Consider the following 144,179-nt stretch of genomic DNA (forward strand, 5'->3'; position numbering starts at 1 on the left):
CTGCCATTGAACTGTGGAATGAGAATCTTTGCCAGCTGCACCAACAGCCTCATTTCAGCAATGTAGATACCCTTAAGAAGCAAAGCCAAGAATATCTTGATGACTTCATCTTCCCTTCCCAGATTCGGCAGTAACTAGGGATCGAATGTTGATCATCCAATGAAGAATCCAACATTCTACGTTGTAGCTATCACTCTATTCAGTTATGCAGAGTTAACGTTTTAAGAAATATTTTTTCCACATAAACTACATTGCGTAGTGACCTTGAAATTCTCAACATTCTACTCCAATTCAACTTTACTGAAAATCCATGGGCTGGATTCTCCATTTCAGGGACTATGTCCCCATGCCGTTGTGAAAACTGTGGCCTTTCACAGCAGAAAAACTGGCGTCAAAAGTACGCCGCTTTTCGGGGGCCAGAGAATCGAGGAACCGGCGCTGGTTCCGATTCCGTGCGTGGAAATGGATTCTCCGCCTTAGCACCGGATGCAATTTTGGCGTCGGGGTACGGAGAATCCAGCCCTATAAAATCCCTACAGTGCAGAAGGAGGTCATCCGGCCATCAAGCCTGCATTGAGTCTCTGAAGGGGCACCCTTCCTAGGCCCACACATTGTTGGACACTAAGGGTCAATTTAGCATGGCCAATCCACCCAACCTGCACACCTTTGGACTTTGGGAGGAAACCGGAGCACCCGGAGGAAACCCACGCAGACACGGGGAGAATGTGCAGACTCCACACAGAGAGTGACCCAGCGGGGTATCGAACCTGGGACCCTGGTGCTGTGAAGCCACAGGGCTAGCCGCTTTTGCTACCGTGCTGCCCATGTTACCTTGTCTCATTCAGGCTTAATTAACCTCGTTAGTGGGAATACACAGGATGTGTCAGTGCAGCCAGGATGATCCACTCGAGACCCATTGTCATTCAGGACAACCATGTTTGACCAGCCATCAGCCCATCAGTCTGATGACATATTTGTCCCTCAGTGAAAGGTTATTGCATATGAACGGCATAGTTCTGTTCTTTTGTATAAACTGGAGTGGCAATCAGACAAGGTAACGAGAATAAATGTAATCTGATCGTGTTAGAATTGAAGTGAAGTTAAAATATTGTTCTTTTTTGTGTTAATAAAGTTTGTTTATAAACTAACCCGCCCTATTTCTTATATTGCATTAAAACTTAAAAAATGTTACTTTGTTCTTTAGGGTTTTGGCCAAGGTTGGTATCATGACCGGTACAGGCTTGGAGGGCCGAAGGGCCTGTTCTGTACTGTATTGTTCTTTGTCATTGTTCTTTGTTCCATGTCTGGTTCAGTATCTTAACCATTTTTGAGGGCTGACTAGGCACCCACCACTGCTGCCTTGGTGGGAAATAGAGCGGGCAACATCCACTTTTCAGGTGATTTGTTTTAGAAAAAATAGAAACATAGAAAATAGAAGCAGGAGGAGGCCATGCGGCCCTTTGAGCCTGCTCCCCATTCATTATGATCATGGCTGATCCTCAAGTTCAATACCCTGAACCTGCCCCCCCCCCCTCCCCATATCCCTTGATCCCTTTAGCCCCAAGAGCGATATCTGATTTCTTCTTGAAATTACACAACGTTTTGGCCTCAACTACTTTCTGTGGTAGCGAATTCCACAGATTCACCGCTCTCTGGGTGAAGACATTTCTCCTCACCTCAGTCCTAAAAGGTTTACCCCCTTATCCTCAAACTATGACCCCTAGTTCTGGACTCCCCCACCATCGGGAACATTCTTTCTGAATCTATCCTGCCAGAATTTTATACATTTCTATGCGATCCCCTCTCACTCTGCTAAACTCGAATGAATATAATCTTAACCGATTCAGTCTCTCCTGACATGCGTGTCCCGCCATCCCAGGAATCAGCCTGGTAAACCTTCGCTGCTCCCCCTCCATAGCAACAACATCCTTCCTCAGATAAGGACACCAAAACTGCACATAATACTCCAGGTGTGGCCTCACTAATGTCCGATACAATTGTAGTTAAACATCTCTATTCCTATATTCAAATCCTCTCGCTATGAAGGCCAACATACCAATTGCCTTCTTTGCTGCCTGCTGTACCTGCGCGCTTACTTTCAGCGACTGATGCACGAGGACACCAAGGTCTCGCTGAGTATCCGCCTCTCTCAATTTACACCCATTCAAATAATTATCTCCCTTCCTATTTTTGCGACATAAGTTGGATAACCTCTCATTTATCCACATTATACTGCATCTGCCCACTCACTCAGCCTGTGCAAATCCCGTTGCATCTCTGCATCCTCCTCACAGCTCACCCTCCCACCCAACTTTGTATCATCTGTGAATTTGGAGATAATACATTTTAGTTCTCTTGTCCAAATCATTAATATATAGTGTGAACAGTTGGGGTCCTCGCACAGATCCCTGCGGTACCCCACTAGTCACTGCCTGCCAATCAGAAAAAGACCCATTTATTTCAAATTTCTGTTTCCTGCCTGCTAACCAGCTTTCTATCCATCTCAAGACACTACCCGCAATCCCATGTGCTTTAACTTTACATATTAATCTGCTGTGTGAGACCTTGTCGAAAGCCTTCTGAAAGTGTAAATAAACCACATCCACCGGTTCTCCCTGGTCAAGACTACTTGTTACATCTTCAAAGAATTCTAGGAGATTTGTCGAGCGGGATTTTCCTTTCATAAATCCATGCTGACTGTGTCTGATTATACCACTGCTTTCAAATGCTGTGCTATGAAATCCTTGATAATGGACTCCAGCAACTTCCCTACTACCGACGTTAGGCTCACTAGTCTATAGTTCCCTGTTTTCTCTCCACCTCCCTTTTTGAATAGCGGGGTTATATCAGGTACCCTCCAATCTGTAGGAACCATTCCGGAGCCCAAAGAACTTTGGCCACCAATGGAACTACTATTTCTAGGGCCATTTCCTTAAGTTCTCTGGGATGAGGATTATCCGGGCCTTGGAGATTTGTCCGCCTTCAAATCCATTAATTTCCCCCAAACCATTTTGTCACTAATACAAATTTCCTTTGGCTCCTCACTAAAACTTGCGTTTAAATGAACAATAGTTACATGATTGTGGATGATATAAACAAACAATGCCAAAAAATAATTTATTAGAAAAAGTTGATCTTTGATTAATCAGCAATGATGACTATATGGCTGGTTTAGCTTCACAGTAACTTCATTGCAGTGTTAATGTAAGCCTACTTGTGATAATAAAGATTCTTTATTTATTTATTTATTCTTAACTGTGGAACTTGGACCTTGCAGATTCTCCGATGCCCCCGGCAAATGTGACCAGCTGTTCTCCCAATGAGTGGATAAAAACTGAGCGAGAACAGATCCTGCCGGCTGATCCATTCTTACCAGCAGAGATATTCAGCTCTCCAGAAACCTGGATCAGCTCTCTGCCCAGTAAGCAAAAAATTCTGTTGCTCTCCACAACTGAACCCAAGCGAGACTTCAACTCAGTCGCAGTTAATTGCATTTTTGTCATATTGCTTAAAATGTTGAAACTCAAATTGGCCGTTAATATTTAACACTATGTCCGCATAGGAAGACTTGCTTATATATAAAACACACAGGGCGCGATTCTCCGGCCTCGTTACGCTCTCTTTTTTTAAATAAATTTAGAGTAGCCAATTCTTTTTTTCCAATTGTGGGGCAATTTAGCATGGCCAATCCACCTACTCTGCACATCTTTGGGTTGTGGGGGTGAAACCCACGCAGACACGGGGAGAATGTGCAAACTCCACACGGACAGTGACCCAGAGCCGGGATCGAACCTGTGACCTCGGCGCCTTGAGGTAGCAGTGCTAACCCACTGCGTCACCGTGCTGCACTTCGTTAGGATCTCTCAAGTGTAACGAGACCGATGAATGGTGGGAAGAGGCCAAAAAACAGGAACCGCGCTGTTTGTGATTCAGCCGGCCCACTCCTCTAGGGGAAATCGGGATCTCGCCATAGTGTGGCGAGAAACCAATTATCACCACTTCAGCCCTTTTTCCATACAATTAACGGGAGCCACCCCATAACCAACGTCCTCCTGTCATTCCCTGGCCTCCCCAGCGACTGCTCACGCTGGCGCCGATTACAACTCCTTTTGAAAAACGTGAACCTGGCGGAGGGGACCATGTAGGGAGCCGAGGAGGTGAGCAGCCATCTTTACTCACAGGCAAAGAGCCCGTGGGCGCTGGGCTTTCTGCACCAGTGCTCGGTGGGGGATGAGGGACCCTCTGCAGAGGTGGCCTGCCATGGGGGTGTGGGGGCAGAGGCGCAGAGGGGGGAGGGGGGCAACCGCACACAGCACCACCTTGCCAACCCCTGGATGGTGTGTATCCATTCCGGGAGCAGCCTTTGTCATGGTAAAGTGAACACTTCACATAACCCAAGTGGATTCCCGAGGGTGGGTGAGCATCCCAATCAGACTGTGATGCCTGGACACTGCGGGAGGTGGCGTGGAACACAGCTCCGGGGACATGTCCCCGGCCGGAGGGTCGGTGAGCATCCCAATCAGACTGTGATGCCTGGACACTGCGGGAGGTGGCGTGGAACACAGCTCCGGGGACATGGCCCCGGCCGGAGGGTCGGGGAGCATCCCAATCAGACTGTGATGCCTGGACACTGCGGGAGGTGGCGTGGAACACAGCTCCGGGGACATGTCCCCGGCCGGAGGGTGGGTGAGTGCCTTGCGGAGGGGGAAGGTGCCTGGAGAGATGGGCCAAAGGTTCATAGGTCAGCCCGCATTGCGGAAGGAGGTGACAAGAGCATCATAATGGTTGTGCACAAAGGAGTTTATTGTGTTTTACAATCCTCTCCCCTGGTGCCCTCAGTGATCCGTGATGTGTCTGCCCTCCCAGCTCTACCCCTACGTCTAGGTGTTGCCCCAGGATGTACATCTGAGGTGGAGGCAGCCAGCTGCCTACCTCGTCCCGTGGACCTCGATACCCCTGGCGGGCGTCTTCTGGGGCCAGAAGGCCACGTCTCACTTGGCAGCGACACAGCCGTGCCACCCTGTCCCACAGCCTCATCAGTGGGATGGAACTCGGGGAGCTGGTGGCCACTATCGCCGCCCCATGAGACGGGTCCAGGTTGGCACCCAGCGCCCCCTCCTCCAGATCGGTGCCCATTGAGCCCTGGAGTTCACCTTGGGATCGAGGGGCAGCTGGTTTGAGCCCCGGCTGCCCCTGCATCATCCGGCTCTGCCAACCCTGGTGGCTCCCTATGGTCTGCAGCAAGGTGTCGACACCCTCGGTGATGCCCATCTGAGAGCGGGACGTGTCCTGCAGAACCTCCTCAATGTCAGCCTGGTACTGGGTCACATCCCCCAGTGAGGCAGACATTCTGCCGAGACCCTCCGTCATGGTCGTCACCGACTGCGATACCTTGGACACCTTCACTAATGGTGCCCACGTTGTGCACCAGGCTCTCCACTGCGGTCGCCACCCTCGCAGTGTTGGCCTCGGTGCCACTCATTGCCGGTGGCATCTCCTACGCCCGTAGCCTCTGGGGACTCCTCCAATCGACTATGGATCTGCTGGAGTGTCGCTGACATCTCCCTCTGAATATCCCGGCCACTCCCTATCGTCTCCATCAGCTCCGGGTAACCGTGTTCCAGAGGCTCAGCATCAGGCAGGGACCCAGCTGGTTCCTGGGATCCAGCAGCCCTCCGACTGCTGTCACGCCCGGGGGGGTTCCTGCCTCCACCTGATGTACATCAGCAGCTGTGTGGTGCTCTCCAGATTGTGCCCCAGAAGCCTGATCACAAACATGTCCCACTGAGGTGTGTGTATCTGTGCTGGGGGAGGGTGGGGTGACAGCTGTGCCGCGACTATAACAATTGCATCCTCGGAGCTCTCCTCTGAGGTTGTCTCATGGGAGACTGGATGGGCCGGGATGGGCTGGTGCCAATGGCTGGAGGACCTGTGGGAGAATAGACATGTAGTTAGTGGGAGGGATGGGTCAGTCGGTAAGGCTTTGGCAGGTCCTCCAGATGGGGCCGGTGGTTCCTCACCTCTGCGGCATCTGCCAACCTCTGCGTGGGTGACCGCTCTGTCCTCGGCCACACCGGTCACCTCCAGGGCCCGTTCCTCGAAGGAGGTGAGGATTCTCCAGTCCGGCACCTCCCGCCAGTTTGGGCCCTCTCCCGCAGTTTTCCCGAGAGGGCTTCGTTAGCCATGGGCATGGTTCACAGTGGTGGTGGTGGGGGCGCGGGAGGAGGTGGTGGAGGGGTCGCATGGAGAGTTGGGAGTGGCTGCTCCCATGGGAGTGGAAAGGTCTCTTGGGGGTCTGATTGGTGTAACTGCCCGGTGTGGGTTGTTGACCTTTTTTCGGCACTGCAGGCAGTTTATTGACGAATTAGTATCTTGTTTCTGACTGAGAATAAAATATTTGCTTCCCTCAGTGCAAGAAATAAACAGAGGTTGATGGGAATTGATGCTTTCAGTGAAATTAATATGCTTTTAGAGAAATTAAATATTTATCCATGCACTACATTATGGATAAGATTTCAATTGTCCTTCAAATTATATAAATATTTTGTAAAATGGTTTGTTTATGAACTTTAAAAGATTGATTCATATTTTGCCCTCAATAGTGACAGACCTGGAGATTCAGTTCCAGTACAGAGGCAAAGAATTGGGACCAGCTCTAAACGTCAGCAATCCACAGGGGTGCCGTCTCTTTTATGGGGACCTGGGTCCGATGCCAAACCAGGAGGAGTTATTCGGTCCAGTTTCCCTTGAACAAGTGAAATTTCCTGGAACAGACCATATCTCGAACGAGAAGCAGCGTCTCTTCACAAACCGCCTGCTGGATGTGATGGATCGAGGGCTGATTCTGGAAGTGAGTGGCCACGCAATCTATGCCATTCGCCTGTGTCAGTGTAAGGTGTACTGGTCAGGACCCTGTGCGAATGGAACCTCCAACCCACATGTGATAGAGCGACAGAAGAAAGTCAAACTCTTTTGTTTGGAGACTTTCTTAAGTGGTGAGTTTCAGTAACTCTTTTGTAAATTAAATGGGATGGATTAACGTATAGCAAAGTATGAATTCCCTTGTGGCAATAAGTGTTTGATGCTGCCAAAGGTGACCAGCCCTGTGCTTTCCTCTTTCAGCATTTTATTGCTGTCCTTGTTCTAGATGAGTGGGGTGTGAGCTGATGGTTCCTTGGTTCCATCATCAGCTCCAGGAAGCTGTTTGAAGATATGGGGAGAAAATGTAGGAAAGGTTGGAATGAAGAATGAGAACCATTTTTTCTTTTGCCTCTGATTCTATCCTTTAATATTGTGCTCTTTCACTCAGGACTACACTCATTTCAAAAATCAGTTGGACAAAAACTGAAATTGTTGCGGGTCTCCAATGTTATTCATAACAATTGATAAAAGATTACTGACCATCCCTTTAAACTGAAACATTGTGCCTTCACCCTGCACATCTGCTCATCATTTTTAATTGCAGATCTGATTGATCTTCAAAGAGGGCAAAGTAATAAAGTCCCACCATTTGAGATTTACCTGTGCTTTGGAGAAGAGTGGCCCGACGGCAAACCGAAGGAAAGGAAACTAATAATGGTTCAGGTAACAGATTTCCCAGTTTGGCATCAATATAAATGAGTGGCCATGTTTCTGGACACATTCCTCTATTGGTGGTGTAAAGTTTACAGAAGAGTCTGAAATACACCATTTGGTTACAAAGCTGACTTAGTTATCAATGTGTGTGTTTAAGATGTGTTGAGCATTTAGCCAGATTCTCATTGGGCAGCAGAGTGAACAGTAAATTCCTTTGGTCGCCTTTTTATTTAAGTCTAAAATTGAGAACTGAATAACGCTGCATTTTTACAGTCCAGGACTTGGATTTAAATCTTTAAACTTCAGTTCAATAAATTTAATAATCATCTTGTTGATTTATAATGTTTCAAGTGATAAAGTGCAACTTTACATTTAAGATGTGAAGTCCGATGTCCCAGGACAGCGAATCCAGTCCAGAATGTTTGTCAGTGCTTTAAGTGCTTTCAGAATTTTCGTTCTACTTCATTTCATTAAAAATCCATAACTTAGAACTATCTGGGGCAAGGGATAGTTACATTTCCTGATTTAAAAGAAAATGCATTAAAGCACCCTAATTAAACCACAAACAATCTTTTTGATATGGTAAACACTATTGACTATTTATCTTGGCCAATGGCTTCTATCTTCACCACCACCAAGAGCAGCTCTGCTATTGTTAGTGGACCAGTGGTTTAATCTGTTCACTGCATCTATTTATTGTTCATCAAGGATATGGGCAACATGGGCAAGGCCACATTGATTGTGATGGGTCTGTGTGTGGCAATCTAAGGCAATGTTAGAATAGAGTAGAATCCTACAGTGTAGAAGGAGGCCATTCAGCCCATCTAGGCCCACTCCCCCTGCCCTGCCCTATCCTCGAACCCCACCTAACCAGCACATCTTTGGACTGCGGGAGGAAACCGGAGCACCCGAAGGAAACCAACGCAGACACTGGGTGAAAGCACAAAATCAACACCACCACTCGTGTCTCTGGCGCTGGTGCTATGAGGCAGCAGTGCTCACCACCGTGCCACCCCTGTTGATAAATTCTGGGATATTGACCGAGCAACAGAAATATTCCAACTCTGGGTGGTGGGTGACAATGTTCCCACAATATTACTGCTCTCAACCTCCTCAGTGCTAGCAATTGGAAGGAGGGAGGCATTTGCTGTGTTTGTTTCAGAAGATTGCACGTGACCAAGGGTTGCCTTTGGAATTTTTGAAAGCTACAATTATCTTTAACTAACAGTAAAATGCTTTTCTTCTCCATCACGGTAGCACAGTGGTTAGCACAGTTGCTCCACAGCGCCAGGGTCCCAGGTTCGATTCTCGGCTTGGGTCACTGTCTGTGTGGAGTCTGAATGTTCTCCCCATGTCTGTGTGGGTTTCTTCCGGGTGCTCCAGTTTCCTCCCACGAGTTCAGAAAGATGTGCAGGTTAGGTGAATTGGACATTCTGAATTCTCCCTTAGTGTACCCGAACAGGCGCCGGAATGTGGCGACTAGGGGAGTTTCACAGTAACTTCATTAGTGTTACTGTGATTCTAATAAAGATTATTCTTATTATTATTATAAAAATCTAATTGTTGTGATTTTATTTCCTGATCTTTTCAGGTTGTGCCCATTGTTGCACGGATGATTTACGAGATGTTCAATGGTGAATTCACACGTTCTTTTGACAGTGGTAGTATCCGGCTGCAGATCTCAACCCCAGATATTAAAGACAATATTGTGACTCACCTGAAGCAGCTCTACCATCTGCTGCAAACAAATCAAGGACATGAGCCGTGGCAGATTCAGCCCCCAAACCTGCACATGGCACACCCTCTGCCAACCCAGTAACATAGACTTTCTTCCCAACTTCTAGAACTGTTAACTGTCAGTGAACATTTCTGAGAATGTAAAATATTGATTACTATGTGCTTAATAAGTATGTCCACACTAACAATGGTGCCATTCATGATTGTGAATGTCGTTATGTTGTAACTTTTAGAATTGTTGAGTTTTTATTAAATAAATTGAGCTCCATTTTTCCTCTATATCCAATCACCACCTAAAACTGTAAATTAGAAAACTTACAAACAATGCTTGCAATGGGATCTCATTTTTAAATTCATTTGCGGTTTAGTAAAGAAAGAACTTGCATTCATTTATCTGGCAAATTGTGCAAATTGGGGGTATTCTGACATTGTTTTACAGCCTAAAAAAAAGTGTCGCAGCAGTTAGCACTACTGCCTCATGGCGCCGAGGACCCAGGTACTGTTCCTGTGGAGTTTGCACATTCTCCCTGTGTCTACGTGGGTTTCGCCCCCACAGCCCAAAGATGTGCAGCGTAGGTGGATTGGCCACGCTAAATTGCCCCTTAATTGGAAAAATAAAATAGAAATATTTTACTGCCTACAGGCAAAATACTTTTAATGTGTAATTGTTTTTGTAATTTAGATTGCCTTTTTACTCCTATTGTTCAGCTGTGGCCTTTTTAAGGGACTGAAATTGTCCATTAAAAGGTTGCATTTTGTGCTGTAGACTTTTAATTCAGTGAATTTATTTCACTTTGAGAAGAGCCAGTGTTCCCAGACAAAGCCTGGCGTTCAGACTTTTATAAACTAGCATTCAAATTTGGAGTACCGTAGTTTCCGGACTATAAGCCGCGACTTATTTCACACGTTTCGAACCTCGCGGCTTATACAACGACGCGGCTTATTTATGGATTTTTTCCCGCTTTCTTTTCACTAAACCAATGAAATTGCGTAACGGGTCAAGGTAAAACAATGTAACTTTTTAGTTTACTGTTTAGATTAAATCGAGCGCGCTCAAACATCCCATCATTCTGATTACGGTAGTCATTTTGTCACCCTCATCATGGCAAAGACACGGAGAAATGCATATGATGCAGCTTTCAAGTTGAAGGCGATCGATCTGGCTGTTGGGAAAGGAAATAGAGCTGCTGCACTAGAGCTTGGTCTTAATGAGTCGATGATAAGACGTTGGAAACAGCAGCGTGAGGAATTGACTCAGTGCAAAAAGACAACTAAAGCTTTCAGAGGGAAGAAAAGCAGATGGCCCGAACTAGAAAATGAGCTCGAAGACTGGGTCAACATGCAGAGAGCAGACGGCCGAGGTGTTTCAACTGTACAGATCCGACTGAAAGCCAAAACAATCGCCACCGCAATGAAGTTTGAGAATTTTAGAGGTGGACCATCGTGGTGTCTCAGATTTATGAGACGTAAAGGCTTGTCCATCAGGGTACGGACGAGTTTGTGTCAGCAGCTCCCTCCCGACTACGAGGAAAAAATTTCAAACTTCCGCAAATTCACTGATGCAAAGATAGCAGAGCATTCCATTGGCCCGCACAATATCATAAATATGGATGAGGTTCCTCTGACATTTGACCTGCCTCTCACTCGGACTGTCAACAGGAAAGGTGAATCATCCGTCATGCTGAAAACAACTGGGCATGAAAAAACGCACTTCACCTGTGTTCTGAGTTGCACGGCATCGGGAGAAAAGCTTCCACCGATGGTGATTTTTAAACGCACGACGATACCAAAAGAAAAATTCCCTACAGGAATTGTTGTGAAAGTCAACAAGAAAGGATGGATGACGGAAAGCCTAATGCATGAATGGCATACGGAGTGCTACGGCAAGCGACCGGGAGGATTCTTTCACAGGAACAAGGCATTGCTCGTTTTGGACAGCATGAGGGCCCACATAACAGATTCTGTGAAAGAAGCCATCAAGAGGACAAACTCAATTCCAGCTGTGATTCCTGGGGGCACAACAAAGTATTTACAGCCACTCGACATCAGTTTAAATCGTGCATTTAAGGTGGCGCTTCGTGTTCAGTGGGAGGCTTGGATGACAAGTGGGGAGAAATCCTTCACTAAAACGGGCCGCATGCGAAGAGCAACTTATGGTCAAGTCTGCCAGTGGGTCCTGACAGCGTGGAGCATTGTTAAAAAATCCACTATCATCAACGGGTTTCGAAAAGCTGGATTGCTGCGTGTTGAAGAGGGCAGCATGAGCTCAGCGGGAAATTTGCCTCCGGATGAAAGTGATGAGAGCGACAATGAAAACAATCCAACATCGGATGAAGCAATTCTGAGGCTATTCAACTCTGACACTGAAGGAGATGACTTCAGTGGTTTCAGTGCACAAGAGGAGGATAGTGACTCTGATCACCTGGGTTGGTGATATCTTGATTACGATCAGTAATAAAATACTTCTTTTTACACATGATTTATTTATTTTTAATGTTTCAAACTGATGATTCTATGTTAATCTTAAGAGCTTAATCGGATTGATTTCGCTCCACAGTGACCAATGACTTTCTTGGTAGGCTATTCTTTACCGCTAATTTTTTATTTTTGTTACAAGCCGTATTTCGTTAAAGCCTGTGTAAAGCTCATTTGTTTCAATGTACCGGTAAGCACCTGCGGCTTATATACGTGTGCGGCTTATTTATGTTCAAAATAAAAAAAAATTTCAAAATCAGTGGGTGCGGCTTATAGTCAGGTGTGCTTTATAGTCCGGAAAGTACGGTAGCTTATGCCAGCTTTAGTGAAAAATCTTCAGACCTAAACCATGTGATGAGATGAAACAAGAAATGTGTTAAACAAGGACTGGAGATGATATTTAACTGCCACAGAGCTCTTTAATTGGCATAAAGAGTGTGGTTTCAAAAGGCCGATTGACATGAGATGCCTATCTTCCAACGAACCTTACTCCTGGTTTTATCTTGAATTTCATACTTCCTCAAACTTTTTTGTTGCATCTCTTTGTCTTTATGTTTTCTAAACTAATTTAACAAAAAGCAAAAAAGGGAAATTAACGATGTGCTAATGAAATGGAGGACTGACACACAATACATAACATTGTCTTTCAACATGTCTGAACTTATTAGTTACGTGATAATCACCATATCATTAAAGACATTTCATCGATACTGTTTCAATTCAAGAAATTGGCGCCTGTTCTACAACTGAACACATTCTAAATAAAAGTGATTTATCCATTTTTAATAAGAATGTCACCTGAACATTGAGCAGTTTCAGGTACCGCTAAATTTCAAAATCAGTTTCACCTGATGAGAGAATATTTGGTTTCTAGAATATTAACTTTGTACATTCTATTACAAGTAGTCTGTATCAGAATTTAAATATTAATGCTCTGCAAAATGTTTACTTGAGATAAATGCTTGTGATTTAATCTGTTTTTGAAAAACATTTTATTCCAAATATAAACAATAACAACACCACATTCCAACAAAACAGAGTTAACAGTTTGTACATCTTCCCCCTTTTTTGTCCCCCTTGACCCTGCAACAAACAGCTCCACAATTAGGCTAATCCAGTTCTCAGAATGGGCAACCCCTGTAGTCCCTGTCGTCAAGCTGGATTGGTCCCGAAGAATTTGTGAGAATTACAACAATTGTTCTATCATCCAAATTCCATAAATACTGCAAAGAATTTGATTCCAATTTTGGTCTAAATCATTAGCTTTCTCTTTTATTATTTGGTTAACTGTTTTTGCATGTACTTTCTGTATTTTTACAACCCTGCCTGATTTGTTTCTTTATTTCCTTAGATATTTTGTTTAATTTCCCTCACATACTTTTCACTTGCGTTGTTAAATCTCTCAGGCCAGGAGTCCCCATTTGAGAGACTACTGGTGGGATTCTTGGCCGGCGGGATTCTCCGTTTTGCCGGCAGCCCCCAGGGGTTGCCCGACGGCATGGGGCTGCCCCACAATGGTAAACCCCGTTGACTGGCCGGCGTAACAGAGCATCCCGCCGGCGGGGTGAAACGGAAATGTGGCATGGCGGAGAATCCAGCCCCAAGTGTTGACGTTGGTACTGAATCGGTAATACTCTGCGACCCTGAAAGTGGTGCTACTCCCAGAGCAATTCAGGACCTGTTAAGGGGCCAGCACTGGCGCCGTGTGGAGCTAGTGCAATTCCAATGGATGGTGGTGTCCGATTTGCCGGGGTCGGGATTGGCACTCGAGAGGCTGACAAGCTGCAGCTGCATATTAGCGACTCCACTCCTTATTCTGAAACGGGTCATTACACTCTGCATCACCTGAGCAATTAAATGAGCTCCTTGGTCTGATTCAATGGTACAGGGAAGTACCCATTTAGCGAACACCTGATATACCAGCACATCAGCCGTTATCTTTGCCGTGTCTGTCCTGGGAGGTAATGCTTCAATCCAGTTACTAAAGGTATCAATGATGACCAGAATGTGTTTGTAACAGAACTCGCTCCAGCACCATCTTGGGGGGAAACAAATGTAAAGTCTGTAGAAGAGAGCGTTACTTACACAGAAACATACATAGAAAATAGATGCAGGAGGAGGCCATTCAGCCCTTCAGGCCAGCACCACCATTCAATATGATCATGGCTGATCGTGCAAATTCAGTATCCCACTCCCGCTTTCTCTCTATACCCCTTGATCCCTTTAGCCGCAAGGGGCACGTCCAGCTCCCTCTTGAGTATATCCAATGAACCGCCCCAACAGCTTTCTGTGGTAGAGAATTCCACAAGTTCACAACTCTCTCAGAGAAGATGTTTTTCCTCATTTCAGTCCTGAATGGCTTCCACCTTATTCTAGTTCTGGACATCCCCAACATCGGGAACATTCTTCCCACATCTAGCCTGTCCAGTCCCATCAGGATTCTATATGTTTCTATGCGATCCCCTCTCATTCTTCTAAACTCCAGTGAGTACAAGCCCAGTCCATCCAGTCTTTCTCCATCTGTCAGCCCTGCCATCCCAGGAATTAGTCTGGTGAACCTTCGCTGGACACCCTCAATAGCAGGAATGTCCTTCCTCAAACTAAGACACAATACTCTAGGTGTAGCCTCACCAAGCCCCTGTATAACTGCAGCAACACATCCCTACTCCTATACTCAAATCCTCTTGCAATGAAGGCCAGGATACCTGCTGAAATGTTCCCCGACTAGAAGGGAACATTCCTGCCTGGTGATTGTCGCGCCCGGCAGAAATGTTCCTTTCCAGTCGGGGAACAGAGAATCGCCGAGCCAAAGTCAAAGATGCAAGACGATATTTTGAATGCGAGTATTTGCAGGTAATTAAGTCTTTACAGATCCAAATGGAGCAACTGGAGAGAGGGATAATCACAGGTTAAAGAGGTGTGAATTGTCTCAAGCCAGGACAGTTGGTAGGATTTTGCAAACCCAGGCCAGATTTGGGGGGGGGGGGTGAATGTAATGCGGCATGAATCCAAGTTCCCGGTTGAGGCCGTACCTGTGTGTGCGGAACTTGGCTATAAGTCAGGGGCTGGTTTAGCTCACTGAGCTAAATCGCTGGCTTTTAAAGCAGGCCAGCAGCACGGTTCGATTCCCATACCTGCCTCCCTGGACAGGCGCGGGAATGTGGCAACTAGGGGCTTTTCACAGTAACTTCATTGAAGCCTACTTGTGACAAGCGATTTTCATTTTTTTATTTTCAGCTTTTGCTCGGTGATTCTGCGTTGTCGCGCATCCTGAAGGCCGCCTTGGAGAACGCTTACCCGAAGATCAGAGGCTGAATGCCCTTGACTGCTGAAGTGTTCCCCAATTGGAAGGGAACATTCCTGCCTGGTGATTGTCACGCGATATCCATTCATCTGTTGTCATTCGTCTGCATGGTCTCGCCAATGTACCACGCTTCGGGAAATCCTTTCCTGCAGCGTATGAGGTAGACAACTTTGGCTGAGTCGCACGAATATGAACTACATACCTGGTGGGTGGTGTTCTCATGTGCAGTGGTGGTACCCATGTCAATGATCTGGCACGTCTTGCAGAGATTGCCATGGCAGGGTTGTGTGGTGTTGTGGTAGCGGTTCTGAAGGCTTGCTGCAAACAATAGTTTGAGGTTGCACGGTTGTTTGAAGGCAAGTAGTGGGGGTGTGGGGATGACCTTGGCAAGATGTGCATCTTCATCGATGACGTGTTGAAGGCTGCGAAGAAGATGTCGTAGTTTCTCTGCTCCGGGGAGGTACTGGACGACGAAGGGTACTCTGTCGGTTGTGTCCCGTGTTTGTCTTCTGAGAAGGTCGGTGCGGATTTTTGCTGTGGCGCATTGGAACTGTCGATCGATGAGTCGAGCGCCGTATCCCGTTCGTACGAGGGCATCTTTCAGCATCTGTAGGTGTCTGTTATGCTCCTCCTCGTCTGAGCAGATCCTGTGTATACGGAGGGCTTGTCCATAGGGGATGGCTTCTTTAATGTGTTTCGGGTGGAAGCTGGAGAAGTGGAGCATTGTGAGGTTATCCGTGGGCTTGCGGTAAAGCGAAGTGCTGAGGTGACCGTCCTTGATGGAGATGAGTGTGTCCAAGATTGCAGCCAATTTTGAAGTGTAGTCCATGTTGAGTCTGATGGTGGGATGGAACTTATTGATGTTGTTGTGTAGTCGTTTCAGTGATTCTTTCCAAAGGAAAAAATGTCATCGATGTATCTGGTGTATACGTTGGTTGAAGGTCCTGTGTGGTGAGGTCTTGTTCAAACTTGTGCATGAAGATGTTGGCATATTGAGGTGCGAATTTTGTCTCCATGGCTGTTCTGTGTGTCTGGATGAAGAACCTGTTGTCCAAGTTGAAGACGTTGTGATCCAGAATGAAACGGATGAGTTGCAGAATTGCGTCTGGAGATTGGCAGTTGTGGATGTTGAGTACTGAGGCTGTTGCAGCAATGCCGTCGTCATGGGGGATGGTGGGGTAGAGTGCCGAGACATCCATTGTGACGAGGAATGTTCCTGGTTCTACTGGTGCATGGGTGCTGAGTTTCTGTAGGAAGTCCGTCATATCGCGACAGAAGCTGGGCGTTCCTTGTACGATGGGTTTCAAGATGCCCTCGATGTGGCCAGAGAGGTTCTCACACAGGGTCCCATTGTCTGATACGATAGGCCGGCCTGGTGTGTTGGCCTTATGCATTTTTGGGAGGCAGTAAAGATCTCCAATGCGGGGAGTACGTGGGATGAAAGCATGTAGGGTGCTCTGAAGGTCTGGATCCAAGACCTTCTCCTGGTGAGCCATCTTCCCCAACAGCATCCAAAATGGTATATCTGTTTTGGAGGGAGATGACCACAGAGGACCCCTGCACTGCCTTCCGACTCTTCCTCTGTCTGGTGGTCACCCATTTCCTATCTCCCTCAGTAATTTTCATTGCTTTCCACGATTTTTGCAGCATCGCGGGGACTCTAAAGTGAGTCCCATCTACAGCTTCAGAGCCGTTGAGCGGACTAACAGAAGCTGCAGTTGGACACACTTCTTGCACGTAAAGGAGTCAGGGCCACCGGAAGGGTACCTGCATTCCCACATCACACAGGAGGAGCATGACATGGGTCTGGAATCTCCCGCCCTGACTTAACCCTTAAGTTAATTTTACAACAACGCCAAGAGAGAATAAAAGAAAAAAAAAAAAGAAAAACTACTTACCAGTCACCAGCCCATCACCCATCTGCTGTTCGAGGTGACTGAATTGACATCTCCCAGGTCACTCTGCTGGCCAGGACATCCTTCTTTATCCCTGCTTGTCCTCCTCACAGTGCCTTTTTTTTTAGGTTAGAGGAGGGAGGGAGGGTAACACTAATGTCGTATTTCGGGCTTAACCGCTTTGACACCAGCATTCTTCAACTACCTACAGCACAGTGGAGGTGACTGAGTTGACTTCTCCAGAATCCTCTTCTGCTGCCTTTACTGGATGAACCCTGGAGATTTTAGCAAGAGCTCCAAACTGTCCTCTACTTGGTGACTAATAGAATCTGCCACCTCACTTTGTCACTGCCCTCTCTGATTCTTACAGACTGATCTGTCTGTGATGTTCTGGGACCTTTTAGGAAAATATTCCACCTGATCCTGCAATTGCTTCCTATAGACTTCGACATTCTGCTGGAGCGGCTGCACAATCCTGCTGGAGGGGATTGACAATCCTGCTGGAGGGGCTGGATGACTCTGCTGGAGCGGCTGCACAATCCTGCTGGAGGGGATTGACAATCCTGCTGGTGGGTCTCGCGAATCCGGATAATTCCAGCGAGGGTTTCTGCCAATTTTCTGCTAAATTTATTTCAGAAAACCGGGACTTGTCCAATGGGAAATCTCTACTCCAGAAACTCAGAAAATATGTTAAAAATGATTCTATGTCCACTCAGTTGTATTCTCTGTTCTGCTTTACCTGGATGGCTCGGATGCGCAGTGTTGAATAAAGAACACACAGCTTTGTTAATGAACAAAACTATCAATTTATTACACTATTAACTAAAATTTGTTCACATTCCTAAAGTAGATGGTTATTATATAAAACGATGCTCTCTCTAACTTACAGAACTTTCAAGTATACAACTGCTCTCTATGCCTGACTAACGTATCCAGCTCTCTGCTAACTCTTAACTCCTAATCATCTAATTATCTTCTAATCCCAGAATCCCCGAGTCACACAATATTTATATGACTTCTATGGTTCCCTCTAGTGGTAAGGAGCATTATCATGAATTTGTTAACTCTTTACAGCCCAGTCAATATACATATCATTACACACACGCTCAGATTTTCTCAGAAGAGAACAAGTGCAGATGTTGGGTCATATTCATACAGATGCGGATAGCGGCAGCAATCTTCCAGGAGGTGACCTCTCATTGGTCATCATCAGTCTGTCCTAAAATTCCAGCCTCCACTCTGCTGACCCAATGAGATGTGATGCCTCACCAAGAGACTGAGTCAATGCTGGGGCAGGAAGGAGAACGAGAGGGCACATCTCTATTCAGATGCCGTCGAAGGGGAATCAGGATATATTTTTCTCTGCTGTGTTTGGGCAGGCAGGCAGGCCTGACAATTGGAGGGGTAAAACCTTCAGCAACAGAGTCGGGACCACAGTGGCAGTCTTTAACACCAGAGTCCCTGCCTTGGTCTCCTGCCCTGCACCGAGGAAACCTGAAGTGGGCCACCTCATGGTGGTCCCCTCACACAGTACAGGGGCCACTCTACCACCAATAAAACATCATGAGCCAGTCAAAATGGAGCCCTTAAATCGGCAGGATGGTGGCACAGTGGTTAGCACTGCTGCCTCACAGCACCGAGGTCCCAGGTTGGATCCCGGCTCTGGGTCACTGTCTGTGTGGAGTTTGCACATTCTCCCCGTGTTTGCGTGGGTTTCGCCCCCACAACCCAAAGATGTGCGGTTAGGTGGATTGGCCACGCTAAATTGCCCCTTAATTGGGAAAATTAATTGGGTACTCTAAATTTATTTTTTAAAAAGTGGGGCCCTTAATTCTTTCAATCAGCTCCAGGGACATTTCATGCTCCAGTTGGTGGGAAGCTGCTACACGTTTGACTTGCTGCTGGTGAAATGCAATGGCAGCTTTTACTGCCCATCCCGTTTCCGACCCCAACACCAGTGGCTCTGTGAAACCTTGTGACAACCTTTCAACATAATCAGTTATTTATTAACCAAAGCATTTCAACTCCAAAACACCCACTGACTATATAAACAGTGGAACATCAGTTTGAGTGTGGTCGAATTATCGTTGGCAATACAGCATCTTGATTCCCTTGCGATGATCAATTTGAACATGACAATCATTTTGAGCTGTGGGATAATATCATTGCTTCTCTTTGAGTGTCACGCAAATGACTGTAAGTATCAACGCTTTCATAACATTTCTTCAGGCAATCTGTTCCAGCTGTGTTGTCCCTCACTCCCTCTGTTACTCCCACGTGTGGTGTGGAGTCAGTCCCTGGCTGAGGATAGATTGGTGATCTGATTCGTTCTCTGCCACGTTGATGTCTGTACCCAGCGTCCGTTAACAATCGGCAATTAGCATCTCTCAGCTTTACAATCTCTGTCATGACCTTTGCATCACTCCCCCTGAGGCAGAACTGGGCCATGGAACAGGATAACAATTTTGTTCCTTAAAAACTAAATTATTGTGTGTTAATGGTTTATTAATGGTTTCAAATTTAGCATGTAGTGTTTGCTGGCTTTATGTTATACGAGCAGATAGTATCTGGAATTAATTCCAATGAGTTAATTAAGCAATTGGAAGATGGATTAGGGATAAATTAGAAGCAATTTTCCTCCGGCAAGATCGTCCGGGAATCTGCTCATTACCACTATTCACACACCAACGGGCAACTGGGGGACACTTGTTGATCTGCAGATACTAAAGCGTCAGAAGAGTCAAAATTGCCTGGGCCTGTTCTCTGCTACTGTTCGCTTCGAACCTGCCAGAACACCTACCAACTAGAAAAGCACCTGGAGTTACAAATCTGGCCTTGAATATGTAAATTCTGGAGAACAGATTATTGAACAGATCAGTCTGCTTTGCTATGTGAGGCCAAAGTACTCTTGCACCAAAATAATTTTTGAAAGGGACTTTGTACAATTCTTCCCTTGATACTTTGATAGGTTCCCAATGCCAGCCCCACATCCAGTGTCAGCAAATCCAGTGAAATTTTAAATCCAGTGTCAGCAAATCCAGTGAAATTTTAAATCCAGTGTCAGCAAACCCAGTGAAATTTAAAATCCATGGGCTGGATTCTCCGATTTTGAGACTATAGGCTGACACCAGCGTGGGAACGGTGGCGTTTTAGGACAAAGAATCGGCGCAAACAGCCCCCGATCCTCTCTGTGGTGCAGGGCTAGCAGGCAGCCAGCGCAGAGCCACTGGCTTTGTTGCCGATACAGCCGGAGAATTGACGGGTCGTGGCCGCGCATGGCCAGCCTGCCAAATAGTGCCCCCCCCCATGGCCAGGCCTGCCCGGACCACCCCCACCAGTCCCCCCCCAGTTCCTGCCAAAGCCCCCCCTGCCCGCAGATTGGCTCTCTCACGACTGTGGCGCCGCTGGTCTCAGTCCGCAGCTGCCACACCGTGTTCCTGGAATAGCATGATAGCCCCACGCCGCCGGGAACCTGGCCCGTCAGGGGCAGAGCATCGGGGGGGGGGTGGGCCGTCCATGCGACGTGCGGCAGACCCCTAGAGTACGCTGTTTTGGAGCATCGGGGGGGGGTGGGCCGTCCATACGGCGTGCGGCAGACCCCTAGAGTACGCTGTTCTGGAGCATCGGGGGGGTGGGCCGTCCATGCGACGTGCGGCAGACCCCTAGAGTACGCTGTTTTGGAGCATCGGGGGGGGTGGGCCGTCCATGTGACGTGCGGCAGACCCCTAGAGTACGCTGTTTTGGAGCATCGGGGGGGTGGGCCGTCCATACGGCGTGCGGCAGACCCCTAGAGTACGCTGTTCTGGAGCATCGGGGGGGTGGGCCGTCCATGCGTCGTGCGGCAGACCCCTAGAGTACGCTGTTTTGGAGGAGGCAGAGCAGCACAAAAGCAGCGCCGTCCCCGATTTTGATGCCAACGTGGATTGTCCGGCCAGTTGCCGAACACAATTTCGGCTTCAGAGAACGGAGAATCCTATCCACAGTGACAGCAAATCCGGTAAAATTTAAAATCCCAGTATCCGCAAATCCAGTGAATTCCAGCCTGGAATCCTGGTCTTTCACATACTTTGAAGTAAAGAAAGAATTTTCATTTATATAGTGCCTTCCACAACTTCAGGATAGCACAGAACACCTGACAGTCAATAGTATGACCATCTTACAATATCTGCACATAGGCAAGTGATTTATAATAATATGGATGCATGTTGAGTATTTTTACAGAAACCGGAGGCTGTGAGGTTCCTGTCTCGATTTCGCAGAGCTAACTCTTTCAGAGAGGAATGGTACGCTGGGAATATGGAAAGAGAGTGCGTGGAAGAAACTTGTTCCGAAGAAGAGGCTCGAGAGATTTTTGAAAATGATGTTCAAACAGTAAGTCCGAAGCTTTAAGACTCATTTTAGTCTCTTTTATCATTTTCACTGTTTCTTTCTCATTTTCCTCCTTTCTCTGATCACATGACTGAGAGGGTTTGAGCTGCTCAGAATAGCTGCTCAGAACATGAAACTTGCTGTTGACATTTTTTGTTATAATGTGAGGCTGCCCCCCTCTCCTTGGCTGGATTGGGAAGATCCCTGAGTTACTGATGAGCTCCCATTTGGGGATTGGTAGAGGTGCCTGTGGTGAATGTGATTCACACCGGATTATAATCTGTATATACATGTGTCTATATTGTAAGTGCAGTTGCACTACCTGACCACCAGGGGGGAGTAGCTCTGGGAATGCTCGAGTTGTACGGGGCTTCTCCCTTGGCTCTGTCCAGGACTCCTCCCCCCGGGAGCTGCTGTATAAAGATCAGTGCCACATGGTCAGCCGGCCAGTTCACCGAAAGTTCAACGGCTAACAGGCTGGCTCTGTTGTGAGTATATTAAAACCGCTATTCTAATCCTACAAGCACATGTCCATAGAATTGTTGGTTCCAACAATTTAATATACTCAGGAAACAGTCGAAGAAATCATGGAAGCAGCCCTTAAGCCCGGACGCCTAGAACTCGACCCAGAGGATGCAGAGGCTAAGGAAATTTTTTCCCACTGGCTGAGATGTTTTAAAGCCTACCTGGCAGAAGCCAGCACCGCCGGAACAACGGAGGAACAAAAACTCAGCCTACTGCACGCGAGGGTAAGCCACAGAATCTCCACACAGCTAAATCCGGCCGGTTCTTACACTGCAGCGCTGGCAATATTGGACAAAATGTACGTTAGGCCCATTAACGAGGTTTATGCACGCCACGTGTTTACGACTCGCCGTCAGCGGCCTACAGAAACGCTAGCAGAGTTTGTAAGGGAATTGAACAATCTTTCCAATGACTGTAATTATCAAGCCGTTACCGCGGCTGAACATAGGGAGCTTGCTGTGCGGGACGTTTTCGTGGCGGGCCTTAGGTCTAACTATGTGCGCCAAAGACTGCTAGAAAAGGGGGCCCAGGACTTGGATACTACTGTGGATGCTGCTACCACTATGGAAGTTTCCTTCCGCAGCCTCACCTCGTTTCCCGCGGACCCCACGACCTCATCGTGGACCCCCGACCAACAGTCCCCCTGTGCCTGTGCCGCATGGCCCCCCAGCTACCGCGATCGCCAAAGCCAGTTACCCTGCTGCCCCAGCCAGTTACTCTGCTGCCCCAGCCAGTTACTCTGCTGCCCCAGCCAGTTACTCTGCTGCCCCAGCCTGTTACTCTGCTGCCCCAGCCAGCTACTCTGCTGCTCCAGCCAGCTACTCGGCTGCCCCAGCCAGTTACTCTGCTGCCCCAGCCAGTTACTCTGCTGCCCCAGCCAGCTACTCTGCTGCCCCAGCCAGTTACTCTGCTGCCCCAGCCAGTTACTCTGCTGCCCCAGCCAGTTACCCTGCTGCCCCAGCCAGTTACTCTGCTGCCCCAGCCAGCTACTCTGCTGCTCCAGCCAGTTACTCTGCTGCCCCAGCCAGTTACTCTGCTGCTCCAGCCAGTTACTCTGCTGCCCCAGCCAGTTACTCTGCTGCCCCAGCCAGTTACCCTGCTGCCCCAGCCAGCTACTCTGCTGCTCCAGCCAGTTACTCTGCTGCCCCAGCCAGTTACTCTGCTGCCCCAGCCAGTTACTCTGCTGCCCCAGCCAGCTACTCTGCTGCTCCAGCCAGCTACTCTGCTGCTCCAGCCAGTTACCCTGCTGCCCCAGCCAGCTACTCTGCTGCTCCAGCCAGCTACTCTGCTGCTCCAGCCAGTTACTCTGCTGCCCCAGCCAGTTACTCTGCTGCCCCAGCCAGTTACTCTGCTGCCCCAGCCAGCCACTCTGCTGCCCCAGCCAGTTACTCTGCTGCCCCAGCCAGTTACTCTGCTGCTCCAGCCAGCTACTCAGCTGCCCCAGCCAGCTACTCGGCTGCCCCAGCCAGCTACTCGGCTGCTCCAGCCAGTTACTCTGCTGCCCCAGCCAGCTACTCTGCTGCCCCAGCCAGTTACTCTGCTGCCCCAGCCAGTTACTCTGCTGCCCCAGCCAGTTACTCTGCTGCCCCAGCCTGTCACTCTGCTGCCCCAGCCAGCTACTCGGCTGCCCCAGCCAGCTACTCAGCTGCTCCAGCCAGCTACTCTGCTGCTCCAGCCAGCTACTCTGCTGCCCCAGCCAGTTACCCTGCTGCCCCAGCCAGTTACTCTGCTGCCCCAGCCAGTTACTCTGCTGCCCCAGCCAGTTACTCTGCTGATCCAGCCAGTTACTCTGCTGCCCCAGCCAGCTACTCGGCGCTGCCAAAGCCAGTTACTCTGCTGCCCCAGCCAGTTACCCTGCTGCCCCAGCCAGTTACCCTGCTGCCCCAGCCAGTTACTCTGCTGCCCCAGCCAGTTACTCTGCTGCCCCAGCCAGTTGCTCTGCTGCCCCAGCCAGTTACTCTGCTGCCCCAGCCAGTTACTCTGCTGCCCCAGCCAGCTACTCGGCTGCTCCAGCCAGTTACTCTGCTGCCCCAGCCAGCTACTCAGCTGCCCCAGCCAGTTACTCTGCTGCCCCAGCCAGCTACTCAGCTGCCCCAGCCAGTTACTCTGCTGCCCCAGCCAGCTACTCGGCTGCTCCAGCCAGCTACTCTGCTGCTCCAGCCAGTTACCCTGCTGCCCCAGCCAGCTACCGTGCTGCCCCAGCCTGTTATTCTGCTGCCCCAGCCAGTTACTCTGCTGCCCCAGCCAGCTACTCGGCTGCCCCAGCCAGTTACTCTGCTGCCCCAGCCAGTTACTCTGCTGCTCCAGCCAGTTACTCTGCTGCCCCAGCCAGTTACCCTGCTGCCCCAGCCAGTTACCCTGCTGCCCCAGCCAGCTACTCTGCTGCCCCAGCCAGTTACTCTGCTGCCCCAGCCAGTTACTCTGCTGCCCCAGCCAGTTACTCTGCTGCCCCAGCCAGCTACTCTGCTGCACCAGCCAGCTACTCTGCTGCCCCAGCCAGTTACCCTGCTGCTCCAGCCAGTTACCCTGCTGCCCCAGCCAGCTACTCTGCTGCCCCAGCCAGTTACCCTGCTGCCCCAGCCAGCTACTCTGCTGCCCCAGCCAGTTACTCTGCTGCTCCAGCCAGTTACTCTGCTGCCCCAGGAAGCTACTCAGCGACTCCAGCCAGTTACTCTGCTGCCCCAGCCAGTTACTCTGCTGCCCCAGCCAGTTACTCTGCTGCCCCAGCCAGTTACTCTGCTGCCCCAGCCAGTTACTCTGCTGCTCCAGCCAGTTACTCTGCTGCCCCAGCCAGCTACTCTGCTGCCCCAGCCAGTTACTCTGCTGCCCCAGCCTGCCATTTCTGTGGCCAAAGCCAGCACCCACGGCAGTACTGCCCGGCCCGTAACGCAACCTGCAGCAGCTGCGGGCGATAAGGACACTATGCCAGAGTGTGTCTGGCGAAGAAAGCCCCAGCCTCTAACTCTCCCACGGCTCAAAGCTCAAAGTAATCCTACAAGCACGTGTCCGTAGAATTGTTGGTTCCAACAGTGCCGTTGCTCTGTTTGGACCATCGCCTCGGGATGTTCGCCTTCCCTCAGCACCAGGTAGCAGCTCCCTCCTTTACTCATTTGGACTACAAACCCTCTACACCAGGCATTTTCAAAATGGGGGTCGCGATCCACAGATGGGTCGTGGATGGACGTCGGGACGGTCGCGGAGTCAGCTATTGCGGCGTTCCCGATCGCGGGAATTCACGTGCAAGAGCCGCAGCCGGCTTTTAACAATGCCGGCTGCGAGCAGCTTTGAAAATGGCAACCGCGGCTGCGGCCAGCTAAAATTTGCGGCGCACTGCGCATGCATTCCCGCTCATCAGTGCGCATGCGTGCCCGCTCATCACTGCGCATGCGTGCCCGCTCATCAGTGTGCATGCGTGCCCGCTCATCAGTGCGCATGCATTCCCGCTCATCAGTGTGCATGCGTGCCCGCTCATCAGTGCGCATGCATTCCCGCTCATCAGTGCGCATGCGTGCCCGCTCATCAGTGCGCATGCGTGCCCGCTCATCAGTGCGCATGCGTGCCCGCTCATCAGTGCACATGCGTGCCCGCTCATCAGTGCGCATGCGTGCCCGCTCATCAGTGCACATGCGTGCCCGCTCATCAGTGCACATGCGTGCCCGCTCATCAGTGCGCATGCGTGCCCGCTCATCAGTGCACATGCGTGCCCGCTCATCACTGCGCATGCGTGCCCGCTCATCACTGCGCATGCGTGCCCGCTCATCAGTGCACATGCGTGCCCGCTCATCAGTGCACATGCGTGCCCGCTCATCAGTGCACATGCGTGCCCGCTCATCAGTGCACATGCGTGCCCGCTCATCAGTGCACATGCGTGCCCGCTCATCAGTGCACATGCGTGCCCGCTCATCAGTGCACATGCGTGCCCGCTCATCAGTGCACATGCGTGCCCGCTCATCAGTGCACATGCGTGCCCGCTCATCAGTGCGCATGCGTGCCCGCTCATCAGTGCGCATGCGTGCCCGCTCATCAGTGCGCATGCGTGCCCGCTCATCAGTGCGCATGCGTGCCCGCTCATCAGTGCGCATGCATTCCCGCTCATCAGTGCACATGCGTGCCCGCTCATCAGTGCGCATGCGTGCCCGCTCATCAGTGCACATGCGTGCCCGCTCATCAGTGCACATGCGTGCCCGCTCATCAGTGCACATGCGTGCCCGCTCATCAGTGCACATGCATGCCCGCTCATCAGTGCACATGCGTGCCCGCTCATCAGTGCACATGCGTGCCCGCTCATCAGTGCACATGCGTGCCCGCTCATCAGTGCACATGCGTGCCCGCTCATCAGTGCGCATGCGTGCCCGCTCATCAGTGCGCATGCATGCCCGCTCATCAGTGCGCATGCGTGCCCGCTCATCAGTGCGCATGCATGCCCGCTCATCAGTGCGCATGCATGCCCGCTCATCAGTGCGCATGCGTGCCCGCTCATCAGTGTGCATGCATGCCCGCTCATCAGTGCGCATGCGTGCCCGCTCATCAGTGCGCATGCATGCCCGCTCATCAGTGCGCATGCGTGCCCGCTCATCAGTGCGCATGCGTGCCCGCTCATCACTGCGCATGCGTGCCCGCTCATCAGTGCGCATGCGTGCCCGCTCATCAGTGCGCATGCGTACCCGCTCATCACTGCGCATGCGTGCCCGCTCATCAGTGTGCATGCGTGCCCGCTCATCAGTGCGCATGCGTGCCCGCTCATCAGTGCACATGCGTGCCCGCTCATCACTGCGCATGCGTGCCCGCTCATCAGTGCGCATGCGTGCCCGCTCATCACTGCGCATGCGTGCCCGCTCATCACTGCGCATGCGTGCCCGCTCATCAGTGCTCATGCGTGCCCGCTCATCAGTGCGCATGCGTGCCCGCTCATCAGTGCGCATGCGTGCCCGCTCATCAGTGTGCATGCGTGCCCGCTCATCAGTGTGCATGCGTGCCCGCTCATCAGTGCGCATGCGTGCCCGCTCATCAGTGCGCATGCGTGCCCGCTCATCAGTGTGCATGCGTGCCCGCTCATCAGTGCGCATGCGTGCCCGCTCATCAGTGTGCATGCGTGCCCGCTCATCAGTGTGCATGCGTGCCCGCTCATCAGTGCGCATGCGTGCCCGCTCATCACTGCGCATGCATTCCCGCTCATCAGTGCGCATGCGTGCCCGCTCATCAGTGCGCATGCGTGCCCGCTCATCAGTGCGCATGCGTGCCCGCTCATCAGTGTGCATGCGTGCCCGCTCATCACTGCGCATGCGTGCCCGCTCATCAGTGTGCATGCGTGCCCACTCATCACTGCGCATGCGTGCCCGCTCATCAGTGTGCATGCGTGCCCGCTCATCAGTGCGCATGCGTGCCCGCTCATCACTGCGCATGCGTGCCCGCTCATCAGTGCGCATGCGTGCCCACTCATCACTGCGCATGCGTGCCCGCTCATCAGTGCGCATGCGTGCCCACTCATCACTGCGCATGCGTGCCCGCTCATCAGTGTGCATGCGTGCCCGCTCATCAGTGAGCATGCGTGCCCACTCATCACTGCGCATGCGTGCCCGCTCATCAGTGAGCATGCGTGCCCACTCATCACTGCGCATGCGTGCCCGCTCATCAGTGTGCATGCGTGCCCACTCATCACTGCGCATGCGTGCCCGCTCATCAGTGAGCATGCGTGCCCGCTCATCACTGCGCATGCGTGCCCGCTCATCAGTGTGCATGCGTGCCCACTCATCACTGCGCATGCGTACCCGCTCATCACTGCGCATGCGTGCCCGCTCATCACTGCGCATGCGTGCCCGCTCATCACTGCGCATGCGTGCCCGCTCATCAGTGCGCATGCGTGCCCGCTCATCAGTGTGCATGCATTCCCGCTCATCACTGCGCATGCGTGCCCGCTCATCACTGCGCATGCGTGCCCGCTCATCACTGCGCATGCGTGCCCGCTCATCAGTGCGCATGCGTGCCCGCTCATCAGTGTGCATGCATTCCCGCTCATCACTGCGCATGCGTGCCCGCTCATCACTGCGCATGCGTGCCCGCTCATCACTGCGCATGCGTGCCCGCTCATCACTGCGCATGCGTGCCCGCTCATCACTGCGCATGCGTGCCCGCTCATCAGTGCGCATGCGTGCCCGCTCATCACTGCGCATGCGTGCCCGCTCATCAGTGCGCATGCGTGCCCACTCATCAGTGCGCATGCGTGCCCGCTCATCACTGCGCATGCGTGCCCGCTCATCAGTGCGCATGCGTGCCCACTCATCAGTGCGCATGCGTGCCCGCTCATCAGTGCGCATGCGTGCCCGCTCATCAGTGTGCATGCGTGCCCGCTCATCAGTGCGCATGCGTGCCCGCTCATCAGTGCGCATGCGTGCCCGCTCATCACTGCGCATGCGTGCCCGCTCATCAGTGCGCATGCGTGCCCGCTCATCAGTGCGCATGCGTGCCCGCTCATCAGTGTGCATGCGTGCCCGCTCATCAGTGCGCATGCGTGCCCGCTCATCACTGCGCATGCGTGCCCGCTCATCACTGCGCATGCGTGCCCGCTCATCAGTGCGCATGCGTGCCCGCTCATCAGTGTGCATGCGTGCCCGCTCATCAGTGTGCATGCGTGCCCGCTCATCAGTGCGCATGCATTCCCGCTCATCAGTGCGCATGCATTCCCGCTCATCAGTGCGCATGCGTGCCCGCTCATCACTGCGCATGCGTGCCCGCTCATCAGTGCGCATGCGTGCCCGCTCATCAGTGTGCATGCATTCCCGCTCATCAGTGCGCATGCGTGCCCGCTCATCAGTGCGCATGCATTCCCGCTCATCAGTGCGCATGCGTGCCCGCTCATCAGTGTGCATGCATTCCCGCTCATCAGTGCGCATGCGTGCCCGCTCATCAGTGCACATGCGTGCCCGCTCATCACTGCGCATGCGTGCCCGCTCATCAGTGCGCATGCGTGCCCGCTCATCACTGCGCATGCGTGCCCGCTCATCAGTGTGCATGCATTCCCGCTCATCAGTGCGCATGCGTGCCCGCTCATCAGTGCACATGCATTCCCGCTCATCAGTGCGCATGCGTGCCCGCTCATCACTGCGCATGCATTCCCGCTCATCAGTGCGCATGCATTCCCGCTCATCACTGCGCATGCGTGCCCGCTCATCAGTGCACATGCGTGCCCGCTCATCAGTGTGCATGCATTCCCGCTCATCAGTGCGCATGCGTGCCCGCTCATCACTGCGCATGCATTCCCGCTCATCAGTGTGCATGCGTGCCCGCTCATCAGTGCACATGCGTGCCCGCTCATCAGTGTGCATGCGTGCCCGCTCATCAGTGTGCATGCATTCCCGCTCATCAGTGTGCATGCATTCCCGCTCATCACTGCGCATGCGTGCCCGCTCATCAGTGTGCATGCATTCCCGCTCATCAGTGTGCATGCATGCCCGCTCATCAGTGCGCATGCGTGCCCGCTCATCAGTGCGCATGCATTCCCGCTCATCAGTGCGCATGCGTGCCCGCTCATCAGTGCGCATGCGTGCCCGCTCATCACTGCGCATGCGTGCCCGCTCATCAGTGCGCATGCGTGCCCGCTCATCAGTGCGCATGCGTGCCCGCTCATCAGTGCGCATGCGTGCCCGCTCATCAGTGCGCATGCGTGCCCGCTCATCAGTGCGCATGCGTGCCCGCTCATCAGTGCGCATGCATTCCCGCTCATCAGTGTGCATGCGTGCCCGCTCATCAGTGCGCATGCGTGCCCGCTCATCAGTGCGCATGCATTCCCGCTCATCACTGCGCATGCGTGCCCGCTCATCAGTGCGCATGCGTGCCCGCTCATCAGTGCGCATGCGTGCCCGCTCATCAGTGCGCATGCATTCCCGCTCATCACTGCGCATGCGTGCCCGCTCATCAGTGCGCATGCGTGCCCGCTCATCAGTGCGCATGCGTGCCCGCTCATCAGTGCGCATGCGTGCCCGCTCATCAGTGCGCATGCATTCCCGCTCATCAGTGCGCATGCGTGCCCGCTCATCAGTGCGCATGCGTGCCCGCTCATCAGTGCGCATGCGTGCCCGCTCATCAGTGCACATGCGTGCCCGCTCATCAGTGCGCATGCGTGCCCGCTCATCAGTGCGCATGCGTGCCCGCTCATCAGTGCACATGCGTGCCCGCTCATCACTGCGCATGCGTGCCCGCTCATCAGTGTGCATGCGTGCCCGCTCATCAGTGCGCATGCGTGCCCGCTCATCAGTGCACATGCGTGCCCGCTCATCAGTGCACATGCGTGCCCACTCATCAGTGTGCATGCGTGCCCACTCATCAGTGTGCATGCGTGCCCGCTCATCAGTGCACATGCGTGCCCGCTCATCAGTGCACATGCGTGCCCGCTCATCACTGCGCATGCGTGCCCGCTCATCACTGCGCATGCGTGCCCACTCATCAGTGTGCATGCGTGCCCGCTCATCAGTGCACATGCGTGCCCGCTCATCAGTGTGCATGCGTGCCCGCTCATCAGTGCGCATGCGTGCCCGCTCATCAGTGCGCATGCGTGCCCGCTCATCAGTGCACATGCGTGCCCGCTCATCAGTGTGCATGCGTGCCCGCTCATCAGTGCGCATGCGTGCCCGCTCATCAGTGTGCATGCGTGCCCGCTCATCAGTGCACATGCGTGCCCACTCATCAGTGCGCATGCGTGCCCGCTCATCAGTGCGCATGCGTGCCCGCTCATCAGTGCGCATGCGTGCCCACTCATCAGTGCACATGCGTGCCCGCTCATCAGTGCGCATGCGTGCCCACTCATCAGTGCACATGCGTGCCCGCTCATCAGTGCACATGCGTGCCCACTCATCAGTGCGCATGCGTGCCCGCTCATCAGTGCGCATGCGTGCCCACTCATCAGTGCGCATGCGTGCCCGCTCATCAGTGCGCATGCGTGCCCACTCATCAGTGCACATGCGTGCCCGCTCATCAGTGCACATGCGTGCCCACTCATCAGTGCGCATGCGTGCCCGCTCATCAGTGCGCATGCGTGCCCGCTCATCAGTGCGCATGCGTGCCCGCTCATCAGTGTGCATGCGACCCGGGAGTGTTGGGACCTGAATCCGGGGTCAAAGTGCGATCGCAGCACGGCAGCGGGTGACTGCGTGGTGATCACCGATGATGAACAAGGCTATGACCTCAATCTGTTTTGCATCTCTAAACATTACTGTAATGATCTGGAGAGAGTATATATTTCTCATGGTTTAATCATGGACAGAACTGAACATTTGGCAAGGGATATAATGAAAGCCATGGGGAATCATCACATCATCGTCCTCTATGTGCTGAAGGGTGGGTATAAGTTTTTCGCTGACCTTTTAAACTATATTAAAGCATTGAATCGAAACAGTGACCAGTCAGTCCCAATGACAGTGGACTTCATCCGCTTGAAGAGTTGCTGTAATGATCAGTCAACAGGCGAGATATCGGAGTTTACAAACTGAGGTACGAAATCCACGCTCTCCTCCTGTGAACCTGATTGGAGGGAGGCCGAAGGACCAAGCAGGCTCACTTCTCGCATTAAAGCTAAGTGAAAATAGCGGATCACGAAGGTGGGCCAGCGTGGGTTGCAAAGGTCGGCCAGCGTGGGTTGCAAAGGTCGGCCGGCGTGGGTTGCGAAGGTCGACCGGTGTGGATTGCGAAGGTCGGCCGGCGTGGGTTGCGAAGGTCGACCGGTGTGGATTGCGAAGGTCGGCCGGAGTGGGTTGCGAAGGTCGGCCGGAGTGGGTTGCGAAGGTCGGCCAGAGTGGGTTGCGAAGGTTGGTCCACGTTGGTTGCGAAGGTTGGTCCACGTTGGTTGCGAAGGTTGGTAAAATTGGGTCCCTGGAAAGTTTGAAAAACCCTGCCCCACACTGAATTCAGAAAGCTTGCTAACTGCCTGTTCCGTTACAACACTGATGGTGTTGCTCACCGTTTTTAAGGTAACCCACCTCTTCAATCTGCTGAAGCCAGTTTCCTGAGGCAAGCCCCCAATTATAGTGTTGCTCGTTCTGGTGAGTGTGCTTTACACTCAATTGGCTCTGTTTTATAATCTTGCTCTAGAGTCGCCAGGTATCTTTATGATACCACCACGAGGTTCAAGTTCAAGTGCTGATCAATAATTCAATACACCAGTTAGTAAGGTTCAAATCAAAACACATTTATTATACACACAGTCAATCGCTACTCATGCATAAATACTACAAAACTAGACTACTTCTACCACTACGGGCCAATACTTATCTTTGGAAAAGGAACCCACTGGGTCAGGGAACAATGGCCCCTTGTTCAATCCTGAGACTGCAGACTTCCAACTGGTATGGACTAAGGGTCAGGAGCGCCTATCTCGTAGCGTGCATTGACTGGACACTTACTTGGTGGTGCAGCTGCAAGGCAGTCTCTCCGAGTTGAGAGTCACGGTCGAGTTCTTTGAGAGCTGCCAAGAAGGCCGAATTGAACTTGGGGACTCTCTTTTATAGTCCCCAGGGGCTTCGCGCCCTTTTGGGCGGACCCCGTACCTGGCTCCAATCGATTGGATCACGTACCAATCGATTGGTTTGATTTCCCCAATGCTGGGGCTGCTCCCTGATCGCTGGGCGGTCCTTGGGTGCTCATTGGTTTCTTTTGTCTTGGACTCCTGCTGGTGCCGAGGAGTCTGGTTTTACCTTGATTGTCCTTAGTTGTAGCTATTGTTCCCGGGAATTGCTCATTTAATATGTATGACTGCTGGTTTCAGTGCTGTCTGCTTCTGCAGACTGAATACACAGGAAAACTCTGCAAACTGCTCGTTTTCTGATACTTTCCGTTTTTCCCTGCGTTCTTTGCGAATCTCCATTTTAACTCGGCAAGTGGCCAACCCAGGTGGCTACACTAGTAATAGCAAAGTCCTGCAGATGCTGCAAATCTGAAATAAAAATAGAATGTGCTGCCAATATTCAGCGAGTTGGACAGTACGCTGAGAGGAAATCAGGATTAATGGGTGGAATCTGCCCCTCATTTTGGATATAAGTGATGTTCAGCTGGTGGCCCAGACTTGCTCCTGAATTCGAGGTGAGTGTGATATCCAAAACTACTCAGAACGGCAGTGAGATGCGACACTGATGGGAGTATAGGCCAGATCTGCTCGCTGTCTTCTCCCATACTTTGAAGAGGGCTGGAGGTGAAACAGAGACCAACACGGTGACTGGGGGATTGTTAAGGAAGACAGAGATACAAGGTAAAATGGACAGTGGGGTTAGAGGGTGTGGGTGAGGGGGGTGAAGGAGGAAGGAAACAGGGGCAGTTGGTGGGGTTGGAGGCAAACATGGTATAATGGAAGCACAGTAGGAGGTGTAAGTGGATGGAACTGTATAAATGGAGGAGATTCATATAGACTCCGGAATACGATGGGGTTTGTGTGTTGCACAAAGACTCATGGAGGTGAGGTAGAGGGACACCTACGTTGCCAGGAGTAAAATAATCAAGAAGGCTACTGGAATGTTCGCCTTTATCATAGAATCCCTACAGTGCAGAAGGAGGCCATTCAGCCCATTGAGTCCACTCCAATCTCGAAAAGAGCACTCTACTCATGTCCACTCCACCCTATCCTCGAAACCCCATGACCTAACCTGCACATCCCAGGCCACTAAAGTCTAACCCACCTAACCTGCACATCTTTTGGGACTGTGGGAGGAAACCGGAGCACCCAGAGGAAACCCACGCAGACACGGGGAGAAAGTGCAAATTCCACACAGTCACTTGAGGCTGGAATCGAACCGGGAACCCTGGAGCTGTGAGGCAACAGTGCTAACCACTGTGCCACCGTGCCGCCCTTATATCTAGAGAACTGGAGTATAAAGACACAGGGGTTATGCTGCAGCTTTATAAAACCCTGGTTGGACCCCATTCAGAGTCACTGGGAGCAGTTCTGGGCACCGCATCTTGGGAAGGATATTTTGGCCTTGGAGGGAGGGCAGTGTAGGTTTATAAAAATTAGACCTGGATTACAGGGGTTAATTTACGAGGAGAGATTACTCAAATTAGATCTGTTTTCACTATGATTTAGAAAGATAAGGGATGATATGATCGAAGTATTCAAGATAGTAACAGAGGTGTGATTCTCTCTTGGCTGACACTGAAATCATAGAACGCAATTGGGTGGAAAATAGGTTCCGACGGCAAAATCACGGTGGGCACCGATTTGACGCCAAATCATAATTATCTGTCACCTCAACCAGTGACGTCAATGTGTTCTGGAACGCACATACAGTAAACACCGTTTGCGTGTCATTATCGGGTCTGACCCGGTATTCTCCAGGGCCTCCGAGATTCTCCAGGGCCTCCGAAATTCTCCAGGGCCTCCGGTATTCTCCAGGGCCTCCGAGATTCTCCAGGGCCTCCGAGATTCTCCTAGATTCTCCAGGGCCTCCGGTATTCTCCAGGGCCTCCAAAATTCTCCAGGGCCTCCGGTATTCTCCAGGGCCTCCAAAATTCTCCAGGGCCTCCGGTATTCTCCAGGGCCTCCGAGATTCTCCAGGGCCTCCGAGATTCTCCAGGGCCTCCGAGATTCTCCGGATTCTCCGCCTCCGATGTGCCGCGTTCCCCACGCCACGGTTCACTTGTGCTTTTAAAAATCATGAAACTGGCGTCGTGGCTGCTGAGGGAGAGAGAGGGGATATGGAAAGTGTCCAACATCACCACAGTGTGCTGACAGTCATGCCGCTGGCCGGGGAGCTGCTGTCAGGGCCTGGGGGGGCAGGGGGAGGGGGGAGTAGCGGGGGGGTGGCCAGGAGGTGGGCTGTGGGGTCGGGGTGGATGGGAACGGAACACCATTGCCACAGCCGGCAAGGCAGCCAGGCAGCTGCACACACCGCTAATTGCCCACTGTGAACTGAGGGCCTCAGGTTGTATGGGTGTCCATCCCAGATGCCCCCCTACCCCCTCCGACCACCCACCCTCCCACCAAGGTCACCCCCCCAGGTGCATTCTGGCCCCAGCCGACTCATCAGCTTTGTGGGTGCGCTCCAGCACACCCAGTGCCATCTTGTTGGCTGGGATGAGTGTGTGTGGGGAGTGTAATGTGTGTGTGGGGCTGGGATGAGTGTGTGTGGGGAGTGTAATGTGTGTGTGGGGCTGGGATGAGTGTGAGTGGGGAGTGTAATGTGTGTGTGCGGCTGGGATGAGTGTGTGTGGGGAGTGTAATGTGTGTGTGGGGCTGGGATGAGTGTGTGTGGGGAGTGTAATGTGTGTGTGCGGCTGGGATGAGTGTGTGTGGGGAGTGTAATGTGTGTGTGTGGCTGGGATGAGTGTGTGTGGGGAGTGTAATGTGTGTGTGCGGCTGGGATGAGTGTGTGTGGGGAGTGTAATGTGTGTGTGCGGCTGGGATGAGTGTGTGTGGGGAGTGTAATCTGTATGTGCGGCTGGGATGAGTGTGTGTGGGGAGTGTAATGTGTGTGTGGGGCTGGGATGAGTGTGAGTGGGGAGTGTAATGTGTGTGTGCGGGGCTGGGATGAGTGTGTGTGGGGAGTGTAATCTGTATGTGCGGCTGGGATGAGTGTGTGTGGGGAGTGTAATGTGTGTGTGGGGCTGGGATGAGTGTGTGTGGGGAGTGTAATGTGTGTGTGCGGCTGGGATGAGTGTGTGTGGGGAGTGTAATGTGTGTGTGTGGCTGGGATGAGTGTGTGTGGGGAGTGTAATGTGTGTGTGCGGCTGGGATGAGTGTGTGTGGGGAGTGTAATGTGTGTGTGCGGCTGGGATGAGTGTGTGTGGGGAGTGTAATGTGTGTGTGGGGCTGGGATGAGTGTGTGTGGGGAGTGTAATGTGTGTGTGTGGCTGGGATGAGTGTGTGTGGGGAGGGTAATGTGTGTGTGCGGCTGGGATGAGTGTGTGTGGGGAGTGTAATGTGTGTGTGCGGCTGGGATGAGTGTGTGTGGGGAGTGTAATGTGTGTGTGCGGCTGGGATGAGTGTGTGTGGGGAGTGTAATGTGTGTGTGCGGCTGGCATGAGTGTGTGTGGGGAGTGTAATGTGTGTGGCTGGGATGAGTGTGTGTGGGGAGTGTAATGTGTGTGTGTGGCTGGGATGAGTGTGTGTGGGGAGGGTAATGTGTGTGTGCGGCTGGGATGAGTGTGTGTGGGGAGTATAATGTGTGTGTGCGGCTGGGATGAGTGTGTGTGGGGAGTGTAATGTGTGTGTGCGGCTGGGATGAGTGTGTGTGGGGAGTGTAATGTGTGTGTGCGGCTGGGATGAGTGTGTGTGGGGAGTGTAATGTGTGTGCGGCTGGGATGAGTGTGTGTGGGGAGTGTAATGTGTGTGGCTGGGATGAGTGTGTGTGGGGAGTGTAATGTGTATGTGCGGCTGGGATGAGTGTGTGTGGGGAGTGTAATGTGTGTGTGGCTGGGATGAGTGTGTGTGGGGAGTGTAATGCGGCTGGAATGAGTGTGTGTGGGTAGTGTAATGTGTGTGGGGAGTGCAATGTGTGTGTGTGGTTGGGATGAGTGTGTGTGGGGAGTGTAATGTGTGTGCGGCTGGGATGAGTGTGTGTGGGGAGTGTAATGTGTGTGTGCGGCTGGGATGAGTGTGTGTGGGGAGTGTAATGTGTGTGTGGGGCTGGGGTGAGTGTGTGTGGGGAGTGTAATGTGTGTGTGGGGCTGGGGTGAGTGTGTGTGGGGAGTGTAATGTGTGTGTGCGGCTGGGATGAGTGTGTGTGGGGAGTGTAATGTGTGTGCGGCTGGGATGAGTGTGTGTGGGGAGTGGGATGTGTGTGTGCGGCTGGGATGAGTGTGTGTGGGGAGTGTAATGTGTGTGTGCGGCTGGGATGAGCGTGTGTGGGGAGTGTAATGTGTGTGTGGGGCTGGGATGAGTGTGTGCGGGGAGTGTAATGTGTGTGTGCGGCTGGGATGAGTGTGTGTGGGGAGTGTAATGTGTGTGTGGGGCTGGGATGAGTGTGTGTGGGGAGTGTAATGTGTGTGTGTGGCTGGGATGAGTGTGTGTGGGGAGTGTAATATGTGTGTGCGGCTGGGATGAGTGTGTGTGGGGAGTGTAATGTGTGTGTGGGGCTGGGATGAGTGTGTGTGGGGGGAGTGTAATGTGTGTGTGGGGCTGGGATGAGTGTGTGCGGGGAGTGTAATGTGTGTGTGCGGCTGGGATGAGTGTGTGTGGGGAGTGTAATGTGTGTGTGGGGCTGGGATGAGTGTGTGTGGGGGGAGTGTAATGTGTGTGTGGGGCTGGGATGAGTGTGTGCGGGGAGTGTAATGTGTGTGTGAGGCTGGGATGAGTGTGTGGGGGGAGTGTAATGTGTGTGTGGGGCTGGGATGAGTGTGTGCGGGGAGTGTAATGTGTGTGCAGCTGGGATGAGTGTGTGTGGGGAGTGTAATGTGTGTGTGTGGCTGGGATGAGTGTGTGTGGGGAGTGGGGCTGGGATGAGTGTGTGTGTGGAGTGTAATGTGTGTGTGCGGCTGGGATGAGTGTGTGTGGGGAGTGGGGCTGGGGTGAGTGTGTGTGGGGAGGGGGGCTGGGATGAGTGTGTGTGGGGAGTGGGGCTGGGATGAGTGTGTGTGGGGGGGGGGGGGTGTAATGTGTATGTACTGCTGCAGCTTATCAGCCTCCCGAGTGTCAATCACAGACCCGGAGAATCGGGCACCATGGGCGGCATTCTCTGTTGCCTGCATCAAAATCGTAATCTGCGATCGGGCGAAGAATCGATTCCAATGCTGGAATTGGGTCTGGCGCCGGTTTAACGCAGGTTTGCGATTCTCCGCCCCCACCAAACCAGCGTCATCGCCATGCCGTTGGCGTATCCTCGTCCGGCCCACCCACAATACTCCACCCCGATGGACCCAGTTCCCAATGGCGTGGGGCACGTGTGGTCTGAGCCGACGTGCCAGCTACAGACTGTGTCCGGCATCGCCACACACGGCCGGGATCCGTACTGCTGACCGGGACAACTTCTGCTGGGGCTGGGGGGACTGGTGGGGGCTGGCCAGGGGACAGCAAGGGGGTCATTGATGGCGGGTTTACGCACAGCCGGCGCCATGTTGGAACAGTTAGAAATAGGAAAGGAGTGGTCACATTGTTAGGAGTTTTCTATGGACCCCCAAATAGTAATAGAGATGTGGAGGAAGAAATTGCGAAACAGATTATGGATAGGTGTGGAGGTCTCAGGGTAGTTGTCATGGGTGACTTTAACTTTCCAAATATTGATTGGAACCTCTATAGGTCGAACAGTTTGGATGAGGCAGTTTTTGTTCAGTGTGTGCAGGAGGGTTTCCTGACACAATATGTGGATAGGCCGACAAGAGGTGGGGCCACATTGAAAATGAAATGAAATGAAAATCGCTTTATTGTCACGAGTAGGCTTCAATGAAGTTACTGTGAAAAGCCCCTAGTCGCCACATTCCGGCGCCTGTCCGGGGAGGCTGGTACGGGAATCGAACCGTGCTGCTGGCCTGCTTGGTCTGCTTTAAAAGCCAGCGATTTAGCTGAGTGAGCTAAACCAGCCCCTTGGATTTGGTACTGGGTAATGAACCGGGCCAAGTGTTAGATTTGTTTGTGGGAGAGCACTTTGGAGATAGTGACCACAATTCGGTGTCTTTCACTATTGCAATGGAGAGGGATAGGGCCATACGACAGGGCAAGATTTATAATTGGGGGTGGGGTAATTATGATGCGATTAGGCAAGAATTAGGGAGCATAAGATGGGAACAGAAACTGTCAGGGAAAGGCACAAATGAAAAGTGGAGCTTGTTCAAGGAACAAATACTGCGTGTCCTTGATAGGTATGTCCCTGTCAGGCAGGGAGGGAATGGCCGTGTGAGGGAACCATGCTTCACAAAAGAGGTTGAATGTCTTGTCAAGAGGAAAAAGGAAGAGTATGTAAGGATGAGAAAACAAGGTTCAGCTGGGTTGCTTGACGGTTACAAGGTGGCAAGGAATGAGCTTAGGAGAGCTAGGAGGGGACATGAGAAGTCCTTGGTGGGTCGGATCAAGAAAAACTCCAAGACTTTTTACTCTTATGTGAGAAATAAAAGAATGACCAGGGTGACAGTAATGGGAACTTGTGCATGGAGTCAGAAGGAATAGGAGAGGCATTGAATGAATACTTTTCTTCAGTGTTCACCAAGGAGAGGGGCCATGTTTTCGAGGATGAGAGTGTGATACAGGTGGGTAGGCTGGAGGAGGTAGATGTTCTGAGGAAGGATGTATTAGCAATTTTGAAAAACCCGAGGGTCGACAAGTCCCCTGGCCCAGATGGGATATATCCAAGGATTCTTTGGGAGTCAAAGGATGAGATTGCAGAGCCTTTGGCTTTGATCTTTGGGTCCTCACTGTCCACGGGGATAGTGCCAGAGGACTGGAGAGTGGCAAATGTTGTTCCTCTGTTCAAGAAAGGGAATAGGAATGACCCTGGTAATTATAGGCCGGTTAGTCTTACTTCGGTGGTCAGTAAGTTAATGGAAAAGGTCCTGAAGGATAGGATCTATGACCATTTGGAATGATGCAGCTTAATCTGGGATAGTCAACACGGATTCGTGAAGGGTACGCCTTGCCTCACAAATTTGATTGAATTCTTTGAGGAGGTAACTAAGTGTGTAAATGAGCGGTTGATGTCGTATATATGGATTTTAGTAAGGTGTTTGATAAGGTTCCCCATGGTCGGCTCATGAAGAAAGTAAGGAGGTGTGGGATAGAGGGAAATTTGGCACATAGAAGACAGAGGGTGGTGGATGGAAAATTTTCAGGCTGGAGACCAGTTACCAGCGGGTGTACCACAGGGATCAGTGCTGGGTCCTCTGCTATTTGTGATTTTTATCAATGACTTGGAGGAGGGGGCTGAAGGGTGGGTCAGTAAATTTGCTGATGACACCAAGATTGGTGGAGTAGTGGATGAGGTGGAGGGCTGTTGTAGGCTGCAAAGAGACATTGATAGGATGCAGTGCTGGGCTGGAAAATGGCAGATGGAGTTTAACCCTGATAAGTGCGAGATGATTCATTTTGGTAGAAAAAATTTGAATGCGGATTACAGGGTCAACGGCAGGGTTCTGAGGAATGTGGGGGAATGTAAGAGAGATTTTGGAGTTCATGTCCAGAGATTTCTGAAGGTTGCCACTCAAGTGGATAGAGCCGTGAAGAAGACTTATGGTGTGTTAGTGTTTATTAACAGGGGGCTTGAGTTTAAGAGCCGCGGGGTTATGCTGCAACTGTACATGACCCTGGTGAGACCACATTTGGAGTATTGTGTGCAGTTCTGGTCACCTCATTATAGGAAGGATGTGGAAGCATTGGAAAGGGTGCAAAGGAGATTTACCAGGATGCTGCCTGGTTTGCAGGATAGGTCTTATGAGGAAAGATTGAGAGAGCTAGGGCTTTTCTCTTAGGAGCAGAGGAGGATGAGAGGTGACTTAATAGAGGTTTATAAGATGATGAGGGGGATAAATAGAGTGGACGTTCAGAGACTATTTCCTCGGGTGGATGTAGCTGTTACAAGGGCATAACTATAAGATTCAGGGTGGGAGATATAGGAGGGATGTCCGAGGTAAGTTCTTTACTCAGAGAGTGGATAGGGTGTGGAATGGACTGCCTGCTGTGATAGTGGAATCGGACACTTTAGGAACTTTCAAGCGGTTATTGGAAAGGCTTATGGAGCACACCAGAATGACAGGGAGTGGGATAGCTTGATCTTGGTTTCGGACAAGGCTCGGCACAACATCGCGGGCTGAAGGGCCGGTTCTGTGCTGTACTGTTCTATGTTCTACGTTCTATGTTTGTGTTGCTAAATTCAGGATGGTTGGTGTACTGTTCACAAAGACCACAAAATAGCTCGAAACAAAGCTATAAATTTATTAACACTACTAACTTGGATTCGACACATACTTCTAAATAATACAGTTGATTATTAACATATAAATTACTCTCATCTACACTAATCTGTACACTGTTAGAAACTATGATCTGCTCTTACTCACACTATCTTTACTTCAGTCTGGGCGGGATTCTCTCAGCCCGGGGCTGGGACGGAGATTCACCGCAACCGGCACGAATCACGCCACGCCGCCTGATGCTGGGACACAATTCTTCACAGAGCGGCGAAGTGGCGCCATTGGCGCCGGTGCAATCAGTGCAGCACCGGCCAGGGGCCGCTCAATGGGCCCCCCCCATCCCGGTGATTCTCCGCCCGTGATGGACCGAGCGGCCATACTGAAAACCTGAATCCTGCCGGCGCCATTCTAACCTGGTCTTACCCGGCGGGTCCTTGGCGTGGAAGGGTCCGGGGGCGGCCTGTGGGGAGGGGAGGGGGGTCCAACCCCAGGGGGGGCCTCCGCTTTGGCCTGGCCTGTGATCGGGGCCCACTGATCAGCGGGTTGGCCTCTCAGGCTGGGGGCCTCCTTTGTTCCATGCCGGACCCTGTAGCCCTATGCCATGTTGCATCAGGGCCGGCGCGGAGAATGGAGACACTGCGCATGCGCGGAAATTGCGGCGGTCCCCCCGCGCATGCGCGGACCGGCGGCACCCATCTGACGCCGGGATCGGCAGCTGGAGCGGCGTGGGTTGTTCCAGTGCCTCGCTGGCCCCCTGTAGGGGCCGGAATTGCTGATCCTGAGGCCATGTTGATGCCATCGAGAAATGTGATGGCGTTTATGACGGCGTCAAAACTTAGCATCAGGATTAGAGAATCCTGCCCTGTGTCTCTAGCTAACTGCTGCACTACTCTCTCCCTACAAGATTTAGCATCAATGCCTTATATACTTGTAACTGTAGATCCCTCTAATGGCTATTCTAGACATTTCCTTATCCCTTGCAGTTTTACATTTATGATATACCACATCCCCTTTCTTTGTAAAAGATAAATTATTATTGGTTGTGATATTTTTCTTTGAACATTACATTCGTTAGTATTGATCATAAACCTGGAATCAACAGAGAAGTTGATCAATATGTACAGGAATGCACAATCTGCCAGATGCATCATCCTGTGCAGTGCAGAGAAAGCATGGAAGAAACTGAACTCATCACCAATCCACGGAACAAAGTTGGTATGGATTTATTCTACTTTAAAGGTTTTGACTATCTAGTTATCATCGACTATTATTCAAACTATCTCGAGGCGATGATGCTGAATGATTCGACAGCAAGATCTGTCATAAAGGCAACAAAATCAATTTTTGCATGCCATGGGATATCTTTACACGTTGTTTGTGACAATGGTCCTTGTTTGTCAAGCTGGGAGTGAACACAGTTTGCATAGAAGCACAACTTCAATTACATCACATCGAGCCCATGTTATCCTCAATCAAATGGCAAAGCAGAGAAGGGCGTAGGAATAATCAAGAAATCGTTCCATAAAGCAATCGATAAGAATAAAAATCTATCGTTGGCATTGTTTACGTACAGGGCAACACCATTGTCACCTGGATTATCACCCGCTCAGATGTTAATGGCTAGAGGAATTAACACCACATTACCTGAGATAATCATTTCAGATATGGATCATCAAGAGATACACAAACGTATCAGATCAAGAAAACAGAAGCAAAAAGAGGACTATGACAAACAAACGAAACCTCTACCTAAATTAAAAGGAGACGAGTAAGGAGTTGATAGCAGCTGCATATTGGAGCAGCTCTGTAGTATCTTAGTGTAAGTTAATGTTACACCATTATTTCCAACTGCATTAATCTTAGACATTCTAGTAATCCTTTTGAGTAGTATTAGTAATAAATAGTTTTGTTGTAAAACAAAGTCTCATTTTCTTTGTTAACACTACCACATAAAGATCCAAGATGAGTCCAACCAAACATTTCACTCAGGATCTGATCGAGTCTGACTCCTGTCTTTGTGCTGATAACTCTCACACCATCCTTACAACGGAATCTGCATTAGGAGCTATTTATTTTGGATTACTGTGGTGGGGAGGGGAAACATCTGTGTCCAGTGAGTGATGGGCTTGCAGTCCAGGATGTGCATCACTGTGGGTTTCCCAGGCTCACTGTGGCATCTCTTGGAGGGCCAGTAATAGGACGTGACTCCAGATGGGGAGTGAGACCCACCCTGTTATAAAGATTAAAATGACAGAGGCTTTACATGTTTCAGCTGTGACCTGTTTTGCTGATGAACATTTAATGACAGATTTCCATTCCCCCTAGCTATGAATACTGACCTCATCAGTGCCCACTCAGTGCTGCTCACTCCTCTTGATACTGAGTGGTCTTGGTGTGTTTGGGTGTGTCCCCAGGATACACAGCAGAGGTGGAGGCAGCCTGCTGCTTTCCGTGCCCTTGGCAGTTGTCCTCCGAAGGCCCTGGAGCAGAGACCCTGCTGATACTCCGGTGTCCGTTCCACCCTGTTCTGCCCGCTGCCCTTGAGATGTGTCGGTGTCAGGAGCGGGAGATTCAGAAGGACTCAGACTGCCTGAGTCTCCTTGATGGAAGGCCCCTGGATGAGTCCCAGTTCTTCCTCTTACCTGAGATGCTGGTAAGGCCCCGAGTGACTTTATGGGATGGAGGGACAGTGGGAGTGAGCTCCTGAAGCCTCTGAGTCATCTGGCTTTGCCAGTCCTGGAGCCGCCCCCCCCCGGGTCTGGAGGCACCATGGTGTCGACACCCTTGGTGATGGTCCGCTGTAACTGGGCTACGCTCTGCAGTGCCTCGGCAATGTCCACCTGTGTCTGGGACATGTCCCTCAGTGACTTGGACATGATGCCGAGGCCTCAGCCATGACCATCACAGACTGCGCCACGCCTTAGACACCACCACTCAGACATGGAAGTCATTTTGCAGGTTTTACACTGCGGTTTCCACCGTGGCAGTGTTGGCCTGGGTCCCACACGGTGTTGGCCTGGGTCCCACACGGTGTTGGCGTGGGTGCCACACGGTGTTGGTGTGGGTGCTGCGCGGTGTTGGCGTGGGTACCACACGGTGTTGGCCTGGGTCCCACGTGGTGTTGGCCTGGGTGCCACACGGTGTTGGCCTGGGTGCCACACGGTGTTGGCCTGGGTGCCACACGGTGTTGGCCTGGGTGCCACGTGGTGTTGGCCTGGGTGTCATGCGGTGTTGGCCTGGGTGCCACGCGGTGTTGGCCTGGGTGCCACACGGTGTTGGCCTGGGTGCCACGTGGTGTTGGCCTGGGTCCCACGCGGTGTTGGTGTGGGTGCCACGTGGTGTTGGCCTGGGTCCCACGCGGTGTTGGTGTGGGTGCTGCGCGGTGTTGGCCTGGGTCCCACGCGGTGTTGGCCTGGGTCCCACGCTGTGTTGGCCTGGGTGCCACACGGTGTTGGCCTGGGTGCCACGCTGTGTTGGCCTGGGTGCCACACGGTGTTGGCCTGGGTCCCACGCGGTGTTGGCCTGGGTCCCACGCGGTGTTGGCCTGGGTCCCACGCGGTGTTGGTGTGGGTGCCACACGGTGTTGGCCTGGGTGTCACACGGTGTTGGCGTGGGTGCCACACGGTGTTGGCCTGGGTGTCACATGGTGTTGGCCTGGGTGCCACACGGTGTTGGCCTGGGTGTCACACGGTGTTGGTGTGGGTGCCACACGGTGTTGGCCTGGGTGTCACACGGTGTTGGCCTGGGTGCCACGTGGTGTTGGCCTGGGTGTCACATGGTGTTGGCATGGGTGCCACGTGGTGTTGGCCTGGGTGCCATGCGGTGTTGGCGTGGGTGCCACGCGGTGTTGGCCTGGGTGCCACGTGGTGTTGGCCTGGGTGTCACATGGTGTTGGCATGGGTGCCACGTGGTGTTGGCCTGGGTGCCACACGGTGTTGGCCTGGGTGCCACACGGTGTTGGCGTGGGTGCCACACGGTGTTGGCGTGGGTGCCACGCGGTGTTGGCCTGGGTGCCACACGGTGTTGGCCTGGGTCCCACGCGGTGTTGGCCTGGGTGCCACACGGTGTTGGCCTGGGTGCCACGCGGTGTTGGCCTGGGTGCCACACACAAGACAGACAAACACTGAGGGGGTGGAGGGAAAATAATAAGGAATAAAGTCAAAAAATAAGAGTCCTTGATTTCAGATGATGAGTTCTTCAGTGCACTTTGTTCACAGTATGAGTATGGTTTACAGTTTCTGGTTTATGCCCTGTAACGATCTTCCTCTCAGTTAGCAACATCTTACTCACAGCTTTTCCAGGAGAGACCCCTGGCTTCACATCAGCCTGTTCTGCAGGGAGAGCTGGTTCTCATGGTGGTGTTTTGGTGAGAATCAGCTGGTGGGAAGAGAGAAGTTTTCTGTCTTAGCTGCCAAAGTGAAACTGAAAGCTCCTTCAGTCTCTGAACCGTTTGAGTGAGAACAGAACCAATCAACAGCTGTTACCGGGCAGAACACAGCCTTTTTGGCCAATTCACTTGCCATCAGCTAAATCAGTCAAACCAAGACTCAGCCAATCTCTGTCCTTGGTGCTGGTAACTGCAGTCCAAACCAGCACAGGTATCTGCTTGAATTAAAGATCAGCTGTTCTGGGGGAATTTGCATACGTGCAGTGCGGTCAGCCTAAGTTGAAGGGGAACCGGCGAAGGAGACCCAAGGAGTTTGAGTGAAGACAAGCATCCAGCAGAGGGCAGCAGAGCAGAGCTACTGATCAGCTGTTCTGGGGGAATTTGCATACGTGCAGTGCGGTCAGCCTAAGTTGAAGGTGGTTTGTGGAGGGGCTGTTGGCAAGTGACAGTTAAACCCGAAACACTTTGTGAGTGTTTCCCACCCTACCTCCTCCTCTAACCAACCCCCCCACCCCACGGTGGTTGGGAAGCGGGAGCAGGGGCCTGTCGTGAAGGTGAGTGAGTGCCTTTAAATTTGCTTAACTTTCAGCGGGAGCAGGGTTTGAGGTAATATCAGGTAAGCTCTTCTTTTTCTTTTTCTTGTTTTTTTTTAAATCTAGAGGTGATGTCAGGGAAGGCAGTACAATGCTCCTCCTGCAGAATGTTTGAGGTGAGGGACGCCGTCAGTGTCCCTGCTGATTTCATCTGTGGGAAGTGCACCCAACTCCAGCTCCTCAAAAACCGTGTTAGGGACCTGGAGCTTGAGCTGGATGAACTTCGGATCATTCGGGAGGCAGAGGGGGTCATAGATAGGAGCTTCAGGGAAGTAGTTACACCAAAGACTGGAGATAGATGGGTAACTGTAAGAGGGACTGGGAAGAAGCAGTCAGTGCAGGGACCCCCTGCGGTCGTTCCCCTGAGTAACAAGTATACCGTTTTGGATACTTGTGGGGGGGGGGGACTTACCAGGGGTAAGCCATGGGGTACGGGCCTCTGGCACGGAGTCTGTCCCTGTTGCTCAGAAGGGAAGGGGGGAAAGGAGTAGAACATTAGTAATTGGGGACTCAATAGTCAGGGGCACAGATAGGAGATTTTGTGGGAGCGAGAGAGACTCACGTTTGGTATGTTGCCTCCCAGGTGCAAGGGTAAGTGATGTCTCGGATCGTGTTTTCCGGGTCCTTAAGGGGGAGGGGGAGCAGCCCCAAGTCGTAGTCCACATTGGCACTAACAACATAGGTAGGAAAGGGGACAAGGATGTCAGGCAGGCCTTTAGGGAGCTAGGATGGAAGCTCAGAGCGAGAACAAACAGAGTTGTTATCTCTGGGTTGTTGCCCGTGCCACGTGATAGTGAGACGAGGAATAGGGAGAGAGAGCAATTAAACACGTGGCTACAGGGATGGTGCAGGCGGGAGGGATTCAGATTTCTGGATAACTGGGGCTCTTTCTGGGGAAGGTGGGACCTCTATAGACAGGATGGTCTACATCTGAACCTGAGGGGCACCAATATCCTGGGGGGGAGATTTGTTTGTGCTCTTTGGGGGGGTTTAAACTAATTCAGCAGGGGCATGGGAACCTGGATTGTAGTTTTGGGGTACGGGAGATTGAGAGTATAGAGGTCAGGAACACAGATTTGACTTCGCAGGAGGGTGCCAGTGTTCAGGTAGGTGGTTTGAAGTGTGTCTACTTCAATGCCAGGAGTATATGAAATAAGGTAGGGGAACTGGCAGCATGGGTTGGTACCTGGGACTTCGACGTTGTGGCCATTTCAGAGACATGGATAGAGCAGGGACAGGAATGGTTGTTGCAGGTTCCGGGGTTTAGGTGTTTTAGTAAGCTCAGAGAAGGGGGCAAAAGAGGGGGAGGTGTGGCGCTGCTAGTCAAGGACAGTATTACGGTGGCGGAAAGGATGCTAGATGGGGACTCTTCTTCTGAGGTAGTATGGGCTGAGGTTAGAAACAGGAAAGGAGAGGTCACCCTGTTGGGAGTTTTCTATAGGCCACCTAATAGTTCTAGGGATGTAGAGGAAAGGATGGTGAAGATGATTCTGGAAAAGAGCAATTGACTGGAAAAGATATAGTTCGAGTACATTAGATGGGTCGTTCTTTGTACAATGTGTGCAGGAGGGTTTCCTGACACAATATGTTGACAGGCCAACAAGAGGCGAGGCCACATTGGATTTGGTTTTGGGTAATGAACCAGGCCAGGTGTTAGATCTGGAGGTAGGTGAGCACTTTGGAAACAGTGACCACAATTCGGTGACCTTTACGTTAGTGATGGAAAGGGATAAGTATACCCCGCAGGGTAAGAGTTATAGCTGGGGGAAGGGCAATTATGATGCCATTAGACATGACTTAGGATGTGTTGGTTGGAGAAGTAGGCTGCAAGGGTTGGGCACACTGGATATGTGGAGCTTGTTCAAGGAACAGCTACTGCATGTTCTTGATCAGTACGTACCAGTCAGGCAGGGAGGAAGGGGTCGAGCGAGGGAACCGTGGTTTACCAAAGAAGTGGAATCTCTTGTTAAGAGGAAGAAGGAGGCCTATGTGAAGATGAGGCGTGAAGTTTCAGTTGGGGCGCTTGATAGTTACAAGGAAGCGAGGAAGGATCTAAAGAGAGAGCTGAGACGAGCAAGGAGGGGACATGAGAAGTCTTTGGCAGGTAGGATCAAGGAAAACCCAAAAGCTTTCTATAGGTATGTCAGGAATAAAAGAATGACTAGGGTAAGAGTAGGGCCAGTCAAGGACAGTGGTGGGAAGTTGTGTGTGGAGGCTGAGGAGATAAGCGAGATACTAAATGTATACTTTTCGTCAGTATTCACTCAAGAAAAAGATAATATTGTGGAGGAGAATGCTGAGACCCAGGCTATTAGAATAGATGGCATTGAGGTGCGTAGGGAAGAAGTGTTGGCAATTCTGGACAAGGTGAAAATAGATAAGTCCCCGGGGCCGGATGGGATTTATCCTAGGATTCTCTGGGAAGCCAGGGAAGAGATTGCTGAGCCTTTGGCTTTGATTTTTAGGTCATCATTGGCTACAGGAATAGTGCCAGAGGACTGGAGGATAGCAAATGTGGTCCCTTTATTCAAGAAGGGGAGTAGAGATAACCCCAGTAACTATAGGCCGGTGAGCCTAACGCAGGGGTGGGCAAACTTTTCCGTGCAAGGGCCACATTCAGAAATTCACAATTTTAAAGGGCCGCATACTATATTAAGTAAAATAATTACTTCATCCGGTTATGATTCTGGGCGCCTCATATCGAACATAGAACAGTACAGCACAGAACAGGCCCTTCGGCCCTCGACGTTGTGCCAAGCAATGATCACCCTACTCAACGTATCCACCCTATACCCATAACCCAACAGCCCCCCCATTTTTTTTTTAATGACTTGGTGGGCCGCATAAAGACCTTTGGCGGGCCGCATGCGGCCCGCGTGCCGTAGTTTGCCCACCCCTGGCCTAACGTCTGTGGTGGGTAAGGTCTTGGAGAGGATTATAAAAGATACGATTTATAATCATCTAGATAGGAATAATATGATTAGGGATAGTCAGCATGGTTTTGTGAAGGGTAGGTCATGCCTCACAAACCTTATTGAGTTCTTTGAGAAGGTGACTGAACAGGTAGACGAGGGTAGAGCAGTTGATGTGGTGTATATGGATTTCAGTAAAGCGTTTGATAAGGTTCCCCACGGTCGGCTATTGCAGAAAATACGGAGGCTGGGGATTGAGGGTGATTTAGAGATGTGGATCAGAAATTGGCTAGTTGAAAGAAGACAGAGAGTGGTAGTTGATGGGAAATGTTCAGAATGGAGTTCAGTTACGAGTGGCGTACCACAAGGATCTGTTCTGGGGCCGTTGCTGTTTGTCATTTTTATAAATGACCTAGAGGAGGGCGCAGAAGGATGGGTGAGTAAATTTGCAGACGACACTAAAGTCGGTGGAGTTGTAGACAGTGCGGAAGGATGTTGCAGGTTACAGAGGGACATAGATAAGCTGCAGAGCTGGGCTGAGAGGTGGCAAATGGAGTTTAATGTGGAGAAGTGTGAGGTGATTCACTTTGGAAAGAATAACAGAAATGCGGAATATTTGGCTAATGGTAAAATTCTTGGTAGTGTGGATGAGCAGAGGGATCTCGGTGTCCATGTACATAGATCCCTGAAAGTTGCCACCCAGGTTGATAGGGTTGTGAAGAAGGCCTATGGTGTGTTGGCCTTTATTGGTAGAGGGATTGAGTTCCGGAGCCATGAGGTCATGTTGCAGTTGTACAAAACTCTAGTACGGCCGCATTTGGAGTATTGCGTACAGTTCTGGTCGCCTCATTATAGGAAGGACGTGGAAGCTTTGGAACGGGTGCAGAGGAGATTTACCAGGATGTTGCCTGGTATGGAGGGAAAATCTTATGAGGAAAGGCTGATGGACTTGAGGTTGTTTTCGTTAGAGAGAAGAAGGTTAAGAGGTGACTTAATAGCCTTAAATTGAGGGGTAATAGATATAGGACAGAGGTCAGAGGTGGGTTTTTTACGCAAAGAGTGGTGAGGCCGTGGAATGCCCTACCTGCAACAGTAGTGAACTCGCCAACATTGAGGGCATTTAAAAATTTATTGGATAAGCATATGGATGATAAGGGCATAGTGTAGGTTAGATGGCCTTTAGTTTTTTTTCCATGTCGGTGCAACATCGAGGGCCGAAGGGCCTGTACTGCGCTGTATCGTTCTATGTTCTATGTTCTAAAGGCACAGACCACTGCTTCCTTCTGTTGAAGTAAAGATACAGACTACCTTAAAGACACAGCTCCATTAAGCATTCATGGTTCAAAAATGTAATTGCAAAAGTAAAAGAAAGAGGGAAATAAGGGATAAACAGGAAGGATCCTTATATCTGGTCTATCATCTGCATCCGTTCTGGGAGAACCTTGTCCAGAGGTTCAATATCTGGATGGGACCCTGGTGAGTCCTGGGATCCAACAGGCCCCTTATTGCTGTCTCCCTTGGATGCTCTGCCTCCTACTTAATGTGTGATGGTGACCCAGAAAGCTGCCTGCCTGCTAATTTTACCCGCCGAGGTGTGTGTCTCTGAGATGGTGGAGGTGCAAGTGATAACTGTGATACTGAATTTAAAACTCACCACTATTCTTAGAATTCCCCCTATACCAAAAAGAGGTCGATATTCTAAATGGTGAACAGGGATTCTCACTCCCTGACTCCGATGCAGGCTTCAGTGGGTGCTATTTAGGTCAAACTATATTTTCAAATTATCCCCCAGTATAACCCATACCTTCACCGAAGAATTTTACCTACTTACCCCTTAGTAGCATCGATGTCCTGGGTCCTGCGTTAAGGAAGTAAAGTAGGCTAATAACCACTTTTTCAGGTTAAGTTAAGTTATTTTATTATTATATTTTTTCTTTTAAAAGCTGCAAACATTTTCTTTACAGAAAGGAAAAAAGATCTTGCTTCGGGATCCTTCCTGTTGGTTGAAGGAACCTTCAGGCCCACCTTGACAATCGATCTTCTTAAAATCTTGTCTTCTTGAGATGTATTCGCTGGTGAACTCGGTTGCTGTGTCCTATCCTTCCCATGCACCGAGCTGTGAGAGCTGGCTCTGCTGGCTGTCCCCTTTCTTCAGGTTTATATTCTCTTTCAAAGAGTCACCAAGTTTTAACGACTTTATTGTAATTCAGCTTGTTTCATTTTGATTGTCAAAAAGTATCCTTGATGCAAACATCCAAATACAACCAACTATTCACTTTGCGCATAACGTCACCTCTCAGATCTGATTACAAAACGCCCCGGTTTCAATAGGTGTTACCTCCACTTCCTGCTTTTGAATCGCTTAATTTTCCAATTGTCCCCAGCTCATAACTTTGCCTTTGATTTTGACTTCAAATTGTGTCTCCCGTAGACAGGTCGTCTCCAATTTTCGTTTAATTGACTTGATGTCCATAGAATTTTACACTTTAGAATTTACACCAAATTCGACTGAGCATCTTCCATCCTTTCCAGCTGTTTACTAAGAGTTTATTTCAATTAAGGTGTGAGACTTTGCTTTTAGCTGTATGCTAAAATTTAACTGAAAGACCTGCCTGTTTTAAACATTCGTCAATTGAAACTCTCATCAATGCTTTTCCAGATACTTCCTGAGATAGTTACATTCCATGAAGGTGTGAGCCATTGTTTTAGCTTACCACATGAAACCTGTGTGTTTGATAATCTGCATTTTACAATCCTGCTCTTTGCATCTGCTATTAACCTTTTGTGGGATCTTTCCCTGTACCCTCTCAGACCAGATATTGCCAGACTTCCATGTTTCAAATGACACATTTTTCTGTATTTTCAAGAACAATACATTGTCAATGTTCTCCTTGGAGCTCTCTTCTGAGGTTGTCTCTTGGGTGGCAGGGGGGTGCAGCGACTCCAGGTGGCCTGGCCTCATCAGATGGTGATCCTGCAAGACAATGGGTATGGGTTCAGTGAGAGGGAAGGATAATTGTCTGGTTATCAACAACATACTTGAGACAAGTTATCTGGATGAAGGGGCAGTAGCTTCTATGGCAAACCTCGCTGTTGGTCACTACTCTGTCCTCGGGCAACCTCGTGATCACCAGGGCTAGTTCCTCATTGGGAGTGAGGACTTAAAACTCTGGAATTCTGACCTCCAGCCTCTCCCTTTCCTTCTTATTATGGGCTATTTTCTCCTGTGGGGACAAAGAGAGGAGATTGGGAGCCAAATGCCTGATGGGTCAGGTGGTCTATAGCAGGTAGCATGTGTGGGCACCTCACATGGACATTAAGGGGCTGTGCTGATGTGTGCTGAGAATGCTGAGGAACAAGCTTGGAGATTGAATGTTGCGAGGGTGCGAGGTGTCAGCCAGTTGATTGGGAGATGGGAGAGGGTTAATCATAGATTATAGATCATAGAATTTACAGTGCAGAAGGAGGCCACTCGGCCCATTGAGTCTGCACCAGCTCTTGGAAAGAGCACCCTACCCGAGGTCAACACCTCCACCCTATCCCCATAACCCAGTAACCCCACCCAACACTGACGGCAATTTTGGACACTAAGGACAATTTAGCATGCCAATCCACCTAACCTGCACATCTTTGGACTGTGGGAGGAAACCGGAGTACCCGGAGGAAACCCATGCACACACGGGGAGGATGTGCAGACTCCGCACAGACAGTGACCCAAGGCAGAATCGAACCTGGGACCCTGGAGCTGTGAAGCAATTATGCTAACCACAATGCTACCGTGCTGCCCGTTTGGGAATTGAAAGCTGGTAAACAGGACTGGTGCCAGGAGAGAGGTGGTGACGTACCCTGGCAGCTCGGAAGAAGGTCATTTACCTTCATCCTACATTGGGTGGCGATCTACCTGGTCATGCCACCCGCACTCACTGCAGCTGCCACTGCCTCCCAAGTGGCATTGGTCACCGTGTTGCTGCTTCTCTGACTCCCTCGTGGGTACAGGGTGCCCCGCCTCTCAACCACGGTGTCCAGAAGCCTTGTGTGGGCGGCATCCACAAATCGAGAAGTTCTCCGCGCCGCTATTCTCCTGTCTTGACTGGGAATGAGTGCTGAGAGACCATTTAAATGCTGCCCCCTTGTTAGCTGGGAACAGCTGAGGTGTGAGTCAGGGGCCTCGGGCACTGTGTTTTCAAATGGGGCCTCGTGTTTTGCATTTAGTGTGGGTGAATAGCGATGTGGATGGTCCCCATAAAGCCAGCACAAATCACCCATGAACCCACCCAAAATTACACTCAGGGCAGGATTTAGCCACCACCCCGCTGCGTGTTATTCGAGGCGGCCCACCAGCGGGATTTACTGGTCCCGCGATATCAACAGCACTTCCCAGTGACTGCACGCCTCGCCATCGGGAAACCCGTGCTCCGTCATGGGACTGGAATATCCCGCCGGTATGAACAGACGGTAAATCCCGCCCTTAATCATTTATTGGGAGAATTTCACCCCAACGTATTTCATTGAAAAAAGTCAGTCAATAGCCTCAGCAGGTTAAAGGATTTTGAAAATTGTGAAATAACAATGACAGAAACATCGGCCAAAACGACGCAGCGACATCAAATCGAAATTATCCAAGTAAATCGGAAGAACCAGCCCAAAAAACTGAGCAACTTTATAGTGAAACAACTTAAAGTTGCTAACTTAAAATTAAGGGCAGCACGGTAGCACAGTGGTTAGCACTGTTGCTTCACAGCGCCAGGGTCCCAGGTTTGATTCCCGTCTGGGTCACTATCTGCATGTTCTCTCCGTGACTGCATGGGTTTCCTCCGGGTGCTCCGGTTTCCTCCCACAAGTCCGAAAGACGTGCTTGTTAGGTGAATTGGACATTCTGAATTCTCCCTCAGTGTACCCGAACAGGCGCCGGAGTGTGGCGACTAGGGGATTTTCACAGTAACTTTATTGCAGTGTTAATGTAAACCTACTTGTGGCACTAAAGATCATTATTAAGTGGGGCGATTAAAATGGGGGCTTACTCTATACAGGGGATGATTCTGTGATCAATGCCGTTAAGGGGACGAGCAATGCTCAGAGTTTGTGAATCTCACTAAATCATCATTGTGCAGCACCTGATGCTCCGCAGGCTTCATTTAACGGGTAGAAGATGACAGGCTGGAAAAGTGCAGCTCGCAAATCTTACAACAAATTGAAGAGTTAGTCCCTTTGGAATTGTGTCTCCCACTGTCTTCACCCTTTGAAGTCCTCTCTCCTTCTTAATATATCTAATCCTTCTTTGACTTGGCTTCATTTTGTGGACACTCTGAAATTCTTTCAGATGATTTTTGGCCTTAAAGAATTGATATAACTGTATATTGCTGATATCATGATTGTTAAAATTGTTTATTGGTATGGTTTATACCCTTATAGCTCTGAATCTTACATCTATCTCTTTCATTTGTAGGATTTTTTCTGGTCTACATATTCCAATGGAAGTAAGTATGAGAGTCTTTGGTTTAATAACATAACTAATTAAAAGTTGACTGTAGCTGCGGTCGAGAACATGTGTGATTGCCCATAAATACACTTAATTTTGAAATAATTCCAGAATAATTTAATTTACAAAGAGTGTGTTCAATGGGTCTTGCTTCTAAATAAAACTTGAAAAAGGGGGAATAATAAAAACTGCAAAATCTATACTGTCCGGAAATACCCGGTTGCTGTTCAGATTAATAATGTTAACTATGGTGGAATTCTCTGTTTGAGACTAAGAGCGGGATTCTCCGTTTCAGCGGCTAAGTGCCGGTGCCAGCAGAGCATGTGGTGTATTATGACCAAAACAATTGGCGCTGACCCCTCAGCGATTCGGGGACCGTTGAGGGGCTAGCTCCGGCGCTGACTGAATCCCACCCTTAATGTTGATGCCAACACAGAATCCGTGGACAGTTACAACAGAAAAACCGGTGCCAACCTGGACTGATTCCGCTACCATTGAGGGGCGAACATTGGTGCCGCTTAAAGATTATTATTATTGTTATGCAGGATTGATGTGCGTCAGTTCTGGTTCTGTGCACAATGGGGGCGGAATTCTCCGCTCCCGCGATGCATTGGGAAGGCCGCCGTGAACTCGGCTGAGTTTCACGACGGCATCAGAGGCCGCTCCTCGCACCCTATTCACCCCCCCCCCCCCCACCCCCAGGGGGCTAGGAGTGGCGCTCCGTAAATCTCGGCCGCCGGGCCTTGACGCTTGCGTCAAGGCGGCGCGCCGAGAATGACTCGATGGCGGCGCCTAACTGACGTCAGCCGCGCATGCGCAGGTTGGCCGGCTCCAACCCGCGCATGCGCGGCTGATGTCACGACGGATGACGGCTCCAACCCGCGCATGCGCGGTTGCCGTCTTCCCCTCCGCTGCCCCGCAAGACGTGGCGGCTTGATCTTGCGGGGCGGCGGAGGGGAAAGAGTGTGTCGCTTTGAGACGCCGGCCCGACGATGGGTGGGCACCGATCACGGGCCAGTCCCCTCCCGAGCACGGCCGTGGTGCTCACTCCCCTCTCCGCCCCCCACAAGCTTCAAACGAGCATTTGGCGCCCATGTTCACGACGGCAGCAACCAGGTGTGGTTGCCGCCGTCGTGAACCGGTCGGGAACGTCAGGCCGCTCGGCCCATCCGGGCCGGAGAATCGCCGGTCGCCGGGAAAAACGGCGAGCGGCGATTCTTCCAAGCGGGTGTGGGAGAATCACGGGGGGCGCCAGGACGGCGTGTCGTGAGTCGCCCGGCCCTACCGCGATTCTCCCACCCGCCGTGGGGAGCAGAGAATCGCGCCCTGGGTTTTGCAATATTTCCTGTTCGCCAGTTAGGTAAATAACCGCAATGTTTATTTACCACAATGCAGAGGCTCACAGCCTGGTGGCAGCGAATCAGCTTCCAGGATCAAACTGAACCAGAAACCCACGCTTGCTGGGGGTCACCCCCCAACCTGGTCCCTGATTGGAAAAGACTCTCTTGACAGATTGGCCCTTTAAGGGGAAAATACCTCAGGCTCGTAGCTCAGATCCTTGGACGATCACCCTGAGGCTTGCTGACATCCCCTTACTAAATTCATCCTGGGATTAAAGCATTTTGAGTGAATGCTCTTTCTTAGAGCTTACGACAGGGAGATCTGTAAACAGTCTCTTAGTTTTAGGCTTTAAAGTCCATACACCAGAAATATTTTTTCAGATGTTTGAAATTTGAATGCACATGCTCAGACTTAACACAATGAAACTGAGGCGAGAAAGTGAACAAGGTGCATTGGGTGGTTTGGTAGAAGCCATTTGGTGTCAGACAATTCATTCTACCTTCCAACTGGCAGTTATTCTGGTGACGGAATCACCATCACTGTGAGAACCATTTGAGTTTGGGGATAGATGGTTGGCTTTGGATAGTTTATGAAGGTGGTTATTTGACTGGGGTAGTCTTCACTGTAGCAGGAACAGCAAGAAACAATAGGTCTGATTTTGATCGTGTTAACTGTGATGAGATACCGAGATTACAAAGTTGTTATTTTGAGTGTGGGTCGATGCAGATTTGGGTTGATGCAGATTTACTTCAGTATCTGCTTATATCTCTTTCCCTAGAGACCAATTTATTGACGTCACAGCTAAATTACTGTCATTATATAAAATTCAATAAAATCTTTGCACCATTACTGTAAATTTATTCGAGAGTAATTTGCCCTTGGTCTGAGCAATGTTCTAATTTTATTTTCTAGATCTAAGTTCCCTTATAACAACTGTAAAGGTGATTGAAGAAGAACAAAGGGTAATAGATAATATTGAAAAGAAGCTGATGGAAATTGAAATGAAAATCAAAACCTGTGAAATTTCGTTATTTACAATGTTAAAAGATTGTATCAATGGTAAATGATATGAAATGCTTTTTATTTTTACCATTACTGTCTGTTAAATCTGTATCAAGCTGTTGTGCTCATATTAATTTTGTTCTGCAAAGTTTTAAAGATCAATAAAATTTCAATGAACTCTGATCAATACAGCTCACAATAGGAATGTGTTTCGGGTCGATTTTGTTTATGTCTTTAGAAGCTGTAGCTTGAAATGTTGGTGCAGCCTGAAGGCTTAGATTTCATTGGTGGAGTTTTTAAAGATTCTGTATTGGTGGATGTGTAAAAAACATCAACCTGAAAATAAATTTTTACTCTCACTGTTGTTTGAGGTTTCTAGTCTGAGTGACGTATAAATAATAATTTACTTGTGCATTATCACAACATTTACTACTGAAATCTCTATGCCTGACTTTGGGCACAATCCTGTGGAGCTGTTGGGGGTCCCACTTGCCCTCTGGAGAGTCAACAAGAGACCCGCGCTGCCTCTTTTCCAAAAGGCCCACCCAACCCTGAGCCAAGCAGGCAGTGATAAGGCCGCACGGCTTTACCCTGGGATCACCTCAGTGCAGACGTTTGGCCCATTGAGAACTGCTGGCCAATCAGAGGTTGGCAGCTCTTGTTTTTTAAAAAAAAATAATTTTTATTGAAATTTTTACAAAATATAAACATCTCAACTCTATTAACACCCCAAGAACAATTCCCACCCAACTTCAAACGCAACTACAAACAAAAGAAAAAACCAAAAGAACACCCAAACAACAAAAGGGAAAGAGATAACACCCGCCACATCCCACAAACCCATGTACACAGTTCTCCCTCCCACCGATCCAAACCCCCCCCCGGGTTGCTGCTGCCGCCGGCCTATTTTCTTACCGTTCCACCAGGAAGTCCAGGAAAGGCTGCCACCGCCTAAAGAACCCTTGTACCGATCCCCTCAGGGCAAATTTCACCTTCTCCAATTTAATGAACCCCGCCATATCACTGATCCAGGCCTCCACGCTTGGGGGCCTCGCATCCTTCCATTGAAGCAACATCCTCCGCCGGGCTACTAGGGACGCAAAGGTCAGAACACTGGCCTCTTTCGCCTCCTACACTCCCGGCTCCACTGCAACCCCAAAAATTGCGAGTCCCCAGCCTGGCTTGACCCTGGATCCCACCACCTTCGACACCGTCCTTGCTACCCCCTTCCAAAACTCCCCCAGCGCTGGGCACGCCCAAAACATATGGGCGTGGTTCGCTGGGCTCCCCGAGCACCTAGCACACCTGTCCTCGCCCCTGAAAAACCTACTCATCCTCGTCCCAGTCATGTGGGCCCTATGCAGCACCTTGAACTGTATGAGGTTAAGCCTCGCACAGGAAGAGGAGGAGTTCACTCTCTCCAGGGCATCCACCCATGTCCCCTCCTCAATCTCCTCACTCAGCTCCTCTTCCCATTTACCCTTCAGTTCCTCCACCGAGGGCTCGTCTACCTCCTGCATCACCTGGTATATTTCCGAAATCCTCCCTCCTCCAACCCACACCCCCGAGAGCACCCTGTCCCATACCCCACGTGGGGGCAACAGAGGGAACCCCTCCACCTGCCGCCTGGCAAACGCCCTAACCTGCATGTACCGAAACATGTTCCCCGGGGGGAGCCCAAACTTCCCCTCTAACTCACCCAAGCTCGCGAACCTCCCCTCCACAAACAGGTCCCTCAACCTCCTAACCCCTACCCTGTGCCAGCCCAGAAATCCGCCATCAATGCTCCCTGGGACAAACCAATGGTTCCCCCGTATCGGGGCCTCCATCGAGCCCCCTCACTTCTCCCCTATGCCGTCTCCATTGCCCCCAAATTTTGAGGGTAGCCGCCACCACCGGGCTCGTGGTATACCTCATTGGAGGGAGCGGCAACGGCGCCATTACCAGCGCCTCCAGGCTCATGCCCACACATGACGCCGCCTCCATCCTCTTCGATGCTGCCCCTTCCCCATCCATTACCCACTTACGCACCATCGCTGCGTTGGCAGCCCAATAGTACCCACAGAGGTTGGGCAACGCCAGCCCCCCCCTATCCCTGCCCCGTTCCAGGAACACTCTTCTCACCCTCGGAGTCCCATGTGCCCACACAAATCCCGTGATATTCCTGTTGACCCTCCTAAAAAAGGCCTTCGAGATAAGGATGGGGAGGCACTGGAACAGGAACAAAAACCTCGGGAGCACCGTCATCTTAACGGACTGCACCCTCCCCGCCAGTGACAGCGGTAACATATCCCACCTCTTAAACTCCTCCTCCATCTGCTCCACCAACCTTGTGAGGTTGAGCTTGTGCAGGGCCCCCCAGCTCCCCGCCACCTGGACCCCTGGGTACCTGAAACTCTTCCCTGCCTGCTTCAGTGGGAGCCTACCAATCCCCTCCTCTTGATCCCCCGGATGCACCACAAACAACTCACTCTTGCCCAGGTTCAACTTATACCCAGAGAAACCCCCGAATTCACTAAGAATCCTCATCACCTCCGGCATCCCCCCCCCACCGGGTCCGCCACATACAGCAACAGGCCGTCCGCATACAGCGACACTCAATGCTCCTCCCCACCCCGCACCAGGCCCCTCCAGTTCCCTGACTCCCTCAATGCCATGGCCAGGGGCAGTTGGCAGCTCTTGTACTCAGTAGTTCCTCAGGGGTGGCATTGGCAGCTGCAGAACAAAACCTATTGGAGCCCCAGGATTGTAGAGTAACACAGGCCACCGGCAGGGTGGGGATGGCTGCAATGGGTCTAACCACCCAGAATTTAATTCTGGCAGTGGTGGGGAGGCAGAGGCAATCTGATATGCCCCTTCCTGCCTAAGTACATGCCTTTCCTGCTTTTGAGATGCATCCCCAGTGGGTGCACGAGATTCAGTCCATTTTACAGTTTGAATAGCGTTTGTTTTTATCCAAAGACTTCATTTATGAAGTGAATATGCAATATATATTCAGAGCATTTTTCAAGCATAAATTCATCTACTCTCAAAATTTCCACAATTATCAATGAGATCAATTTATCCATTTTCACCCCCAAAAAACACTTTTCAAATATTGTCGTGTTTATTCCTTGATGAGTGTGTCAGCCTTGCCTGAGTGATAATACTCTCACCGCTGAGTCAGTACGCTGGACATTGAAACTCTACTGGAGACCGACCACAGGATAGAATCTTAGCTCAGTGCAGTATTGAGGGAACGCTGAGCTCAAAGGTGAGTATTTTGAATGAAACATGAAGATGAGATCTCGTCTGTTTGACTATGTGGGCATAAAAGATTCCATTGATATCATTCAGAGAGGATCAGGGAGTTCTGCCCAAAGTAATATTTTATCCTTCATTCATGCTTCATTAAAACAGATAAATCCAGTCATTAAATCCGTGCCATTGGTGGAACTTTGCTATTTGCAAAATGGTTGCCACATTTCCTACATTAGATCAATCAACACATTCTCCCCGTGTCTGCCTGGGTTTCACGCCCACAACCCAAAGATGTGCAGGCTAGGCGGATTGGCCGCGCTAAATTGCCCCTTAATTGAAAAAAATAATAATTGGGGACTCTAAATTTATTTTTTAAAAATTAGAGCAATCAAGGCAGAAAGTAATTAATTTCTTGGAAAATAATTGTGAGAACTCCCTGAGTTTATTGAAGACACTGGGTGAATCTTTCCCATTTTTAGGTAACGTGTTGCAGCAGGTGGGAAAAATCAGGGTGCCCAGATACAGAAAATTAAAAATAGAACCCACCCCTCACCCAAACACCGTCACCGAACGCCCCCACTGTGGAGCCCCACAGGTACCTCATCCCCAAACCCCTCCCTAATGGAACACTCTCTGCATGAAACATCCCCTGACACTGCGCCCTGGCACTATGTCCTGGCACTGTGCCCTGGCACTGTCTCCTGGCACTGCACCCTAGCACTGTGCCCTGGCAGAGCATCCTGGCACTGCACCTTGGCACTGGCACTGTGCCCTCTGAGGTCACCTGACTCCAACATTCACTTATCTACTAATGAGACTCCCAATTGTCAACGAACAAAGAACAAAGAAAATTACAGCACAGGAACAGGCCCTTTGGCCCTCCAAGCCTGCGCCAGGATCAGGGGGCTGGATTCTCCACCCCGCTGCGCCACATTTCTGCCCCGACCCGCTTGCGGGACTCTCCGTTATGCCAGCTGGTCAATGGAGTTTCCTATTGTGCGGCAGCCCCACGCAATTGGGAAATCCCCGGTCGCCGGCAAAACAGAGCATCCCCCGGCGGAGAATCCCGCCCCGTATTCCTCTATTCCCATCCTATTCATGTATTCGTCAAGACGCTCCTTAAAAGTCACTATCGTATCTGCTTCCACTAATAATAATAATAATCTTTATCATTGTCAAAAGTAGGCTGACATTAACATTGCAATGAATGAACTCCAGCCGCCCACCACCCTTTGTGCAAAAATGGTGCCTCGTACATCTCTAAACCTTGTCCCTCGCAACATAAACCTGTGCCCCCAAGTAATTGACTTCCGCCCTGGGAAAAAGCTTCTGACTATCCACTTTGTCCATGGCCCTCATAATCTTGTAAACATTTATCAGGTCGCCCTTCAACCTCCGACGTTCCAGTGAGAACAAACCAAGTGTTTTCAACCTCTTCTCTAGCTAATGCCCTCCAGACCAGGCAACATCCTGGTAAATCTCTTCTGCACCCTCTCTAAAGACTCCACATCTTTCTGGTAGTGTGGTGACCAGAATTGAACACGATACTCCAAGTGTGGCCTAACTAAGGTTCTATACAGCTGCAACATGACTTGCCAATTCTTATACTCAATGCCCCGGCTGATGAAGGCAAGCATGCCGTATACCTTCTTGACTACCTTCTCCACCTGTGTTGCTACGTTCAGTGACCTATGGACCTATACACCCAGATCCCTCTGTCTATCAATATTCTTATGGATTCTGCGTTCTGCCATTTACTGTAGGCGGGATTCTCCGAACCCGTGCCGGGTCGGAGAATCGCCGTTGGAGGATGGGGGGGAACACGCGAATCCTGCGACGCCACTCCGACGTTGTGCCGTCGATTCTCCGCCGACCGGAGAATCGGTGCGCGGTGCCATTCGGGGGCTGTTGAACGCAGCCCCCCCACCCCCGGCGACTCTCCGAGCTCGACGGGCCGAATGCCCATCGAGTTCGGCCGAGTCTCGCCGGCGTTGTTTGCGTATGGTCCTACCCAGCGGGACCTCAGCGTTCTGCCTGCAGAGGCCACCCTGATGGGGGGGGGGGAATCTGGGTGGGCCTCCACGGTGGCCAGGTCCATGATCAGGGCCTACCGATCGGCGGGTGGGCTAATCCCAGAGTGGGGGGCCTATGTTCCTCCGCGCCTGGCCCCTGTAGGTGCGGAGGATTCCGCACCTTCGGGACGGCCCGTCGCCGGAGTGGTTCACGCCACTCCTTCGTGCCGGAGATGCCCGCCTTGCCAATTCCCGCAGAATCCCGCCCACCATCTCCCGTTCACAAAGCCATGCTGCCTCTCTCTAATACGTCCACTTACTTCCAAATGGGAGTAAATCCTGTCTCGAAGAATCCTCTCCAGTAATTTCCCTACCACTGACGTAAGGCTCACCGGCCTGTAGTTCCCTGGATTATCCTTGCTACCCTTCTTAAACAAGGGAACAACATTGGCTCTTCTCCAATCCTCTGGGACCTCCTCTGTAGCTAGCGAGGATACAAAGCTTTCTCTCAAGGCCCCAGCAAATTCCTCCCTTGCCTCTCTTAGTATTCTGGGATAGATCCCATCAGGCCCTGGGGACTTGTCTATCTTCATGTTTTTCAAAACCCCCAATACCTCCTCCTTTATGAACTCAACATGACCCAAACTATCTACACACCCTTCCCCAGACTCATCATGTACCAAGTCCTTCTGTTTGGTGACATACTGACAGAAAGTACTCATTTAATACCTTGCCCATTTCCTCTGGCTCCACGCATAGATTCCCGTCCTTGTCCTTGAGTGGGCCAACCCTCTCTCTGACTACCCTCTTGTTTTTTATATATGTATAAAAAGCCTTGTGATGTTCCTTAATCCGACCGGCCAATGACTTTTCGTGACTCCTTTTAGCCCTCTAGTTCCCCTTCAGTTAATTCACCTTTGCTCTGGTTCCCATCCATCCTTGCCAAACTAATTTAAATCCTCCCGAGTTACACTAGCAAACTTCCTGACCAGGATATTTATGTCCCACCAGTTTAGATGTAACCCATCCTTCTTATACAGGTCCCATCTGCCCCGGACAAGCTCCCAGTGGTCCAGATATCTGAAACCCTCCCTCCTACAACAGCTGTTTAGCCACGTGTTGAGCTGTACTCCTTTCCTATTTCTAGCCTCACTTTCTATCTAACTCCCGAAACTGCTGCTGCAGGATCTCATCACTCTACCTGCCTGTGTCGTTTGTACCAATATTTACCACGACCTCTGGCTGTCCAGCCTCTCCCTTCAGAATGCTTTCTGCCCGACATCCTTGACCCTGGCACCAGGGAGGCAACATACCATCCTGGAGTCTCTTTCATGTCCACAGAAGCACCTATCTGTGCCCCTGACTATAAGTCCCCTATAACTATTGCTCTAGTGATCTTTGTCCCACCCTGTTTAACAACAGAGCCAGCTCTGGCTGCTGCTGTTATTCCTGATACACCCCCCCCCCCCCCCCACCAACAGTATCCCAAACGGTATACTTGTTCGAGAGGGGGCGACCATAGGGGATTCCTGCACTGACTGCCTGCCCCTTTGGGCAGCACGGTAACACAAGTGGATAGCACTGTTGCTTCACAGCGCCAGGGTCCCAGGTTCGATACCCTGCTGGGTCACTGTCTGTGCGGAGTCTGCACATCCTCCCCGTGTCTGCTTGGGTTTCCTCCGGGTGCTCCGGTTTCCTCCCACAGTCCAAAGATGTGCGGGTTAGGTGGATTGGCCATGCTAAATTGCCCCTTAGTGACTAAAAAGGTTGGAGGGGTTATTGGGTTACGGGGATAGGGTGGAAGTGAGGGCTTAAGTGGGTCGGTGCAGACGTGATGGGCCGAATGGCCTCCTTCTGCGCTGTATGTTCTATGTTCTAGCAGTCACGCATCTATCCTTGGGTGTCATTACATCACTAAAACTCCTATCTAAGACGCTTTCCTCCACCTTCATGCTCCTAAGTGGACCCAGCTGCTGCTCAAACCTATCCATGCGGTCTGTGAGGAGCTGCAATTGGGTGCACTTCCTGCAGATGTAGTTGTCAGAGACACTGGAAGCTTCATGGGTCTCCCACATCTCACAAGTGCAGCACTTAACCCCACTGACCGACATTTCAATCAGCAATTAAATTATTCAACAATATTTATTAAACTTTTACCTTCACTTATCGCTGCAGATATCCGAGGTAGATCCTCATATAACTTACCTTCCCAGGATGCTCTCTGTATCTCTCCCTGCAGATTAACAGTTACAAAACAAGAAGAAAGAAAACAAAACAAAAAGAGAAAAAGCACCTCCTCCCACTCTGCACTGAATTCCCAAACTGCTCCAAAAAAACAATTTTCACTCTCACTCTGGCTGCCTGACTCAGGCTGTCTCCCACTTCACGTGCGCAAAGCTTACTGAGAGTGCGCTTATGCCTCTCTCTTATATAGAGCTTGGCTGGGCTGGGATATGACTCACACACCAGTTAGGCTTCAGATAGAACAATGCAATTTACAGTTTTTGTCACTAATCAGGCTCCAGGTGATTGACAGATAACTGCCACTCAGCTATTTGGGTGGGGGTCAGTCGGTGAATTACAACACAACCATGATATTACTACATCCCCTTTCCATTGAAGGAATAAATTAATACATTATCATCAGTATATTTACATGTGAGTCGAACAGTATTATTTAAAAAAAATTTTACAATTGGTTTCATAAAATGTATATATATATATATATATATATACACAAAGAACAGCAAGCATAGTATGTACAAATAGGCCAAATCTACAAATTGTGTCGATCAGGTTTTCTTTTGACCTTCTCAAAGTTTGACCTTGCTGCTCAGAACTTGTAGATTCAATGTTCTCCGTGCCATTCTCAAGCTCAGGAACTGCTGAACTATCTGACATTGCAGCTGATGTTGATTCTGACATAGATTCGTCATCCATCACGTTGTTGTAAAAATCTTCTCCAGTTTTTAAGAGTGTGCAACGATTTCTTCTGAAAACCCACCATTCCTGTCTGTACATTGTAGGAATGAGGTGCTACTTCTTCAAGTACAATGGCTTTTCTTGACCAATTGCCCGAATCTTCCATTCTTACAATGTTATCACCACTCAGAAGTGGTAAAGTTCTGGACACTCTATCATAAAACTGCTTTTGTTTTGCTTTAATGGTTTGCATTTCCTGCAGTCCCACTGCATTCTCCTCCTTCTTTGCCAAGTATGGGATTGTGCTACACAGCCTTCTATTCATGAATAACTCTGCTGGCGATCATGTGACAATGGTAATGCTTTGTAATGTGATTTTGCGAGATGTGGATCAGATTGGCTCCCATTGCTTTCTATAATGATTGTTCTACAATATGCGCACTTCCTTTGTTAAGGGGCTGGATTCTCCAAAATGGGGCTAGGTCCTTAAGAAAGTCCTGAGTGATTCTCCTACCTGCAGAGGGCTGGCAGGGCCCCGCAGTGCTCCTCGCAGCTCTGCCTGTGGATACGGGCCCCGCACTTCTGGTCAGGATTCCGCGCATGGCGGACTCAGACAATGTAAGCCCCCCCCCCCAAGATGGCGCGCTCCCGTGGATCTGAGCCACCCAATCGCTGCCCCGGCCGCCCGTGAGGCCCCCCCAACTCGGCCAGTTTTGCCTGGAGAATCGCTGTGGGGGGGGGGCTCTGTGAATAGCCCCCCCAGCCGCACTGCGTAGTCCGTGCGCGAGCGATTCTCGATCTTTGGAATTCATGGCTATACGAGCATCATTATTTTTTTGTTTCACACATACCATGGAATTTGCCCCATTGGTAGGTTCTTTGATCTTCTTGATAACCTGTGGTTTTGAATCTGATATGGGAGGTAGGGTAGAAATAAAATTGACATGGAGATCTACATCATCACCTATTTCACTTCTAAAAGTTTGTTTTGGTGCTTTCGATAATGCATCTTCTTTAAATTGTATCTCGTTGGTGAATAGTAGTTCACTAAAATCAGTGAACACATCACTGAATTTGCTGATAATGTTCTCAGTATGTCGGAGTGTTGATCTAATCCGTTATGGATGCTACTTACTAACTGCACTAGACCTAATTCTTCACAGGACTGATCACCGAATAATGAATCCCAGCCCTCGGATACAGGACAGAATGGGACAGAATAAACTGTGGGGCAGAATTCTCCGCTCCCCACGTGGCTTGGGAGAATCGTGGGAGGGCCTCCCGACATTTTGTATGCCCCCCCTGGCGCCCCCAGCGATTCTCCCCCCCCCCCCCCCTCCAGCTGGGAACAATTGCCGCTCGCCGTTTTCCACAGCGAACGGCGATTCTCCGAGCCCGATGGGCCGAGCGGCCAGCCCTTCACGCCCGTTTCACCACGGCAGCAACCACACCTGGTCGCTGCATTCATGAAACGGGCGCCTGATGCACATTTGGGGCATCGAGGGGCCCGATTTGGATGGGAGCACCGCGGCTGTGCTCGGGAGGGGACAGGCCCGTGATCGGTGCCCACCGATCGTCGGGCCAGCGTCCAAAACGACGCACTCTTTCCCCTCCGCCGCCCAGCAAGATCAAGCCGCCACATCTTGCCGGGTGGCAGTGGAGAAAGGCGGCCACCGCGCATGCGCGGGTTCATGCCGTCTGCGCGCTGATGTCATCCGCGCATGCGCGGGTTGGAACCGGCAACCCGCGCATGTACAGATGACATCAGAAAAGCGCCATTTCCGTGTCATGTCCGGCGTGATGAGGTCGCGGCCGGGAACGATGGGGGCCCGCTCCTAGCCCCCCGGGTGGGGGTGAATTAGGTGTGGGGAGCGGGCCCCGAGGCCGTCGTTAACCTCGGCCGATTTCACGACGGCCATCCCGATTTTTATCGGGAGCGGAGAATACCGCCCTGTGTTCTTCACAACCACACTCAGGTCACAAGCACCATAGCATTTAATGCTTGAACCATTATAATCTCGCAGAGATAGTTTGTGATTTCTTCTAATCGGCTGATTAAATTGGCTTTGGCACCAGTGTCTAACTTCAATTGGACCTCTGTACCTTCACTTCAAGTGGTAGCAGCCATTTGTCTTCATCAACCACATTTATTTTAAATGGAGTATCAGTTTGCATTTTTTTAAATGTTGGAGAATTTTTTGATGTCTCCAAAAAAATCTTCTTCTTTGTTATTACTCCAACAAACAATTAATTTCATCACTGGAGACTGTGTCTTCTACTGTGCTGACAGATCTGAGGTTGAGCTGAGAGTAACAATTCTGAGCAAAGTGATTATTTCCTTTGCATCTAGAATAAAACTTGCTAAACGCTGGACATTACCTTGATTTGTGCCCTTTTTTAAAAATAATTTTTATTGAAAGAGTTTTTCCATACAGACATTTACCCCTACTAATTTTTAAATTATTTACAACACAATCCCTCTAGGCAACTATCCCTCCCTCGCCCGCCCTCTCGCGCGCACCGTTCCTCCCCCCCACCCCCCCAAGCAACAACTTAACAAACAAGGCAGCCTACAGTTTCAGACATGAGCAGCGAGCAGACTTGCCCGCGTTACAGTCGTGCATGTCCCCCCACGACCATTGCTGCCCCCCCCCTCCCCTCCCCCCCCCCCCCCCCCTCCCCCCCCTCCCCCTCCCCTCCCCCCCTCCCCTCCCCCCCTCCCCTCCCCCCCCTCCCCTCCCCCCCCCCCCTCCCCCCCCCCCCCCCCCCCCCGGGTTGCTGCTGCCACGACCCCGAACGCCTATCTCTGATCTAAAAAGTCAAGGAAAGGTTGCCACCGCCTGGAGAATCCCTGTACCGACCCTCTCAGGGCAAATTTGATCCTTTCTAGCTGAATATAGCTAGCCATATCGTTAATCCAAGTTTCAACGCTTGGAGGCCTCGCGTCCTTCCATTGAATTAGTATCCTTCGTCGAGCCACTAGGGACGCAAAGGCCAGTATTCCGGCCTCCCTAGCCTCCTGTACCCCCGGTTCTACCCCGACCCCAAAGATCGCAAGCCCCCATCCTGGTTTGACCCTGGACCCCACCACCTTCGACACCGTCCTTGCCACCCCCTTCCAGAACCCTTCCAGCACCGGACATGCCCAGAACATATGCACATGGTTCGCTGGGCTTCCCAGACATCTGACACACCTGTCCTCACCCCCAAAGAACCGGCTCATCCTTGTCCCCGTCATGTGAGCTCTATGCAGCACCTTAAATTGAATGAGGCTCAGCCTCGCACACGAGGAGGAAGAATTGACCTTCTCCAGTGCATCCGCCCACGTCCCGTCTTCTATCTGCTCTTCCAGCTCCCCTTCCCACTTGGCTTTCAGCTCCTCCCCTGATGCTTCTTCCGCCTCCTGCATTATCTTGTAGATGTCTGATATCTTCCCCCTTCCGACCCAGACCCCCGAGAGCACCCTATCACTCGCCCCCCTACTGGGGAGCAGGGGGAACCCCTCCACCTGCCGCCTAGCAAATGCCTTCACTTGTAAATATCTGAACATGTTTCCCGGGGGGAGCTCAAACTTCTCCTCCAGCCCTCCCAGGCTCGCAAACCTCCCCTCTATAAACAGGTCCTTCAGCTGCCGTATGCCCACCCTGTACCAGCTCTGAAATCCCCCGTCGATGTTCCCCGGGATGAATCTATGGTTCCCTCTTATTGGCGCCGCCAACAGACCTCCCATTTCCCCCCTATGTCGCCTCCACTGCCCCCATATCTTGAGGGTGGCCGCCACCACCGGGCTCGTGGTGTACCTCGTGGGGGGGAGCGGCCATGGTGCCGTTACTAGGGCCCCCAGGCTTGTGTTGCCACAGGACGCCCTCTCCATTCGTTTCCAAGCTGCCCCCTCCCCTTCCATCATCCACTTGCGCACCATTGACACATTTGCCGCCCAGTAATACCCCGAGAGATTGGGTAGTGCCAGCCCTCCACTGTCCCTACTCCGCTCCAAAAAGACCCTCCTCACCCTTGGGGTGCCGTGCGCCCACACGTAGCTCATGATGCTACTCGTCACCTTTTTGAAGAAGGCCCTAGGGAGGAAGATGGGCAAGCACTGAAATAAAAACAAGAACCTTGGGAGGACCGTCATTTTGATTGACTGCACCCTCCCCGCCAGCGACAGCGGTACCATGTCCCACCTCTTAAATTCCTCCTCCATCTGTTCCACCAGCCTGGAAAAGTTCAACTTGTGGAGGGTCCCCCAGTTCCTTGCCACCTGCACCCCTAAGTACCTAAAGCTCTTTCCTGCTCGCTTGAAGGGGAGTCTCCCAATACCCTCTCCCTGGTCCCCCGGGTGTATCACAAAAACCTCGCTTTTGCCCAAATTTAGTTTGTACCCCGAAAAGTCCCCAAACTCTGCTAATGGTTCCATTATCTCCGGCATTCCCCCTTCTGGGTCTGCCACGTACAGCAGTAGATCATCCGCATACAGCGATACCCGATGTTCCTCCCCTCCCCTAGTCAGTCCTCTCCACCCCCCTGAACCCCTCAGTGCCATCGCCAACGGTTCAATCGCCAGTGCGAAAAGTAAGGGGGATAGGGGACATCCCTGCCTGGTCCCTCGGTGGAGCCCGAAATACTCCGACCTCCTCCCGTTTGTCACTACACTCGCCGTCGGGGCCGAGTAGAGCAACTTCACCCACTTAATAAACCCTTCCCCAAACCCAAACCGTTCCAACGTCTCCCACAGGTACTCCCACTCCACCCTATCGAATGCCTTCTCCGCGTCCAGCGCTACCACTATCTCAGCCTCCCCCTCCACTGCCGGCATCATAATTACATTCAGCAATCTCCGCACGTTCGTGTTGAGCTGCCGCCCCTTCACGAACCCCGTCTGGTCCTCATGGATTACCCCTGGCACACAATCCTCTATTCTGGCTGCCAGGATCTTTGCCAGCAACTTGGCATCCACGTTCAGAAGCGAGATAGGCCTGTAGGACCGGCACTGCACGGGGTCTTTATCCCGCTTCAATATCAGGGAGATCAGAGCCTGCGACATTGTCGGGGGCAGAACCCCCCCCTCTCGCGCCTCATTAAAGGCTCGTACCAGTACCGGTCCCACCAAGTCCACATTTTTCTTATAGAATTCCACCGGGAACCCATCTGGCCCCGGCGCCTTCCCCGCTTGCATCTGACCTATTCCCTTGACTAGCTCCTCTAGCCCTATTGGCGCCCCCAGCCCTTCTACCAGACCCTCCTGGACCCTTGGGAACCTCAATTTGTTTAGGAAGTCCTCCATTCCCCCTCTCCTCGTCGGCGGCTCAGACCGATACAACTCCTTGTAAAAATCCCTGAAGACCCCGTTCACTTCTTGCCCCTTCTGCACTACCTTCCCGCCCCTCTCCTTCACTCCCCCAATCTCCCTAGCCGCATCTCGTTTGCGAAGCTGGTGTGCCAGCATCCTGCTCGCCTTTTCCCCATACTCATAGACCGCGCCCTGCGCCCTTCTCCACTGCGTCTCTGCCTTCCTGGTGGTCAGCAGGTTGAACTTGGCCTGCAGGCTGCGCCGTTCTCCCAGCAGCCCCTCCTCTGGTGCCTCCGCATATCTCCTATCCACTTCCAATAGCTCCCCCACCAGCCTCTCCCTCTCCTGCCTCTCCTTTCTTTCTCTGTGTGCCCTTATGGAGATCAGCTCTCCCCTAATCACTGCCTTCAGGGCCTCCCAGACCATCCCCACCTGCACCTCACCCGTGTCATTCAAGTCCAGATAGCTCTCAATGCTCTTCCGGACCCTTTTACACACCTCGTCGTCCGCTAACAGCCCCACATCCAGCCGCCACAGCGGGCGCTGGTCACGCGCCTCCCCCATTTCCACATCCACCCAATGTGGTGCATGATCAGAGATCGCAATGGCCGAGTACTCAGCTTCCCGTACCCTCGGGATCAGCCCCCTGCTCAACACGAAGAAATCGATTCTGGAGTACACTCTATGAACGTGGGAGAAAAAGGAATACTCCCTCGCCCTCGGCCTACCAAACCTCCATGGGTCTACTCCTCCCATCTGCTCCATGTACCCCCTCAGCACTTCTGCCGCTGCCGGCCTCCTATTGGTCCTTGAGCTCGATCTGTCTAGCCCGGGGTCCAGCACTGTGTTAAAGTCCCCCCCCATGATCAAGCCCCCTGCCACCAGTCCCAGAATGAGGCCCAATAGGCGCCTCATAAAACCCGCGTCATCCCAGTTCGGGGCATATACGTTGACCATCACCACTTTCTCCCCCTGCAGCTTACCCTTCACCATCACATACCTACCCTCCTTATCCGCCACCACCTCCTCCGCCACGAACGACACCCTCTTTCCCACCAGAATCGCCACCCCCCGGTTCTTTGCGTCCAATCCAGAGTGGAACACCTGTCCCACCCACCCCCTTCTCAGGCGAACCTGGTCCGCTACCTTCAAATGGGTCTCCTGTAACATTGCTACATCAGCCTTCAGTCCCTTCAGGTGTGAGAATACCCTTGATCTCTTGACCGGCCCATTCAGCCCCCTCACGTTCCAAGTGATCAGCCGGGTCGCAGGACGACCCGCCCCCTTCCCCTGCCAATTAGCCATGTCCTGTTCCCTGCTCGCCCCGGGTCGACCCTCCCCTTCTGACCCGCTCCCCATGACGATGGCCCCCTCCCCCCACCCCTCCAGTCCTCCACTTCCCGTTCCTGGTCTTTCCAGCAGCAACCCGCTGTCCCTCCCTAACCCCCCTCCCCCCCCCCCCCCCCCAGGCTAGGACCCCTCCTAGCCGCGATGTACCCTCCATCGTACTCCCGTAAGTCAGCTGGTGTACGCTGACCCGGCTGCTCCTGCCACACTCCGACTCCTCCCGGCTCGGGGGGGGGGGGGGGCCTCCCCCCCCTTGCCACTCCTCCCTGGCCCCGCTCCAACGCGGGAAAGGTCGCCATTGCTAGCCACGCCCCGCGCTCCTCCCCTCCCCCCTCCTCTGCCCCGCGCGCGGGAAAACAGAGGAAAGCCCGCGCTTTCGCCCTGCCACACCCCACCCCGCCATCTTCAGTTCCACCCCCGTCCCCATCCATGCCTGTAAAAAACCCCCCCTAGGAGCCCATATCCCCGATCTGCTCTCCCCCCCGTCCCGCCTCCCCAACTTAACATTATGAATAACAGATAGATAACAAATAACAATGTACTTAACAGTCGCCCTCTACCAAACAGTATAAATAACCATAAGTAACCATGAATAACCACAATAACAATAACTAAGGGAAGTTGGCAAAGGGGGGAAAAACATCAGAAGAAAAACCAAAGCAAGAGTTCAAGATCCAAACAAAGAAAGGGAAAAAAAAAAAGGGAAACCGTTCCAATAAGGGTTGCCCAGTTCCGACCCAGCCGAAAAAGAACCGCTTGTTCAGCTGAAAGTACCCGAGCGGCTACGGCCGCCAAGTATCCCCTGGGTCTAATTCGAGTCCAGTTTCTCTTCCTGTACAAAGGCCCACGCCTCCTCTGGGGACTCAAAATAGTGGTGTTGGTTCTTGTAGGTGACCCACAAGCGCGCTGGCTGCAGCATTCCGAACCTGATCCGTTTTGCATGTAGCACCGCCTTCGTCCGGTTGTACCGGGCCCGCCGCTTTGCCACCTCCGCACTCCAGTCCTGGTACACCCTCACCGTCGAGTTCTCCCACTTGCTGCTCCTTTCCCTCTTGGCCCACTCCAGCACTCTCTCCCGATCGCTGAGTCGCTGGAACCGCACCAGCACCGCCCTCGGGGGCTCATTTGCTCTTGGCTTCCTAGCCATGACCCTGTAGGCCTCTTCCAGCTCCAGGGGCGAAGGGGCGGCCCCTGCCCCCATCAAGGAGCTCAGCATTTCTGCTACGTATCCCGGGAGGTCTGACCCCTCCAGGCCTTCTGCCAGGCCCAATATCCTCAGGTTCTTCCGCCTCATTCGGGTATCCAGCTCCTCAAAACGGCTCTGCCATTTCAGGTGGAGTGCCTCGTGCACCTCTACCTTTCCCACGAGGACCGTGGCCTCCTCCTCCCTCGCAGTCATCTCCTGCTGCAGCTCCCAAATCGACGCCTCTTGGGTCGCCTGGGCTCCCATCAGCCTGGTGGTCGTCGCATTCATTGACTCCAGGAGCTCCACTTTCAGCTCCGTAAAGAAGCGCAGGAGAGCGGCCTGCTGCTCCTCCGCCCATTTCCTCCATTCCTCGGGTGCGCCACCGGCCGCCATTTTGGTCTTCTTCCCCCGCTTTTTTTGGGGAGCTGCTGTTGCTTTTTTTGCCACCCCACTCCGGGTACCGACCATAAAGTTGGTCTGGTTCTCCTCAGGGAGCCTTCCCCCACCGGGATTTGTCCTTCCAGCGCCGTTAGGGCCCTCCAGTCGGCCCGAAAACACCTTTGTAGCAGGAGCCGCCAAACGTGCGACTTAGCTAGTCATAGCCGCAACCGGAAGCCTTGATTTGTGCCCTTGACCACATCTTTTACATAGAAATACTTTGCCCTGATCTTTCCTGTTTGTTGGTGTGAGAGGAGCTGTAGGAACTTTCCCACCTTTTTTTGGAAGTTTCCCACCTTTCTGGAAAAAGGACAGCAGGCGGAGTGCTTTCCTCCAAGAAGATGCCGCCATTACTGAGAAACATTTTAGAATGCTGGGCTGCTAGCTCGTCAGCCTGACAAATCTTAACTATTTGATACAAAGACAGCTCCGATTCCCTCAGCAACCGTTCCCTCAGCTTATTTTCATTCACATTAAACACAATCTGCAGAAAAATTACAGATTTTAGCTTTTAACTTTAAATCAGTGATGAAATGATCTATGGATTCTTCTGTCTTCTGTAAACATGATCTAAACACATAGGGTGAGATTCTCCGCAAATGCGGAGAGTCGTAAAGGCTGCCGTGAAACCGGCCGTGTTTCACGGCAGCCTTCACGCCCGTTCCCGGGACCCAATTCTTCCCCCCCCCCCCCCCCCCCCCATCGGGGCTAGGAGCGGGACCCCGGGAATCACGGCGTGACGGCCTTAACGACCATCGTCAAGGCCGCGCGCCAAGATGACGCGTGGCCGGCTCCAACCCGCGCATGCGCGGGTGACGTCATCACGCCATTGACGGAACCCGCGCATGCGCGGTTCCGCATTTCTCCACCGCCGCCCGACAAGATGTGGCGGCTTGATCTTGTCGGGCGGCGGAGGAGAAATAGTGCGTCCCTTTTGGACGCAGGCCCAATGATCGGTGGGCACCGATCGCGGGCCTGTCCCCTCCCGAGCACAACGGTGGTGCTCCCGCCCCAAACGGGCATCCAGCGCCCGTTTTTACGACGGCATCGAGCAGGTGTGTTTGCTGCCGTGAAAAAACGGGCGTAAAGGCCCGGCCGCTTGGCCCATCGGCCGCGGAGAATCGCCGCGTACCGTAAAAAATGGCGAGCGGCGATTCGCGATGTGGGTCGGGCGAGGGGGGGAGAATAGCGGGAGGGCATGAAAAACGTCGGGAGGCCCTCCCGCTATTCTCCCAACCGGCGTGGGGGGCGGAGAATCGCGGCCTATAGCGTTCATAAATTTCATTCTTACTGTGGCTGCAATATGCATCAAATCTTCGAATTACTTGGTAAAATATTTTACTATCTTCATTGTTTGCAAATTTAAACGTATTAAACACAGAAATTACCTCAGGTCCTGCCACTGTTAGGAGCATTACTGCTTACGCAAATCTGATTTTTCTCCCAAATTAATAAGGAACAGATTAAATTCTTGTTTAAACACATACCAGCTGCTGTCCACATTACCGTGAAATCTGAAACTCATTGGTGGCATCAACGACTCCATGTTGCTAACTCCTGCAGTCTGCAAAATCTTCAAATCTCTGTGGACTTCATGGCAGGCTTGTTTTTTTCTCAGTGTTTAATCCAACTCTGGTACCATGTAATGTTCTTGTCCGATGGCTGATTTATAGAACATAGATAGAACAGAAAAATACAGCACAGAACAGGTCTTTCGGCCCACGATGTTGTGCCGAACCTTTGTTCTAGATTAATCATAGATCATTGAATTTACAGTGCAGAAGGAGGCCACCCGGCCCATCGAGTCTGCACCAGCTCCTGGAAAGAGCACCCTACCCAAGGTTAACACCTCCACCCTATCCCTATAACCCAGTAACCCCACCCAACACTAAGGTCAATTTTGGACACTAAGGGCAATTTATCATGGCTAATCCACCTAACCTGCACATCTTTGGACTGTGGGAGGAAACCGGAGCACCCGGAGGAAACCCACGCACACACGGGGAGGATGTGCAGACTCCACACAGACAGTGACCCAAGCCGGGAATCGAACCTGGGACCCTGGAGCTGTGAAGCAATTGTGCTATCCACAATGCTACCGTGCTGCCCTTAAGAACAAATTAATCTACATTCCATTATTCTACCATAATCCATGTACCTATCCAATAGCCGCTTGAAGGTCCCTAATGTTTCCAACTCAACTACTTCCACAGGCAGTGCATTCCATGCCCCCACTACTCTCTGGGTAAAGAACCTACCTCTGACATCCGCCTATATCTTCCACCATTCACCTTAAATTTATGTCCCCTTGTAATGGTTTGTTCCACCCGGGGAAAAAGTCTCTGACTGTCTACTCTATCTATTCCCCTGATCATCTTATAAACCTCTATCAAGTCGCCCCTCATCCTTCTCCGTTCTAATGAGAAAAGGCCTAGCACCCTCAACCTTTCCTCGTATGACCTACTCTCCATTCCAGGCAACATCCTGGTAAATCTCCTTTGCATCTTTTCCAAAGCTTCCACGTCCTTCCTAAAATGAGGTGACCAGAACTGCACACAGTACTCCAAATGTGGCCTTACCAAGGTTTTGCACAGCTGCATCATCACCTCATGGCTCTTAAATTCAATCCCTCTGCTAATGAACGCTAGCACACCATAGGCCTTCTTCACAGCTCTATCCACTTGAGTGGCAACTTTCAAAGATCTATGAACATAGACCTTTGTGAATTTGTGAATTACAACATAACTATGACATCACTGCAACAATGAAGAAACAGAGGTTCCAAGTCAAGATTGGTGGGATCGTCCAGATGGTAGTATTCCCAAGCATCTATAAGAACATTAAAACATAAGAACAAGGAGCAGGAGTCGGCCATCTGGCCCCTCGAGCCTGCTCCACCGTTCAATAAGATCATGGCTGATCTTTTTGTGGACTCAGCTCCACTTACCCACCCACTCACTGTAACCCTTAATTCCTTTACTGTTCAAAACTCTATCGATCTTTGCCTTAAAAGCATTTAATGAAGGAGCCTCGACTGCTTCACTGGGCAGGGAATCCCACAGATTCAGATTTGGATTAAGAGATTCCTCCTCAACTCAGTCCTAAATCTGCAGCCCTTTATTTTGCAGCTTTGCCCCCTAATTCTCATTTCACCTGCCAGTGGAAACAACCTCCCTGTTTGTATCCTATCTATTCCCTTCATAATTTTATATGTTTCTATGTGATCCCCCCTCATTTTTCTAAATTCCAATGAGTATAGTCCCAGTCTCCTTAGTCTCTCCTCAAGCTCATCCTCTCAACTCCGGAATCAACCTAGTGAATCTCCTCTGTACACCCTCCACTGCCAGTACATCCTTTCTCTAGTAAGGAGACCAAAACTGTACACAGTACTCCAGGTGTGGCCTCACCAGCACCCTGTACAGCTGCAACATAACCTCCCTGCTTTTAAACACCATCCCTCTGGCAATGAAGAAAGAAAATTGCTTATTGTCACAAGTCGGCTTCAAATGAAGTTACTGTGAAAAGCACCTAGTTGCCACATTCCAGGACCTGCTCGGGGAGGCTGTTACAGGAATTGAACCGTGCTGCTGGCCTGCCTTAGTCTGCTTTCAAAGCCAGCGATTTAGCCCTGTGCTAAACAGCCTTAGCCTCAATGAAGGACAAAATTCCATTTGCCTTCTTAATTACCTGCTGCACCTGCAAACCAGCTTTTTGTGATTCATGCACGAGGACACCCAGGTCCCTCTGCACAGCAGCATGCTGCGAAATTTTACCATTTAAATAATAGTCCATTTTGCTGTTATTCCTACCAAAATGGATGACCTCACATTTATCAACATTGTACTCCATTTTTGGACCCTTGCCCACTCATTTAAACTATCTATATTCCTATGCAGACTTTCAGTATCCTCTCCACACTTTTATTCTACCACTCATCTTAGTGTCATCTGCGAACTTTGACATATACTTGGTCACCATAACTACTGTCCCACTGGCCTTGAACTTTCCTCTTCTGAGAGCTGAAAAATCCCTGTCTGCTCAGTTTTGTTATGGGGATAGGGTGGAGGTGTTGACCTCGGGTAGGGTGCTTTTTCCAAGAGCCGGTGCAGACTCGATGGGCCGAGTGGCCTCCTTCTGCACTGTAAATTCTATGATAATCTATGATTAAACAATTGTGGTCCCAACACTGATTCCTGAGGCACACCACTAGCCACTGATCGCCAACCAGAGAAACACCCAATTATCCTCACTCTCTGCTTTCTGTCAGTTAACCAATCCTCTATCCATGCTAGTACATTACCCGTAACGCCATGTGCCTTTAAATCTTATGCAGCAGCCTTTTGTGTGGCACCTTGTCGAATGCCTTCTGGAAATCCTGATACATCACATCCACCGGTTTCCCGTTTTCCACCGTGCTCGTAATGTCCTCAAAGAATTCCTTTCATGAACCATTCTGCGTCTGCCCAATGGGACAATTTCTATCCAGATGTCTCGCTATTTCTTTCTTGATGACAGATTCAAGCATTTTCTCCACTACAGAAGTTAAGCTAACCGGCCTATACTTACCCGCTTTTTGTCTGACTCCTTTTTTAAACAATGGCGTGACATTTGCTGTTTTTCAATCTGCCGGAACCATCCCAGAGTCCAGCAAAGTTTGGTAAATTACCACGAGCGCATTTGTTATTCCCTGCCACCTCTTTTAGTCCCTGGAATGGATCCATCAGTGGGAGGAGACTTATCTACCTTTAGAACAGAACAGTACAGTACAGCACAGAACAGGCCCTTCGGCCCTCGATGTTGTGCCGAGCAATGATCACCCTACTCAAACCCACGTATCCACCCGATACCCGTAACCCAACAACCCCCCCTTAACCTTACTTTTGAGGACAATTTACGGGCAATTTAGCACGGCCAATCCACCTAACCCGCACATCTTTGGACTGTGGGAGGAAACCGGAGCACCCGGAGGAAACCCACGCACACACGGGGAGGACGTGCAGACTCCACACAGACAGTGACCCAGCCGGGAATCGAACCTGGGACCCTGGAGCTGTGAAGCATTTATGCTAACCACCATGCTACCGTGCTGCCCCAGTTAACTTGCCCAATGTTACCTCCCTAGTGATAATGATCGCTTCTGGGTCCTCACCTGTCATATCCGCCTTGTCATCAATTATTGGTATGTTATTTGTGTCTCCCACTGTGAAGACCAACACAAAATACCTGCTGGACTTGACGTTCTAAGTGACAGAGGTTGCAGGTTTGGAAGGTGCTTTCGAAGAAACTTTAATGAGTTGCTATAGTTCATCCAGTATATGATACACACGCTGCTGCTGTACATGGTGCACACGCTGCTGCTGTACATGGTACACACGCTGCTGCTGTACATGGTACACATGCTGCTGCTGTACATCGTACACACGCTGCTGCTGTACATGGTACACACGCTGCTGCTGTACATGGTACACATGCTGCTGCTGTACATGGTACACATGCTGCTGCTGTACATGGTACACACGCTGCTGCTGTACATGGTACACATGCTGCTGCTGTACATGGTACACACGCTGCTGCTGTACATGGTACACACGCTGCTGCTGTACATGGTGCACACGCTGCTGCTGTACATGGTACACATGCTGCTGCTGTACATGGTACACATGCTGCTGCTGTACATGGTACACATGCTGCTGCTGTACATGGTACACATGCTGCTGCTGTACATGGTACACACGCTGCTGCTGTACATGGTACACACGCTGCTGCTGTACATGGTACACACGCTGCTGCTGTACATGGTACACACGCTGCTGCTGTACATGGTACACATGCTGCTGCTGTACATGGTACACATGCTGCTGCTGTACATGGTACACACGCTGCTGCTGTACATGGTACACACGCTGCTGCTGTACATGGTACACACGCTGCTGCTGTACATGGTACACACGCTGCTGCTGTACATGGTACACACGCTGCTGCTGTACATGGTACACACGCTGCTGCTGTACATGGTACACACGCTGCTGCTGTACATGGTACACACGCTGCTGCTGTACATGGTACACAAGCTGCTGCTGTACATGGTACACACGCTGCTGCTGTACATGGTACACACGCTGCTGCTGTACATGGTACACACGCTGCTGCTGTACATGGTACACATGCTGCTGCTGTACATGGTACACACGCTGCTGCTGTACATGGTACACACGCTGCTGCTGTACATGGTACACACGCTGCTGCTGTACATGGTACACACGCTGCTGCTGTACATGGTACACACGCTGCTGCTGTACATGGTACACACGCTGCTGCTGTACATGGTACACACGCTGCTGCTGTACATGGTACACACGCTGCTGCTGTACATGGTACACATGCTGCTGCTGTACATGGTGCACATGCTGCTGCTGTACATGGTACACACGCTGCTGCTGTACATGGTACACACGCTGCTGCTGTACATGGTACACACGCTGCTGCTGTACATGGTACACACGCTGCTGCTGTACATGGTACACACGCTGCTGCTGTACATGGTACACACGCTGCTGCTGTACATGGTACACACGCTGCTGCTGTACATGGTACACACGCTGCTGCTGTACATGGTGGAGGGAGTGAATGTTTAAGTTGTAGGATCACCTTCAGATGTGTCTGGACTGTCCACAGTCACAACCCTCCACCCAGACCCTCAGGACACCCTGGAGCAGCACTCCGGGGAGGAAATTAAATCAAATGAAAATCGCTTATTGTCACGAGTAGGCTTCAATTAAGTTACTGTGAAAAGCCCCTAGTCGCCACATTCCGGCGCCTGCCCGGGGAGGCTGATACGGGAATCGAACCGTGCTGCTGGCCTACTTGGTCTGCTTTAAAAGCCAGCGATTTAGCCGAGTGAGCTAAACCAGCCCCTGCACTGCTGTCACCTGCACCATCCACCATTGCAGCGAATATCACCTCGATGGTGATCCTGGGGAATGTGTAGGATACTGCGAGCAAAGGTGGAGATCAGTGAAAGAGGTCCAGGCAGCAAAATCTGAGGATTCTGAGTCTTCCGGAGACTGTGGATGGAATAAATGCAATGGACTGGCCAGGTTTCTGGGCAAGAAGGTGCTGGACAAGGCCCCGGAGGTGGATAGGGCCCATAGGTCCCTGAGGTAGTGACCGAGCATGGGGGACATGCCGGAAGTGGTGGTTGTCTGTATGCACAAGTTCCAGGACAAGAAAAAGATACTGAGGTGGACCATGTCTCCGTAATCCCAATGACGTCAGACTCATTGATGTCTATTTGCGCGATTAGTTCATCTGCTTTATTGTGAATGCTCCGTGTGTTAAGGCACAAAACCGTGAAGCTTGTCCTTTTAACATTACTTGTCCCTCTCCCAATATTTTTCACTGTGGATCTCTTTGAATCTGGACCTTGGTTTCTCTGCCGATCACTTTTCTTATTCCCCTTTCTGTTTTTTGTTTTCCACTTGAGTGTCTTGGGTTACAGGCAGATTTAGACAAGATGGTCAAATGGGCGGATAAGTGGCAGATGGACTTTAACCCTGAAAAGGGTGAGTTGATACACTTTGGAAGGAGTAATTTGACAAGGAAATATTCAATGAATGGCCTGACACTGGGAAGTTCCGAGGAACAAAGGGACCTTGGCATGTTTGTCCATAGATCTCCGAATGCAGAAGGGCAGGTTAATAGGGGGGTGAGAAAGGCATTTGGGACACCTGCCTGTATCAATCAGGGCATAGATTACAAAAGCAGGGAGACCATGTTGGAGTTGTATCGAACATTGGTGAGGCCACAGCTGGAGTACTGTGTGCAGTTCTGGTCGCCACATTATAGGAAAGATGTGATTGCACTGGAGGGGGTGCAGAGGAGATTCACCAGGATGTTGCCTGGGATGGAAGTTATGAAGAGAGGTTGGATAGGCTTGGGTTGTTTCGTTGGAGCAGAGAAGACTGAGGAGACCTGATCGAGGTGGACAAGATTATGAGGGGCATGGACAGGGTGGAGAGGGAACAGCTGTTCCCCTAAGTTGAAGGGTCGGTTACGAGGGGACACAGGTTCAAGGTGAGGGGCGGGAGGTCCAGGGGGGATTTCAGGAAAAACATTTTTAGAGGGTGGTGACGGTCTGGAACGCGCTGCCTGGGAGGGTGGTAGAGGCGGGTTGCCTCACATCCTTTAAAAAGTACCTGGATGAGCATTTGGGATGTCAGAACATTCAAGGCTATGGGCCAAGTGCTGGGAATGGGATTAGGTGGGCAGGTCAGGTGTTTTTCATGTGTTGGTGCAGACTCGATGGGCTGAAGGGCCTCTTCTGCACTGTGTGATTCTACGATTCAAAACTGTTACTGAGAATTTATTGCATAGACAGTGGCCTCCCTTTGGCACCAAGGCACTTTGGCACTGCCAACCTGTACCATGACACTGCCACCCTGGCATTGCAAAATGCCTGGGTGGCACTACCAGGCTGGCAGGGTCATGTCCATGGTGCCTGGGTGGCAGTGCCAAGGGTCTGGGCCTGATAGGAGGTCATGTCCATTAGAGGGGAACAATAGGTTGTGAAGGGTGGGTGGGGGTCGCCCTATTAAGGGGCTCACTGGATTGGTCCCCCTATTTAGGGGGTCTATTGTTGGGGTCTCCAGTTTTAGGATGTCTCTGAGGGGTGCTGTGGGGGGTGTCTGTTAGATGAAGGGACAGGTTGTGCATTGCATTGGGGGGAGGGTGATCCTTGGATGGACTTTGGGAACACCTCCTTAAGGGGTTATCCCCTTGTCCCACCTTGAGGTCCACCACGTCAGGCTCAGGTTTGATGAGATCTGTTGTGATTCCAGCCCACGTGATTCCCAGCCCAGAGGACTGGGGAATCATGGAGTGCTGGAGAAAAGGGTGCCAGGTTAGCTCACTGAATGCAAATGGGTCATTTATACCAATTTGAATTAATTTACATCTTGCCGTTCTCACGTGGGCAATTCTCTGTCCCATCGGGAAATGGGCTTCAGGCCTCCCCACGATGGACAATTCACCCCATCATATTTTAAGAAAAATGTCTTTATCAACATGTGAAAATTTCAGCTGTTAATCAATGCCAACAATTAATCATTTCTAAGAGCATTGTCTGTGTTAGCATTACATGGTGCCAAAGCACAAATATTGATCGAGTAAATATTTTGTATATTGGGGTGGATTCTCCAAGGCCACTAGGCCCAGGCGGGAATTGCGATGGTCCCTGAGTCAGGCGTGAGGACCCAAACGGGATTCCTCCCGGTTTCCCGGTCCACTCCACCAGCCCCAATTAGGTTCCCTTCAAATAAATGGCAATGTGGGGAAGATCCCAACGGGAAAGCTGCCTGGGAGAAACATGCTGGCTTTCTGACTGAACCTGACACTTTGCCATTTTGGGGGAAACTTCCGCCCATTTAGATCCTTCTGTGCCTTGGACGGAATTTTCCCGAATTTCGGCAAAGGCCGAGTGTGGGCAGGAAAGTTGTGTTGAAGGTTCGTTATATCGTTGGGAAAAATGGCAAAGAGAAGATCCCGTGATATCCTGTTGGTGTCAGGACCAGCAACTTTATTTCTAAATGCATAAAGGGCAGCACGGTAGCACAGTGGTTAGCACAGTTCCTTCACAGTGCCAGGGTCCCAGGTTTGATTCCCACTGGGTCACTGTCTGTGCGGAGTCTGCACATTCTCCCCATGTCTGCGTGGGTTTCCTCCGGGTGCTCGTTTCCTCCCACAGTCCAAAGACATGCAGGTTAGGTGGATTGACCATGATAAATTACCCTCAGGGTCCAAAAAAAGGTTAGGAGGGGTTATTGGGTTATGGGGATAGGGTGGAAGTGAGGGCTTAAGTGGGTCAGTGCAGACTCGATGGGCCGAATGGCCTCCTTCTGCACTGTATGTTCTATCATCTAAAGATCGGGGCACTTTTTGAAAGGCAGCCCCAGCCCCAATAAGAGTTCATATGGAAAGCCCCCAGCCCCCCTCTGCCCCCCGCCCCCCTCCCCACAGACCTCCCCACCACTGCCTGGGCACCACTCCTGGTCACTGCTCCCTGGCACTGCCCCCAATAGTACAACAGGGGAGGGTTTGTGGGGGTGGGGTGGTATCTATATGAACTCTTATCTACTTGGGCAACCTTTAAAAATGGTGTGGAGATCTTAGTAAATCTTATAAAATCTAAACAAATGTAACTGCCTGTAAAATAGTTTGTTTTTCACCAATAGGACAGTCTTGTGATGTACTATTTTGTACCTGAGCCCTGACAATTCACAGGACAGGCAAACATTCCGAATGATCAGAAGACTGCTGCTCCTAACTAACCCTTCGCCCCAATTCACACAAGGAAAACAGGAAGTGGGCTGCTGATGTCCATAACATTGAAGAGGATTTACCAGAATTAGGATTTTGGCATTTTCAGCCAAAGTGACCTTACAAAATACTGGTTATTTATTAACTAGATATTTACAAAAAGTAAAAACTGTGAGCGACATTGCAAATAATCAAACAACAGTCAAAATTGTGCAAAATCTTCTTGTTTCTCATTATTTGTCAGTTTATGAAATTGACATGAAGTACGAAGAAATCTTTTTGCTCCTTTTTTGTTGTTCTCAGGTGAACTGCTGTAAGTATAATTCCAATCGTGACTTATCAACACTTAATGAGACCAAGGGAGAGGTTAAATTTATTAGTGATTAATTATTTAAGGATATGGTTGAAAGTAATTTTTGGTGTTGGAGAGCAGAATGTGTAGCTTTTAATTTCAGTCACCTTACAGAGAGCTGCAGTATGCGCCGTCTGCTTAGCAGGACAGGGACTGAAGGCCGTCTGCTTAGCGGGACAGGGACTGAAGGCCGTCTGCTGAGCGGGACAGGGACTGAAGGCTGATTACAAAGTACATTTTTTGTTGAGAGTCAATTAAATTTAGCCAAGTGACGTGAGACCATCTTGGAGAAGTAATCTCACCATTTTGGCAGTTATATTGAAGCAAGACAATGTTTAATAAGTTCTCAGGTGGTCCTGAAAACGTACTAATATCAGGAAAAAGATTCTTGTTGACGTCTATTTAGAAAAGGTATTCAGCTCCATTGCCCATTACTGGAGAATTATGGTAAATAACTTGGGTCTAACACCTCTCTATTTAAGTAGGTACTGGCCTCAAACTAGTATCTTGTACTATGACAAACACCCTTAAAAATCTTTGTTACATGATCAGGATTTGAGCAAAAAAGTAAGGATAAAATGAGTTGCTTGAATATTTTTGAAGCTTTGTTTTGCCAGTCAGAATTGAATACAGATAGGGCAGCACAGTGGCATAGTGGTTAGCACTGCTGCCTCACGGTGCCGAGGTCCCAGGTTCGATCCCGGCTCTGGGTCACTGTCCGTGTGGAGTTTGCACATTCTCCCCGTGTTTGCGTGGGTTTCGCCCCCACAACCCAAAGGCAAGGTACTAACATGGATTGACGATTGGCTGTCAGACAGAAGGCACAGAGTTGGGATAAAAGGTTCTTTTTCGGAATGGCAACCGGTGACAAGTGGTGTCCCGCAGGGTTCATTGTTGGGGCCACAGCTGTTCTCTTTATATATTAACGATCTAGATGACGGGACTGGGGGCATTCTGGCCAAGTTTGCCGATGATACAAAGATAGGTGGAGGGGCAGGTAGTATTGAGGAGGTGGGGAGGCTGCAGAAAGATTTAGACAGTTTAGGAGAATGGTCCAAGAAGTGGCTGATGAAATTCAACGTGGGCAAGTGCGAGGTCTTGCACTTTGGAAAAAAGAATAGAGGCATGGACTATTTTCTAAACGGTGACAAAATTCATAATGCCAAAGTGCAAAGGGACTTGGGAGTCCTAGTCCAGGATTCTCTAAAGGTAAACTTGCAGGTTGAGTCCGTAATTAAGAAAGCAAATGTAATGTTGTCATTTATCTCAAGAGGCTTGGAATATAAAAGCAGGGATGTACTTCTGAGGCTTTATAAAGCACTAGTTAGGCCCCATTTAGAATACTGTGAGCAATTTTGGGCCCCACACCTCAGGAAGGACATACTGGCACTGGAGCGGGTCCAGCGGAGATTCACACGGATGATCCCAGGAATGGTAGGCCTAACATACGATGAACGTCTGAGGATCGTGGGATTATATTCATTGGAGTTTAGGAGGTTGAGGGGAGATCTAATAGAAACTTACAAGATAATGAATGGCTTGGATAGGATGGACGTAGGGAAGTTGTTTCCATTAGCAGGGGAGACTAGGACGCGGGGGCACAGCCTTAGAATAAAAGGGAGTCACTTTAGAACAGAGATGAGGAGAAATTTCTTCAGCCAGAGAATGGTAGGTCTGTGGAATTCATTGCCACAGAGGGCGGTGGAGGCCGGGACGTTGAGTGTCTTTAAGACAGAAATTGATAAATTCTTGATTTCTCGAGGAATTAAGGGCTATGGGGAGAGAGCGGGTAAATGGAGTTGAAATCAACCATGATTGAATGGTGGAGTGGACTCGATGGGTCGAATGGCCTTACTTCCGCTCCTATGTCTTATGGTCTTATGTGCAGAGTAGGTGGATTGGACACACTAAATTGCCCCTTAATTGGAAAAATGAATTGGGTACTCTAAATTTAAAAAAAGAACTGAATACAGATGTTTAAATTACAATATTTACATTGCCATCAGAATCTGCCTCCAGAAGTTTCTGGGAAATGATCTTTTTGGTGTTCTCTGATTTTCTGAAGTCAAAAGTCACATCTGATTTATGTGATGATAACTTTGCCATCAGCACAGCAGATGCACTATTACCTGTTCAGTCATGTTATAGTGGGACTTGGGTCTCTGCTCACATTATCTCACACACAGATTTTCTTATGTTGGTTGACAAGAGTTGACATATCAGGCAAAATACTGGAATCGAGGTCGAAGATCAGTCATCATCTATTTCACTGTGGAAGGGCCTTGAGGGGCAGTAGGACTGACCCTTGTTCCTATTTCTTATGTTCTCATGAAGGAAAATGCAGGGCAGATTAGTGGCTAATGGATTCATTTCAAATTCTTCATCTGCTACTCCGACTGGCTAGGTACAGAATAACTTTGGAATAGCCCTGGGTCAAGTGGCTCACCGCAGTTCAGCATATCATTATTTTTACAGTTATGTTTCTGCTGGAGACATCAAAAAGAAGACTTCTTCACATGTATATTGACAATGTTGTTGGTTATTGTGACCTGAGGAATGCTTACCCTATTATTATTTAGTTTTTTTGCAGAAATCACTTGCCAGTAACTACCTGTCCAGAATCCGAAGGGCGAATGATGGCCTGGAGGAGGTGTTAGCTGATAACCTGAAAAGGGAGTGCTATGAGGAAACATGTTCTCCAGAAGAACGACAAGAGGTTCTTAGAAATAATCCAGAGACTGTGAGGATTCCCACTGAAAAGGTTCTACTGCAATATTTTCTCCCCTAGAGTAAACATAAAACACATGAAACTAGAAATTTGTGATGAAACTTCCATTTCTCAATATTAATGTCAGGCTACAAAATACCATCGCAGGGTGCTCTCAGTGAAACCCACCTTACCAAGAAGAGCAAAACCTAACTGCACATGGTAACGCCGTCCAATCCCACATGAAAGCACCGAGCCATTCCTCACTACCTCTCCTCACTACCTCTCCTCACTATCTCTCCTTCACCCATACCCTACCCTATTGCCCTGACCAGATCTGTGGGCCAGATCTGTCTCAAAAACCTACAAAAATCTACATGCCTGATAGAGGTGCTATTCCCGGTTTCTTCCCACAGTCCAAGGATGTACAGTTTAGGTGGGTTGGTGATGCTAAATTTTCCCTTAGATGTGTAGGATTGGTTACAGGATCATGGGGATGCGGTGTGGGCCCAGGTAAGGTGCTCTGTTGGAGAGTCAGTGCAGGCTGAGTGGGTTGAATGGCCTCTTTCTATGATTCTATGTAATTGTGTAACACATATGAACCCCCACAGGCCGGTGGAATATTCAATATGCCACAAATTCACCATTGACTTTATCATTGCATCTCCTGCCTAATTACATCGCCCCTCACTGGGCAAGATCCAGATCAACATATTTAAATGATCATTAGACTCATTCAAATATGCGCTCGCTGTATTTTCCCAGGAGTCATGATGTGGAGATGCCGGCGTTGGACTGGGGTGAGCACAGTAAGAAGTCTTACAACACCAGGTTAAAGTCCAACAGGTTTGTTTCAAACACGAGCTTTCGGAGCACGGCTCCTTCTTCACCTGAAGAAGGAGCCGTGCTCCGAAAGCTCGTGTTTGAAACAAACCTGTTGGACTTTAACCTGGTGTTGTAAGACTTCTTACTGTTTTCCCAGGAGAACTAACGGCCTCCCCAGCAAGGCCTCAACCAGGCACCATTTAGTGGACCAGGCGTAACGGCACCTGGGGTCATCACCCAGGCCATTAGAGATCCCTGGGTGATCAGGGATAGGACAGGGTTACCCTGCCATCCCTCTGACACCCAGGCACTTTGGACTGCCAACCTGGCTCTGCCCAGGTCCCTGGGTGGCACTGTCAGGCTGGAAGGGACACTTCCTGGGTGCCCAGATGCCAGGGTGGCACTGCCAAGGGTCTGTGCCTGAGAGGGAGCTTGTCCATGAACGGGGGAAGAGGGGGCTATGAAGGGTCGGAGGGTTAAGGGTGGGGTTTCTGAAAGAGGATGGGGGCCTGAAAGGGGGAGTGGGGAGGCATGAAACGGGGGACTCTCAGCAACCACATAGAGGGGTGTCCTTACTTGGGGGGTGTGGGGTAATTCCATATGTGTGGGGGGGTGACATTGTTCATGGGTGGGGGGTGTGGGGGACCCTCAAACTCACTTAGTGATCAGGGAACCCTTTCAAAATGGCAACCCGATCTCTGAGGGGCTGGTCTCGCCAGTGATGCAAACATTTCTAATTATTGGCTTGACCGGAGTAACTTGCCAAGGTCCTCAAAAAATGACTAAAAATGTGGGTGAACACCAAGAAGCACAAACAAACCTGTATAAGGTAGCCCCACCCAATCCCACATGAAAGCACCCAACCATTCCTCACTACCTCTCCTCACTACCTCTCCTCACTACCTCTCCTCACTACCTCTCCTCACTACCTCTCCACACTACCTTTCCTCACTACCTCTCCTCACTACCTCTCCTCACTACCTTCCCTCACTACCTCTCCTCACTACCTCTCCACACTACCTCTCCTCACTACCTCTCCTCACTACCTCTCCACACTACCTCTCCTCACTACCTCTCCTCACTACCTTCCCTCACTACCTCTCCACACTACCTTTCCTCACTACCTCTCCTCACTACCTTTCCTCACTACCTCTCCACACTACCTCTCCTCACTACCTCTCCTCACTACCTCTCCTCACTACCTCTCCTCACTACCTCTCCTCACTACCTCTCCACACTACCTCGCCTCACTACCTCTCCTCACTACCTCTCCTCACTACCTCTCCTTCACCCATATCCTGCCCTGACCAGATCTGTGGGTCAGATTTGTCTCAAAAACTGACAAAACCTACATGCCTTTAAAAAAAAATTTAGAGTACCCAATTAATTTTTTCCAATTAAGGGGCAATTTAGCATGGCCAATCCACCTACCCTGCACATCTTTTGGGTTGTGGGGGCGAAACCCACGCAAACACGGGGAGAATGTGCAAACTCCACACGGACAGTGACCCAGGGCTGGGATCGAACCTGGATAGTCCGAAATCCCGGCCAAATGCTGACGCCGGCGTCAAAACCGGTGCGAGTGATGCCGGTGTCACTGGGCCTCCAGCCCCAGGCATTCTCCCCATCTTCGGGGTCTAGAACGGCACCAGAGTGCTGTGTGCTGCTCCCGCCACGGCCGGCCCGCCACGGCCGGCACGGGTCCGCACATCCGAGCCACGGCCATCACTGCGCCGGCCCGCGGGCAGAGCCCTACAGGGGCTCGGCGCGGAGGAACATCGGCCCTCCCTGGAATTAACGCACCCGCCGATCGGTTGCCTCCGATCGCGGGCCTGGCCACCATGGAGGGCCCCCCTCCGGAGTTGGCTCCTCCTGCCCCCCCCACCAGGACGGCCCCCGCAGCCACACACCGAGGTCCTGCCGGGTAGGACCATACGTAACCCATGGCGGCCGGACTCGGTGGGCACTCGGCCCGGTGAGTGGGCAAAATCGCCACGGGGGCTGCTTTCAACACCCCGGCGCCGCGGGGACCGCAACGGCGCGATTGCCGCTGATTCTCCGGTCGCCGGAGCAGCGTGGCGGGATTCACGATTCTCCAACTCGGCGCAGGCTCGGAGAATCCTGACCCATGGAGGGAAAATCATTGATGGTGAACTGATAGGCCCCTAATACGGAGGAGGAGTGGGTAGCGATACTGCACATTTGTAACATCACTGCTAAAATATTAAGAAGCTTCCATTTGTGTGCTGCACATATTAAATGAATATCTTCTTTTGCAGGAACAGCATTTGCGATCACAGAATGGTATGTGCTTTTTTCTTTATTAATTCCACATATAGGTCTGACATTGGTTATAATTATTATTTGAAATTCTATGCTAAAATAACAGTCAGAAATTCATACAAACACATTCACAAACCTTCCTTCAACACAGGGGTGGTGCAGGAGGGCGGGAGAAGTGTGAACATCACACCCTTCTTCACAAAAAAATGCAAAGATAAAGCCATCAACAACTGACCAGTCAGTTTGACTTCAGTGGTAGAGAAACTTCTGGAAGCTCTAGTTCAGGACAAAGTGGGGGTCACTCTGTGGCCACTAGCCAGAGACGAGAATTGCGATGGCACGTTGAATCAACGTGAGGCTAAAAATGGGATTGACGTGCGCATTAAACCTGTTGCGAGTCTCCTGGTCTGCCCACTGACCACGACAAGGCTTTGTTATTTACAGCACAGAAGGAGGCCATTCGGCCCATCAGGCCGGCACCGGCTTTAGAAACAGCTACCCAGCTAGCCCCATTCCCCAGCCCCATCTCCGTAGCCTCTAAATCCATCACTTTCAAATATATATACGGCTGTCTTTTGAAACCTCCCATGGAATCCACCTCCCCCACCCTCCCAGGCAGCGCATTCCAAACCCCAACAACTCTCTGAGTAAAGAGGTTTCTCCTCATCTCCGGGCTCTCTTCGTGGCTATCTTGAAATTGTAAGCCCCAGTCATGCTTCATATGTCACTTTTATCTTCCTTATTTTATCATCGATATCCTTAGTCCTCCAGGATGCTCTAGCTTTGGATACCCCGTATTTATTTCTCATGGGTACGTACCTAGCTTGCACCGTATTCATCTCTCCTTTGAAAGTCTCCCATTTTTCATCCACTGCTCCAGTTCAACTTTTAGACCCCTAAAGTTTGCCCTTTTGCAGTCTGGATTCTTAATCCATTCCTGACTTTTATTCTTTCCCTACTTAATATTGAATCATATAATATTATGATCGCTACTTCCCAATGGCTCCCCAACTCTGACGTTCTCCACCTGCTCTGCTTAGTTTCCTGGGAGCAGATCCTGCTCAGTTTGCTGCCTGGTAGGACTGGAAATGTACTATTCCAGAAAGTCCTCCTGCACACACTGCAGGAATTTCTCCATTTCTGTGCCCCACACTCTACCCTTTTCCCAGTCTACCTTAGGATAATTGAAATCCCAACTACCACAACCCTACTTGTCCTACAGGTTTCCATAATCTGCCTACAAATGTTCTCTTCCACTTCCTGTCCACTGTTTGGAGGTCGATAGTAAATACCAAACCTATAGTAAAGTCACCGCTCCCTTTCTGTTTCTCACCTCCAACCATAGAGATTCTAATTCAGGAACTGCATCTCGTCCAAGAGCTCTGACACTATCTCTGAGCGAGACTGCTCCACCTCCTCCTTTTTTACCCACCCTGCTCCTACTAAAGTCCTGATAACCCGGGATATTCAGTATCCAGTCCTGATCTGGCTTGAGCCATGTTTCTGCCAATGTGACTGTGTCATATCCCCCAGAGCAATTTCTGCTTCCAGTTATCCAATGTTGTTCACTATATTCTGTGCATTTATTTAAAAAAAAATCAAATTAAGGGGCAATTTAGCCCACCCAATCCACCTAACCTGCACATCTTTGGGTTGTGGGGGTGAGACCCACGCAGACACGGGAAGAATGTGCAAACTCCACATGGACAGTGACCCAGGGCAGGGATTGAACCTGGATTCTCATTGCCGTGAGGCAGCAGTGCTAACCACTGCGCCACCGTGCCACCCTTACTCAATACATTTACATACATACAATTCAACCCTTAGCTCTTTCTTGCCCTTTGGGAGGCGACCATTTCTTTGTTCACTGTCAACACTGAAGCCTTCTCTCACTTACTTTTCCCTATTCCCCATTTGGGCTGCATTGTTACACAGAGGTTAGCACTGATGCCTCCCGATTCCCGGCTTGGGTCACTGTCTGTGCGGCACCTCTTTGGATACACAGAGGGAGAATTCAGAATGTCCAAATTACCTAACAAGCACGTCTTTCGGGACTTGTGGGAGGAAACCGGAGCACCCGGAGGAAACCCACGCAGACACAAGGAGAACGTTCTCCCCGGGTCTGCGTGGGTTTCCTCCGGGTGCTCCGGTTTCCTCCCACAAGTCCCGAAAGATGTGCCTGTTAGGTCATTTGGACATTCTGAATTCTCCCTCGGTGTATCCAAAGAGGCGCTAGAATGTGGCGACTAGGGGATGTTCACAGTACCTTCCAAAAAAAATTAGGTCCATCAGTCAAGCACCCCCCCCCCCGTACAAGTTTAAATCCACCCCCATTGCACTATTTACTCTTTCCGCCAGGAGATTGGTTCCATTTCATCTCAGACGAAGCCCATCTCATCTAAACAGCTTTCTCCTTTCCCAAAGCTGATCTCAATGTCCCAAAAATCTAAACCCCTCCCTTCTACACCATCTCTCAATACACTCATTTACCTTCCTGATCTGCCTTTGTCTAAATGGTAGAGCTTGGGGCACAGGTAGTATTTCCAAAAGGTAGCATTCCCCAACCTACTCCCCAACTCCTGAAACTGGTCCTGCAGGATCTGGAAACTGTCCCTCCCTGTATTATTGCTTCCCACATGAACCAAAACCTCTGGTTGTTCCCTCTCCCTTTCCAGAGATTTGTCCAGCCGATCTGTTATGTCCTGAACTCTTTCACCCGGAGGCAACAGACCAAACGGGACTCACTATCTCGGCTGCAAACTACCCCTCAAACTATTGAGGCACCCACTACTACCACCTTTCTAACCTGCCTACCAGCCTCCCTCTCTTTTCCCAGAGTAGCCTCAGGCACCACGGCTCTGTGCTTTTCCTCCAGTCATCTCTACCTGGCTCTAGGGCATCATGGTGGTACAGTGGTTAGCACTGCTGCCTCACGGCGCCGAGGTCCCAGGTTCGATCCCGGCTCTGGGTCACTGACCGTGTGGAGTTTGTACATTTTCCCCGTGTTTGTGTGAGTTTCACCCCCACAACCCAAAGATGTGCAGTGTAGGTGGATTGGACACGCTCAATTGCCCCTTAATTGGAAACAATGAATTGGGTACTCTAAATTTATTTTAAAAAGAAATCTCTGCCTGATTCAGTCGTGTTACTAACTTCATCGGCATCTAAACTTCCATAGCTGTTAGACAGCTCCAAGGGGTTCTGGGTTTCCTGCAGCTGCTATCACCCACAGAATGGTCACCCACCCTCCTGCCATCCCTATACTCCTCCTTGCCTGCCTATCACTGCGGAGTGACCACCCGCTGGTACGACTGTTCCAGAAACTTCTCTCCCTCTTCTATGATGCGCAGTGAAGAGAGACGCTGATCTAAATCAGCCACATGTTGTTCAAGGGCCGCTATCCTCTGGCACTACTTACAGATATGACAGTCCCAGATATCCTGTGGATCCAAAACTTCCCACATCTTGTAGGCCACGCACATCACAAACTTTCCCAGAGTCCCTGCCACCTTTACCGATCAAGATGATGCACGTTGCTGAGGCTCTGCTGTTTCTAAGCCACAACAATTATCTAACAGCCTCTCTGTCTGTCTCCTTGCTTTGAGGAGGGACGGACGGAAACACTGCAGCAATGTAATGTTTGGGGCTTTATTGTTCTTTGACGCCGGCTCCTCCTCCGTGACCCCCTTCTTAGTCATGGTGAGCGAGCTGACTTCTCCCAGAATCCTCCTCAGTCACTTCTTCACTCCCACCCTCTGTTGGTTGTGAGCAGTTTTGGGCCCCGTATCTAAGGAAGGATGTGTTGGCCTTGGAGAGGGTCCAGAGGAGATTCACAACAATGATCCCTGGAATGAAGAGCTTGTCGTATGAGGAACGGTTGAGGACTCTGGGTCTGTACTCGTTGGAGTTTAGAAAGATGAGGGGGGATCTTATTGAAACTTACAGGATACTGCGAGGCCTGGATAGAGTGGACGTGGAGAGGATGTTTCCACTTGTAGGAGAAACTAGAACTAGAGGATACCATCTCAGACTAAAGGGACGATCCTTTAAAACAGATGAGGAGAAATTTCTTCAGCCAGAGGATGGTGAATCTGTGGAACTCTTTGCCGCAGAAGGCTGTGGAGGCCAAATCACTGAGTGTCTTTAAGACAGAGATAGATAGGTTCTTGATCAGGGGATCAGGGGTTATGGGGAAAAGGCAGGAGAATGGGGATGAGAAAATATCAGGCATGATTGAATGGTGGAGCAGACTCGATGGGCCGAGTGGCCTAATTCTGCTCCTTTGTCTTGTGGTCTTATGGTTCCTGCCAAGAGCCAGCGGGAACTTGTAAACATCGACTTAAAGCTGATTTAAATATCACTTTCGGACAGGAAGCCCGGGACTGGCTTCCTGGGATGCTCCAGATATCCCCCAGCCAGGTGAACCACAGCGTGGATTGGTGCAAATCCTGACAATCCTGGACCTGGCACCTTGCACTCTGAGGGAGAGCAAGGTGCTGAGTATCCTCCCTACACTTGCCTCCAGGGTGCTGAGGGGGGTTCTTTGGGGAGGTAGGGGGATCTTGGGCTGTCATGTTATTCCACACAGTGGACAGTTGCACCATCTCCCTGTTGCCCTCTGCACCCCCCTCCCCCAACCCTCTGGAGGGGCTCAGGTCGGGGGTTATTAACAGGGTACCATTTGGCCATGTTCTGTCTGAGTGTTGCCCCAGCACTTGGCCTTTTTCGGAAGCTCTTCAGAACAAACATCCTCTTTTAAAAATAACTGCGATCAGAAAAAGGCTCTGAAAAGGATATACTTCAGAGTTAATGGACCCCTGTCGAGATATATAAATAAACAGCAGTAATTCTTCCTTTGAAATTGCCTGGACCTATCAATCAAGAGGCTTGTAAATGGCAATGGACCATGAAATTGAATGTATACAATGCAGTTCAAAGCTTTTAAGGTTCCAGGCATGCACATGGGCTTTAAAATGTTAAAAGGTAATGAAATTAACTGCTATAAAAGCACTTCAAAGGTTTCCACCACATTCACCGATTGTTGAACTTGATGTGATGGGAGAGAGTTAATAGGTTGTGGGGCGACAGAGAAAAGACTGGCTTTGTTCTCACAGATCATTCATCTAGACATGCTGAAGGATAGTTCATTGATTTTCAAGGCGAAGGATAGGAAGACCTGCCAACGACTCCATCCTGGGAAAGGCCCCCAACCTGAGCCCCTCCAGCCCAACCCAAGTCCTCCCAACACCCAGCTCCCTTGAAGGAACCCCCTTGGCACACAGCGTAATGCTGACATCATGCTGAAGACTCTCCACTGCGTTCACCACCCTAGCAGTGTTGGCCTCAGTGCCACGCATTATTGGCACCATCTCCTGCTCCTGTAGCCTTTGGGGCTCCAGTGTGGTGTTCACCAGATTGTGCCCCGCAAGCCTACCCACTAATGCTGCTCACTGAGGTGTGCGTGATGGTGGTGCTCTTTTTCGAGGTGGTCTCTTGGGTGGTGGGGCGGTAGGGAGGGGACACCCCGGCCCATCAGGTGGACATCCTGCAGGAGAATGAACATGTGGTAAGTGAGGGGGAGGGATCATTGTTCCTCAGTGGGTACTCCTCACCTGAAACAGGTAATCTGGAGGGGGGGGGGGGGTGGATCCCCACCCGGCCAACCTCGCTGTCAGTAACCACTCCATTCTCGGGCAGCCCCGCAATCTCGAAGGCTCGTTGCTTATGTGGGCTGAGAAATTTGGTCTGGCACCCTGCCGTCAATCTGGCTCCTCTCCTGCCCCCTATGGGCCAGTTTCTCCAGCAGAGCAAGTGGCATGTGCAGGGAGTACTCCTGGGCATGGAGGGATGGTGTTAATGGGTGCCAGGGCATAGGTGCTGGGCACAGGTGCAGCATTATGCCAGGGTGGGGAGGGGGGTTTGTGGGGCCAGCCGATGATGTATTGGGGGGGGGGGGGGGGGGTAGGTTCAAGGAAATGGTATGACCTCTTTTAGCCTTTCTAACACCTACCTTAAGTTCCTTCCTACTTGCTTTATATGGTAATAATACTAACGTATTGTCACGAGTAGGCTTCAATGAAGTTACTGTGAAAAGCCCCTAGTCGCCACATTTCGGCGCCTGTTCGGGGAGGCTGCTGCTGGCCTTGTTCTGCATTACAAGCCAGCTGTTTATCCCACTGTGCTAAACCAGCTCTGTCCTAAACCTTTTAGACCTTATGAATGTTTCCTTTTTCTTTTTGACAAGGATCATAATATCTCTCATTATCCAGGGTTCCCTATGCTTGCCACCCTTATCTTTCGTCCTCACAGGTACATGCCGGTCCTGAATTCTAATCAACTGACATTTGAAAGCCTCCCACACGCCGGATGTTGAATTTCCCTCAAACAGCCTCGGCCCAGTCAACACTCTCCAGATCCTGCCTAATGCTGCTGTAATTAACCTTCCTCCAGTCTAACACCTTCACCTGAGGACCACTCTTGTCCTTTTCCAAAAGCAGCTTAAAACTTACTGAATTATGATCACTGTTCCCGAAATGATGTCGTACTGAAACTTTGATCACCTGCCCAGGCTCAGGTAGGCATTTCACAGGTGGAGCTGTTCTACGCAGTGTATGACTGTGTGGTGTTTGCTGTGTGTCCATTATGTGCTGCTCCCACTTGTTAGCGAGGAGCTGCCGAGCAAAGTTCCAGATGAATCATCGGAACAGCCGATTCCACGGAGAAACATGTGGGGAATCATTTGTGGCCCTAATTATCATTAGATACAGGTCAGAGTCTCGCCAAACTGGCCGTCAAGGGGCTCGCGGGACTCCACACTCGACACAACACTTAGAACTTGTCCCATTAAATCATGTCCTCAACTTATTAAACTTTTGCTGCAGGGGAGTTTTGGCAAGTGAATTTTTTTCTATTTTCCCAAAGCCGAAATCGGGAAAGGTGATTTAGGGGAGAATTGGATATGAACCCGAAATCGCGGTGGGCAAATCACAACCCTCCGTCACCTTGACAGCGGCGTCAATATGTTCCACCCCCCATGTACAGTAAACACCGTTTGTATATCATTAGCGGTCCTGACCCGGTATTCTCCGGGGCCTCCGCGAATCTCCGCCTCCGATGGGCCGAGTTCCCGACGGCGCGGTTCACTTGTGCTTTTAAAAATCGTGAAACTGGCGTCGTGGCTGCTGAGGGAGAGAGAGGGGGTACGGAGAGTGTCCAACATCGTCATAGTTTGCTGACAGCTGAGCCACTGGTCGGGGGGCTTCTGCCAGGGGCGGGGGGAGTAGCGGGGGGTGGACAGAGATGTGCTGTGGGGTCGGAGTGGATGCTAACAGCCCACTGTGAACTTGGGGCCATGGGTCATATGGGTGTCCCCACAGGGACTGACTTTAGCTTAAACTCATTTTCCACAACCAAATGCAACTTCAGCCAGTTTCAACACCCTAGACATTATGGTCAAGTAATTCATGTTCAAATTTACCATGGTTTATCGTCATCAATAAGTCTTCACCCCTTTTTCTTTTCTACAGATACCTCACATGTTGAGCAAAGCTCTCCGACTGTAGGGATAGAAGATGCATCGAAGGTACTCTTAACATCTAAGAACACACATGTTACATCCAGTGCCGACGCCTTGATAAACAATGACACATTGAGTGTGTTTGATGGTGAGTTTCACAGCACACGTGTGGGGAGTGACGGTGAGGACATAGTCTACTTGCATCATAGGACAAGAATCTGTATTTTCCTCATGAGATCTGCAGACAGATGGGTAATCACCCTGGCACATTGGCTAGCACTGCTGCCTCACAGTGCCAGGGACCTGGGTTAGCACTGCTGCCTCACAGTGCCAGGGACCCGGGTTAGCACTGCTGTCTCACAGTGCCAGGGACCCGGGTTAGCACTGCTGCCTCACAGTGCCAGGGACCCGGGTTAGCACTGCTGTCTCACAGTGCCAGGGACAAGGGTTAACACTGCTGTCTCACAGTGCCAGGGACCCGGGTTCACACTGCTGTCTCACAGCGCCAGGGACTCGAGTTAACACTGCTGTCTCACAGTGCCAGGGATCCGGGTTAACACTGCTGTCTCACAGTGCCAGGGACCCGGGTTAACACTGCTGTCTCACAGTGCCAGGGACCCGGGTTAGCACTGCTGTCTCACAGTGCCAGGGACCCGGGTTAACACTGCTGTCTCACAGTGCCAGGGACCCGGGTTAACACTGCTGTCCCACAGTGCCAGGGAGCCGGGTTAACACTGCTGTCTCACAGTGCCAGGGACCCGAGTTAACACTGCTGTCTCACAGTGCCAGGGACCCGGGTTAACACTGCTGTCTCACGGTGCCAGGGACCCGGGTTAGCACTGCTGTCTCACAGTGCCAGGGACCCGGGTTAACACTGCTGCCTCACAGTGCCAGGGACCCGGGTTAGCACTGCTGTCTCACAGCATCAGGGACCCGGGTTAACACTGCTGATTCACAGTGCCAGGGACCCGGGTTAGCACTGCTGCCTCACAGTGCCAGGGACCGGGTTAACACTGCTGATTCACAGCACCAGGGACGCAGGTTCAATTCCAGCCTCGGGTCATTGTCTGTGTGGAGTTTATTAATTCTCCCCGTGTCTGCGGCACCTTCTGGTGCGCACGACACACAGGCTGCAGCACATTGGGTGGAGGCAGGGACTCCGAGGGTGCGGGCAGTCGGAGGGCTGCCAAATCACAGGAAACAGCTGCAATCCAGACAGGTGTTACGCTTTGGAAGAATATGATCCCATCACTGAAGGAGAAGCAAACACAGAGCCAGGATTTACAGCAGGGCGTGTCAGTAACATCCCAGTGCAGCTGGAGGAGTCCAACCACCTTCAGGCACTGGGGATGGTGCCAACAATGCGTGGTACCCAGGCCAATACTGAACAAGTGGTGAGGAAGTGAACAAACGAATTTGATGGACAGTAGGACCCTGAGGGTAATGAGTTCACAGACAGAGAACAAAGGGATGAGCACAGCATGGCGAGAAAGGGGGAGGGGTGCTTCGCCTCGTGGAGAGAATAGTGAAAAGGATGCTGGGTAACAAGAGGCCAGGATTGGGAAAATGCGAAGTGAGCCAATTAGGATATATGGCCAGGTCAGGAGGTGTGTAAAATGACCAATGGGAAGTTTGTATGCGAATCTTGATGTAATTTGAAGTATATCTCCAGTGTTCCTTTATCCTGAGGTTCTCTTTATCCAGGGCTCTCAGAAGACAGTGTGTGTGTCCTGAGGTCCTATGGATTGAGTCAGCCTTGCAAGTTAGTTATTATTAAATGATATAATGCCTGCAAATCCATCTCAGATTTTATTGTGTCCAGACCGGCCACAAAGAATCAGGAATTAACAGTGACACCTCAGTAGAACGACTGGGACAAGAAGTCAGAGCCATGGGTCCAGACATTCAAGACTTAGGCACATTGTACAGTCAATGGCTGAGGCAGAACAGGGGAGCCCGATCACAGGCAGACATATCCTGGATGCAGATAAATATTGCAGCAGTGCTCCAGACACAAGGGTCTTGGCCCAGGCACAAGGGTCATGGCTGAGGGTGTCGAGAGCATTGACCGGGCGCGAACTGACCTTTCCAGTCACATATCACAGGCTGAGGAGGGACATGACTGAGACAGCGAGGGGCACGTTTCACTCGCTGAATGGTATGACCCAATCTCGGTGTTCAGACGATGGCATTGAGACCATGGCTCAGATGAGGCAGGCCTCCAGGACTGGCAGTGCCAGATGATGGTGGTGCCTCTGGAGCTTACTCTGGACTCCCCCCCCCCCATCCCATGGAGTAGACCAGTGGCCAGTGAGCACCCTGAAAGAGGAGGAGGTGATGGGGGCCATACTGGTGCCTCCCTCAGGGGAGGTCCTGGAACATCTCAGCAATTCCAAATCCCTCCTCACCTGGCACTGGCGAATCTCATGAGCAGCGGGAAGTACAGGCTGATACGTCACCACGTGTGATACCTGAAAGTCAGCCTGCTCCATCCAGTCCCAGGCCCCCACAGGACGGCTGCCAAAGGCCTCTCAGGTCAAAGGGCGAGACAGGCACCACCCCAGCCCTGTCTGGGGTTACACCTGGAAGGAGCGGGAGAGTATGTGAGATAAGAAAGTTAGATAACACCTGACTCGGTGCGGCTGTAGCACATATACAATAGCATATGTAGCAGTTAGGGGCTGGGGTACAACAATGTATATACTCACCTTAAAACACATTTGCACAAACACTCCGACCTGCCTCTAACCCCAGTCTGATGGATAGGATGGGCCTGGGCGTGGAGGATTAGCCGGGTGGGGGGATTTCGGAGGATGGGGCGAGGCAGGACCCCCATGACACTTGCATGTCCCACATGGTATCATGCTCATGCTGCGTGTTCTCCCCGTGTCTGCGTGGGTTTCCTCCGGGCGCTCCGGTCTCCTCCCATAGTCCCGAAAGATGTGCGGTTAGGTGAATTGGACATTCTGAATTCTCCCTCTGTGTACCCGAACAGGCGCCGGAATGTGGCGACTAGGGGCTTTTCACAGTAACTTCATTGCTGTGTTAATGTCAGCCTACTTGTGACAATAAAGATTACGTAAAAAAAATTAAAGTCTATGGCGCAGGTGAAGGACTGAGGGAGAGGGAACTGGTGAGTGGTTATAGGAATGTAGAAACACATGTGGCCATTCAGCCCTTCGAGCCTGTCCCACCAGTCAGTGAGATCTGTGACCTAACTCCATGTACCTGCCTGTGGACCATATCCCTTAATATCTTTGCTTAACAAAAATCTCTCTTAGATTTAAAATTAACAACTGTTCCACTTTGCCTGCTGTGTGTGGGAGAGAGTCCCAAAGCTCTACCACCCTTTGAGTGAAGAAGTTCTTCCCAACATCTCTCCTGAACGGTCTGGCCCTAATTTTTAGACGGTGCCCCCGGGTTTAGAATCTCCATCCAGTGGAAATAGTTTATCTTTATCCCCCCTGTCTTTCCCTGTTAATATCTTGAATACTTCGGACAGATCAGCCCTTAACCTTCTAAATTCTAGTGAAAACAGGTCTAATTTTTGTCATCTCTCCTCGTAATTTAACCCCGGTAATCCAGGTCTCATTTTTATAAACCTACGCTGCCCTCCCTCCAAGGCCAAAATATCCTTCCCAAGGTGCGGTGCCCAGAACTGCTCCCAGTGACTGAATGGGGTCCAACCAGGGTTTTGTAAAGCTGCAGCAGGGGGATTCTGTTTGAGTTTGGGGGATGTGGGCTGGAGAGATGGGACAGGGCAGCTGCGTTGCCAATGGCCAGCTCAGGTCTTCTAGTTGAGAAATCGGGAGGTGATGAGATTGTCCCAGTGCAGCCTGTGCTGCCACCTCCGGCTCCACACCCTGATCCTCCTGGACACCCTCCTCATCGTCCTCGTTAGATCAGGCCTGCCTTCTTCCTTCTCCTCCAGCATGCCCCCCACCCCCCTGCTGTGTGCAGGATACCACCATGGTGCTGGATATTGAAGCACCCCACCAGAGCGGTACAGGCATCGGACGTGCATCTTGAAGATATTGCTCTGTGCCATTCCTGGTTGCTGCGTGGATGTCGTTATGATGTGCCTCCACCTCGGTTGGGGCCTCCGCACAGGCATCATCATCAATGACCTCAGCGGGTAACACTTGCCACCCAGGGCCCAACCCCTCACCAAAGGCAGTGCTTTGAGGGATCCAGGAATCTCAGAGTACGCCAGGATGTATGTGTCGTTTGTGCTGCCAGGGTATCGGGTGCGGACATGCAGAAAGTGCAGCTGTTGGTCAAACACCCACTGGACCTGGGGCATGCCAGCGATGGCAGTGAATCCTGCTGCCCGGGCATCTTGGTTTGCCTGGTCCAGGTTGATGGTTACCACCCGGATGCCTAGGGTATCAGTAACAATGCGGATGCACAAAGATACAAAAGAAAATTACAGCACAGGAACAGGCCCTTCGGCCCTCCCAGCCTGCGCCGATCCAGATCCTTTATCTAAACCTGTTGCCTATATTCCAAGGATCTACTTCTCTCTGTTCCCCACCCATTCATATATCTGTCCAGATGCATCTTAAATGATGCTATCGTGCCGCCTCTACCACCTCCGCTGGAAAAGTGTTCCAGGCACCCACCACCCTCTGTGTGCCAATGTCTGTGCAATCCCAGACAGGTCCCCGCTCAGCCCCTGGAAAGAGCCGGAGGCAAAGAATTTCAAGGCAATCGTCACCTTGCTGGCCACTGGGAATGGAGGGGTCCTCCTCCATACCCCCACAGTTCCAGGTGCATCACCATCGGGCAGATGTGGGGCACAGTCTCCCCAGTGAGCTGGCGTCGGCGCTGACACAGGCTCCCCGACAGTTCCTCGAAGGACAGGCGGCGACGAGGCACACGGTCCTGATGCGGTGCTTCCTTCGCACCTCCTCCTCGGTCTGTTAGATGGATGGCACTCGAGCATCACCAGCTGGATCCTGTTGCTCTGGGGCAGCTCCTATTGGGCAGGGACCTCTCCGAGCTGGTTTTGCTCCTCCAGCCTCCTTGCATCAGCAAAGGCAGCAGCGGCCAAGTAGACAGCGAGCTTTCTGGCTGTGCAGAGAAATTAATTATTTGCAGAGGGGAAAGAGACAGACACCCCCCCCCCCCCCCACCAAACCCCCACCCCTCACCCAGCCCCTTCGATATGCTGTTGTCCAAAATACACCCCTGTCCCCATCAGTGAGTCGGCACCTGACCTGTGGGGAGCCTCTATCCTCACCACCTGTCCCTGTCACAGGGGTACCGGCGGCTGCTGTAACCCGTGTCAGCGACAGACTCTGTGGCCCCTGCCCTGATTCCCCCAGTGGGGTTACTGTGGGTCCCCTCACTGGGTGGGCCGTGTGTTACCCCACCAGCAGGGTGGCTAATCATTGTGTGGTGGAGACGGTCAATGCGTGCTGCCAATCGCCTCCATAAGGCTTGTGTGTGGGCAGATCCTGCAGCTGGGGGTGAGGCAGTGGGGTGTGTGTCTGCTGGGAGTGTAGCTGCCGTGTGATGTGGGTCCTGGGTGTGAGACACAGGTTGTGACAACCTGACCGGGGGCAGGGTGGGCGGAAGCAGGGGTGCAGTGGGCAGGCAGGGCTTGGAGACAGCTGGGGTACTGAGGGATGGGCTGGCTGATAGTGTGACTGGTGAGGTCTCTGCCCTGAGAGGGGCAGTGTGTCAGGGAGGGTGCCAGAGGCCACGCTGCTGGGGTCCTGTCTTTGGGGTGAGCTCTGCTATTGCCCTGCTGTGGGGCTGAGCTTCTGAGGAGTGGCAACACCTGATTGGCCACTGATTGAGCTTGGCCACACCCACCCTGGTGATGGCACACCCACCCTGGTGATGGCCACGCCCACCCTGGTGATGGCCACACCCACCCTGGTGATGGCCACACCCACCCTGGTGATGGCACACCCACCCTGGTGATGGCCACACCCACTCTGGTGATGGCCACGCCCACCCTGGTGATGGCCACGCCCACCCTGGTGATGGCCACACCCACCCTGGAGATGGGTCAGCCAGGGCGGCCTGAGGGGGCTCCCAAATGGCCAGAGGCTCTGTGAATATTTACAGGACAGTCAGCAGGCAGCAGAGTGAGCAGCAAATCCTGAGCAATTGGGGCCTGAGCCCGGACACCCCGATCCTGAGGGGGGGGAACCCGATCCTGAGGGGGGGGGGGGGGAGACACCCCGATCCCGAGAGGGGGGGAATCCCGATTCCGAGGGAGACATCCCGAGGGCATGGACTTGGCAACCAGTCGGTCTCCGCTCCGTCCCCGGCCAAAGCAGCCAACCCCCAGCAAGCCTGATAGCTTTAGAGAGATTTTTACCTTCTCGCTCCAGCTCAACAGCCAGGCCCCTCTTGTAAATACTTGCACCAATTCACGCCCACGTGACCCCCGCCTGAGATAGGTGGAGCATTGAGGAGGGGTGGAGCATAGTAGTGGGTGGGGCATTGCAGGGGGTGGGATTTTGCAGGGGGTGGAGCATCGCGGAGGGGTGGAGCACCACAGTGGGTGGGGCATTGCAGGGGGTGGGGCATTGCAGGGGGTGGGGCATTGCAGGGGGTGGAGCATCGCGGAGGGGTGGAGCATTGCAGGGGGTGGGGCATTGCAGGGGGTGGAGCATCGCAGTGGGTGGGGCATTGCAGTGGGTGGGGCATTGCAGGGGGTGGGGCATCACGGAGGGGTGGAGCATCGCAGTGGGTGGGGCATTGCAGGGGGTGGGATTTCGCAGGGGGTGGAGCATCGCGGAGGGGTGGAGCATTGCAGGGGGTGGGGCATTGCAGGGGGTGGAGCATCGCAGTGGGTGGGGCATTGCAGTGGGTGGGGCATTGCAGGGGGTGGGGCATCACGGAGGGGTGGAGCATCGCAGTGGGTGGGGCATTGCAGGGGGTGGGATTTCGCAGGGGGTGGAGCATCGCAGTGGGTGGGGCATTGCAGGGGGTGGGGCATCACAGGGGGTGGAGCATCGCAGGGGGTGGGGCATCACAGAGGGTGGGGCATCGCAGTGGGTGGGGCATCACAGTGGGTGGAGCATCGCAGAGGGTGGAGCATTGTGGAGGGGTGGAGCATCGCAGGGGATGGGGCATCGCAGTGGGTGGGGCATCGCAGTGGGTGGGGCATCGCAGGGGGTGGAGCATTGTGGAGGGGTGGAGCATCACAGGGGGTGGGGCATCGCAGTGGGTGGGGCATCGCAGGGGGTGGAGCATCGCGGAGGGGTGGGGCCGCCCCAATCCCGAGGGGGGGGGGGGCACTCCGATCCCGGGGGGGACCCCGATTCCGAGGGGGGACACACACCCGCTAATGACATTCAAATCCATGCAAATGGCGGATTTGCATGGGCTCCCCAGCATTTGGTTGATGCAATCAGTGGGGAACTGGAACATCGCAACGGAATCGGCGGCGGGCACATTTTTGCATTAGCCGCAAATCTGCATCCGACTGTGATTGTGGCTGTCGGAGCCGGGAGGCGGAGAATCCAGCCCATTGTCGATACTCACAACCCCATCGCAACACTGAGATAACCACTTAAAAACTATCTTCTCAGCTGGATGTCGCTTTATATTTGTTTCGAGACAGAAGGTGTATCCTGTTGGAGAATCCCTTTGGACATTCAGATTTGCCAACTGAAGAAATCAATGCTAAGCCAATCCCTTTTCAATAATATCATAGGAACAGTTAGTACATTTGCTAAAATAATGGATATTAAAGAAATATTTCCTGGTGACAGTTACAATATTGATGTTACTGACTGAATTCGGAGCCCCTCCCAGAGTTCAAATCAGGTCTGCATCATATTCGTTTTCCAGAATGTTAAAATTTTCAATATGAGCAAACATTTCAATGTGCCAGATGTTGGCAAGTTTGAAGATTATTATTGAACGTGGTTCATTGGAATAACATATGAATGGGAGCATTAGGGGGTGAGGTGAGAGCGACTGCACTCAACATCAAGGCTGCATTTGACCGAGTATGGCATCAGGAAGCCCGAGCTAAACTGGAGTCAATGGGAATCAGGGGGAAACTCTCCGCTAGTTGGAGTCATACCCGGCACAAAGGGAGATGGTTGTGGTGGTTGGAGGTCAATCATCTCAGCTCCAGGACATCACTGCAGGTGTTCCTCAGGGTAGTGTCCTAGGTCCAACCATCTTCAGCTGCTTCACCAATGACCTCCCTTCCATCAAATGGCCAGAAATGGGGATGTTTGCGGATGACTGCACAATGTTCAGCACCATTAGCGACTCTTCAGATAATGAAGCAGTCCATGTCCAAATGCAGCAAGACCTGGACAATATCCAGGCTTGGGCTGACAAGTGGCAAGTTACATTTGCGCCACACAAGTGCCAGGCAATGACCATAGAAACATAGAAAATCGGAGCAGGAGGAGGCCATTCGGCCCTTCGAGCCTGTTCCACCATTCATTATGATCATGGCTGATCTACAAGTTCAATACCCTGATCCCGCCTTCCCCCCATATCCCTTGATCTCTTTAGCCCCAAGAGCTGTATCTAATTCCTTGTTAAAATTGCACAATGTTTTGGCCTCAAATACTTTCTGTGGTTAGTGAATTCCACACATTCATCACTCTCCGGGTGAAGAAAATTCTCCTCACCTCAGTCCGAAACGATTTTCCCCTTATCCTCAAACTATGCATTCTGTACTCCCCCACCATCGGGAGCATTCTTTCTGAATCTGTCCTGTGGCACAATAGCACAGTGGTTAGCTCTGTTGCTTCTCAGTGCGAGGGTCGGGGTTCGATTCCCGGCTTGGGTCACTGTCTGTGCGGAGTCTGCACGTTCTCCCCATATCTGTGTGGGTTTCCTCCAGGTGCTCCGGTTTCCTCCCACAAGTTCTGGAAGACATGCTTGTTAGGTGAATTGGACATTCTGAATTCTCCCTCTGTGTAGCTGAACAGGCGCCAAAGGGGATTTTCACAGTAACTTAATTGCAGTGTTAATGGAAGCCTACTTATGACACTAGTAAAGATTTGATGATGTTGCATGGGGACACCAGGTCTCGCTGAGTATCCACCTCTCTCAATTTACACCCATTCAAATAATAATCTGCCTTCTAATTTTTGCCCCAAAGTAGATAACCTCACAGTTATCCACATTATACTGGGTCTGTGCCCACTCACTCAGCCTGCCAAACTCCAACAAGAGAGGATCTAACTGTGTCTTGACATTCAATGGCATTACCAGTGCTGAATCCCCCACAATCAACATCCTGGGGGTTACCATTGATCAGAAACTGAACTGGACCCAGCCACATTAATACTGTGGCTACCTGAGCAGGTCAGAGGCTGGGAATCCTATGGCGAGTAACCTAATGTGTTAGGCAGGTTGGTTCGACGTGGACTGCACTTGATGCAGTGTGGCGAGAGACAGAGCTCAAACATTGGAGAAGATCCAACACAATTTTATTTAATGACATAACTAATATACATGCTCAGCTGTGGGTCGACACTATACTGAACTGATTGGAGGCCTAGTACTAGCCTGACCAGACTTACCAGCTACCGCATGGTGTTTGCACTGGCTAGCTCGTGGAATCTGACTGTCTCAGTGGCTGGGTCCAGAGAGAGCAGGAAACCTAGTGCTCTCTGGCTTTATAGTGGCCGTGTCCTGTCTGGTGATTGGCTGCACTGTGCTGTGTGCTTACTGGTCATCCTGTGTGTCAATCACTGCCTGTCTGCATCTCATTATATACAGGAGTGGATCATGTGACATCTCCCTTTTTTTTAGCTAAATAAATATTAAGGTGCGTGTGCGTATCGATATGTATATGTGCCTGACTATACAAAAGGTGTTGAAATGAACGTATATACATAGGAAGGTGTCGATAGTGCAGATACATGGCAAACAAAACAATATTTACAGAGGTCAAATCGATGAGGTCACAAAATGTACAAAAGTTCAGTCTATAGATTTAGTCTTTGTGGTGGGCGACGAATTCTTGTTGACAGCCGGAGAGGTGGATCAGGAGCCGCCTGCACTTGGATGGGCGGGATCGCTGCCATCGCGGTGGCCGGCAGGATTGCTGGCAGATCGGTGGCCACTGCGAAGAGTTCCACGCCCGCTACCTGACCGAAGTGCCCCGCCGCCTACAATGTTTCCTCCGGACGTACCCGACCACGAGGCCACCGATCTGCCAGCAATCCCAATATGTCTGTTGCACCATAGCAGGGAGCCATCAGCCATGCGGACAAAGAACGATCTTGGGGCCACTTGTTTTATCACCACAGCTGTGGCTGACAAGCCGCCCTCAGGCAACCGTGAGCGGTATCCCATGCCTGGCGAACGTTTCTTTGCAGCTTTGATCACTGCCTTTGATCTGAGGTTGGACAGTTTCACCACTTCTGGGTAACTGGAGAAGTAGTCGACCAGGAGGACGTAGTCACGCCCCTTGGCGTGGAAAAGGTCAACACTGACTTTGGACCACGGAGAGGTCATGATCTCGTGTTGCTGCAATGTTTCTTTGGGGTGAGCTGGCTGAAACGTCTGACAGGTAGGGCAGTTGAGGACTGTGTTGGCAATTGCCTGGCTGATGCCCGGCCAATAGACTGCCTTCCGAGCTCTGCATTTCTCGACCCCAAGGTGACCCTCATGGAGTTGGCTGAGCACCATAGCTCGCATGCTCTGAAGAATCACGATCCTGTCGAGTTTCAGGAGGATGCCTTCCACAACCGTCAGGTCATCCTTTACATTGTAGAACTGGGGACATTGTCCCTTCTGCCAGCCATGGGTAAGGTGCTGCATCACACGCTGCAGCAGAGGATCCTTGGCCATTTCCTCACGAATTTTGACCACCCGCTCGTCAGAGGCTGGAAGGTTGGTGGCACACAACTGCACTTGTGCTTCTATGTGGCAGGTGAAGTCAGTTTGTTCACACGGTGTGGTAATGGACCTGGATAGTGCATCTGCAACAATGAGCTCTTTGCCTGTCGTGTAGACAAGTTCAAAGTCGTAGCGGCGTAGCTTGAGAAGGATTTGCTGTAACCAAGGCGTCATGTCATTTAAATCCTTCTGGATTATGTGGACTAGAGGCCTGTGGTCCATTTCTACCGTGAATTTTGGCAGGCCGTAAACGTAGACGTGAAACTTGACTATCCCTGTCAGGAGGCCCAGACATTCCTTCTCAATCTGAGCGTATCGTTGCTCAGTGGGTGTCATGACCCTGGAGACATACGGCACTGGAGCCCAGGACGAGGGGTCATCTTGCTGAAGGAGCACCGCCCCAATGCCGTCCTGGCTTGCATCAGTTGATATCTTGGTTTCCTTGGTTGGGTCAAAGAACGCCAGAACCGGGGCTGTGGTGAGCTTCGCTTTCAGCTCACGCCATTCCTCTTCATGCAGGGGCAGCCACTGGAATTCCATCGACTTCTTGACGAGGTGGCAGAGGGCCGTGGTGTGAACGCCATATTGGGAATAAATTTCCCGAGGAAGTTGACCATCCCGAGAAAGCGGAGGACTGCCTTCTTGTCCTCCGGGGTCTTCATGGTGTTGATCGCCGAGACCTTGTCAGCATCTGGCCGCACGCCCTACTGCGAGATGTGGTCACCTAGGAATTTGATGTGCGATTGACCAAATGAGCACTTGGCCCTGTTGAGCTGGAGACCATGTTCATGGATTCTCTGGAATACCTTCTTGAGGCGAGCGATGTGTTCCTGGGGCATTGTGGACCAGATGATGACAACGTCAACGTACACGTGCACCCCCTCGATGCCCTCCATCATCTGCTTCATGATGTGGTGAAATACTTCTGAGGCAGAGATGATGCCAAAAGGCATCCGGTTGTAGCAGTAGTGACCGAACGGGGTGTTGAACGTGCACAGCTTGCGACTGGACGCGTCCAGCTGTATTTACCAAATACCCTTGGAGGCGTCCAGCTTAGTAAAGAATTTGGCATGAGCCATCTCACTGGTCAACTCTTCACGTTTTGATATCGGGTAATGCTCCCGCATGATGTTGCGGTTTAGATCCTTGGGGTCAATGCAGATTCGAAGCTCCCCTGACGGCTTCTTTACGCAGACCATGGAGCTGACCCAGTCTGTGGGCTCCGTGTCCTTCGATATGATGCCCTGGTCCTGTAATTGCTTCTTCAGATGATCCTTGAGGGGAGCCGGCACCCGGCGTGGTGCATGAATTACAGGGGTAGCGTTCGGCTTGAGCAGGATTTTATATCGGTACGGGAGCGTGCCCATTCCATCGAATACGCTATGGTACTGCGTGATAATGTCGTCTATGTCGGCTTGCAAGTTTCCATCGGGCGAGGCCGTCGCCGGTGACGATGACATGGTGTGGACTCGCTGAACCAGGTTCAGGAGCTTGCAGGCTCGAGCACCGAGCAGGGACGCCCTGTCAGTCCCGACGATTTCAAACCGCAGAGTTGCCTTGATCGCCTTATTGGACACCCCTAGTTGACACGAGCCACTGGCAGCTATGGCATTGCCATTGTAGTCAAGGAGCTGGCAGGCCGGTGGAAGAATACTTGGTCTGACGCGGATGGTGTCGAGATCAGACTTCGAGATGAGGTTCGCCAATGCGCCGGTGTCCAGTTTGAATCAGATGCGAGCCTTGTTAACTGTGAGGGCAGCACACCACTCATCGTCGGAATCCACACTGAGGATCGAGAGGTGCTTCGCCGTTGTGGTGGAAGGCAGCGCATGTGTAGCTATGATGCCCACCCGGTATGGGGACTTGAGGCAGTCAGCATCAGGGTCTGTTGGGCTGTTGGGATCGGAATCTGGCATGCCTTGTTGTACTGAGCGGACATTTCTGCGCCGCAGTTGGGATCGATGGCTGCTGGGCGGTGGAGCAGATCTGCAAAGGGCTGCGTAGTGGCCAAGCTTGCCACACTGTAGACCCCGGCGTCCTTTTGCCGGACATTGCCGCTTTAAATGGGCGGAGCCACAATTCGGACACGTCATGCGCCAACGCGTTCCGTGCGCCATCGCGCATGCGGAGTGCGGTCAATCGACATACGAACCTGCGCAGTCGGGTTGTCGGTCTCGTCGTCCCCTCTGTCGTGGCGCGCATGCACAGGGACCCGGGAAAATCGCGCGAAACGGCCACTCTCCTCGATGCTCAGGCCCTGCATCTGTGCGATGGCCTGCACCCATTCCGCCTCGTGGGAGGCCAGCTTTGCAGCCTCTGCCGCCCTGATGTGGGAGTAACGACTGTTAGCGTGCTCATGGACAACGCACGTCTCCATAGTGATAGTGAGGGTCAACTGCTTGACTTTCAGGAGCTGCTGGCGAAGGGAGTCGGAGTGGACCCCGAAAACGATCTGATCCCATATCATGCAATCAGTCGTTGAGTTATAGTTACATGACTGCTTGAGGAGGCGGAGATGGATCAAAAAGGACTGAAAAGTTCATCCTTACCCTGAACCCTCTGCTGAAAAACGTACCGCTCAAAGATCTCATTCACCTCAATGTCGCAGTGCTGTTGAACTTCAGCAGGACTGTTTTGAATTTCGTCTTGTCTTCGACTTCAACGAATGTAAGGGAGTTGTAGATGTAGATGGCGTGGTTCCACGCTGTGGAGAGAAATAGCGCGATCTTCCTGGCATCCCATGCGGCCTCGAGGTCGGCGGCCTCGATGTATAAGAGGAACTTTTGCTTGAAGATCTTCCAATTGGCGGCGAGGTTGCCGGAGATGCGGAGCTGCGGAGGAGGCTGGATGTTTTCCATTTCGCTGGATGGCTGCGTGCTGGTCAATGCTGATTCACACGAGGTCAGTCCTTCAAATTTCAGTATCACTCTGGTACCATGATGTGTTAGGCAGGTTGGTTCGACGTGGACTGCACTTGATGCAGTGTGGCGAGAGACAGACACTGGAAAAGATCCAACACAATTTTATTCAATGACATAACTAATATACATGCTCAGCTGTGGGTCGACACTGTACTGAACTGACTGGAGACCTGGTACTAGCCTGAGCAGACTTACTAGCTACCGTATGGTGTTTGCACTGGCTAGCTCGTGGAATCTGACTGTCTCAGTGGCTGGGTCCAGAGAGAGCAGGAAACCTAGTGCCCTCTGGCTTTATAGTGGCCGTGTCCTGTCTGGTGATTGGCTGCACTGTGTTGTGTGCTTACTGGTCATCTTGTGTGTCAATCACTGCCTGTCTGCCCTCCATTATATACCGGAGTGGATAATATGACATAACTCACCTCCTGATCCCCTAAAGCCAGTCCACCATTGTGAGTTCTGGGTATTATTTGAACTCAAATTCAATTTTGTTAATTTAAGACTTTAACCAAAAAAGGAAACAGGAGCCAGCCGGTGAAGTAATTCAAGAAACTTAAGATATGAATTAATAATTAATAAAGTAGGGCAGCGAATTGGAGGATGTATCGCGGCTCTTGCTTTCTAGTTTGGTTTCGGGTGCGAGGCGACATTCTGCTTCCGTTCCCTCCCCAGAACCTCAGCGAGTAGTCTGCTTCCCTGTGCACAGCAAACTTCACTTTCAAACTTGATGTGTGTTTTGCACTGAAAGCTTTTATTCATTAACCCTTTCTAAGCCACAGCCCGCATCATGATCAATGATGTTACTGTTTTCTGATTGGCCTGAATGAGGCAACACTAATTCTCAGCTGGCTAAAGGGATGTGTGATCGATCTGTGATTGGTTTAGGCAGGCATGATTAATTTCCCGAGTGTGATGCTGATCTCTTGATGTCCTTTCCCATAGACCTCTGACTGGTTCTCGAAACTGTCAATTATTTGTGGGACCATCCCTCATTAAATTTGTTTGTCTTCTCTTGCGAAGATCAATGGATGTTTTATGGTTGCTCATTTGTTCAGGGTGTGGATGTGTGTTGCTTTATCCTTATAAATGGTGCCTTGATCACATCATCTCGGGATTTGCTTACAAACTCCTCATTAAATCAAATCCTGATCAATGACAGTTTTAGAGGCCCTGACCTTCACTCTGTGGGTGTTGGGTTTTGGACTGAGTCACTTCAATGTTGGAACAAAGACCAAAGAGGTAAAGTTGCTGACAAATTAAAACTAAGTATATATAATACAGAATATTATAAAGTACTAATACAAAAAGTTACAATGCAAGTTGTTCTGAAAGTTATACAGAGTGAGTATACAATATTTAGGGTTTAAACTAATTTGTCAGGGGAATGGGAACCGGATTTGTAGTTCAGCAACTAAGGAAGCCGATATTCAGGACACCAAAGCGTGTAGTGATGCAGTGGGGAAGGTAACACTGACAAAGGAGAGTACTTGCAGGCAAGGAGATGGGTTGAAGTGTGTATACTTCAACGCAAGGAGCATCAGTAATAAGGTGGGTGAACTTAAGGCATGGATCGGTACTTGGGACTATGATGTGGTGGCCATCACGGAAACTTGGATAGAAGAGGGGCAGAAATGGTTGTTGGAGGTCCCTGGTTATAGGTGTTTCAACAAGATTAGGCAGGATGGTAAAAGAGGTCGGGGGGTGGCATTGTTAATTAGAGGTAGTATAACAGCTGCAGAAAGGCAGTTCGAGGAGGATCTGCCTACTGAGGTAGTATGGGTTGAAGTCAGAAATAGGAAAGGAGCAGTCACCTTGTTGGGAGTTTTCTATAGGCCCCCCAATAGCAGCAGAGATGTAGAGGAACAGATTGGAAAACAGATTTTGGAAAGGTGCAGAAGTCACAGGGTAGTAGTCATGGGTGACTTCAACTTCCCAAACATTGAGTGGAAACTCTTTAGATCAAATAGTTTGGATGGGGTGGTGTTTGTGCGTGTGTCCAGGAAGCTTTTCTAACACAGTATGTAGATTGTCCGACCAGAGGGGAGGCCATATTGGATTTGGTGCTTGGTAATGAACCAGGGCAGGTGATAGATTTGTTAATGGGGGAGCATTTTGGAGGTAGTGACCACAATTCTGTGACTTTATCTTTAGTTATAGAGAGGGATAGGTGCGTGCAACAGGGCAAGATTTACAACTGGGGGACGGGTAAATACAATGCTGTCAGACAAGAATTGAAGTGCATAAGTTGGGAACATAGGCTGTCAGGGAAGGACACAAGTGAAATGTGGAACTTGTTCAAGGAACAGGTACTGCGTGTCTTTGATATGTATGTCCCTGTCAGGCAGGGAAGAGATGGTCGAGTGAGGGACCCATGGTTGACAAGAGAGGTTGAATGTCTTGTTAAGAGGAAGAAGGAGACTTATTTAGGGCTGAGGAAACAAGGTTCAGACAAGGCGCTGGAGGGATACAAGATAGCCAGGAGGGAATTGAAGAAAGGGATTAGGAGAGCTTAGAGAGGGCATAAAAAATCTTTGGCGGTAGGATCAAGGAAAACCCCAAGGCCTTTTACACATATGTGAGAAATATGAGAATGACTAGAGCGAGGGTAGGTCCGATCAAGGACAGTAGCGGGAGATTGTGTATTGAGTCTGAAGAGATAGGAGAGGTCTTGAACGAGTACTTTTCTTCAGTATTTACAAATGAGAGGGGCCATATTGTTGGAGAGGACAGTGTGAAACAGACTGGTAAGCTCGAGGAGATACTTGTTAGGGAGGAAGATGTGTTGGGCGTTTTGAAAAACTTGAGGATAGACAAGTCCCCCGGGAAACCATTACAAGGGGACATAAAGTTAAGGTGAATGGTGGAAGATATAGGGGGGATATCAGAGGTAGGTTCTTTACCCAGAGAGTAGTGGGGGCATGGAATGCACTGCCTGTGGAAGTAGTTGAGTCGGAAACGTTAGGGATCATCAAGCGGCTATTGGATAGGTACATGGATTACGGTAGAATAATGGAGTGTAGATTAATTTGTTCTTAAGGGCAGCACGGTAGCATTGTGGATAGCACGATTGCTTCACAGCTCCAGGGTCCCAGGTTCGATTCCAGCTTGGGTCGCTGTCTGTGTGGAGTCTGCACATCCTCCCCGTGTGTGCGTGGGTTTCCTCTGGGTGCTTCCGTTTCCTCTCACGGTCCAGAGATGTGCAGGTTAGGTGGATTGGCCATGGCAGATTGCGCTTAGTGTCCAAAATTCTATGATCTATGATTAACCTAGGACAAAAGTTCGGCACAACATCATGGGCCGAAGGGCCTGTTCTGTGCTGTATTTCTAAAAAAAATAGTAATAGTCATTGTTTAAAATGTGACATTCTAAACCAATCTCCTTATACATTTAGTTAATACAAAGTATTGAATAATAATGATCTAAATAATTATACTGTTATTAACTAATCACATTAACTAATACGGGTAGCACGGTAGCATGGTGGTTAGCATAAATGCTTCACAGCTCCAGGGTCCCAGGTTCGATTCCCGACTGGGTCACTGTCTGTGCGGAGTCTGCACGTCCTCCCTGTGTGTGCGTGGGTTTCCTCCGGGTGCTCCGGTTTCCTCCCACAGTCCAAAGATGTGCGGGTTAGGTAGACTGGGCATGCTAAATTGCCCGTAGTGTCCTAATGGTAAGGTTAAGGGGGGGAGTTGTTGGGTTACGGGTATAGGGTGGATACGTGGGTTTGAGTAGAGTGATCATTGCTCGGCACAACATCGAGGGCCGAAGGGCCTGTTCTGTGCTGTACTGTTCTATTCTATAACACATATTGTCACAAAGTTTAACTACAAGACAAAGATAATTACTTCTTCTTAAAACCTTTGAACTGACACCACAACCTGAATGTTCCCCCAAAGACAATCGCCGTTCTGATTTGGAAGTATATCTCTGTTCCTTCACTATTCCCGAGTCAAAATCCTGGAACTCTGTCCCTCACAGTACAGTGGATGTACCTACACCACAGGGACTGCAGCGGTTCAAGAAGGCAGCTCACCACCACCTTCTGCAGGGCAACTCAGGATGGGAAATAAATGTTCCCCTCGCCCACGTCCTGTAAAATGAAAGAAAAGAAGGATCCTTGGTCATTTTCTGTAGTTAGCCTGCAATTGTCACATGTTGCTTCATGTCTTATTTCAACCCAATTTTGATTGGACGAAGTGCGTTCTTTCAGTATGTTCTTTCAGTTGAAGTAAAAATAAAATCTATTTTTTAATGAATTAATTGAAATGCTAACGTCCCTTTAATATCACATTTTGTCTTTGTACAGGTTGCACTGTACCTCTGCTCTGTTCACCGAACCAACGTAAGTTTACAAAGGAATTTGTCAATCGATTTCATTACAGGGCGCATTTTAAATCCAAATATGATCCTCTGAAAAGCTGTGTTATTGGAATGTACTTTGCAATAATATTAGAGTTAAAAATAATGCATGTCTTAAAATGACAGCAAATAATTACTCAGTCAGGATGCTTCTGTAAAAGTGATTAAAGTTAGTTTATGGGGCCAGCACGGCTGCGCAGTGGGTTAGCCCTGCTGCCTCACGGCGCCGAGGTCCCAGGTTCGATCCCGGCCCCGGGTCACAGTCCGTGTGGAGTTTGCACATTCTCCCCGTGTTTGCGTGGGTTTCACCCCACAACCCAAAGATGTGCAGGGTAGGTGGATTGGCAATGCTAAATTGCCCCTTAATTGGAAACAATGAATTGGGCACACTAACATTTTTTTTTAAAAGATTAGATTATGATCTGCTTTTGATTGGCTCAATGACACAAAATTAAAAGGGCATTGGTTATTTTTGGAACGAGGATGAATGTAACAGGCGGGATTCTCCGTCGGCCGACACCAAAATCGGGAAATGCGATTGGCAGAGAATCAGTTTTGATGCCGAAGTTATGGTGAGCGCCGGGTTCACGCCAATCACAATTCTCCGGTGCCTCGACTGCGGCCTCATGTGTTCCACTCTGCAAGTACAGTAAACTCTGTTTGGATATCATTAGCCGACCCGGTATTCTCTGGGGCATCCATGATGCTCCGCCTCCACCTGGGGGAATTACCGACGGCGAGGTTCAAGAAACAGGCGCTATGGCTGCTGAGGGAGAGAGAGGAGGTAGGTCACAGAGAGGCGCGGCCGTGAGCTACCGGGCTGGACGCTGGCCGGGCTGTTGCTGTGGAGGGGGCCATGTCAGGGCCGAGGTGGAGGGGGGTTCGGGGCAGGGGGGTTCGGGGGAGGGGGGGATGCGGCTGATGGTGGGGACGGGTCATGGGGCCGAGATGGCCCCAGTAAATGTGGCGGTGTCCAGGCATGGACCACCATTGCCTTGACTCGCAAGGCAGCCATCTTGCTGCGCACCCCACTGACCATCGACTTTCGCCCATGGTTCTGCAGAGTGCCTCCAGCTGTATGGGTGCCCCCCAACCCTCCATCCCACCACCCCTGAACACAACCCCCATCCCCGCTCCCCACCCTCTGCCATACCACCCACCCCCAACTGGCCACCACCCACCAGCGGAGCATCACGGGGACTACCCAAGGCCAACGGCCACAGTAGCCCCTACAGCTGGCCAGGGGCCACAGAGCATGCCAGTGGCAAGGCCAGTGCAAGCCGCCGATACCCATGGCAGCAGGGATGTGTGCCAACGCCCGAGGCCCCCACGTACCAGGAACTGATGGGGCCAAGGGTGTGGGGATGGGGAGAGGGGGGGGGGGAACATGCAGGGGCATAGTCTGCAGTGCCATCCGGGACCACCATGTAGCCCGGTGGAACTGTTTGGTCACGGGGTTACAATGGATATTGGAATACAACCAGCAATGGTGGCCTTCCTGTTGCCACAGCCCTGGGGGATGCCCTGCGGCTGTCCGAGCGGGCGTTGCTCGCGGAGGAGCATAACCTAGAGGAACAGGAGGCAGCCGCCCAGGATTGAGAGCCGGCCGCCCAACAGGCCGAGGAGGGGGAGGTGCCAAGGAGTGCCGCATGAGGCCTCGTGTGTACCGGCAGCGCCTGTCATTCAAAGACCTGCCAGACGGCCATACCGTTGCAGATTCCGGCTGAGCAGAGAGACTGTGTGACACTTTGCTGGTGGACAAGGATAAGAGTGGTCCTGGGGTGAATGTGCTAAATTGGGGGAAGGCTAATTATAAAAATATTAGGCGAGAACTGAAGAACATAGATTGGGGGCGAATGTTTGAGGGTATATCAACATCTGACATGTGGGAGGCTTTCAAATGTCAGTTGAAAGGAATTCAGGACCAGCATGTTCCTATGAGGAAGAAGAAAAATATGGCAAATTTCGGGAACCTTGCATAACGAGAGATATTGTAGGCCTCGTCAAAAAGAAAATGGAGGCATTTGTCAGGGTTAGAAGGCTGGGAACAGACGAAGCCTGTGTGGAATATAAGGAATGTAGGAAGGAACTTAAGCAAGGAGTCAGGAGGGCTAAAAGGGGTCATGAAAAGTCATTGGCAAATAGGGTTAAGGAAAATCCCAAGGCTTTTTACACGTACATAAAAAGCAAGAGGGTAGCCAGGGAAAGGGTTGGCCCACTGAAGGACAGGGGAGGGAATCTATGTTTGGAGCCAGAGGAAATGGGCGAGGTACGAAATGAATACTTTGCATCAGCATTCATCAAAGAGAAGGAATTGGTGGATCTTGAGTCTGGAGAAGGGTGTGTAGATGGCCTGGGTAACATTGCGATCCAAAAAGACGAGGTGTTGAGCATTAAAAAAAATATTGAGGTGGACAAGTCCCCAGTGCCTGATGGGATCTACCCCAGAATACTGAAGGAGGCAAGAGAGGAAATTGCTGAGCTTTACAGAAATCTTTGGATCCTCACTGTCTTCAGGTGATGTCCCGGAGGACTGGAGAATAGCCAATGTTGTTCCTTTGTTTAAGAAGGGTAGCAAGGATAATCCAGGGAACTACAGGCCGGTGAGCCTTACGCCAGTGGTCGGGAAATTACTGGAGAGAATTCTTCGAAGCAGGATCTGTCATAATGTTCACACAAGTATATGAAGGTGCACAGACAGGCGTTGATTGACACACAGGATGACCAATGAACACACAGAACACAGCAGCCAATCACCAGACAGGACAAGACCACCACAAAGCCTGATGGCACTAGTTTTCCCGGTCTCTTGGGATGCAGCCTCTGAGACAGTCAGAGCCCGTGAGCAACAACTAGAACATACACCATGTGGTAGTAAGATAGTCTGGTCAGGTTAGCCTCAGGTCTCCAGTCAACTCAGCATAGTGTCAACCCACAGTTAAAGTATGTATGATAGTTAAGAGTTCAATAAAATAGAGTTGCATTTCTTCAAGTGTTGGAAGCCTGTCTCTCTCACTGCCACAGTAAACGCAGTCCTCGCAGACCCAGCTTACCCAACACATCATGGTACCAGTGCGTGATGTTATAGTTTGACGGACCTACCTTGAGATAGTCTGCCTTTGACTAGCGATCAGCCATCCGGTAACATGGACAGCGTCTGCCCTCCCCCACAGCTCCGCATCGCCGGCACCTTGGTGCCAACTGGAACATTTTTAAGCAGAAGTTCCAGCTATATCTTGAAGCCACCGACCTCGAAGCCGCATCGGATGCCAGGAAGATTGCTCTCTTCCTCTCTATGAAAATGAAATGAAAACCGCTTATTGTCACGAGTAGGCTTCAATGAAGTTACTGTGAAAAGCCCCTAGTCGCCACATTCCGGCGCCTGTCCGGGGAGGCTGGTACGGGAATCGAACCGTGCTGCTGGCCTGCTTGGTCTGCTTTAAAAGCCAGCGATTTAGCCTGGTGAGCTAAACCAGCCCCTACAGCCGGGGACCACGCTATCCACATCTACAACTCCCTCACCTTTGCTGAAGGCGAGGACAAGACAAAGTTTAAAACAGTCCTGCTGAAGTTCGACAGCCACTGTGACATCGAAGTGAAGGAGAGCTTTGAACGCTATGTGTTCCAGCAGAGGCTTCAGGGTAAGGATGAACCTTTTCAGTCCTTCTTAACCCATCTCCGTATCCTCACGCAGTCCTGCAACTACGGCTCCACTTCCAACTCCATGATCCACGACCAGATCCTTTTCGGGGTCCACTCCGATCCCCTTCGCCAGCAGCTCCTTAAAGTTAAGCAGCTAACCCTCATCATCGCCATCGAGACCTGCGTCCTACATGAGCACGCTAATAACCGGTACTCCCATATCAGGGCAGCAGAGACGGCGCAGCAAGGCCCCCACGATGCGGAGCGGGTGCAGGCCGTAAAACAGCTCCAGGGCCTGAGTCTGGATGAGGGCGGCCATTTTGCGCGCTTTTCCCGGGCTCCTGCGCATGCATGCAACGACCAAGGGGACGGCGAGGCCGACGACCAAACAGCGCAGGTGCGCACATCGTTCTACCGCACCACGCATGCGCGGTGGTGCACGGAGTGTCCTGACGTCGGCGCCATGACGTGCAACAACTGTGTCTCCGCCCACTTAAAGCGGCAATGTCCCGCAAAATCTCGACGCTGTCTCCAGTGTGGCAAGATTGGCCACTACGCAGCCCTGTGCAGATCTGCTCAATTGCCCAACACACAGCGATCCAGCTGCAGCGCAGGAACGTCCAGTCAGTACAGCAACCCGTCGCAGACTCCGACTCCGACATGGTTCCAGATCCCGACACCGAGGGCCTCACATCCCCATTCCGGGTGGGCATCATCACCAAGCATACGATGCTTTCAGCCAAACATCTCCCGGTGATGAGCATTGATCCGGCCGACAAGTGGTGTGCCACCCTTACAGTCATCAAGGCTCGCATACGCTTCAGGCTGGACACCGGCGCTTCAGCAAACCTCATTTCAAAGTCTGACCTTGACACCATCCGCGTCAAGCCAAGCATTCTTCCACCGGCCTGCCAGCTTCTCGACTACAATGGCAATGCCATTGCTGCCAGTGGCTCATGCCAGCTTGCGGTATCCCATCGTTCTTCAAAAGTAACCCTGTGTTTTGAAATTGTAGGAACCAACAGAGCTTCCCTGCTCGGTGCTCAGGCCTGACAGAGCTTCCCTGCTCGGTGCTCGGGCCTGACAGAGCTTCCCTGCTCGGTGCTCGGGCCTGACAGAGCTTCCCTGCTCGGTGCTCGGGCCTGACAGAGCTTCCCTGCTCGGTGCTCGGGCCTGACAGAGCTTCCCTGCTCGGTGCTCGGGCCTGACAGAGCTTCCCTGCTCGGTGCTCGGGCCTGACAGAGCTTCCCTGCTCGGTGCTCGGGCCTGACAGAGCTTCCCTGCTCGGGCCTGACAGAGCTTCCCTGCTCGGTGCTCGGGCCTGACAGAGCTTCCCTGCTCGGTGCTCGGGCCTGACAGAGCTTCCCTGCTCGGTGCTCGGGCCTGACAGAGCTTCCCTGCTCGGTGCTCGGGCCTGACAGAGCTTCCCTGCTCGGTGCTCGGGCCTGCAAACTCCTGAATCTTGTACAGCGGGTTCACACCATCTCACCCGCTGAGGCAACGGCCTCGCCGGATGTCAACTTCCAAACCCAATTCGATGACATCATAGCACAATACCACAGCGTCTTCGAAGGTATGGGCACACTCCCCTACCAATACAAGATACTTCCCGTAACAGCCTCCCCGAACAGGCGCCGGAATGTGGCGACTAGGGGCTTTTCACAGTAACTTCATTGAAGTCTACTCGTGACAATAAGCGATTTTCATTTCATTTTTCATATTTCTGAAACCGAATGCCACGCCTGTGGTTCATGCGCCACGTCAGGTGCCGGCACCCCTTAAGGACCGCCTCAAGTAGCAGCTGCAAGACCTCCAGGACCAGGACGCCATTTCTAAGGTCACGGAACCTGTGGTGATGTGCATCACTGTAAATACACAAGGGGTTAATGTAAATACATGTAGACTAGATAGACACTAGATAGACACTGGAGTTGCAGATAGCAAGGAGGATTGTCAGAGAATACAACAAAATATAGATAGTTTGGAGAGTTGGGCAGAGAAATGGCAGATGGAGTTCAATCCAGGCAAATGCGAGGTGATGCATTTTGGAAGATCAAATTCAAGAACGGACTATATGGTCAATGGAAGGGTCTTGGGGAAAATTGATGTGCAGAGAGATCTGGGAGTTCAGATCCATTGTACCCTGAAGATGGCAACGCAGGTTGATAGAGTGGTCAAGTCGGCATACAGCATGCTTGCCTTCATCGGACGGGGTATTGAGTACAAGAGTTGGCAGGCCATGTTACAGTTGTATAGGACTTTGGTTCGGCCACATTTGGAATACTGCGTGCAGTTCTGGTCGCCACATTACCAGAAGGATGTGGATGCCTTGGAGAGGGTGCAGAGGAGGTTCACCAGGATGTTGCCTGGTATGGAGGGTGCTAGTTATGAAGAAAGGTTGAGTAGATTAGGATTGTTTTCGTTGGAAAGACGGAGGTTGAGGGAGGACTTGATTGAGGTCTACAAAATTATGAGAGGTATGGACAGGGTGGATAGCAACAAGCTTTTCCCAAGAGTGGGGGTGTCAGTTACAAGGGGTCACGATTTCAAGGTGAGAGGGGGAAAGTTTAAGGGAGATGTGCGTGGAAAGTTTTTTACGCAGAGGGTGGTGGGTGCCTGGAACGCTTTACCAGCGGAGGTGGTAGAGGCGGGCACGATAGCATCATTTAAGAAGCATCTAGACAGGTAAATGAATGGGAGGGAACAGAGGGAAGTAGGCCTTGGAAAATAGGAGACAGGTTTAGATAAAGGATCTGGATCGGCGCATGCTGGGAGGGCCGAAGGGCCTGTTCCTGTGCTGTAATTTTCTTTGTTCTTTGTTCTAGAGGGAGCACCAGAGACATCACACACACACACTCAATCAATAGATCAGTTAGATAGGACATGGCCAATGGGCATCCATGATACACACAGAGGTGACACGACCACAGGAGGGCATTACACCAACCCATATATAAAGGACACCACACACATGATCGGCCTCTTTCCAGTGGGGACAGTCAGTGAGTACAGAGACAGGGTTGATTCGATATCATTCCCACCACGTGGATTGTAGCAGCCTGGTTAGTCAGTCTGAGTAGCTATAGAAATGAAAAATGAAAATGAAATGAAAATCGCTTATTGTCATGAGTAGGCTTCAATGAAGTTACTGTGAAAAGCCCCTAGTCATCACATTCCGGCGCCTGTTTGGGGAGGCTGGTACGGGAGTTGAACCCGTGCTGCTGGCTGCCTTAGTCTGCTTTAAAAGCCAGCGACTTAGCCCAGTGTGCTAAACCAGCCCCAAAGAAGGATTAACAGTAGGGTCGAACCTGAGTAATAGAAGCGTACATAGTTTAATAAACGTGTTGAAGTTATCTCCATGTCTGATCCTTCCTTTGTCAAGTGCACCACAAGGAAGACGCTTATGCTACACCTAGAGCATAACAAAACATGGTACCACGAGTGAACTGTTTCAATCCACATATCTATACCTCAGTGTACAGTGACAACCAGCAACGATACCCAGGCAAGATGTTTGAGTTCCCAGTTCCGCAGCAGGTCCAGTGCCACAGCGATCTCCGCTGAAACTGGCGGGCATTCCGGCAAAGGTTTGAACTCTTCCTGGTGGCAGCCGACCTAAACCTACAAGACGTGGCCGATGCTGAAAAGACAGAGCTTCTGCTCACCATTGCCGGTGCCAGAGCAGAAGAAACCTTTCAAAAATTTAAGTTCTCAAAAAGGCAAAACAGGAGCAACTTCCAGGCAGTCCTGGACAAATTCGGCAAATATTGTGAAGAAAACTCACTCCAACCAGCCAGAAAAGGTAACAAAAGCGTTTGTACTTATCACGAGGCCGAGATCCAGGAGGGCATTACACCAACCCATATATAAAGGACACCACACACATGATCGGCCTCTTTCCAGTGGGGACAGTCAGTTAGTACAGAGACAGGGTACTAAAAATTGCACATGCGCAGTTGCGCGCCGACCGGGCGAAAACAGCCCCAGATCCAGGAACAGCGGTTTGCACTTCCTACGTCTGACATCACATGCACCATGACGTCAGAGGCCCTGGACCATGCCCATTTAAAGGGGAAACGTCTCAAATCTAATAAAAAATCTCTTAAAGCTGTAAAACAACCTTCTTTCACCTGGAATGACTGCACAATGCCTCAATTTGAACAAGAACATGAAACTTACCTCCAAGGAACCCTGCAACAAGCAGTTACCTACGCCCAAACCGATGATTCCGACCTGGAATACTTCGAGACCGACCTCTATATTTTCTCTGGACCTTGCGAGCCCAATGCCAGCTCCGACACAGACAGTGATGATATGGTCCTAGAAGACTATGACGAACCTTTCACCTTGGGAGGCTACCCCTGTACTGCATCCGATGCAGACGCGGATTCATTCTTCGCATTTGAGGATCTTCAGCCCAGCATCTACCACATCCCGATTCGTGAGTGCAGGATTATGCTGCGGCCTGAAACCAACAGACAGTCAGTGGTACAAGCCCACAGAGAGCGACCTGCTGCCATACAGACAGCTGCCTGCTGCTACACAGAGAGCGGCCTGCTGCTACACAGAGAGCGACCTGCTGCCATACAGACAGCTGCCTGCTGCTACACAGAGAGCGGCCTGCTGCCACACAGAGAGCGACCTGCTGCCACACAGAGAGCTGCTGCCACACAGAGAGCGGCTGCCACACAGAGAGCGGCCTGCTGCTACACAGACAGCTGCCTGCTGCCACACAGAGAGCGGCCTGCTGCCACACAGAGAGCGGCCTGCTGCCACACAGAGAGCGGCTGCCACACAGAGAGCGGCCTGCTGCCACACAGACAGCTGCCTGCTGCTACACAGAGAGCGGCCTGCTGCCACACAGAGAGCTGCCTGCTGCCACACAGAGAGCGGCCTGCTGCCACACAGAGAGCGGCCTGCTGCCACACAGAGAGCGGCCTGCTGCCACACAGAGAGCGGTCTGCTGCTACACAGAGAGCGGCCTGCTGCCTCACAGACAGCGGCCTGCTGCCACACAGAGAGCGGCCTGCTGCCACACAGAGAGCGGCCTGCTGCCACACAGAGAGCGGCCTGCTGCCACACAGAGAGCGGCCTGCTGCCACACAGAGCGTGGTCGAAGCACTGCTAAGGGTTCCCGACGGTACAAAAGAAGACACGCAAGACTCCACACCACAGACCCTGCATGAACAAAAAGTGACTCCAGTGTCACAAGCCTCCGCGGCGAGCTCGTGGACAGACTCCACGACAGAAGCAACGCAAGACTCCAATGCGCAGTCCTTGCAGGAACAAGACCATGAGGGTCTAGCAACCTCCTCTGAGCAACCAGCAGCAGACGACGCAAGTCTGCCACGCTCCAGCAAACAGCAGGAAGACCATGACAGTCCACCACACTCCAATGCACAGCAGAACGACCATGACGGTCTATCATGCTCCAGTGCAGAACAAGGCAAAGGTGACAGTCCAAGCCCAAGTGCAGACCAACTACAAGACTATGACAGTCCACCCACATTGTTTGAGCCACCAGAAGAAGCCTCTGACAGTCTACCCAGCCCAAGTGAACAACAAGAAGCTACTGAGGCTCTACCCACTGTGTGTGAGACAAGTGACGACGGCATCCCACTTCCCATACAAGATGTGCAATGTGACAGACCTCAGCTAGTGTGAACAGAGACACTCGACGATCACAGTGAGACCACTGGTGACTCCGGTGACACCACGTTACTTCCAACCTCATTCACTCAAGCCTCTCCACAAGCAAAGGCATTCCTGAATGTTTTGACTCCAGATGGGGAGCAACCAAATGCCAAAGCTGATTCAAGTAAGCCGGACTTGACTCCAGACAGGGAACGCCGCAAACTCAGTGACGGCACAATCGAGGTGACAGCAGATGCCACAACGCACACTGACACATGTAACTGTGCGACAGACTCGTATTATCCACAGAGTGTGGTCCTTGAGTGCAGCGAACACAACATCACGACATCTGAATACCATATTAAAGACAATGACACGACACATACCAACGACAAAGACTACAAAGACTACACCATTGGAACTATGACTGGTAGGACATGGTACAACTCTGCAAATGCGGGACACTGTTACTGCTCAGCTCAGTACAATGACATACCATGGCAGGGCGATGCATCTTCCCAATTCACATTTGCTGCACTACCAACAGGCAACCTGGCTTTCAGGACAGATACCATCCAACATCGCTATCACAAGCATCGTAAGAAAAAAAGACTCCAAATCAGACAACAAAGTGATTTGACCACTTCTTGGTTCCTTATGCACAGGGACACTGATGGCGTTCACAAGGACATGCCACCATCAAAATCACCAACTCACCAACCCAACAAGAAAGACATTCAACCATGATAATGGGCTTTGGACTCACACATATGATTTGGACTTATTGTTTAATCACTGTTTTCCTGACTTGTATATACCTTAACTTATCTACCTGTTTTTTTTCTGTTCAATTTTCTTACAATGTACAGAAAATATGTAACATGTGAAAAGGGGGGATGTGGTGATGTGCATCACTGTAAATACACACAGGGGTTAATGTAAATACATGTAAACTAGCTAGACACTAGAGGGAGCACCAGAGACATCACACACACACACTCAACCAATAGATCAGTTAGATAGGACACGACCAATGGGCATCCATGATACACACAGAGGTGACACAACCACAGGAGGGCATTACACCAACCCATATATAAAGGACACCACACACATGATCTGCCTCTTTCCAGTGGAGACAGTCAGTGAGTACAGAGAGAGGGTTGATTTGATATCACTCCCACCACGTGGATTGTAGCAATCTGGTTAGACAGTCTGAGTAGCTATAGGAGGATTTACAGTAGTGTCGAACCCAAGTTATAGAATTGTAAATAGTTTAATAAAGTGTTGAATTTATCTCCATGTCTGAACCTTCCTTTGTCGAGTGCACCACAAGGAAGCCGCTTATGCTACACCTAGAGCATAACAAGACAGAACCCACGGACTGGGTTAGCTCCATAGTTTGTGTCAAAAAACCGTCAGGGGAACTTCGCATTTGTATCGACCCCAAAGATTTGAACCGTAACACCATGAGGGAACACTACCCTATTCCTAAACGAGAAGAACTCCCCAGCGAAATAACTCACGGCAAGTTTTTTCACGAAGCTGGATGCCTCCAAGGGGTTTTGGCAGATACAGCTGGATGCGTCCAGTCGAAAGCTGTGCACATTTAACACCCTGTTCAGTCGCTACTGTTACAACCAGATGCCCTTTGGCATCATCTCCGCCTCGGAGGTGTTCCACCTAATAATGGAGCAAATGATGGAGGGCATCGAGGGGGTGCGGGTGTACGTCGATGACATCATTGTCTGGTCCACAATGCCTCAGGAGCACATCGATCGCCTCAAACGAGTGTTCCATAGGATTCACGAACATGGCCTCCGATTCAACAGAGCCAAATGCTCGTTCGGTCAAGCAGAAATAAAGTTCCTTGGCGACCAAATTTCACAGTTTGGTGTGCAGCCGGATGCAGACAAGGTGTCGGCGATCAATGCTATGAAGACCCCGGAGGACAAGAAGGCGGTCCTCCGCTTCCTAGGGATGGTCAATTTCCTTGGGAAGTTTATCCCCAACCTCGCATCACACACCACAGCTCTCCGCCACCTTGTTAAAAAGACTACCGACTTCCAGTGGCTCCCCGCTCATGAGCGAGAGTGGCGTGAGCTCAGGGCGAAACTCACCAAGGCCCCGGTACTGGCGTTTTTCGACCCTGCCAAGGAGATGAAGATCTCCACCAATGCAAGACAGGCTGGCATTGGGCCAATACTCCTCCAGCGGGACGAATCCTCCTCCTGGGCCCCAGTCGCATATGCCTCGAGAGCCATGACACCTACTGAGCAACGATACGCTCAGATTGAAAAAGAATGCCTGGGCCTCCTCACAGGGATTGACAAAGTCCATGATTGCGTGTATGGACTCCCCAAGTTTATGGTCGAGATGGACCACAGGCCATTGGTTCACATCATCCAGAAAAACCTCAATGATATGACGCCACGCCTACAACGTATCCTTCTCAAACTCCGCAGCTACAATTTCGACCTGGTCTACACCCCGGGCAAGGAGCTCATTGTGGCAGACGCACTCTCTGTATCCATCACCACGCCGTGCGAGCGGTCGGACTTCGTCTGTCTGATCGATGCTCAGGTGAGGTTTTGTGCATCCAACTTTCCGGCCACCAATGAAAGGGTCATGCAGATTCGTCAGGAGACGGCCAGGGATCCTTTACTCCAGCGGGTCATCACCATCTCACGGATGGTTGGCAAAAGGGGCAGTGCCCACAGTTCTATAATATAAAAGACGATCTGGCAGTAGTGGACGGCATACTAATGAAACTGGACAGGATAGTAATCCCACAGAGCTAGCGAGAGCTGGTCCTCGGCCAAATCCACAAGGGTCACCTGGGGATCGAAAAGTGTCGCTGTCGAGCCCGAGAGGCAGTATATTGGCCTGGCATCAGTCAGGATATCACCAACATGGTCCTCAATTGCCCAACGTGCCAACAGTTCCAGCCGGCTCAGCCGAAAGAGACTTTGCAGCCGCATGAACTGGTGTCGTCCCCATGGACCAAAGTTGGTATTGATCTCTTTCGTGCAAAGGGCCGAGACTATGTCCTCCTCGTGGTCTATTTTTCCAACTACCCCGAGGTGGTCAGACTGACTGACCTCACATCAGCAACAGTCATCAAGGCATGCAAAGAGACCTTTGCCCGTCATGGCATTCCACTTACAGTTATGACTGATAATGGCCCGTGCTTCTTCAATCAGGAGTTTACGCATGTCACTTCAAGCCCCCACTACCCCCAGTTGAATGGGAAAGCTGAAAAGGGGGTCCACATTAGGGGCTGTTTGGCACAGGGCTAAATCGCTGGCTTTGAAAGCAGACCAAGCAGGCCAGCAGCAGTGTGGGTTCAATTCCCGTAACAGCCTCCCCGAACAGGCGCCGGAATGTGGCGACTAGGGGCTTTTCACAGTAACTTCATTGGAGCCTACTCGTGACAATAAGCGATTTTCTTTTCATTTCATTTCATTTCATTTCATTGTTAAAGACTGTTGTGCAAAGCTGCTGACTCGGGTTTGGATTTTAACCTCACACTGTTAGCCTACAGGGCGACTCCTTTGTCCGCTGGCCTGTCCCCAGCACAGCTGCTAATGAACCGCACACTACGGACTATGGCGCCGACTATCCACATCCCGGACCTTGGCAATTTTCCGGTCCTGCGGAGGATGCAACAGCCTCGGGCCCAATGCAAGTCGGCGTATGGCGCCCACGCCACAGATCTCCCTGCTCTGGTCCCTGCTGACAGAGTTCGTGTTCAGCTACCTGATGGTGGCTGGTCTGCCACAGCTGTGGTGGTCAAGCAAGTGGCCCCGAGATCATTCCTCATTCGCCTGCATGATGGCTCCTTTCTTCGGCGTAGTAGGTGGGCACTGCGGCTGCTTCCACGCTCGCCACCTGAACGTGATACCCTGCCTCGCCTGCTGGTTCCTCAGGACGTGCCCTTCCACGAGCCCACTGATCTGACAGTTCTTTTACAGCCCTCTACATTGGAAGCAGCTCCGCCCGTTCCAGTGCAGGCGGCCCCTGACCCACCCTTGAGGCGGTCAACCAGAATTTGTCGCCCACCATTGAGACTGAATTCATAGACTGAATGTTGCATTACCTTGTGATCCATTTACACATCTGTACATATTGTTTCTTCCTAATTTGTTGTATGCCCTCTATCTGCACTGGACACCTTCCCATGTAAATACGCTCACGTACTTTGTATATAGTCAGGCTCCTACACACACTCACTATTTATTGATCTATACACTTTTTTTTAAAGTAAAAGAAAAAGGGGGGGGAGATGTCATAATATACGCACAAGTATATGATGATGCACAGATAGAGGTTTTCGAGGAGGTCACAAGGATGATTGATGCAGGTAGGGCAGTGGATGTTGTCTATATGGACTTCAGTAAGGCATTTGACAAGGTCCCTCATGGTAGACTGGTACAAAAGGTGAAGTCACACGGGATCAGAGGTGAGCTGGCAAGATGGATACAGAGCTGGCTAGGTCATAGATGGCAGAGAGTAGCAATGGAAGGGTGCTTTTCTGATTGGAGGGCTGTGACTAGTGGTGTTCCGCAGGGTTCAGTGCTGGGACCTTTGCTGTTCGAAGTATACATAAAATATTTGGAGGAAAATGTAACTGGTCTGATTAGTAAGTTTGCGGATGACACAAAGGTTGGTGGAATTGAGGATAGCAATGAGGACTGTCAGAGGATACAGCAGGATTTAATGAAATAAAATGAAAATGAAAATCGCTTATTGTCACGAGTAGGCTTCAATGAAGTTACAGTGAAAAGACCCTAGTCGCCACATTCCGGCACCTGTTCTGGGAGGCTGTTACGGGAATCGAACCGTGCTGCTGGCCTACCTTGGTCTCCTTTCAAAGCCAGCGATTTAGCCCAGTGTGCTAAACAGCCCCATTTAGATCATTTGGAGACTTGGGCAGAGAGATGGCAGATGGAGTTTAATCCGGACAAATGTTAGGTGATGCATTTTGGAAGGTCTAATACAGGTAGGGAATATACAGTGAATGGTAGAACCCTTAAGTGTATTGACAGTCAGAGAGATCTAGGGGTACAGGTCCACAGGTCACTGAAAGGGGCAAGACAGGTGGAGAACAAAGAACAAAGAACAAAGAAAATTACAGCACAGGAACAGGCCCTTCGGCCCTCCCAGCCTGCGCCGATCCAGATCCTTTATCTAAACCTGTCTCCTATTTTCCAAGGTCTACTTCCCTCTGTTCCCGCCCATTCATATACCTGTCTAGATGCTTCTTAAATGATGCTATCATGCCCGCCTCTACCACCTCCGCTGGTAAAGCATTCCAGGCACCCACCACCCTCTGCGTAAAAAACTTTCCACGCACATCTCCCTTAAACTTTCCCCCTCTCACCTTGAAATCGTGACCCCTTGTAACTGACACCCCCACTCTTGGGAAAAGCTTGTTGCTATCCACCCTGTCCATACCTCTCATAATTTTGTAGACCTCAATCAAGTCCCCCCTCAACCTCCGTCTTTCCAACGAAAACAATCCTAATCTACTCAACCTTTCTTCATAGCTAGCACCCTCCATACCAGGCAACATCCTGGTGAACCTCCTCTGCACCCTCACCAAAGCATCCACATCCTTCTGGTAATGTGGCGACCAGAACTGCACGCAGTATTCCAAATGTGGCCGAACCAAAGTCCTATACAAATGTAACATGACCTGCCAACTCTTGTACTCAATACCCCGTCCGATGAAGGCAATCATTTACATAGATCACAAACAACAGTGGTCCGAGCACGGATCCCTGTGGAACACCACTAATCACCCTTCTCCATTTTGAGACACTCCCTTCCACCACTACTCTCTGTGTCCTGTTGCCCAGCCAGTTCTTTATCCATCTAGCTAGTACACCCTGAACCCCATACAACTTCACTTTTGCCATCAACCTGCCATGGGAAACCTTATCAAACGCCTTACTAAAGTCCATGTATACGACATCGACAGCCCTTCCCTCATCAATTAACTTTGTCACTTCCTCAAAGAATTCTATTAGGTTTGTAAGACATTTTTTTTTTTTTTTTTTATAAATTTAGATTAGCCAATTATTTTTTCCAATTAAGGGGCAATTTAGCGCGGCCAATCCACCTACTCTGCACATTTTTGGGTTGTGGGGGCGAAACCCACGCAGACACGGGGAGAACGTGCAAACTCCACACGGACAGTGACCCAGAGCCGGGATCGAACCTGGGACCTCAGCGCCGTGAGGCGGTTATGCTAACCACTAGGCCACCGTGCTGCCCAGGTTTGTAAGACATGACCTTCCCTGCACAAAACCATGCTGCCTATCACTGATAAGTCTATTTTCTTCCAGATGTGAATAGATCCTATCCCTCAGTATCTTCTCCAACAGTTTGCCTACCACTGACGTCAAGCTCACAGGTCTATAATTCCCTGGATTATCCCTGCTACCCTTCTTAAACAAAGGGACAACATTAGCAATTCTCCAGTCCTCCGGGACCTCACCCGTGCTCAAGGATGCTGCAAAGTTATCTGTTAAGGCCCCAGCTATTTTGACCCTCGCTTCCCTCAGTAACCTGGGATAGATCCCATCCGGTCCTGGGGACTTGTCCACCTTAATGTCTTTTCAGAATACCCAAAACTTCCCCCTTCCGTATGACAACTTGACCGAGAGTATTTAAACATCCATCCCTAGCCTCAACATCCATCTTGTCCCTCTCCTTTGTGAATAGTCAAGACGGCATACGGCATGCTTGCCTTCATTGGCCGGGGCATTGAATATAAAAATTGGCAAGTCATGTTGCAACTGTATAGAACCTTAGTTAGGCCACACTTTGAGTATAGTGTTCAATTCTGATTGCCACACTACCAGAAGGATGTGGAGGCTTTAGAGAGGGTGCAGAAGAGATTTACCAGGATGTTGCCTGGTATGGAGGGCATTAGCTATGAGGAGCGGTTGAATAAACTCGGTTTGTTCTCACTGGAACGAAGGAGGTTGAGGGGCGACCTGATAGAGGTCTACAAAATTATAAAGGGTATAGACAGAGTGGCTAGTCAGATACTTTTTCCCAGGGTAGAGGGGTCAATTACTAGGGGGCATAGGTTTAAGGTGTGAGGGGCAAGGTTTAGAGGAGATGTGCGAGGCAAGTTTTTTACACAGAGGGTAGTGGGTGTCTGGAACTCGCTGTCGGAGGAGGTGGTGGAAGCAGGGACGATAGTGACGTTTAAGGGGAATCTTGACAAATACATGAATAAGATGGGATTAGAGGGATACAGACCCCGGACGTGTAGAAGATTTTAGTTTAGACGGGCAGCATGGTCAGCGCAGGCTTGGAGGGCCGAAGGGCCTGTTCCTGTGTTGTACTTTTCTTTGTTCTTTGGCACATCTGCTGGTGATGGCACACTCGGCACCGCGGGGGACTGGGGGAGGACACCCGCTCCTGATGACCGTCAAGGTGATAGTCGCCCTGAACTTCTATGCCACGGGGTCCTTCCAGGTGCTGACTGAGGACCTGCCCGGGATCTCACAGAGCATAGATGCCCCATCGGGAGGCTCTGATCACTTCCAGGTTCACCAACTCAGGAGACAAGCTGCATGGACATCGCATCACACCTCCTCAAACCCTCCCCCCCCCCCCCCCCAACCGCCTGCAACTCCTTCCGTGATACCTACCTGCCGCACTACAGGGTGGGGCCCTGGTTGGCAGTAACATTTGGTCTGGTCCATGGATGGAAGATCCCCAGATGGCACATCAGGAGTGGAGGCGGCCTGCTGTGATTCCCACCCTGCGACCTTGGTCCTTTTTGCCTGGCGTCTTCTACTTGGATGAAAGCAAATTACTGCGGATGCTGGAATCTGAAACAAAAGAGAAAATTCTGGAAAATCTCAGCAAGTCTGGCAGCATCTGTAGGGACAGAAAAGAGCTAACGTTTCGAGTCTGATGACTCTTTGTCAAAGCTTTGACAAACGGCTTTGATAAAGAGTCATCAGACTCGAAACGTTCGCTCTTTTCTCTCCCTACAGATGCTGCCAAACTTGCTGAGATTTTCCAGCATTTTCCCTTTCGTCTTCTACTTGGGTGGCGTGGTGCGCCCTGTTCTTCCCACTGCGCATATGATGAATATCACTGCAATGAAGTTACTGTGAAAATCCCCTAGTCGCCACATTCCGGCGCCTGTTCGGGTACACAGAGGGAGAATTCAGAATGTCCAATTCACCGAACAGCACGTCTTTCGGGACTTGTGGGAGAAAACCGGAGCACCCGGAGGAAACACGCGCAGACACGGGGAGAACGTACAGACTTCACACAGACAGTGACCCGAGACAAGATTTGAACCTGGGACCCTGCCACTGTGAAGCAACAGTGCTAACCACTTTGCTACCATACCGCCCATGAGGAGGCAGCGCTTTGGTGGACGAGCCGCCTTACTGAGCACCAAAGTGACCAAAGCACCAAATGGAGGGAAAGCACATGATTCATCGAGTTATGGATTCAGGGCTAGATACCCCCTCGGTCTCAAAAAGTTTCAACATGTAAAGAAATATTGACTTCTTCCCACTTTGGAACCTGACAGCTTGTGCACTAACGCACACCTGAGTATGTGGATTGAAAATTTGTTCCTGGCCCTCCTTAGCCATGATAATAAATGCCTCAAGGAGCAAATGGACTGCTAATTAGAGGATAGTGCGTTCCCCGCTGCCCCCTCCCATCCTCCCTTTGAAAACTGCATTGTGTCCCAGAGGTAGTGAGATCCATGTGCCGTCCTCTGGGAATGAGATTTCAAATCGCACCAACGCCCCTTCCCCTCCTCACTGTCAATTGAACATTTTGGCCCAAATTTCCACTAAAAATTAAAGAAGAACATAGAACAGTACAGCACAGTACAGGCCCTTCAGCCCACAATGCTGTGCCAACCATTTATCCTAATGTAAGATTAACCTAACCCACACCCCTTCAATTTACTGCTGTCCATGTGCCTGTCCAAGAGTCCTTAAATGTCTCTAATGACTCTGACTCCACCACCTCTGCTGGCAGTGCATTCCACACACCCACCACTCTCTGGGTAAAGAACCTACCTCTGACATCTCCCCTATACCTTCCTCCAATCACCTTAAAATGATGTCCCCTCATGACAGCCATTTTCACCCTGGGGAGAAGTCTCTGGCTATCCACTCTATCCATGCCTCTCATCACCTTGTACACCTCTATCAAGAGTATTGAGGGTGGGGGTTCAGCCCAGGTCCCTCTCTCTGCACAACTCCAACTGCTGGTCAGCTGACTCAGCGTAGAACAGCGTTCAAACTCAGGACTGGTGTGACTTTTTCTCACTCGTGTGGAGGCGATTATTTGCACCAACATCCAGTGCATAATCTTGGGGACTTGCCGATTCCTTTGACGAGTGCCAGAGCATATTTCAAGAGACCTTCCACCCTTGTTACATTTGCCTTTGACAAACCCCTATTGTTTATGATTTAATTTGCAAATATATTCAAATTTTAATTATTCAAACAGTGTATTTTGGTAATTGTAAATAAGTGATTTTTTAAAAATGTATTAATTTGTGGGATATGAGCCAATATTTATTGTCCATCTCTCATTGGCCTTGAGAAGGTGGTGATATTTACAAGCAGAGAATAATAATCCCTGGTCAAGGAATATATGGGTAGGAATATAATTGAAATATAAATGTTAATATTGTGAACTTGAATTAGTTTGAAACTTGCAGCATGTTATAATCCTGCAGTTTAAGTGGCATTGTCGTTTAAACTCTTTTTTCTGAATCCAGCATGTGTCTTCAGCAAGAATAATCTGAGCACCATTCTTACGACAGCTGGAGAAATCCTTAAAGTGCAGACCAAAGCTCTTGAACTTCGCCAGGAACTCCTCAGACACAACCAGCTTCTTCTGGGGCGGATGAAAGAGGTGCTTCAAATAGTAAATCAATTCGCTAAATCACGCACATACAATCCTTAAACATTTGCTGAATTGCTTATTTTGAACAAACACACCACCATTGTGAATGCCAAATAATCTTTTGGAAAGCATTGCAATCTCACCTTAATTACTCTTTGCTATCTCTGGGTTTCAGGAATTTACTGTAAAACAAGAATAAAATCCTGGCAATACTGTGTGTAAAGCATGTTTTTGCTGCAGTGATTGAACCAAAATAGTCTCTGGAGTGTTTTACATGGATTTATGCACCCAACTGGCCCATGTCGATGTATGTTCTACATAATAATAATAATCTTTATTGTCACAAGTAGGCTTACATTAACACTGCAATGAAGTTACTGTGAAAAGCTCCTAGTCTCCACACTCTGGCGCCTGTTCGGGTACAAAGGGAGAATTCAGAATGTCCAAATTACCTAACAGCACGTATTTTGGGACTTGTGGGAGGAAACCGGAGCACCCGGAGGAAACTCACGCAGACACGGGGAGAACGTGCAGACTCCGCACAGACAGTGACCCAACCTGGGACCCTGGCGCTGTGAAGCAACAGTGCTAACCACTGCACTACCATGCTGCATCACCCTCCTCCCATCACATTTCATTGAATCTTATTGGCATGATAACAATTAATTACATTTAAATCACTCTTTTATTGTCGCAAAACCTCCCAAGGTGCTTCATAACAAGATTATCAAACAAAGTGTGATACCGAGCTATGGAGCCAAACATTTGTTTAAAAAAGGAACATTTTCAAGGTGAGATGGGAAGTAGGGGATGCTTAGAAATCTATGTGGGGAATTCCAAGGTTGAGGGCCTCAGAGATGAAGGCAAGGCTGCGGAGTGAGCAAAATTAAGGATGTGCAGGATGCAGGAATTGGAGAAGTGCAGATGTCTTGGAGGACTGTGGGGTGGGGGATGTTACAGAAATGCAGGGAAGGGGGGGAAGGCCACAAACCATGTGTCTCTGCTGGAGAGGTAGCCTTCTAGAAATGTAAATGCAATGCATTTCAGTAGATACATTTGTAGTGGTTTGTGACATCCATAGATGTGAAATTTCAGAAAAGGATGCATGTTCAAAATGCAGTCCATATTGGAATTTTCCAGAAATTGGTCACTGGCAATACCAGATGTCAGGTGACTCATGGCATCCATCTTTAGTCAGTGTCTTTTCTTGTCTTGAGTACATGATCAGCTGGTTAAATTACAGGTCAATATCACTCAGGTATGAATCACATCACTGTGGCAGGGGTGATGTGACTTTACAATCTGTAAGATCAGGGATTGGTGCTGTTTACTTGTTTGAAAGTCGATGTCAAATACAACAGTTTGGAAATGTGCTGTGCTGTACAAAGGGAGGGAAAGAATAACTCAGGCTAAAGGAATGGAGATTAGTAAACTCAGGAACTGGGGAATAGGGTGTTGTGGAAGAGATCACAAAGGCAGTGTAAGACTTCAGCTGCAGATAGACATGGGGCTGGGAAAGAAGTAACTTCAATCATTCAGCAGTGGGTGGTGGTGTTGGGGGGGGGGGTGCTGTTAAACAAATGGGGAGATGCGAGAAGAAATTGAGAGACCCAATGTGGGGGTGATATTGTTATTACAGCAAGAAATGGAGTGTCTAGTATTACGGGCCAGGGTTTAGAAAACTCCAAAGTATATTATGGAATTCACCTGACCTAAAACTGTTTATTGATTTTGGCTGGAATGAGCCTACCCTTCAGGTGTTATTCAACAGAGTTCTTATGTGCTTTTAATCAAAAAACAAGCTTTATTCTAAGAATTTAGTTAACATTTGTATAAACACACACAGTAAGAATTATTATCAACTACAAATATAAAGACCCCACACAGCTACAGTAATCTATGTATAACCCTTAGTGAATTCCACTTTAACTGTTCCAATTCAATAACAAGATCCCATAAACGAAAAACCCCTTTTTACCAAAACAACAGATAACTATACTCATTGGGTTTCTTCCTTGGAACAACTCTTTAAAATTGAAAATAGAGAGACCGACCAAAATACTTCTCTGTCTGAGTCCACAGCAGCCAATATGTGAAAACGAAAGTAAAAATCACAGAGCCACAAACCAGTTCCAAAACTCAAAGTGAAAATAAAACCAACTCCCAGAGCCACAGCCCATCACTGAAGCCATGTGATAAGACAAAAACCTTTCTTAAAGGGACACTCCCATGTCACTGGCAATTCGGAGAGAGGTGCCCTCGTGAACAACATTTAGGGCGCGATTCTCCGGCCACATTACGCTCTCACTCAAGCAAAACGAGGCCGGTGAATAGCGGGAGAGATCAAAAACGAGAACCGCACCAGGTGCCAAACAGTTTGCGATGCAACCGGCCTGCCCTCGTAGGTGAAATCAGGATCTCGCTGTAGCGTGGCAAGAAAGCAATTTTCACCACTTAAGCAGAAGGCTATTGTAAATCGTGAATTGGCAATCGTGGTTAAGTGAGTACTTCACACAACCCAAGTGGATTCCCGTGGGTGGGTGGGCCATGTTGCATGTTGAGTCATTGCCCAGCATCCCAATCAGACCGTGACACCTGGACACTGCGGGACGCAATACCACACACGCAGCAGCCAACAAACGAACATCCAGGGGATGGGACACAGTTCCGTGGACATGTCCATGGCCGGGTGCTGGGTGAGCGCCACGGGGAGGGGAGGTTACCTGGAGAGATGGCCCAAGGGTTAGGAGGTTAGTCCTCATTGCCAAAGAAAGTGGGATTTAGAGGGCAATGTTAGCGTCTCTCCAGCGGGTCCACAGCCGCTTGGAGGAGTCCCAGAGGCTACGGGCACAGGAGATGGTGCTGGCAATGCGTGGCACCGAGGCCAACACTGCTAGGGTGGCGACCGCGGTGGAGAGGAAAGTGAGAGAGGTGTCATAATGGTTGTGCACAAGTGTGTTTGATGCCCCTGGTGGGCATCCTCTGGGGGCTCTGAGGCAGAAGGGCCCCGGCTGACCTGCCAACGGCGCATGCACAGCCGTGGCATCCTGTGCCACGCGCTGACCCTGAGACAAAGAACAAAGAACAATACAGCACAGGAACAGGCCCTTCGGCCCTCCAAACCTGTACCGGTCATGATACCAACCTTTTCCAAAACCCTCAGCACTTCCTTGTGCCGTATCCCTCTATACCCATCCTATCCATGTGTTTGTCAAGATGCCTTTTGAACGCCGTTAATGTATCTGCTTCCACAACCTCCCCTGGCAACGTGTTCCAGGGACTCACCCTGACCTCATCAGAGGGGTGGAACTCTGTGAAGCTGGTGGCCACCATCGCCACTCCATGGGACAAGTCCGGGTTGGCACCCAGCGCCCCCTCCTCCCGGTCGGTGCCCACAGGGCCCCGGGGTTCAGCTCGGAATGGAAGGGCAGCTGGTTTGAGCCCCGGCTACCCCTGCATCATCCGGCCCTACCAGCTCTGGCGGTTCCCCATGGTCCACACCACTGTGTCGACACCCTCGGTGATGCCCATCTGAGAGCGGGACATGTCCCACAGAACCTCATCAAGATCGACCTGGAACTGGGTAACATCCCCCAGCCAGGCGGACATTCTGCCGAGACCCTCAGCCATGGCCATCACTGACTGCGATACCTTGGACACCTTCACCAATGGTGCCCACATTGTGCACCAGGCTCTCCACTGCGGTCGCCACCCTCGCAGTGTTGGCCTCGGTGCCACTCATTGCCGGTGACATCTCCTACGCCCGTAACCTCTGGGGACTCCTCCAAGCGACTATGGATCTGCTGGAGTGTCACTGACATCTCCCTCTGAATATCCCGGCCGCTCCCTATCGTCTCCATCAGCTCCGGGTAACCCTGTTCCAGTGGCTCAGCATCAGGCAGGAACCCAGCTGGATCCTGGGATCCAGCAGCCCTCCGACTGCTGTCACGTCCGGGGGGGTTCCTGCCTCCACCTGATGTACATCAGCAGCTGTGTGGTGCACACCAGATTGTGCCCCAGAAGCCTGATCACAAACATGTCCCACTGAGGTGCATGTATCTGTGCTGGTGGAGGGTGGGGTGACAGCTGTGTCGCGCCTATTATCGTGGCATCTTCGGAGCCCTCCTCCGATGTGTTCTCCCTGGAGTCAGGAGAGGGGGCCGCCCGGGATGGGAGTCAGGAGAGGCAGGAACGTCCAGGCATGACAGCCGCCCGGGAGGGGCCGGCTCCATCGGTGGAGGACCTGCGGGAGAATGGACATGTGGTCAGTGGGAGGGATGGGTCAGTCAGTGAGGCAGTAATAACTCACATTCACAGGTCCTCCGGGTGGAGCCCGATGGTTCCTCACCTCTGCGGCGTCCGCCAGCCTTCGTGTGGGTGACCACCCTGTCCTCAGTCACACCGGTCACCTCCAGGGACTGCTCCTTGGAGTAGGTGAGGATTCTGATGTCCGGCACCCAATGCCAGATTGGGCACTCTCCCGGTAATTGGGCCCAGTCTAGGCCTTCTCCCGGTGATTGGGCCCAGTCTGGGCCTTCTCCCAGTGATTGGGCCCAGTCTGGGCCTTCTCCCGGTGATTGGGCCCAGTCTGGGCCTTCTCCCGGTGATTGAGGGAGAGATTTTCCTGAGGAGACACAGAGAGGGAATCGTTAGCCTCAAACTTGGTTCAATATGGTGGGGGGCGGGGAGGGGGGGGGGGTGGATGGGTGGTGAAGGGAGGGTTGGGAGTTAGGGTGAGGAGGGTTGAAGGAGGGGTGGATAGAGGGTTGGGGGTCGCATGGAGAGTCGGGAGGGTGGATGCTCCCGTGTGGGCGGTCAGGTTTCGGTGGGGGAGGGAGGGGGGGGGGTTGGTTTCTCCTCACTCGTGCTGCCCGGTGTCGGTCGTTGACCTGTTTTCCGGCACTGGAGGCCAGCCTTCCTGGTGACACTCCTCGAGCTTACAGCTGCTGCCACCTCGTCCCAGGCAGCACTGGCTGCCTTGTGGCTCACCCTCCGGGACCCTCTTAGGAACAGGCCATCCCTCCTGACCTCCACCATGTCCAGGTGCCCCCCCAAGTCGGCGTCCCCGAATCCTGGCGCTGGTCTCCTCAGTGCCATTGCCGTGAGCTGGCTTGTGTTGGCTGAACAAGTGCAGCTTAAGTGCTGCTCGACCTTGTTAGCGGGGGGGGGGGGGGGGGGGGGGGGGGACTGGCGAGCGTGGTCCCGGCGAATCAGTTGGCGAGCCAGCATTCGGGGTGAGAAACCCGTGAGGCCTCGTTAAGTGGACCATTTAACACTGAATTGCGTTGCCGGACTCACTGGGTTGAACGCCGGGAAGCTGGTGGCAATTCCAGCTCGCTACAGCATTTAGAAATATTTCCAGAAAAGCGCGCTGCGTTTAGACATGGAAATGACAGTGATTCCTGTTAGATCCTGAAAGAGCCTCCATGGAAAGGTGGTACCTCTGGGGTACTGAAGTTCACCCCACCTACCTGCCTATCCTTTACTTTCAGCAGTTCCACAACACATGTTCATTCTTTTAATGTTCATCATTTTATTTCCTTTAACCTTCAGCATTTTCCTCTCCTTCATTCACAAATTCTAACCGTTAGCTGTGCACCTTATGTCGGAGCATCGCCTCACTTGCAGTAATTTCTAGATTTCCAAGATGTCATTTGTCAGATCTGAATTGCCAAAGCTGCTATTCATTTCAGAGATATCATGACAGAGAATGCTGACAATTTTCATCGTCATTACCATCAGAAACCCGGGGTTACTCTGCAGTGCCAGTGATGAAGAAAAATGACCTCTTATTCATCCAAGTTCCACTGCGAGCCTGCTGATTTCACCTGGTCTCTGTAGCAGCAATATCTTCTTTCAATGTGTATGTGTATCCATTATAGTAATACACACATAAACCCTTTTTCACATGGGTTAATGCATGAACTGTGAAATCATGTGGAATTAGAATAAGGATACTTAACCCATTCACCTGAAATGTCCATTATCCCAGAAGAGACAGTAACCTGTTAATTTAAATAACCTCTCAAATACATCGAATTAAAACAAGAACTTTAATCCACCTCAGTAAATGTGTGAGTTGTAGTGATCCTATAGAATAAACTCAAGCGGTCACAGCATTGTGCTCCATAAAGCAGATGTATTAAGTTTGATACCAGCCACAGAAAGGTTTATAAAGTGTTAGCTTTCTACAGTGAGATCGGATTACAGGTTAGGATCATTAAAGGCTTACTGTGATCCATTGTTCCAATTGCTTAAAGAAAGTACAAGGTGCCCAACAAAGATTTAAATCACTGTAACTATGTGGGTGGAGTATTTACCCTGCTTTGCTGAACTAAAGCTATTCAGTGGGGTATTTCCCCCTTTCCCTCTCCCTGCACGAGGCTCCTGCATGGGGCTTTAAATGTTGCGCACATTAAAATAATTCAGAGGGCAAGACATCTCTTGGTGTTGATGTGTCCTGACTGTCTTGTTATGCTCTTGGCGTAGCATGAGCGGCTTCCTTGATGTTCACTCTGACAAAGGAAGGCTCAGACGTGGAGATAACTTCAACACATTTATTAAACTATTTACAATTCTCCTACATGGATTCGCCATTACTGTTAATCCTTCTATAGCTACACAGACTGACGATCCAGTCTGCTACAATCCACGTGATGGGTGTGATGTTGAATCAACCCTGTGTCTGTACTCACTGAGTGTCTCCACTGGAAATAGAAAGATCATGTGTGTTGTGTCCTTTATATATGGGTTGGTGTAATGCCCCCCTGTGGTAGTGTCACCTCTGTGTGTATCGTGAATGCCCATTGGTCATGTCCTATCTTACTGACCTATTGGTTGAGTGTGTGTGTCATGTCTCTGGTGCTCCCTCTAGTGTCTATCTAGTCTATGTGTATTTACATTAACCCCTTGTGTATCTACAGTGATGCATATTACTACATCTCCCCTTTTTTCGTGTTACATATTTTCTGTACACTTAAAGAAAATTGAACAAAAAACAGGTAGATAAGCGATGCTCTGTACAAGTTATGATAACAGTCATTAAACAATAAGTCCAACTCATATGTATGAGTCCAAAACCTATCAATTATGGTCGAATGTCTTTCTTGTTGGGTTGGTGAGTTGGTGATTTTGATGGTGGCATGTCCTTGTGAACGCCATCAGTGTCCCTGTGCGTCAGGAACCAAGAAGTGGTCAAATCTCTTTGTTGTCTGATTTGGAGTCTTTTTTTCTTCCGATGCTTGTGATAGCGATGTTGGATGGTATCTGTCCTGAAAGTCAGGTTGCCTGTTGGTAGTGCAGCACACGTGAATTGAGAAGATGCATCGTCCTGCCATGGTATGTCATTGTACTGAGCTGAGCAGTAACCGTGTCCCTCATGGGCAGAGTTGTACCATGTCATACCAGTCGTTGTTCCATCGGTGTAGCCTTTGTCGTTCGTGCTGTCGACGATGTTGCCTTTGGTATGCTTCGTGTCGTTGTCTTTGATATGGTTTTCATAGGTTGTGTTGTTGTGTTGGTCGGTTCTGTTGCTGTGTTTGCTGCGCTCAAGGACCACACTCTGTGGATAATGCGAGTCCTTCACACAGTTACTCGTGTCAGCGTGCTTTGTGGCATCTGCTGTTTCCTTGAGCGTGCCGTCACTGAGTTTGCGGCGTTCCCCGTCTGGAGTCATGTCCGGCTTACTTGAATCAGCTTTTGCATTTGGTTGCTCCCCATCTGGAGTCTGGTCTGTTTCACCTGAGTCAGTGTTGGTTTGTTGTTGCTCCCCGTCCGGAGTCAAAACATTCAGGAATGCATTTGCTTGTGGAGAGGCTCGAGCGAATGAGGTTTAAAGTAACGTGGTGTCACCGGAGTCACCAGTGGTCTCACTGTGATCGTCGAGTGCCTCTGTTCACACTAGCTGAGGTCTGTCACATTGCACATCTTGTATGGGAAGTGGGATGCTATCGTCACTTGTCTCACACACAGTGGGTAGAGCCTCAGTAGCTTCTTGTTGTTCACTTGAGCTGGGTAGACTGTCAGAGTCTTCTTCTGGTGGCTCAAACAATCTGGGTGGACTGTCATAGTCTTCTTGCTGTTCACTGGAGCGTGGTAGACTGTCATAGTCTTTCTGTTGTTCACTTGAGCGTGGCAGACTTGCATCGTCTGCTGCTGGTTGTTCAGAGAAGGTTGCTAGACCCTCATGGTCTTGCTCATGCAAGGACTGCGCTTTGGAGTCTTGCGTTGCTTCTATCGTGGAGGCTGTCCACGAGCTCGCTGTGGAGGCTTGTGTCACTGGAGTCACTTCTTGTGTGGAGAAGTGCAGTTGTCTTGCTGTTGAGTCTTTCACCGTTTCCTGTGTCGAGGCTGGGACCCTTTGTGGTGCGTGGACCAGTCTCTGTGGGCTTGTACCGCTCTCTGTGGGCTTGTACCGCTCTCTGTGGGCTTGTACCGCTCTCTGTGGGCTTGTACCGCTCTCTGTGGGCTTGTACCGCTCTCTGTGGGCTTGTACCGCTCTCTTGGTATCAGGCCGCAGCATAATCCGCGTCTGTGTCGGATTTGGTGCTGGGGTCGCCATCTCGAATGATGAAACCTTCGTCTGAGTCGTAGTCTTCTAGGACCAGATCATCACGTGTTGTGTTGGAGCTGGCACTGGGTCGCCCCTCAGACTCCGTCTCTCTAGTGAGTCCATCCCAGTTTATTCAATCTCTCCTCATAGCTAATACCCTCCATACCAGGCAACATCCTGGTAAACCTTTTCTGTACTCTCCCCAAAGCCTCCACGTCCTTCTGGTAGTGCAGTGACCAGAATTGGGCACAGTATTCCAAATGTGGCCCGACCAACGTTCTTTAACTGCAAAATAATTTTCGAGGTTTTTTACTCGAGACCCCGTCCTATGAAGGCAAGCATGCCATATGCTTTCTTTCCCACCATTTCCACCTGTGCTGCCACTTTTAAGGATCTGTGGATCTGCACGCCCAGATCTCTCTGTGTCTCTATGCTCCTGATGGTTCTGCCATTTATTTTATAGCTCCCACCTGAATTGGATCTATCAAAATGCATCACCTCGCATTTGTCAGGGTTAAACTCCATCTGCCATTTCTCTGCCCAATTTTGCAGCCTATCTATATCCTGCTGTATTCTCTGACAATCTTCATCACTATCCGCAGCTCCTGCAATCTTAGTATCATCCGCAAACTTGCTAATCAGACCCGCTACGTTTTCTTCCAAGTCATTTATATATATTACAAAGAGCAGAGGTTCCAGCACTGATCCCTGCGGAACACCACTAGTTACAGATCTCCATTCGGAAAAACACCCTTCCACTGCTACCCTCTGTCTCTGTGGCCAAGCCAGTTCTGAATCCATCCAGTTAGTTCACCCCTGACCCTATGTAATCTAATCTTTTGCACCAGCCTGCCATGAGGGACCTTATCAAATGCTTTACTAAAGTCCATGGAGACAACATCCACAGCCCTTCTGTCGTCAATCATTTTTGTCACCTCCTCAAAAAATTAAATTAAATTAGTGAGACATGACCTCCCTCGTACAAAACCATGCTGTCTGTCACTAATGAGACCATTCACTTCCAAATATGTATAGATCCCAGGCGGAATTCTCTGATAATGAGGCTATGTCCCCATGCTCACAAGAAAACGGGCACAAATAGCTTTGGATATTCCTGGAGAAAGTCCAGAGTGATTCTTCGTTTTGAAGGGGGCAGCAGGGCCCCAGAGTGCTCCACGTAGCTCCAGTGGCCGATACGGGGCCCTGCATTTTCGGCTCTGGGTCCGCATATGCACGCGGCAGCCCTGTGCACCATGGCGGACCCACACGGCAAGCCGGCCCCAACAATACAGGACCCCACAGATTGCACGCTGCCCGCTGATCGGTGGCCCCCGATCGTGAGCCTGGCCGTCCTGGGGGCCCCCCTGGTGGTAGATTCCCCTACCCCCCCCCCCCACCCCCCAGGCGGCTGTGAGCTCTCGCCGGGTGGATCCATGAGTGAACCACGTCGGCGGGAACTCGGACAGTTATTGGCGGAGAAACG

General features: G+C 50.8%; 3 protein-coding genes across 4 annotated transcripts in view; all 3 read left to right on the top strand.

The window, feature by feature from the left end:
• The window catches only part of LOC119978308 (interferon regulatory factor 6-like), a 15,851-nt gene extending 6,258 nt beyond the window's left edge, over positions 1-9,593 (top strand). Inside the window, 4 exon segments of the mRNA XM_038819843.1 lie at positions 3,278-3,421; positions 6,603-6,995; positions 7,466-7,584; positions 9,167-9,593. Of these exon segments, the coding sequence (XP_038675771.1) occupies positions 3,278-3,421; positions 6,603-6,995; positions 7,466-7,584; positions 9,167-9,394 (884 nt within the window). The 3' untranslated portion in view covers positions 9,395-9,593.
• Positions 9,594-18,991: 9,398 nt separating this feature from the next.
• On the top strand, positions 18,992-56,767 carry LOC119978349 (venom prothrombin activator oscutarin-C catalytic subunit-like). 2 transcript variants are annotated; one of them, XM_038819923.1, is made up of 4 exons: positions 18,992-19,182; positions 21,197-21,357; positions 54,028-54,058; positions 56,314-56,767. In XM_038819923.1, the coding sequence occupies exons 1-4, from the start codon at positions 19,104-19,106 to the stop codon at positions 56,466-56,468; spliced, it is 426 nt and encodes a 141-aa protein (XP_038675851.1). In that variant the 5' UTR covers positions 18,992-19,103; the 3' UTR covers positions 56,469-56,767. The 2 variants fall into 2 exon arrangements, with proteins under 2 accessions (XP_038675851.1, XP_038675852.1); XM_038819924.1 differs by lacking the exons at positions 18,992-19,182; positions 21,197-21,357 and adding an exon at positions 43,135-43,342.
• Positions 56,768-83,235: 26,468 nt separating this feature from the next.
• On the top strand, positions 83,236-134,368 carry LOC119978348. The gene is made up of 6 exons (XM_038819921.1): positions 83,236-83,465; positions 86,084-86,265; positions 89,316-89,340; positions 96,846-96,983; positions 114,905-114,940; positions 134,018-134,368. Exons 1-6 carry the CDS (start codon positions 83,411-83,413, stop codon positions 134,203-134,205), a joined length of 624 nt encoding a protein of 207 aa, XP_038675849.1. The 5' UTR covers positions 83,236-83,410; the 3' UTR covers positions 134,206-134,368.
• The last annotated feature ends 9,811 nt before the right edge of the window (positions 134,369-144,179 follow it).

This window comes from Scyliorhinus canicula, chromosome 15 (assembly GCF_902713615.1).
Source record: "Scyliorhinus canicula chromosome 15, sScyCan1.1, whole genome shotgun sequence".
In the NCBI taxonomy this organism is placed as follows: Eukaryota; Metazoa; Chordata; class Chondrichthyes; order Carcharhiniformes; family Scyliorhinidae; genus Scyliorhinus; species Scyliorhinus canicula.

What these genes read in the sequence shown, in the direction of transcription:
- LOC119978349 (XM_038819923.1), top strand. Translation starts at nt 19,104, where the DNA reads ATGATCAATTTGAACATGACAATCATTTTGAGCTGTGGGATAATATCA. An exon ending in TTGAAAATGATGTTCAAACA is followed by an intron (nt 21,358 to 54,027) that starts GTAAGTCCGAAG and finishes TTTCATTTGTAG; the next exon opens with GATTTTTTCTGGTCTACATA. An exon ending in GTCTACATATTCCAATGGAA is followed by an intron (nt 54,059 to 56,313) that starts GTAAGTATGAGA and finishes TTTATTTTCTAG; the next exon opens with ATCTAAGTTCCCTTATAACA.
- LOC119978348 (XM_038819921.1), top strand. Translation starts at nt 83,411, where the DNA reads ATGAAGTACGAAGAAATCTTTTTGCTCCTTTTTTGTTGTTCTCAGGTG. An exon ending in TTGTTCTCAGGTGAACTGCT is followed by an intron (nt 83,466 to 86,083) that starts GTAAGTATAATT and finishes ATTATTATTTAG; the next exon opens with TTTTTTTGCAGAAATCACTT. An exon ending in CACATTGAGTGTGTTTGATG is followed by an intron (nt 96,984 to 114,904) that starts GTGAGTTTCACA and finishes GTCTTTGTACAG; the next exon opens with GTTGCACTGTACCTCTGCTC.